This window comes from Python bivittatus, unplaced genomic scaffold, assembly GCF_059951505.1.
Source record: "Python bivittatus isolate LINGU-HERP-01145 unplaced genomic scaffold, Pbiv_v1 ctg000080_np1212, whole genome shotgun sequence".
Classification (NCBI taxonomy): domain Eukaryota; kingdom Metazoa; phylum Chordata; class Lepidosauria; order Squamata; family Pythonidae; genus Python; species Python bivittatus.
Window position 1 is genome coordinate 21,074,583 of NW_028277035.1, and position 144,179 is coordinate 21,218,761.

The window sequence follows — 144,179 nt, forward strand, 5'->3', positions numbered from 1 at the left end:
ATACTGTAGCTTTATACAAGGACATGAGGTAGCAGATCCTAACAACTGATGGAACTTTGAGCACAGATCCCTCCATATATCTGGCCCTGGGCTTTCAGCAGGCACAGCGGAGATACAGGTAGAGTTCCTCCTATTGTTACTGATGTTGAGGACTGTGTAATGCTCACAGCATTTGCCCATGGCAAGGTTTTCTTGCCTGGGGAAAGTGGGGAAGAATAACATGGGGAAGAGAAGGCAAGATGGATAGGAGGCTTATTTTGAATCAGTCCCTGATTAAAGAAGGCAGAACCCAACTTAACATGGAGCCTGCCTATTCTAGCAGGACATGTTTGCGTCTCATGCTTGCCACTTTTGAAAGTTCCCTTGCCTTTTCAACTTGCTCAACTGGTTTCATAGTCATTTTAACCATGGCCTTAATTCCTGCCGGTATTTTGAGCAAAACAAAATGTGACCCAGTTTTCCAAAATCGGACTTCGTATAAATTCTGGGGAATTTGTCAAGCGGCAGAGAAGATGTATCTCAACAGTGAAAGCAGAATGATTGTGTTTGCATTTTCCTCAGACAGGATACATAAGAAAGAAGGTAAAGAAAGTGTGTATCTGTTTCAGTTTCCACCAACTTATGTTTTATTAATATTGGGGGGGGGTACGTAGGTAGATTATAGATAGATATAGATATAGATATAGATATAGACTGTCAGTGATATGGATATGAAGATGAAAAGGCAATCTGGCACATGTGTGGGCATGAACATTGCACTTGTCAGCAAATCCTTAAATAAACAATGTCTTCTTTTGGGCTCCATAGCAGCTGTGTGGTCCCAGGAAAAGACACATTTGGCTTAAGAGAAATGCCATCAGGGGAAAACTGGGCACATAGCAAGCCTAGTGGAAAGCAGATTTCCATGCCAGACGTCTCAGGTTCAGTTCCAACTTACCTCCAACTTATAGACAACAAATTTAAAGAGGCAATCCCACTCAGAGCATACTCTTTTGAGCTAGTTGGGCAAAAGACCTTCTTGGGCTAGTATAAGAGAACTCCCTTTGTTCCTAAATCCCTGATATTCACGTAGTCCTAAAAAGGCTGAGCTTTAGCACATAAAATTCACTTGCCTTTCTCTGAGCAGAGGAAGAAACAATGGCTTTCTTTTCTGAACTGATGAGCTAAAATTAATAAATGGAGGGTAAATTTTTGACATAGTGAAAAAAGCTTTTGTGCAACTTTGAATCTATGCATTTCTTTTCTTGAGATAATGCCTTCTGGCCTCTATATTTTCATTCCAGGTACTGCCAGTAAAAATGGACAAGAGGTTAGTACCAGCCATTATTCTTTAAGATTCACATTTGCCTAAACCTCAGTTGGGAAGCTTTTCAAGGCTATGAGCCTATCCAGCTAGGTCAGGCTTCTTGGGTTCAATGATATTCGCTAGATCAGTGTCGCTCAACCTTAACAACTTTAAGATGTGTGGACTTCAACTTCCAGAATTCCCCATCTACTGGTCTAGATGGATCACAGGTGAGAAATCAGTGGTCCAGGTCTCCCTCATCACCTGATAGTGATCCCACTATCAACAACTAGCAATGGTGGAAAGGAGCAGTGCTAGACGCTGCTCGTTCATGTGCCCTCTCCCTCTGTGTAGTGACTACTGCTTTTTGCCATCTCTGCTCCATTGAGTTGCTCAACTCAGGTTGTTGTTGTTTAGTCGTTAAGTCGTGTCCGACTCTTCGTGACCCCATGAACCATATTGCGCCAGGCCTTCCTGTCCTTCACTGCCTCCCTGAGTTTGCTCAGTTTCATGCTCATTGCTTCAGTGATGCTATCTAACCATCTCATCCTCTGCCGTCCTCTTCTCCTTTTGCCTTCAATCTTTCCCAGCATCAGGGTCTTCTCCAAAGAGATCTCTCTTCGCATTAGGTGACCAAAGTATCTGAGCTTGAGCTTCATGGAGGCAGCAGATGACCTGCAGCAAAGATCAAAGTAAATGAAGGTAAGTTGCCTTCAAGTTGAAATGGACTGCTGGTGATGTCAAGAAGTCAATGGGGAAGCTGGCAGGGAGGGTCGCAGGTTGCTGGGGTAAGTCTTCCCCACCCATGCACCCTCCCCAGCCCCTCTGCACGTGCGCCGTGCCAGCCACTCATACACCCCCACGCACCCTCCCTGAGCCTCGCCACACTTTCGTCGCATCATTGTGAAACCCTGCACATCCTCCCTGAGCCTAGCCACACCTCCCTTGCACCCTCCCTGATCCTCACTGCACTTCCCTTGCACCTTTACATAGTCTTGTTCACCCTCTCTGAACATTCCTGTGCCTCCCCACCACTTGCAGACACCCACACATCCTCTTTGAGCCTCACCACACCTCCATCACACCCTTGCACACCCCTACGGACCCTCTCCAAGCCTTGCTGTGCCTCCTCAAAACTCACATACACCTGCACACACTCCCTGAGCCTTGCCATACCTCCGTCACACCCTGGCGCAACCTGCACATCCTTCACAAGCTTCACTGCACCACCCCCAACATTCACACCCTCCCCAAGCCTTGCTGTACCTCCCTCACATCCTTGCATACCCCTGCTCAAACTCCCTGACCTTCACTATTTCTCCTCCACCACTCACACACCCAAAGCACCCTCTCCAAACCTCACCACCCCTCCCTTGCAACCCCAAGCACCCCCTTTCTCCCTTCCCCAACCAGTAGCAACCATCCCAACCCTCACTGCACTGTTGGGTGTGGGAGGGCCCTCACATTCCCTCCCATACCCAACAGCAGCCATCCCATACCTCGCTGTGCAAATGCTGCACCACTCCAGCCACCAATGCATACCTGCATGGCCTGCCCCACCCAGTAGGAGCCACTTACATGGCTGCCAAACTGCTTGCAAGCCAGCTGGGATTTGCAACTTCCTGCTGGCTTCCACACTGACATTGGTGGTGGGAACCCAGCAGGAAGTTGCAAGGAGGTCCTTGCCTAATCATAGCCTCGCTGTGACTCACTTCATGATGGCATTTGGGACTGCAGGGATTGCTGTCACTAAATGATTCAGTCATGAATTCTGACCACATTGCTTATTGATGGAAATTCCAGTCCCAATTGCCATCCTAACTAGAAAACAACCTGTATTTCATTTATGCATCTATTTATTTAAACAAAGTATAGCTGCCTGGCAGAGTACAAACTGTGAAAACCAAAAAACAAAGATGCAATTTACAAAAATATGCACGCCTGGGACTGAAAAATGTATCCACTTCCAATCAATAACACAGTACATAAACCAATCAACGAATAAGGTTTACTGCACCTTGCAGCCCAAATGCTCTTGGAAAAATCCATATCCAGTAATTCGCTTTCTTATAAAATTTGGCACGGTGGCTAGAAGGGAGCCATCCCGTAGTGGCTTCCCCATCCGAGCATATCTTTGCGGCAGTGAGCACGACAATCTGACCTTTCTTTCTTTCATTTGGGAGGTGTGCTGTGTTTGGCTTTCAGGGCCTTCAGCTGGGAAGACTTATGGGGAACTCTGTCTGCATTCCTCTAACTATGCCTCCCCCTGGGAGGACGCCCCAGTCAACTTAAACTGAGTGGACCCCTCTGGAACGCTCTCCTGGGGAACTCAGCAAGTGTTCTCCCGGGAGACAACAGCAGTGTTTTCCAAAGGAATGGGGATTTCTAAAGGGGATCTCTGTCTTTCCCTTGGGCCGATGTCTTCCCCCGCCGTGTCAGGCCTAGCCCAAGGAACTCCAAGAGACCATGCAAATTCAGTCCAGCTATGTTTATTAGCTACAACCTCTAGCAAGAATCTTCCCAGACTAAAACCCCAGTTCCCAAAGTCCTCCAGCCACAACAGTATGAATTCCTCAGGGAGGTGCCAGTCTCATCCTTTTGTTCCTCCTACACGGTTCTGGTGAGCTAAGAAAATGCTTATCTCCCTGAGCTTGGCCTTCATAATTCCATTCCATCAAAGCCGGACATCTGCAGCGCTTTCCAGGACTCAGCCGTTTGCACCAGGGAATACGCTCCTCTCTGTAGAACCGACGGCGTGACTCGTCCAAACATATGTCAGTTCTGCGTAGCAAGGAGGTCAGTGGTTTTCCCGCCTTTGAATTCCATGGCAGATCCCCCCAAGTGGGTGGTACCTCATGGGCCAGGGCCTGCATTCCCTGCAGCCCGAATCTTAGGGGGTCTTGCCTCAGGGACAGGCTCCCCAACCCCTCGCCTTTTCTTTTTTCCTCTTTCTAAAGGGAAAGTGGAGGAACTCTTGAGGTACTGCACCAAGGAGAGTGTGAAGTCAAGGTAAACGATGCCGGCAAAGCAACCCGGCTCTCCTGTCCCCCTTCTCGGGGTTCTCCGGTCCTTGAGGTGGCTCTGGAGCACTAAAGCACAGGGAGCGGAGCGGTAGCTGCCACGTTCCCAGTGCAGAAGCTCCCCCAAAAATCGGGACAGAGCCCAGGATCGGCCTGTCTCCGGGAAGGAAGGGGACCATGGAAGAAACCTCTCTCCGTCTTTTCACAGGATGAGTGCAGCGAGTTCTCACCGCCTACCAAGGGCTACCCGGCCACGTGCACGCTCTAGTTGGCGCCCGTCTGTGGCAGCGATGGTGTCACCTACTCCAACAAATGTGCTTTCTGCACGGCCAAAAGGTGAGCCCTTGAGATCGGGGTCCACTTGGAAGAGGAAGTCCACTCCGGGGGGTCCTCGTACCTGGAAAAGCGGTCAGGAACGCAAGTCAGGCTGACTGGAAGAAGCCCAGAGAGCTCACCATGAGGTCCCCTCTGTTGAGACCTCTTGAGACAATGAGGGACGACGTCCGTTAGCTGTTGTAGCTCAAGGCGTCGCGTGCCCCGCGTGACCCTGAGGCCAACTTCTCTTGTTCGTTTCAGGCTGAGCGGCAACAACATCACACTAGCCCAGCAAGGGCCGTGTGTGGAAGAGGTAATTCCCTTGCTTATAAAATTTGGCGCTGTGGCTAGAAGGGAGCCATCCCACAGTGGCTCGCCCATCTGAGTAAAATCTGCCCTACCTAACTTTTTAGATCATGCAAGGTTGGATAGATTTTAGTACCCTGCTGGATTAGAGTTACAATAGCAATAAAGGAAGGAGAAGGAGACGGAGAAGGAGAAGGAGAAGGAGAAGGAGAAGGAGAAGCTGCAAACTATTTATGTTTTAGTAGAGGGCAGCATAATACCAGCAGTTTATTCTGTGTTCTCTACAGATGAAAACTGCTGTATTTGGCAGTGGTGAGGTGGAAAACAGAAGAAACAAATGACACTTCCAAGTGTTCTAGAAGGGGAAGAAAAAATGCAGCGTTTTAGATTTTTTTTCCTTAGAAAAGGGGTCTTCGAAACAGGATCCCTCAATATCACTGCTTCTTCAATTAAAAAAAAAAAACCCGCTCCAGTTTCCTCTCCTCTCCTCTCCTCTCCTCTCCTCTCCTCTCCTCTCCTCTCCTCTCCTCTCCTCTCCTCTCCTCTCCTCTCCTCTCCTCTCCTCTCCTCTCCTCTCCTCTTCCCTCCCCTACTCCTCCTCTCCCCTCTCCTTCTTTCCTTTTTTTAATGGACAGATAAGCTAATGCCTTTCAGCAGATATATGACAGAAATGAGGGGATAAGGACGGCATTACGGGCTACCCTTTCTAAAGATGAGAAAATGAGTGGAAAAAGTTTAAGAATGTAAATGTTGGTAGAAAGGTAGTGGGTAGATAGTCTTCCACAAGGAATGGCTATTTGTCAAAAGAAGTTAAAATAACTATGTATAATGCTCCTGCCCATTTTGTTATCTGGAAATGAGAGCTGGGGATGTCAAAAGAAGTGTGAAATTGAATGAAATGCAGTGGGATGGGATACAGTGTCAGAAATGAACAGGTACTGAATCTATGTAGATTCTATGTATCTGAAGAAGAAACAAAGACAGTTTGCCAGATAACAAAAGGTATGGAGAGATACGGTGTTGGTATAAACTAGGTTTAACTATATTTCCTTTTTTTTTTTTTCTCCTTATCCCATGCCTTTAAATTCTTTGGAATATTATTTTTTTGCCCCTTTGCTGCACACAGCGTAACAGGGCTTACCCTGAAGGGGAATAGCATGGTAGCTGTATGTGTATGAATGTATATACATCTGTGTTCCACCTTTTATCCAGGAGCTCAAGGTAGTTTAGAAAGCGTGTGTGGCGCAGTGCTTAAGGAACCAGGCTAGAAGCTGGGTGACCATGAGTTCTAGTCCCACCTTAGGCACAAAGCCAGCTGGGTGACTTTGGGCCAGCCACTCTCTCTCAGCCCTAGGAAGCAGGCAAGGGCAAACCACTTCCAAAAAAGTCGCCAGGAGTCAGCACTGACTTGAAGGCATGCCCACACACGCGTGCACACACACACATACACAAAGTAGTTTATATGGGTGCCTCATTTTATTCTCACAGGAGCAACTTTGGGAGATACACTAGGCAGAGAGAGAATGACTGGCCCAAAGCCACTCTGTGAGCTTCCATGACCGAGGGTGGACTAGAATCTCCCCAGTTCCAGTCTGACACGTTAACCAAGGCTTTTACATCTCCCAATCTAGTATGTGCAAAGCAGTCTAAATTTGGTTTTAGCCAGTGTCATGGTATTATTACATTCCATAAGTCATTTTGAATTTAGTAGTATCTTGATTGTCTGAAGCCCACACAAAATGAGAACCCTTCTTTCCTCATAGTAAGAAAAATGGGGGGGGGGGGATTGTCTTTCTGACATGCAATTCAGTTCTTTGTCTACCTCCCAATTCAAACACAGTGTAGGATCTCTTGAGTCTAAGATTTGGCATTCCATTTCACCAGGTAATGTTGGATACATCATATCCATCCACCAAATTGTTTCTTTAATGGTGCAGGATAGAGGAGGGTCACCTGGTGTCCTACTTTCCATCTCTCTTCTGCTGCTATTCTGTACCTAAAAGGGTTAAAGCTGGAACAAAGACCACTCCCTTTGGAACTCTCCCTGCTAATTAGCCAATGTATTGTTTCCAGTGGCTCAGGAAAGTTCTGTCCCTTGGATAGATACATACGCAAATAATGTAAATTCTCTCCCCCACTTTCTCCTTCTTTCTGTTTTTGCCTGCCATTTGTCTGGTTTTTGCCATTTTATTGTTTTGATGTTTGCTGATGTTTAATAAACAAACATCAAATCTCAATCTCTCTCTCTCTCTCTCAACTGAATCAAGTGGGATGTGTGCTTGCTCTGATTTGAATATACAGATTGATTGGGAGTATGCTGGGCACACTCACCTTAAAGGGAGGTGCAACTTTTCTGTTACCATTTGTGAGCAGTTGAATGTCCATGAGACAAACAACTGGGCAATGCCTGAAGTTCTATCTGATTTAAATTATAATCCAAGCAAGTGAAGGGCTCTTTGTGGCCATCAAGCCCAATGCATATGGAAATTAATCATTAGATAAACTAAGTTTATATTTCAAATAAAAGTAACTTCAAACTTCAGAATTTCTCAGCAACAACACTTTGTAACTTCAATAGTAAAGAGAGATAATAGAATAAAAAACTATGCAACAGATAAAAGGAAGACTTTGACAGGACTGCAGGTAAAAATAATCAGATTGACCTGCAAACATTAGAAGCCAAAGAAAGAAAAAAAGGTTAATAGAATTTCTTCAAACTGGACTGTTATGTATTTAAAGTATTTAATGTTAAGGGTGGCTCTAAATACAATTCCAGTCTCTGTGGACACAAGATTGGAACTGGTCAGAAAGGGTCTTCATCCCATCAGAATTTACTCTGCAGCAGGGTTAGGCATCCTAACGTCTTCCAGATTTTTCAGTCCAGACATCATGATAAATGACAAAAGTTTGTGGGAGATGCAGTTCCAAAACTCTGGTTCCCCTTCCTTACTTTGCCCGCAGGCCCCAATGGCTGTCCCTGGCTTCTCCAGGAAGGACTGGGAAAACTCCTGCTAAAAACATTGGAGAAATGCTCAGTATCATCAGCGCATCATCTAAGATTTTTATGTCCTTTTTTTTTGGCCTTCTTCATGGATACGTTTTCTTTAGGAGAGAAAGGATTACAGCTGTGGGAGAGGGTGATTGTTGCTGGATTTGGTGGTTGGAGAAAGAGTTAATTCTGGCTCACCACCCTTACCAGTTTACTCCATGTTTTCATACCTTCCAACAGTAGACATTATTTTAAATGATATCCCCATATGCTTCTAAATCCCAAGCAGGGAATTAATGGTCTTGACAACCTGTCAGCAATTTCTTGAATTGCATTAATCAGCAACCATCAGTGTTTATATACAGCCGGAAGATCCATAGTTTGTGATGAGCTGCCATGACATAAAACCAAGTTTTATTTAAATATCGAAGAGATCGGTCAATCAAAAGTGACCCATTTGCCAGACACATCACAAACAAGTATCTTACTTGAGTCAGTTTCTTTCCAGTACAAAAAAGAGAAAAGAAATAGTCTGACCTCTTATAGGTTTCTTTTTCCATGTTTTGTTTTTGTTTTGCACAAGCATTTGTGTAGAACTAACAATTATATGTTTGAACCTCTTATGACGAAGCTCTGCACTTGACAAAATAATCTGTGCAACTATAGGGAAAAAAAGAAAAGAAACACAATACTTATTCTTCATTCAATTGTTTAGCCTTTGAAGTTGACCGCAATTATGATTGAAGGATAAATGCAGAGTTTTCCCAAATCCCTAACAAGCTGCACAAAGGAGTTCAGTCGAGTGGTGACACCAATGGTTTGACGTACAACAATAAATTCATGTTTTGTTTAACAAGAAACTGAATGAACTGTTCACAGGGTTTGCTGCCAGCAATTAGTTCATTTGGAATAAGGGCTGTGAAAATCTCTCACCATGCATCTACTGGTAGCCCTAATCCCAAATCTTTGCAAGCATCCTCAGCCTGCCCTACAAGAGTCCTCATCTTCTGGCTACTGAGAACCCTACTAAGTTGGCCATCAGTCCCTCCCTCTCCTTCAGCTGGCCAGCAACATGCACAATCCAGCATTCTAGCCAGCATTATAAACTTGCAGACTTTGTCTCCTCACTATGCTTGTTTTTTCAGCAAAGAAAAAGAACATGAGCAGCTGCTGCTGCTGTTGAGTAGGGAATCCCATGAGATTGGTCTGGAAGGACATAGGGATGGAACCAAAGCACCATAGAACTTTGACTTCTGGAGTGAGGGGGAACAAGCGATGATGGGAGATGAAGTGGGAGTTTCCATCGGAATCCATCAGTATACCTCCAGTGCCCCTTCTCCAGAGGAAATGCTGCCACAATGTGCATGCTGTATTTCCTAGGGAGTAGCTGCTGAACCACTTAGTAGTTTTTGTTCTGAGGTAACAGTGCAGTCTCAAGCAGGGAGCTACTTGCTTTAGTGACCAGGGCTGGGTGGCCATAAAGGATTTTTATACTGCGTGAGGTTATGATGGCAACCCAAAGGAGTTAGTGAGTTACTAAAACTGCAGTTGAAAAGATGTTTTTGAAAACAGACCTACCTTGGTTTCATGGGATGAGTGCAGCAAGTTCCCAGAGGCATCCAAGGAAAGTCCTATGACATGCACATGGGAACGGGCACCTGTCTGTGGCAGCAAATTCTATTAAAATATGCTTTACAACATGTTGCACCTCAGCCATTTTTGTTTGTTTATTTGCTTTTCACAATTTGTGGATCTCTCCAATATTTTGCCAACAAAAATTTGTAGCACAATGCTGAAAATCAGCAGCAAACAGTCTTCTGGACACTAATTCCACTCTCTTGTCTTCTCCTTGTTATATAGCCTGACCACTTTAGCACAACAAGATAATATGACTAAAGAAGACTTCACAAAGACAAGAAAAGTCCCCCTTCCCCATCCTAAATAATGCTGCAAGTGGTCTAGAGCCTTCAATAGAAGTGTTCTTATGAATGGCTGGCAACAGAAAACAATCTGTTGTTGTTGTTTCCCAGTTGTTTATTTGAATCTGTAGGATTGAGATAGCTAGATTAGCTTCTGTTTGCATTTTGTAAAGATAAAGCAGCTTGTGTCATTGAACAAAATCTAAGCTTTGCCCCACTGAATATAAAATACTTTAGATCAATGTCAGTAAGATTATAAGTATTTGTATTCTTTTTCCCTCCCATCCAGGGATCTAGTAGCAACTTTGGAGTGGAAAGTTTTAAATATGGAGGAAAGTTAAATCCATATTCTAAATTTATTAATCAATGTATTTGTCATGTATGTACACTTACCTTTAGAGTTAAAAGATAGGAGTTATGCCTGTTTCATTGCTTCATGTAAAACAATATTTCCAATAAGCATTTGGCCATTTTTAAAAATTATTTGTACAGCCGGATGTCTGCAGCGAGTATGCTGAATTGAAAAATGGCTACCTACCCCCTTGTACCATTGAGTGGAATCCAATCTGTGGTACTGATGGAGTTATATATACAAACAAATGCTTCTTCTGTGCAGCAAGGAGGTTAGTCAATAATCATTTTGTTATAATTTTCATGGGAACAATTGATTGTTCAATATGAAGTGTATCTTCTATGTAGTATTGACAATGTGTTTTGCACATTAATAGTTTTCAAGTTTCAGTCTACTACAGAATTGATTTCTTTGGGATTTTTTTCCCCAGGGAAAGTGGAAACTTGATTGAGATGCAGAATGTGGGAGAATGTGAAAAACAGGATGAGAAACAGGCAAGTTCCAAATCTATAGTGTGTGAAAATAAGAAATCAATGGAAGTTTCTTTAATGTGTGTGGATGCTAGAAAGGCTATTTTATTGTTATTTTATTGTTAAGCAAATTTTAATGAGAATAATATCTTTGAAAATCACCAAAGTATAGTTAATCACTTCCAGATTAACTCTGATTGTAGTAAATTCTAATCTAGGGCTAGCCCTAACAGTAGGCAGAGTACAGCAAGTAACTTAGGCAGTAGACAATGGGAAGCAGTGATAGAAACTTCCAGACTGTTTCTCCTGAGCAATCTGGTTGTTGCCCTTTTCTGAAGGACAGAGTTAGGTAATGTCACACTATATTTCCTGAGCTTTATAGGTCAGCCACCTGATTCAAGTGTGACGGAGGTCACTTCACCAATGATGAAATGAGATTCAAATGGCAATCCATCAGCTTCTGCCCAAAGGTGGGGTGGTAACGATGGAGGTGGGACAAAATATTGTCATGTGGCAAAATGCCCTGGGGAGGTCTTGTCATTAACCAATTTTTTAAATATGTTCAATTATATTCCACAATTTTTTATTTTATATTCTGAAATAGTTAATTCAGATCTATTCAATAGAAGCTTTCAACTTACAAAGCTCTTCAGATGTTTTCATACACTCAGAGACTCTTGGACAAAATGAATTATCCATTGTAATTTTAACCAAGCATGATAGTTAAAACAGCCTTTGTTCTATAGGGACAAATTTTCAGAGGAGGTAGAAGGCGTCTGTTGATATACTTAATTACTTTTAATAGTATATACTATGGTATTATTCTACTCTATTCATAGGTGATTCTACTTGCCAGTTATTTATGAATAAGGATATGGGACTTGAAATCATGTTTACATCTATGGGATTATCTTGTGGCTAGTGGCTGGCTTTTGTTCATTATATTATATTAAATCTAATGAACAGAGTAGGAGAATTTGTCAAGACATTTAGGATGCGGTGTCATCACTATATTAATCATGTATCTAATCTTAAAATAGTTTGTAAACAGCTGTCTGGCTGATGAGAATTAAAAACTACAGATAAATCCAATCAAATGGAAATGACATTTTACTTCTGGCCTTCTCATAGGTATTCAGTTGGACACCATGAGTAGAGGATCCTCGACTAGATAGGCCTTTAATGTGAACCAGCAAAACTCTTATAACAAGTTTGCTGGCTAAAATATATTATCTGATCTAGTTCTGCTCCAGACAGTTCTGGATGGTGCCTCAATGGTGTCCTCATTCTTGGTGCTTGGGGTTTAGCCATTGTAACTTCTATCTTGGTTCTCCATCCTCTCTCAGGTTAGGCTGAATAGCCTAAGATCATATTGAGAGCTTCAAGGATAAATGGGAACTTAACCATCAATCTGATTGGTTGTCTAACCAAATGATGTTATGTGTTCCAAAGTTAATACTAGACTTAACAAATATTATTTTAGGATACTAACACATTAAAACTTCTTTCACTGCAAATTTTTATACTTTATTATTTGATTTATCTAGCAGACTGGAGAAAAGAAAGCAGAACCATAAAGGGAGGATATTATGATTTGAACAAGCTTCTAAAAGAGGTATTTATGAAAACTTTACCATACAGCCACCCCTATATTGTTCTCACTGCAAAACTAAACCTAGATAAGCTATCCCCAGTACTATTTCTATAGAGAGGCACAAGAATAAAGCAGTTTAGTGCCTGTGTTTCATATCTTTTTTGTGACAATTTCCTTTTTTATCAATTAGTTTGGGGACATATTTTAGAGTTTAGTTAACCTTGTGAACTTTAGATTTCTGTAAACTGCAAACATCTGCAGGCCTTCAAACTAATGTTTTGACAGAGAGTCTGTCTTTCAGCTGAACAAGTTATGAAAAAGGAACAATTCTGACTCTCTCCACGGACTCACTCCCCCAGCTAAAGGCAATTGAAGTCTTACACTGGATCCATTCCTTGTAGATTCAACTTTACACAAGCATCTGAGATACACTATAGTTAAATCTTGGTCAGAATCTGCCCAGTATCAGGAAAAACATTTTGTAACCCAAATATTTTCACATTGTTGCTCCAAAAAAATATTGTTCCATGCTCTCATGGGAAAGTCATGCCTAGGTAACTAAGGGTGCTACCAGATGGATCTAGGGCAAGACTGAAATTTCTTTGGAGGGCAAGTGCAAATCTTCCATACTAAGACTGTAGTTCCCATATAACAGCAAGCTATATCTTGAAACACACTAAGATATAAATGAGCATGTAAGAGAAGGAAAAAAGGAGTCATGTGAATAGATTTCTTCTCAATATCCCAAATGACAGGCTGAAGGAGATGACTCACTTCAATGATATTTGAATGTTTTCTTTTTCTTTCCCAAGACAGGTGAAAGAAGACTTGACTGCAAATCAGGAAGCACTATTTTTGATCTGAAGAAAAATATGTATCTCTATTAAAGCTACTCTCTGTATTGTTAATTGCTACTGTTGGAAAGTTAATTTCTACTGATCAAATAAATTTAATTGAACTAACTTTATTTTTATTTGATGTAATCGAACTTCACATCTCGAGAACTAGCTTCCCAGTGCACAGGACCTATTCTCTAGCAGTTCCAATTGTGGCTCAATTTAAGCTTTGCTCAAAATATGTGCACATAGCAAAAGAAGTATTCATCTTCCATTAATATTATTTTAGGAGATGTGGGCAGAACAAAACGTTTCTCACTGATTATTCCATTTGTCTGTTAGATCCAGTACATTCCTTTGAAAAGTCATTAAGACATGACAACACTTGAAGACTCTGAAAATGAAAGCAAAAGTGTTTCATTTATAAGTCTTGGGTCCTCTCTGCTTTCTTCCCCTGAGAATTTTTCATATACTATCCAATGATTGCCATCATTATGAAGCTCATTAAATTATCTCTGTAATTTTATGACAATGTAATGAAAAGGCTTCTACCTATTTTGTACCTTGACAGACTTCTTTTTTAAACAATTTTTCCTCTTGGGGGAATATTTCACTTCTGAATCATATATAATCTTCACTGAACTTGCATAGCATCAATAATGGCATGAATTCCATCAGAATTTTTATGTTAAGATGTTTTTCTACATAAATGATATTCATAATGATTCAAACATGGAGAGGCAATAGTGGTACAGCTGTACAAGCCATTTTCAACAAAACTAATGCAATGTTCTAACAATATCACTTTATTTATATGATTTATATTCTAGCTTTCCATCCAGAGAGTACTCATAGTTAACAACAAAGAGGCTCTATCAGTAATATCTCAAATATATGTGCAACCAAGGAGGCAATGAATGTCATAATTAAAACAGACTTTACTGCTGCTGTGACTTAAATGTATATTTCTAAGAATTCAGTTTCTACCTTTTTTAAGTTCATCAAATATCCCTGCCTCATATGCTAACATGCTCTGAAACTGCATATGTTAATATTGCTGCCACCCATCTTTCATGATTCAGTTTGCATTTATACTTCCGGTGCCTGAAGACCTCACATTTAGCAGGTAGCTGTAACTTCTGCCAAATGTGGCACAGATCCTGTGAAATTTTACAGGGGGAGAAAATAACCATATTAAGCTTGAAGCAAACTTCAGCCCATAAAGGGATCACCACTGAAAAAGCCCACTTCAAGTCAGATAGATATATCCCATGGTCCACATTTCTAGCAATTATCAGGAGTGTCCCATGGTCTCCTGCTGGGCTCAAACAAGTCCAACAACATCATCTGAGATGGATATAACCTATCATCAAGAATCCCACTCCAACTGGTTTGTGCAAATAGTCTTAAAGAGCTGCCCTTCATCAAATCTGAGAGATCAATCCGCCAGCACTATTTTGCCATTCGTGTCAGGCTTGAATGAAGTGTAAATTCACCAGAAGTTGTTAAATCCCCAGAAAAAGGCTTATTTCATGACTGATGTTCTTGCAGCTAATTTTATTATTCCTCTGGCAGTAGCTATTGTAGATACTGAAAGGGATGCTAATAAACTACTACTCCCTAGGATTCTGCATATTTCAGCTGTCACATATCTCTTCACTGCTACCGCTATTGCTGGTGCCTGGTGGTAAAACAGGCTCTTAATTCTCTGCTTACAGAAGTGGAACTTTACCAGTACAAAGAAAGGTGAAAGGAAAATAAAAATGTTGGAAAGCCAAGCTGGCAGCATTAAATGTGATGAACCAAATTCTTCTTTTATGTAGCTGCATTAAGTGTGTAATATTAAATCAAATGGAATAGTAGCTATGGCATTATGCATCATACTTAGAATATCTGATAATGAGCATTATCTCATTCAAAATTCATTCAAACAAAAGCAAAACATAACATCCCTGGGAAACACTTGGAAACCACTTTAGCATAATATAAGAGATTCACAAAGCTACAGTAACATTGTGAGGCCTGCTTATTTATTTGCCTATGCATTATAGCACCGAAGAATTGTAATGCATCTTAGATGACAGTGTCTCTTTGCAGGCCAGGCTCCTGACTCTATGTTTCTGAGGCTAATGCTTACAAGGAGAACAATTTTGGAGGCAAATGTGAGCTCAGATACAGGAGAAGACTACATGCAATGGTAGACTGAAAGAAGTATAGGGTGACTTATCATCTTGCTGCCATTTCCCCACTTCCTGTGGACTTCAGCTCCTGAGATCCCAGAAAGCATATCCTTTGCTGGACCCATCACCAAACTCCATTACCTTCCTGAAACTGGTGCTTAAAAGAACAGTTATCCTGAGATGGCAAGATCATTGGCAAATAGGCAACCCCAAAGGGGATTATTTTTTTTGGATCTTAAGATGAAGATATCCCCCTCTTGCTTTGTATACATATGGGCATCAGAAAGGGGCAGGGTTTTTAATGGAGAAATGTGGAATGGAAATGTCCTGTGAGTGAACATGAAAATTATAACTATCAGAGGATTATAAGGTGAGAGGTTGAAATTTAGTTGCTGTAGGCAAAAGAGGGCAGACCACTGGGTCTCCTCCCTACCTTTCAAATTACAGTCTAATCAAATAAGTCAGTGTAATAATAAGGATAGCCACTTCAACTCAAAGAACAGCTCTTCAAAGTGGGATGAGCTGTTGGTAAAACAGTTATTATTCGGGAATTAATCCTGATAAAAAAGTTGACCTGACACATCTTATGGAAAAGTTGGCTGGAAAAGTGGGAGAGCATGTCTTCCACCTCTGTTTGCCTGGCTATTCCATGATGCAGTGAACTAAGATTAAATGTCAAGGACATGGAGTGGCCATGATCCATAGGAATTTCATCTCATTGACCAGATGTTCCATGTGTCTTCCTGCCAATTTTGAGTGCGTATTGCTGTGTCTAGGTAGCCAGGACAGTGTGGGGATCCTTTAAATCTACCACCCACCTCGCTGCTTAGCAACATCTTTTACAGATGTTTTAATGTTCTGTAATCATTGGATTATTGCATTTTTCTAACCTTCTTGTACTGAGGGAATATCTATGCTAAGCCTGCCCACTCAGGAGGAATTTGGGATTCCTAGTTTTTCCTGATGATTGTGGATCTGTTCCAGTTGATATAAGAGCTCATACATGCAACTAGGCCATGCTGGAATTGGTATTCTGTTTGTTAGAAGCTAGTGATTTCAAGGTGAAAGAATTTTAAATGAATCATACCTATAGAAAGGTAATTGAGAAAGTGGTGCCCTTGAACCTCCAGCTGTATCTGGGTGATATTGATTGTCTGGACATATTTCAGTTGTCCTTTTTGGCTGGGATATGGTACTGAATCTGCTTTGATTGCATCGGTGGACCACTTATACTGGAAAGAAGGTAAGGGGAATGTAGTCCTTAGCTTTTTTAATGGCTTTTGATTTCATCAGTCATAGTGTTTTTATAGACTTTCTGACCAAATTGGGCCTCTAAGGGTTTAGTCTGCAGTGGACCCAGACCTTTCCGTCAAACCATGTCCAGAAAGAGGTACTGGTGGATGGTTGTTCAACACCACAGTTAGCATATTGTGTCTCACAAAGCTTCAGCTTGCTTCCCTCTCCCCCCAGTGCTGTTCAAATCTTTATGAATCTGCTGGGGTGGGGGGAGAGACTTTTGGAATTTGGACTCTACTGCTTTTTCCCATCTAATTCCAAGAAGCCAGCTGTTACTATTGAACATTGCCTAACCTCAGTAATGCTGAATGAGAGTGAGAAAGCTGAAATTAAATCTAGACGGTGCTATTGGTTAATAAAAACTGGACTCTGGATTAAGTTTCAGCTGGGATGATGTTACACTTTTCCTGAAAGAGCAGGTTCACAATCTGTGGCTGCTTCTTGATGCTCAGCTGACACTGGATTCACAGGCGACAGCTTCAGTGCATGGCATATTTGAGGATCCTCAGAAAAGATCCGAAAGATGATGCATAGGGTTACTATAGGAAGACTATATATATATATATATATTTGCTTCCTACCAGAAAAGATTAGAAGTACAGCATGAATGGTCATCTTCTACATCGATAAAGCAGAATTCTGCTTATATACAAGAGAAAACAAGCAGAACCCCTCTTCAGACTTCTCTACTTAACTCAGAAAGGAAATGGGAGATGCATGTGGGGAATGGTGGGGGACGGTGGGGGCTGGGCCAGTGCATAAGATACCCATAGCTCTACCCATGTTAACCCCTATAAAGTTCACGAGAATGCATAAAGCGAGCTAACAAATAATATTCATAATCCAAAGAAGGTAAAACCAAAGAGCTTGCAAACAAGAGGCAACCATATCTCTCACTTATAATGGATGAAGTTGCAGCAATAGTCCTCCAGTATTTCTGACAGATTGTCTGCTGAGTCGCCTCAATGTCCATCTGCTGCACCATGAAGACAGAGCCTCTTCTGGCCAGCAATATTATATTTTCTTTTGCTTTCTGATCTGAGGTATGGTGTGATCACTAGTTCAAAAAAGAAGAGGGAGGTCATATCCAATGTTCACCCTATTAGGAAGAGATTTATTTATTTATTTATTTATTTATTTATTTATATATATATATATATATCAAATTTATATCACCGCCCAACTCCCCCACAAGGAGAGACTCTGGGCGGTTCACAACAAAACAATTTAAAATCAATAAAAACAAAAATAATACAAATATAAAATACAAGTATTAAATACAATAAAATCCAAGAGATGGTGATATTATTTCAGCCTGTGACCAGATAATATCGGTCAAATGTAAGACTAGGGAACCAGCCAACCCCAAAACTGACTATTCCCATCCCCTCCCCATGCGTAATGGCAGAACCAGGTCTTCAGTTTTTTTCTGAAGTCTAAAAGGGAGGGGGCCAACCTCACTTCTGGGGGAAGAGTATTCCAAAGGGCAGGGGCTGCTGCAGAGAAGGCTCAGCTCCTGGACCCTGTCAGATGAAATTCTCTTTAGACGGGGTCCGTAGCATGCCCTGTCTGCATGACCAGGTGGGACAGGTTGATGTAATAGGGATGAGACAATTCTTCAGGTACCCTGGACCCATGCCATGTAGGGCTTTAAAGGTGATAACCAACACCTTGAATTGGACCCGGAAGCAAACTGGCACCCAATGCAGCTCAGGGAGAAAAGGTGTTATATGTGCTGATCTTTATGCATCTAAGATCACCCGCGTGGCTGCATTCTGGACCAGCTGAAGCTTCCGGATACTCTTCAAGGGTAGCCCCATGTAGAGCGCATTACAATAGTCTATATGGGAGATGACTAGGGCATGAGTGACTGTTCGAAGGGCCTCTCAGTCCAGGAAATGGTGTAACTGGTGGACAACACGAAGTTGCACAAAGGCCCTTTTAGCCATGACTGCCACCTGCTCTTTGAGCAGGAGTCGTGAGTCCAAGAGGACCCCCAAGTTACATACCGGGTCTGTCTGGGGCAGTGCAACCCCATCCAGAACCAAAGATGGCAAATTCCTAGGGGCCGAGGGGCCATTAACCCACAGCCACTCCATCTTACCAGGGTTCAGCTGAAGCCTGTTGTTCCCCATCCAGACCCCCACAGCCTCCAGGCACCTGGAAAGGGCAGCCACAGCATCACTTACTTCCCCCGGGATGGAGATGTATAACTGAATATCATTGGCATACTGATGATACCTCATCCCATGGAGATGGATGATCTCACCCAGTGGTTTCATGTAGATGTTAAAAAGGAGAGAAGAGAGTACCGAACCCTGCAGCACCCCATAAAGGAGGGGCCACAGGCCTGATCTCTTCTCCCCATTCATCTGTCTTTATCCTAAAACAAATAAATAGGTGAACAAAACTGGCAGGAAGGATTCAACTTCACTCTGTATCTATCCACATAGTAGTGCTCCACTGCCTAATTCAGTGTTGTCCAAACTTGGCCACTTTAAGATGAGTGGACTTCAACTCCCTTTAAGTGACTTCAACCTGACTTCTCCCTTTAAGTGACTTCAACACTTTAAGATGAGTGGACTTCAACTCCCAGAATTCCCCAACCAGCTGGGGAATTCTGGGAGTTGAAGTCCACTCATCTTAAAGTGGCCAAGTTTGGACAACACTGGCCTAATTGCTCATCAGATCCTCTTGGTCAATCCATACTTTGGCCATAAATTGGGCTTTGTGGATTGTACATGTTTCTGCCACTCTAACAAAATATTCAGTTGTCCTATAAGTAATATGGTCTTATCTGACCCTGATATGTTACTACCAATAGTCCTCCTTGGAGAAGTTATGTCTAACCGCAGTGATTGGGACAGCATGCTCCATCAAACCAAGGTTTCCAACCTCATAATCCCTCCGTTGCAGAATGGAGGCTGCAGTGCTTACAAATGCTCCATGTTGGCTTGGGAGGGAGATAGAAAGAATTAATCATTAATGAGTGCCATTATGATGTACTCAAAGGCTTATTTGCTTCCTTTTCTGTTTGATATTTGCCTTCCTACCTCTTTCTTCCATGTTATTTCAACTGACTCAGCGTACTGTAGCTGATTAATGAGTTCAGTTAATTAGTTAACAAATTTATTCCTACAAATTCCCAGCCACTATTGAAATGAGAGAGGAGAGGACATTTATCCTCAAAATTTGCATTTCCTGGTCAATGTTTCTGCTATTGCATTATGAAATATCAGTGGGAAAATGTAGTGAAACACTCACTGTTTTTTTCAGTGGACAAGAAAGTGAGGAGATATCTTTTGCAAGACAGAATTTTGGAAGCTCTAAAGTTAGTATTCCAAGTTATCACTCCCACCATCATTTCTTGTTATTTATTGAATCAAATCAAACGTATATACCATATACTGTATACTCACACATATGCCCATACACGGATAATCCAACCCTCTACATTTTAACCAAAGTACCATGAAAAATGTGCTCATAAAATAAAAAATAAGCCCACTGTGGATAAGCCGACCCTCAAAATTTTCATGTGTTTTAATTTTCACAGTTGACATATCCGCAGTTGACACTTTTTCATGGTATTTTGGATAAAAATTTGGGGGTCATCTTATCCACAGATGGGCTTATACATGAGTATGTATGGGATATATAGGTATTTTTAAAAAGTATTACCATATTTTCTCACAGATGAGCCCATCACTCTCATGGCCTTCAGGAAAGGGGTGAAATCCTGGCTGTGCCAGAAGGCCTGGGGGCTGGATGGGGGCTCGCACCAGTGGAAGTGGTTTGTGGGGTGATTGACCTTGCCCCCCCCTTCATCTTAAATGTTTTTAGTTTTTATGTATAGGGTTTGTTGTTTAGATTTGATTTTTAATGGATTATTCATTTTAACTATTTATGGGGGGGGGGGGTTAATTGTTGATGGGGTTTCTGATTTTCACTGTGAGCCACCCAGAGTCACCCACTGGGGGAAGATGGGCGGCATACAAATTTAATAATGAATGAATGAATGAATGAATGAATGAATGAATGAATGAATGAATGAATTGAACCCAATTTTTGGGCTGTATTTTGGCACCTAAAATTCTTATCTTATGTGTGAATACCTACTGGATACCATTCAGATGATAGCTTGCACTCTGTTTTGAGATCAGTCTAGCTCATTTTTCTGGTCAAGCATCTTTTCTAAAGAAGGCATTTGGACCTCTCTGCCCCAAATGTAAGGTAACATGTGATGACCCTCCACAGATAGGTCAATATAGATATAGATCTTGATTCCTTCAAGTAGCCTTCTTCTCCTTTCTCAACTTACTTAAAGAAAAGAAAGATACCCATGTGTGTTCATCCCAGCCCTTTGTATGGAAAGTTTGAATGACACATTGATTTGTGCTAGAAAGGAGAATGTGTGCACTGCACATCCCTTCATTATATTACTACAAATGCTTCATTAAAGCTTCTATTTATTGTGTACAACATTACAGTGGAACCTCGGGTTACGAACGCTTCTGTTCACAAACTTTTTGGGTGACGACCAGCTCCGGCCGCAAAATTTTGCTTCGGTTCGCGAACTCCACCTTGGGTTATGAACAGGATCCGCGGCCATTTTCCCTCCCGTGACCCAGTCCGTGGCCATTTTCCCGCCCGTGACACGTGGTCCGCAGCCATTTTCCGCCCCTGACACGTGGTCCGCAGCCATTTTTCTGCCCGACACATGGTCTGCGGCCATTTTCCGCCCCTGACACATGGTCTGCGGCCATTTTTCCGCCCCTGACATGTGATCTGCGGCCATTTTTCCGCCCCTGACACGTAGTCCGTGGCCATTTTCCGCCCCTGACACATGGTCCGCGGCCATTTTTCTGCCCCTGACACGTGATCTGTGGCCATTTTACCGCCCCTGACATGTGATCCGTGGCCATTTTCCATCCCTGACATGTGGTCGTATGGAGGGGGACTCTCCCTCCAAGCAATAGCCACCTCCCTGTCTTCCACGCCAGAACGGATTAACGGTAATTACATTGAACCTTATGGGAAAATTTGCTTCGGGTCGCGACCAATTCAGGTCGCGACCAGAGTCACAGAACGAATTAAGTTCGTAAACCGAGGTTCCACTGTATATATCAGCAATGTCCTAGATGTGAGCATGGCTCCAGGCAATTTTCCTGGGGGCATTATGGAAGTGGCTCACCATTGTCTGGTTTCAGGATGCTTTTTGGACTTCCCTGTCTAGACAACAGGCTGTTATTTCCTGCTGGTCCCATTTGCAAATACTTACTCATCCATCTATAGCTTACCTTTCTGAGAACAGTCACAACTGGCTAGATTCTGCATTCATTTGGAATGCAGGTCAGAGGAAGCAGTTGTGCTCAGGAGAAATAGCTATCAGTGCATGAATGTAGAGGAACTGGGGTTCAAGACTTTTGATGAACATCCTATTAGGAAAAGCTGTTAGCAATTAAGTCAATATTATTATCCTCCAAAATGCATTTATTTGCCACTAGGAAAGAGGAAGTATGAATCAGAACTTGCCTAATCTTAGCAAGTTATGCAAGTACTAACTAGGGCTGGTCCTGTTTAGCTTCCGAGATCAGTCAAGGTTGGCTAAATGCTGCCACCTGCTGAGGCACAATCATACATACTAACGGGGAAAGATTCTGAATCTGAAATTTTAGGTTTAGGAGATTACCCTCAGCTATGGAAACTCAGTAGGTAACTGAGTCAATCACTCTCTCAGCCCAACCTCCCTTACAGCATTGTTATGTGGGGGAAAAATGGAGGAGTGAGCATTATGAATGCCATCTTGAGCTTTTGAAGGAAAGGAGAGATATAAATCTAACAAATTAAATAGTAGCGAGAACAGCAACGTTCAAATACAAGACAGACTACACGCACATTTGAGGGAACCCTGAGGCTTACAGAAGTACTAGTGATCTTTACAAAAAAACATAAAGCAGTAATATGCTGTGCCATTGACATGGATTATTTCAAAAACAATATCCTACATCCCCTGAGAAGATACTCACTGAGTAGGAGAGTGGGAATGTTCCTTTTATACCTCATTGTTGAGCTGTTTTTGAGAAGAGGCAGCTTTCCTCTTTCCTTACGTCTGCCCCTGCTGAAATAACGTAAGATTGCCTATTGTTAAAGAACACGGTGATAAGCTCTGTCCTGCTTGAGAGAATGTGATGGCTTCCATAGATAGGGAGTGCTATAAGTACATTCATGATTGCTGTCAGTAAGTTCTTAGAGCAAGTCAGTCGCTGCATCTTGGAAGAACAAAGGACTGACTTCATTAGCCATGAAGATAGTAACAACAGTATTTGTGATTCTTTCTCTAAAAAACTGCTGTGTTTTTTTAGGTAAGTATTATGCTTTGATTTTCAGATCTCCATAAGTGATCATAACTTCATACATGACACTTCTCTCTGTTCAGGTTTTTTAAAACAAACAAACAAACAAACAGTAACAAGGTAGGGTCATAAGTGTTTTGCACTGTGTAATGCTTATGTGTTTTTGACACATTGGAGCATATCAACCACCATTGCCTGCCTGATGCATTAAATTGTTATTAGAAAAATTAAGGTGTGTAGGAAATCCCTATCTTGAACTTCAGGCATTGAGCTGGATTCACACTTAGTCATATTAAGATGGTTAAAATCAGTGGGGCTTCAGTTATTCCTAGTAACTTGTCCTGTTTATTTTAGTGCTTTTAGTCTAAGTTATGACTAGGTACCAGTATCACCTATAGAAGATAATTGGCACCAAAAAACAATTCATGGTATTTTTAGAAATCCCAGTTTTTTACCATGATGCATTCACATATCGTGCTAAGCTAAAATGTCATTTTCTTGATTTGGGCTTAGCACAAGGTAAAAACCCAAACACCGTGGTTTGTAAGCTATGGTTTACCATTTATGGCTTATGACAAGAAAGGCTTATCTGCACTGCTTGATTGCTCTGTCACCAGAACAGACTAGCAACCATTTTTAAAGCTAGGAATGGACAACATCTTCTTTAATCCCCTCTCTCCTGTTTCCAAACCTTGGAGATTATTTTTCTGTTGTATTTTTAAAGAACTGCTTTCCCCTTATGTTGCTGGTGTGCTTCACTTCCTTACGGCATTTCATTACTGTAGAGGAAGAAACAGCCCTCCTCTCTTTTTCAACGTGCTGCAAAAGGGTCATTTGCTGCAGTTACAATGTTATCTCAATAGCGCAGCGATTAGAATGCATGTTTCACAGGTATAATATCTGTGGTTGGAAACGTAGCAGAATATTTGTTGTTGTTATTGTTGCTGTTTTAATTACTTTTTTCTTTCCCTAATCTCCCTATTTCCTCTCTTTTAAATAAGTCCAGAGCTGCACTGTTTCATTGTTTCTACAGACACTTGAATTAGTCCCTTAAATAATTGGAGATTTGGGTCTTCAGGCGAGTGAAGAAATGACAAAATGGTGCATTCCTGGACTTAGTAAAAAAAAAGAAAAAGTCCAGGGAAAATACAGAGATCAGAGAAGAAAAAATAGTTTTTAAAAAATCGTATGGATTTCAAACTGAAAATATTCTGCATGTGCAACTGGGCCAGTGAAGTAACATTGTAATAGAGGCAGCAACAGATCTTCTTGAAGATAAGCTTTGAAAATAAATATATTTTTATTTTATTTTTTAAGATGGCTAAAATGTGATTGTGCCTACATATATGTGCATTTTGATGTATTAAGGTCTTCAAAGGGTCGGAGCCAGTTGAATCTTGGGGACAGCAAAGGGGCGGGGAGGAAGAAAGATGATGTTCACAGGGCAAGCAGTGCAACAGAAAAGGCACACCTCCTAGGTCCCATCTGTCGATATTGCTTCAAGGATGGAACCTGTATATTTTATACACAGACACACACACAAGTATTTGTGTGTGCGATAAGACCTTCCAATAGAAAGGAAAGCTATTGTCTGCTGCTTTCCTGTAGTGGACATTTGAGAGGACACAGCAGCAGGAGAACTGTCCATTAAGAAGATGTGGTACCTTCCAGTTCAGTCTGTATCCTTTTCAAAATGTTGCAAAGCCATCTTAGTCTGGATAGGTTTAGACTTAAACTGCTACTTGAAAAGGCCATGCAAATATGCCCTGAGTCAATGAGCCATGACTGTATGTTAAGGACCCTGTTTCTTGTCTATATTAACATCTATGGCAATACTTTTATTCAGCCACCATATATATTTAATAGTATTGTTTTAATTGTTTTACGTTTTTATGATTGTACGCTGCCCAGAGTCATTTGTTGAGATGGGCGGCTATAGAAATCAAATAAATAAATAAATCTATAACAAAGCTCAGCGAGTGAAGGTATTATAGCTAATGAGAGCATACAGGGTCTGACCCCAAAGTCTGATGCTGCTGGGAATTCACTGAAGTAAGCCCAGAGTTCATCCTTCCATGAGTTTTGTCAAGTATGTTTACCACCAGTGCTGTGCTAATATTTTCTCTCCACCTGTCTCATACACTGTGATAGTATGTGGGAATGACCTTGGGAGACAGGAGGAAGACCTGCAGCCTAGGCCATGGTCTGATAAGAGGCAGCTCAGTCCACAGGTGGGGGAAAAGCATGGGAAGCATTTCAGAAGGGACCCTCCCTAGTTTCCTGGAGACTAAAAAGAGAGAAGGGGAGGAATACTTTCAGTCACGCATGATTCTGTTTAATGTAACCCTACAATAAAGATAGTGCTAATGCTCCTGGTTGTGCTTCTTGTCTGGACTGCCTCAAAGGGCTAACATTGTGATGGAAGGCATGAGCGAGGAGGATTCTGGAATGGAGCTTCCAAGGAGACCATCTCCTCAGTCCCCAGCTGGACTGTGTGAAGGTCAAGAGAAAGACACTGGCCCCTCCCTAAGGGAATAATGGTTATAGTTGCTGTCATTGGGAGACTGGAGTTAGTCTGGGGAGATTCTGTCTATTAGGTGCAAGCTAATAAAGAAGCTGAGCTGATTTCTGGACTGATTCGTGTGATTCTTGGGCTGAACCTGACAAACATACTCCTATCAGTAGCAGTAGCAATTGTACCAGTAATAGCACATGCCATAGTACATGGTATAGGGCCTGGTTACTTGAGGTATCACACGTCTCCCGTAATATCCGCTTGGCTGGTTGGCATGCTCCAAGTTCCATCAGTTAAACAATGCCACCTATTGGGATCCTGGAAACACCCCTTCTCGGTAGCAGCATCTGCCCTCTGGAATGAGGTTCTCCCCAAGATTCAAATGCCCCCATCCTACTGGCATTTCAGAGGGCCTAAAAGACCTGGCTCTTCACCCAGGTCTTTGGCAAGGACAACTGATGCCTCTTTCTTTCTTTTTGTTTCCCTCTGGGTTTGTTTTCTTTGCCATCGTTGTTCTTTTGTCTTATGCTGTTTTTATATTTTTGCATTGCATTGTTCTTTGTTTTTCAATGTTTTTAACAATTGTAAACCACCCAGAGTTGCTAGGAGTTGGACGGCATATACATTTAATAGATGATGATGATGATGATGATGATGATGATGATGATGATGATGATTAACAGGGGCAATAGTAGTAACACATGAAAGGAAAATCGTCCTTTATGAAGTGATATCACCCCCCCCCCAAAAAAGGGGGGGCTGTGCCATAAGAAGTTTGAGAAATTATCATGGCGTGAAATTATTAGCATGAAATTTGCCAAAAATGCTTTTAAAAGATCAATGATTTATTAAAAGAGTCAGTGATTTATTATATTGGCCTACTCTACTGTCTTCTCTGTGAAAATAGCCGGCAACTAATATTTCATCTAAGAGGCAAGTGACAGAGAGAGAGAGAGAGAGAAGTAGAAAATAAGCACATTCAACTGGAAACTCGTTCATAGCTTTCCTAATGAAATTCCACGGTGGTCATGTGGAATAGTGCTGGAGAGAACAGTTCTCAGTTAGCCTCATCTGAGCTGGAAGGGTCTGGGGCTCATTGTTTCATCTCCATTTTTACTGCAGCAATGAGGATGGGCTGCTGATGGTCCAATTGTGGGAGAACAGAAATCATATAGTCAATGGACCCAACAGGGAAGATTTGCTTTCTTATCTCTCCCTTGGGTGCTGACAGTTTTGAATACCTCTTTCTTTATTCAGCGAGCAAACCACCTCATAACCCAGAGGAGATTCAGCCTTAAAAAAAAAATTACCAGAAAAGGCTGGTGTCAAACAGTTAATGTTTTCAGTTTCTGGTAATAAGTGTTTAGAAAGATTGCCTCTTTATGATTGAAAACTCAAGAGCTTAATGAAAATACAAGATAAGAGGGATTGAATATACCTTGCAAATGGACATTTCTAATACTTTCTGAAATTATTTTTCAGCTGTTGGAGCTGCAGAAAAGGTCAGGTAACATATTGTTTATATCATTTTGTTTTTCTTTTTCATTTAGGAACCAGACAGAAAGCTCTTACATTCAAAAAGAACAGGGTCTCAAAAATGAGTATCATGAAATGCATTTACACCTAAGAAATAAAGTAGCTATTTTGTATGCTGTGGGAGTTCCCCTGCTTTGAACTGCCCACAGTCCTGGAATGAATAGGAATGCCAATTCATTCTTCCCTTCCATTAGCGCTACCAGATCTGGCTTGCCAAAAATATAGACAATCAGGAAATGGCAGCATAGTATGAGAATGTCTCTTTCTCTGTGCTGCTGTCTGGCTTTTTTCTGCTCGGATTGGTAGCCCTGTTTTTACATGCCAATGTTTCTCAACCTCAGCCACTTTAAGATGGGTGGACTTCAAATCCCAAAATTTGGGAATTTGAAGTCCACCCATCTTAAATTGGCTGAGGTTGAGAAACACTGCTACATGCAGGTGATAGGTTTGGCCACATGGAATGGCTCAGCACCAGATAAAGCTACAGTCACATATTTTATATAACTGATGGAACTGGAACCAAGACTGGTTAAATTTAATCAACAGCTAGGCAAGGGAAACAAGTCTAATGACCAGGTAGATTTTTAAAGTAAGCAAATCCTGACCTGATCCTAAGCTTAAACAGATTACATTTTAGGAGGAAGAGCAGGGAAAGGGTGACAGGATTATTGTACCCTTCAAGAACGTTTCAAGACGTTGCCTGCTTTGTTAATAAATAGGCTTGCAAGGTTGCATATCCTCTGCACGGTTACCAGGGAACAAAATCCATGGAACTTACTTCTGAACACATAGAATTGTGCTGCTAGACTTCATTTCTCCCTGAGCGGATGAACCATAATATGAAAAGATACAATAAAACAAGTTGAAAAATGGAAGCACCGCTTCAGGTACTTATCCCTTTGTGAAAGGTGATTGTATGGAAATTCCACATTTGTTAACTTGATGTCAGCCCTTTGATATATGTCAGGTCAGGAAAAGGACTCCACTAGTAATACTGGAACTCTACTGATATAAGTGATAGTAACAGAATTTTGAAAAGCTGACAGCATTATCCTTCCCTCGCTCTTATACTCTAGAGAATTATAGTGGAGCTAGTCTAAATTTCTTTCTATTATTTTTTTTCTGTCCTGGGCTTAAATCATGTTTTGCTAATTGCCATCACATAGTTTTTCCAAGGTCATCTCTGTGGTTCTCTATCCTTAATAAATGAAATGCTGTTTTGCACAGGACAACCAAAAATAAGGGAAAAAAATAGAATGTAAAACCATTTTTCCAGTTGTGTAAATAAACACAGAAAAGTTAGTAACCTGTAAAATAATTTATTCCCCTGCTAAGAGGCCAGAAGCCTCTGTTCTGCACCTGCCTTCAAAGAGGAGCATCTGCATGAAATTGAAGGCTGCTGCCTTCTCAGCAGATGAGAAAAAGGAAAAAGCTTTATCCCAAGCAAACCAGGAAAGGGGCAGTCTGCCTCTTCTCGGACAGGCTGCTGCAGCTCTGTGGTGGCTGTGGAAAAAGTGACTTCTCTTTTCCATGACCAGAAGGAATTCAAATGGGCTGGTGGAAGTGGGAAGGAGCAGGCCATATTTCCTTGATAGCCTGCACACTTGACTTACCTTGGGTGAGCAGTGGTTACCAAGTCATGCTATTAAATACAAGATGACAAAGGTTATTTCAGGTGCTTGACTGAATGTTTCACTGAAGATTCACAATGATTCACCAGATTGCAATAAACAGGTGGTGTTGTGTAGGAGCATTTGAAAGATGAATCTCCATTTAGTTCTTACATCAGATTTTCTCTTCCTCTCAGGTTAAGAGTGACATTTGGCAAGGTTGGCCACATTTGGGCCAGATTCTGGCCATGCCACCTAGAAACCATTTGATCCGAAAAGTTGTTCCGATACCTACCTTCCACTTAAAAAATAAAGTAAGTCAATAGCCAGAGTCACCCTCTGGGGGAAATGGGCCGCATACAAATTTAATAAATAAAGAAACACATGAAAATAGCAACTATAGAGCTTGTGACAGAAGGGGGTAATGTGCAGACAGTATTCTGCACAATGGCTTAACAAGAAACCTCCATATGAAGGTTGTAGCCTAGAGACTGCTGGTGTGGTATCCACATTCATACTCAACCTACAGGCACCTGTCCCTGTGCTGATCTGATATCCTGAAGAGACCTGTCATTTATTTATTTGTTTATAATTTGGAAAGACATTTAAAGCAACAAGTGATCAACTGACCTTGATATGCCTGTCATCTCTCTCGTAGAAAATGTAGTTAGCTCCATGGAGTCAAAAAACATTCTTAACATGTAAAAAAAAGGTGGGTGGGCAAAGGCAAGTTCTTTCTTCTGAAGCCCTTCCAGGGGTCCCACAAAGAGGAAGAAGATGGCAGACCACTGCAATTGTCTGATAAGGAAGAGGGCTTCAAAGAGTAGAGGGTGACCTGAGAGAGAGAGAGAGAGAGATGGAGCATAGACTCCATATCCTGAGAAATGGCACAACCTAATAGGGGGCAGGGGAGAAAAGGAAGCAGGAAGAGAGGTATGAGAGGAAGGAGGTGGGGTAATAAAGTGTGCAGGAGGAAGAAAAGGAAATACTAAAGCTATAGTGGAGAGTAATGGGAGAAGTTAAGAAGACTGGAAGATTAACCTAAAAGGGGAAGAAAGAAAATAGGGAGGGGTCCCTGTGTATACTGGGTATAGAGTCTGTCTTCTGGGAATATAAATGAGAAAGTTTAAGGATGATCTTGAAAAAGATCAAAATAAGTAGATCTTATGAGTGAAAAGTGCTGGGTGAGGCAGATTTTGGTGGCCTCATGGGGATGATCCTGGAGGGTACTGAATCAAAGGTGTAAGAGATGTATTTTGGTGCTCTGTCTGCACTTCTGCTGTTGTGCCAGTTGTTTCTTTTAATCTCCTGATTTTGCCTTTCTTTGACTATGATCATTTCTCTACTAGCAACTTCTAGACTCATCCAACCATTTTTGTGCCAAAATAATAGTAATGAAAACAGGCTGGGTGTTGCAATAGATATATGCCATTTCACTTGTGGGAAATGGCATATATCTATCACAGAGGCCATTTTATGAATAGACACTCCCATATCAGTCCTGGACTTCATCCCAGGCTACACAATCCAGCCTCCCCCAACATGTTCACTACAGAGGTGATGAGATAACAATTCTCCAAATTATCAGTTATATTTGAGAAAACTGGCATAGACTGAGTGTTTCAATGAAGATTCACATTGATTCACTAGATTGCAAGAAACAGGTGGTGTTGTATATTTATATTTCATCCCAAATATTCTCTTTCCTTTTTAATCCTGAGTTCTTTTCTTAACACATGCATATATTCCTGATGTGGACTAATGGCCAACCCAAAATATTTTGTTGCCCAAGATGAAATTGCAAATAAAGTTGTCTTCCTAAGTCAAAATTCTGGTACCCATGGTGGTGCTCTGGCAAATGAGGAAGACAAGCTGTGTCTCTCACTCTTACAAGCAGCAAAAAAATGGAACAACAAAATATGACCAACAAACGGCTACCTTTTTAATGATACCCCCAACAAGAATTTGCAGTGCTGGCCTCACTATGCTTAATACTGGGGTGTAGACAAGGATGAACAAATAGCTTATATTTTGAAATATACTGACCCTATTTTTCTCCCTGACAAATGTCTTTTCAAACTTAAGCCAATATTAATTGCTGGAGTTCTTTACTGTTCAGCTAACATTAGGTCTCTAGAACTGGAATGGGCAACCTTTAACCCCAGAGAAACATGTGGCTCCGCCTCCTTTCTTTTGTAGCTCAGAATATTTCAGACAACTCCCCTGAACTTTGGAGGCAGAGTCAGGACAATCTCTGTCTACTTTCCTGCCATGATTATATGGAAAATAATAAAGCTGCTAGTTAACCCTTGAGTAGATTGAAAATTTAGAAATGGGAGGGAGTAAACTTGCTCCACTTGGCATGAGTCCACATACCTTTACCATACCTGCACCCATTTTTTATCATTGCTGCATCCACAGTAGCTGTTCCATTAAGCCACATTATCCCAAGAGGGAACAAGGGGCCAAAAAGGCAAGATAACAGTCATGGCAGCATGACTGAAACCTTGCCCCTTTGAACATACTTACAAGAGGAGCAGAGCTTTCATGGCTGCAAATGCTATCTTGCCCTTTTGAACCCCACCTCTGCAGATGCTCCTGGACAAGACACAGCCGCCTTAAGACGTTGTAGAGGGGAGGTTCATGAGTGCCCCCTGTGCTCTGAAGTACCGTTTTGTCTTCAGATCCGAAGTGCTAGGTTGCACTTGTCGTTTGGATGGATAAGAAAATTATGTAAGCTCCTGCCTCCGACACAATGTGTTGAGCTTAATTTACAAGACCCACACGCTTTAGAATGCACAGGCCTTTAGAGTGCAGCCCTAAGCCTGATGACTCAGAAATAAACATGAGAAAGCAAAACGGGCAATTTTACTCCTACATGGTTAAGGAAAATAACAATCTCCTGTGAATTGCGCCGTATGAACTCATTTCATCTTCTTTTTCCAGCTTGACTGCAGACAATACCAAACATATAAACAAGGCCAGTTACAGTGCCATAAGGAGAATGTGCCAGTTTGTGGAACTGATGGACATACTTATGACAACGAATGTATGCTGTACAACGAAATCATGTGAATATTCACATACTCTGTTTGTAGGAGTCAGCAGAATGGGGGTTAACAGTAACAATTTTTAGAAAGAAAGCTGTCACCCTCTACTCCAGTGTTTCTCAACCTTGGGAACTTTAAGATGTGTGGACTTCAACTCCCAGAATTCCCCAGCCAGCCATGCCACACAACTTAAAGTTCCCAAGGTTGAAAAACACTGCTCTACTCTATAGTTGTCATCTTATTATTAGTTTCAGTACACCCAGGATGACACTCCTCTGCTCCAAGCAGTCTGTCTGATGAGCATCCTGTCACTGGAATATTGATATGAACTGTGGCAAAACAGCTGATACCAAAAGCAATATAATTGCTGGGCGAAGCCTCCTTTAAGCCATTGTATATAGCAGGGTTTTCCATTTAGTAATCCATTTTTCTTGATCATCAAGGAACTTGGACAATATTATTGCAGACTTTTAGAGAAAAATTACCTTATTATCGGTACTCCAGTGATTTAACTACTTCCTATTTGCCCTAAGCCAAAGTCTCTTTTTCCATGTGCGCTCCAAAATGTATGTATGTACACACACATACATAGGTAGGCATATTCAATTGTTGAAAAAGAGAAATTCCAAATTTATCATCCGTTCTCCTTTTTCAGAATTCTTAACACGAGTGAAAGGGACTCTGAGTCAGCAGACAAGGTTTAAAACTTGTATTAAGATAGCAGTAGATACTTGAATCATATCTACTCATGGAAAATATTATGTTGTACTAGAAAATCAAAGGTGCCATACACATAATTGTGACACTTATTCATGAACAGGTTTATATAACAAATGAGTATCTTCATGGCAAAATGTCTCTTAATTTCAGCTTTTATTTTTTTAGGTGTGGAAGAGATGTAGATCTAGCGTATAGAGGAAAATGTGTAAGTATCATTGTTATTCTTACTTAACTTGAAATCAAATTCTTAATAATTCCTTTGAAAGGGACCTCCTATTTCTACCATACACTTGAATAAAACTTGTAATTATAATAGCAACTGTACAGATTTTATAAACACAGTTTTTAAGTTTATAATTATAAAATTTATAAATATAAACTGTGTTTATAAATTTATTTTATGTTTATACATTTTTATAAATAAAAAACATTTATTTATGTTTATAAATTTATAAACACAGTTTATATTTATAAAATTCTACAAAACCCATAGAAAGATTTAGTTCTGAAGCCCAAGCAGGCTTGATTCAGAAATTGATTTCTATCCCACCTTTTGCTTAGAATGATTTCTGGGGCAGATTACATTATGAAATAGATAGAACTAAAATGTTGAACATTGAAAAAACGTAAAATACATTGAAAATAGTGCTTCTAAAACCTCACTTTATTCTGGTGTAATATAGTCTTCTCACCAAGAAATGTATGAATATGAAAAATAAAATTTATTGCCCATTCATTGTTTTAGAGCAGTGGTTCTTAAACTGTTTGACCCAATTACCCCTTTTCCTGGTCTCAAATAATGTCATTATTGAAACCAAACAGCAAGCTGCAAAATACAATTTCAAATCAGGTAAACCCAAACCTCCCCTTTCCTTTGCATCTTGTAACACCTTATATTTAACTTGTGGGTTTTTCCCCTGCTACACAAATTTAGAGATATCCTTCTGCCATTGTTTAAATGGTGCATCAGTTGTCAAAACAAGTATTGTTTGAAACAAAAACAACATTCCAGGCAAGACATTCATTTTAATTCTCCCCAGCAATGACAGTTGTAGTTTCTCCCATCTTAACATATCTTTTTAACGTCATTCCATGTCTTAACATAGTTATTTTGAAAAACATATAATTCATATTTGTCATAGTGATACTCAGATATTTTGCCTTCTTCTCAATCTTAAAACCCATTTTATTCATCAATTCTGTTTGATCTTCTATTTTCATATTTTTTATTAACATCTTCGTATTCTGTTTATTAAAGCCTGCTAATGCACCAAATTCTTATATTTTGGCTATTAATGTTTCAATTCCCTTTAAAGGGTCTTCCAAAAAAAAAAAAAAAACCCAAGTTATCTGCAAAAGCTCTTAACTTATGTCTCTTTTTTAAATCTTTACTCCCACAATCCACTTATCTTGTCTTATGTCTTTATTCAGTATTTCAAGAACCAAAATAAACAAAGAGGGGACAATGGGCAGCTCTGTCTTGTTCCTTTTTGTATCTCACAGAGTTCTCTTAGATCTCCATTAACAATTATTTGTGCTTTCTGTGAAGTACAAAGCAATCTTACCCATTTTATAAAATTCTCTCCAAAATCTGTATCCTCCAAAACCTTGAACAGGAAAGCCCAGTTCAAACTGTCAAAGGCCTTCTCTGCATCTAAGAAAATCAATGTGGTTTGTTTTTCATTATGTTGCTCCAAATATTCCAAAATGTTCAACACATTTCTAACATCATCCTTTAACTCTCTTCTAGGTAAAAACCCACACTGATCTTCATGAATAAATTCTTGCAAAATTATTTTCCGTCTATAAGCTAGAATCATTGTGAGCAACTTGTAGTCATTATTCAGTAATAATATTGATCTATACTTTCTTCTTAAAGTCAAATCTTGTCCCTCTTTAGGTGCTATATTTGCCTCTTTCCAACTCTCTGGCATTTTTTCTCCCTGTAGAATAGAGTTCATTGTGTTTTGTAGAGATTGTAAAAATTCATCCTCAAAACATCTGACAATTATAAAAATCTGATAATCCATCTGGTCCTTTCCTGGTTTAATCTTTTTTATAGCTTCAGAAATTCCCCTTATTGTTATAGGTCCATCTGTCTCTGTTCATCTGTAATCCTCGGTAAATTTTGTTTCTTTAGATATTCATCCAAATGGGATCTTTTTCTGCTTTTACCTTTCAGTCAAAAAGAAATACTCTTTTCTCTTATGTAAAATTCTGATAGGAATTTCTTTAAGGACAATTATATCTGTATTATCAATCTTCGTCTTGTATTAAAATACTGCTGCAAAGTTGATCCCTTGTCTTCTTCCTGACAAAGTGCACCAAAACATCCCTTGGAACATTTCTTGTTCTTGCAAATCTTGAATATATTCTATAAACTTTATCAAATTCTATCTCTGTATCCTCCTCTTCCCAATCCAAAAAATTTGCCAAGACTTAAGTAATAATTTCTCTAATATCTTCATCAGAAATCTTTGGGATCGCTCTAAGTTTCAAGCAAAATTCCTTCTCTCTCAATTCCCATAAAGCCCCAGATTATCTAGTTCTCTTTCCAACTCTCTGTCTATAACTTCTGCCTTACTCTCCAAAATTTCTACTTTGTCATTAATTTGTTTTACATCTCCAGACACTCATTTTACAGAGCTTTCCATATTCTTAACTTCTTCTTTCATCTCCTCTGTCATCTTTACAAGTCTTTCATCCATTCTTTTTTTCAAAAGCTGTCAATTTAGTATCAAGTGATTCAGCTAACTTATTGCTCAGTTGCTCAAACATTTTCTGAAGCAAAGCTGGTGTAATTTCTCTCTCTGTGGGTTGCTCTGGCAATCTTCTCCTCCCTTCCATTTTTGCTGCTTTTCTGATGGTTGCCATTATGATATTATAATCCCAAAATGAAAGTGTCTTAAACAAAGGAAAGAGAAAAGGCTTCCTCCCACCCCACCCCACCCATTTTGTCTTCCTGTGTCCTGAATACTTTTGTCTCAAATGGCACTCCATAGTTACAGTCAGCATCATAGTCTGGCTCATATTATCTTTATCTTTTGTTTTGTAAGATCAACCAATTGTCTGCACTCTTTAATAGTAAACAAAAAAAACATTCTCATGAAGGTCTGGTTCATTTGTCTATTTTAATTCCAATTTATTTAAAAGCACTTCACCAAAAAATAATTTTTCAAAATAACTATCCCCTTTATCTGTTTTAAACTTTCTTACATCCACTCCTCGTTAAGCTTTTTACCAAAAGTTTTTAAATATTTAAGCCATTTTTTTTCCTTTGTAATCCAGAAGTTGACTCACCAAGTTGAATTTTTTTATCCTGCTACTCAGAAAATCTCTCTTTAGCTGTAAAATAGTTACATCCAAATGTGTTTAAGAAATGAGGCTTGTGCGAACCTTATGCCCATATAGGCTGCATTACAGCTATGAGCTTGACTGAAATCCTTCAACTCCCAGCTGCTCAACTCATGAGCTGACTGCAAAAAAACTCAGTTCCTGCCCTCTACTCACAAGGAGCAGCTGTCTGGAATGCAAGTGGGTGATCTCACAATCTCTCCTTTTTCCGGAGAGACTGTGCCAGCCAGAATTCACCATCTGACTGCCGATCTCTGACACAATGCCGTCTTCATTCCTTCAGGGATGTTTAGTTTGCCATGAATCCTCACCGGAAGTTCCAGGTGTTCTGTTGTTCCTGACTCTTTGTGACTGTTGGTCTGTCTTTGATTGCCTTGATTTTTCCAAGCATCAGGATTTTCTCTAGTGACTCTTGCCTTTGTATTATATATCCGAAATACTTCACCTTTAACTTCATTATTAAAGCTTCCAGTGAGTAGTCTAGTATTCATTCATCTAGTTTTGAATGATTTGTTCTTCTTTTACCTAATGTATTCTCAGCAATTTCGACATCACAATTCAAAGGTGTTGATTTTTCCTCATACAACCTTTCTGATTTCACAGCCATGTATTCACAGCCATATATTGCAGCTAGGAAAACCATATCCTTGACAATATGTAGTTTTGTTGTTCACTTGATGTTTCTGCACTTTAATGTCTGTTTAGATCTGTCATAATCTTTCTCTCAAAGACCTGATGTTTCTTTATTGCATGACTACAGTCAACATTCCTATAATTTATTGAGCATAGGAAGATAAAGTCTATTTGCATTTCAACTTATTCTCTGATCATTTGCATTGGGTTGGCTTTGCGTGTTGACATAATCTTCTGTTGTTGTTGTTGTTTAATTGCTGAACAGTAGACCAGATTTTGTGCTGTCATCTTTTACCTTCAACAAAACTTTCCTTAAATCTTCCTCACTTTCAGCCATTAGAGTTGTATGATCAGCATATCTGAGGTTGTGATTAACATTCTTGGGGAAAATGCCAGTTTTTATTTCTTCTGATCCACCATTCAACCTGTTATATTCTGCATATAAATTAAAGTGCACTTTTTCTTAATTTTGAACTTTTTAGTTGCTCCATGTTGTTGCTTCTTGGTCATTGTACAAATTTTTCAATAGGCAAATCAGGTGACCTGGCAGACCCATGTTTTAAAGGGCTATTCAGAATTTGCTATAATTTACACAGTCAAAAGCTTAGTCTAATCAACAAAATGAAAATTGTTTCTGGAACTCCTGTGACTTTTCCATTATTCATCAGATACTAAAGTGTGATCTCAGGTGCCCCTGCCTCTTCTGAATCCAGCTTGTATGTGTGGAAGTTCCTGCTATATGTATTGTTGAAATCTGGATTGCAAAATCTGGAGAATTATCTTAATGGCATGTGATGAGTGAAATTGTTCAATAATTTGAGCATTCCTTATCAGTGCCCTTTTTGATTTTGGAATATAAATTTATTTTTCCAGTCCTTTGGCCAATGCTATGTGGGAGATCAAGGCTATCAGGAAGGAGGGGCGGCATTCCAGCAGGGCAAAAGGCAACACAGTCTGCAGGGGGAGCATGGGAAGTGTAAGAGATTCAGGATAGCCACTCCCTAGAATCTCCCAGGGTATAGTATATCCACTAGTTGCTATAATATAGATTTAGTTTGGTAAGATTCTGTCTATAAGGTGTAAGCAAATAAAGGAGCTGTACTAGACTGGACTGTTTCACCATTGTTCTTGGGCTGGGCCTGACACTATGTTTTCCTTAAGTGCTTGCATGCTGCATGTATCACTTTAACATCTTGTAAGATTTTAAATATTTCTGTTGGTATTTCATCAACTCCTCCAAACTTTGTGAAGAATGTTTTCCAGAGCCCATTTAACTTCACGTATCAGAATATCTACCATGGTTCAGTGACCAAGCCTTCATACATATCGTCTCTTGTGATTTTTTGTACAGTTTTTTCTTATATTTATACCATCTCATCTTCTTTCTTTCATCATATCTTCTTTCTCCAGTATCTCTTTGCCTTCCTTGTCTTTACATAAAAGGTTTTCTCAATTTCCTAAAGTGAAATAAATAAATAAATAAATAAATAAATAAATAAATAAATATCTTGCTCTTCCCATTCAATTGTTATCCTCGATTTCTTTGCATTGCTTATTTACGTAAATATATCTCCTTGTCTTGGCTTAGCATTTAGTTGGGCAAACATTCCTCTGTCTCTGTTGCCTTTTCCACCTTTCTTCAGCTATTTCCAGTGTATCAACAGATTCCTTCCTTCCTTCCTTCCTTCCTTCCTTCCTTCCTTCCTTCCTTCCTTCCTTCCTTCCTTCCTTCCTTCCTTCTTTGCTTTTTGCATTACCAGCACAATTCACGTTTCATAAACTTAAAATCTGAACTAGAAAATTAACTTATCCTTTTCCAAATTAAGCAATTAAGTTTTTCAATTTCACAAGATACAAATTATGTGCATAAAAATGCATATATTGCTGAAAATAATGTACAGAAACGTTCGGGGAATGTTTGGGGAAATTGCTCATTTCTAAAACTGTGGATACTAGGAAAGCATATGCATTTTCGTGCTAATTCTTTTTATTCACAAGCTGATATGGAAATGGGAGGAAACTAATTAATTCTTAGGGTATTAATGAGAATTAACTAATTCTAGGCTATTAATTTAGAGTGCTGCCTAAGCCTTTAAAGTTAAGGAGCTCAGGGGATCTTAAATTACCTCTTCTCCCATATAAACGTACATAGATCTTTTAAAAAGTAGTTGTGTACATTCTGTTAAATCTCCTCCATAAGAAAAATAATCAAATCAGCTTTCTTTAGGTTTTTAGAAGCACACCAAGGGACTGGGCTAGGGGATTTGAAGGTGGTTAAGGGCCGCAGGGGAATTTTAATGAACTGTTTTTTGTTACGATAGGTTGATTTTGTCCATTATTTTTATTTCTGTAGTTTCATTGTCTTTGTTGTTTTTACTACTGAGTTGTTTTTAAAATATGTCCATTTCATAATATGTCTATCAACCCTAGGCCTGATGAACAGTTCATTAAATTCCCTTGTATTATCCATATTATCCAATAATTTATTGGATCCATTTTATTAATTAGATGGAGAAACCAAGTGGGAGAGAAGGGGCAGAACTCAACATCAGTCAATTATATTTTCTTTGGTGCTGTTTCAGTTGCCATTTGCTTAAATGAAAAAGATGTGATGCACCTATCCAACTAGAAGATTGACTAGTTAGGGTCAGTGCTGGACTATACACTGTCTAGGTGAGTCTAAATTACTGCAGGAATTAAGTTTGGACAAGAAGATGCGTATATACGGAAGATAATATACTGTACAAAGATAAAAATACAGAAAACAGATTCTGAGTATAATAGGTAGAATAAATGTCAATATTCACCCCTCTTCCCCAAGTTGGTTCAACTGTGAACTGTGCTCAGTTTTTGATGGATTTCAACTTTTGCTTTGTATCATTTGCCTGTCATTATGATGGAACTAATACATTATAAATATATCTCAAGGGAGGCATTTTCAGATCTCAAATTCTGACCCCAAGGCACAATAAAAATGGAAATACAGTCAAATCTAGAATCATTTCACCCCTATATTCTTGATTTTTCTATAATGTAAAGGCTTCAAAATATTCCCTGGAAAAGAAGGCCATTTCCATGCTGGTGATGACCCAGCATCACTCAGCCATCATTGAAGTGATATGAAACCTGTCCTGTGTCCTTATTACTGTTATTTTGACATAATATTGATTGGATGACTCTAGATGATGCTATAAGTCGCTAGTGGGGAAACAGAATGTGCTCTAACCATATCACAGCTTTAATTTTGGAGGTCTTACTCTGAAGAATTTCTTAAAAAAAAAATAGCAGATAATTAGGAATAATTTCAGAATCATTACAAACCAGTTAGAACTCCATCCTGCTCAACAGCTACCCTGCTATCAAAAAAGCTAAGGAGGAGCAGACGGGAAAGCCAATTGGTTAAGAACAGTCAGTAAGGTTTCACATGTATTGTTTAGTGAGTAACTTATACTATATCTTTCTAATTTAGAAAGCCAATCTCATGAAAGTGTAAGGAAAAGTGACTTCATCTACTCCAGGGGATCTCAATCACTTTCTCTAGTTTCTATCTCTCTTGAGGAAGAAAGACTTTCAGAATGTTATTCAATATGGAAAACAGGCTGATAAAGGGAAGAAGAAGGCTTCAGTATACTATGGGAAGGTCCAGTAGGTGTTTGGAGCACAATATGGGAGAAAATGCTTTTCAACCATCAAAACCATTCATATCTATAACACAGTCCTCTAAAGCTAATGTTTCATAATAAAGTGCCAGGAGATGCATTCAGTTAAATCCAATTTCACCTGTAGCCAACTGATACTTGCCACATGCATGCCTTCTTATGCAAGTAAAGCCAAGTGTATTGTGTATTGATCTGAGGGAATATTCAAAGCGAACCAGCTCTTGAAAGATACGCATAATTACATATGTAGAAAGCAGGGGGAATAATCCTCTTCTGTGGATAACTACTAGAAACCTAAGTCACCCATAGCCCCCCTAATAAAAAGGAAGCAAATTCCCATCACAACATCCAGAGAATGGAGCAACAAAAGTAAAGGGCATTTGTGCCCAAGTACTAGCGAGTGTCAAGTAGACTACAGTTTTATAACAGGGAGAGGGACAAGAAATCATTTTCCTTACTGGAAACAAATTATGAATATCTGTGTTTCTCCCCTTTCTTAGCATCTTTATTTTCCCCAAAGCTACCATATTTAAGCTGCAAAAATGTTGCTGGCTAGTAGTCCTCCAGATGTTTGCAGCCCACATATGGTAGCCCCATTTTTTTTCTGATACAGTTGTATAGCCATCCTCCTTTCCCATGTGTAATTTTTCATCATTCATCATTCAATCATTCATTTTACATATATGTGAAAAGATACATTTGTCTTTTTCATGAGAGACACTATGTGGTCATTGGTGGACAAATGGAGAGAAAAAAACATACCGAGTTGGTGGGAGAATGAACCCTGAGCATTTTCCTTATCATTGTAGGATGAATGCAGTGAATTTCCCAAGTACATTACAGTCTGCACAGAGCAGTATGAGCCGGTCTGTGGGACCAATGGAAAAACATATGATAACAAATGTTTTTTTTGTCTTGAAAAAAGGTAAGTAATCCATTTATAAGAAAGGAACAGGCCACTCAGAGTCTTTGGAAATAGAGTGACATATAAGCTGAAGCAGCAACATAAATACATATATTCTGCATAAATGAGGTTGGTTGGAATACGTTTGTAGAATTGTACACTTCACAGATATTCAACCTGCATGACACTAACAATATAGTAGTCATTTTCGGCTACCAGGAACAACTCCTCACATGTGATGGATTACTAAGGGAGAAAAATCTACAAACAATCTTTAGAGGTGCCATAATATTTAATTATTTATGTAACATATCACGATTCTACTAACAAAGTTCTCCCATGGGCATCAATGTCATAGGCACTTCATCTGCTTATTGAGTTATTTTTTTCACCAGAGCTAGCAGCTTGATTCAAATGCTTTGCTGGGCAGCAAATGGTAGTACTGAAAGCCAAAACACTGCTGCAAGAAAACAAGCAATTGTTATCACTGCCAGTTAAATTAAGACTCACTGCTACACTTGTTCCTTCTGTTTCTCCCTGCAAGGAAAACTGGAGCTAACATTGGCATAGACTATGAAGGAGAATGCAAGGTATATGTTAGAAGTTTAGTCTAAATTTATAGACTTTTCATTCTCTAAATAATCACTGAGATGCAAGCTAGATGTGACTCTATGTCGTGTGTGTGTGTGTGTGTGTGTGTGTGTGTGTGTGAACATGCTAAAACCAGCATTAACGATCTGGTCCATAGTATGGGTAGGAAGCTCAAACTCACCCTCCTCACCATCTAAGCCTGATTAAAATCATGGGAGACGAGTGTCAAATCCAGTATTCAGTTATACAGAATATAATATAATGCTACTATTATTTGAAATGTAGGAAAATATAGGTAATGGGTTATCACTTTTTAATTCTTTGAATGTCTGTAACTTGGATTTAAAAGGGAAATTAAAGGATTCATTACCATATGGAGGAGACAGAAGGAGCCACTCAGGGTTTATGCTAACTAAGGAACAAGTAATGGCAGTGTAGGAGTATCAAGGCACAGAACTCAGATCATAATCGTACTGTAAGCTTAGAAGGAGAAAAATAGTATGTGTGTCTCGTTCTGTGTGTGTTTGTGTGTGTGTGGCTTCCGTGAGAAAACAGCGAAATCTGAAGTCTTGACCCATGAAGGATTGATGGCAATTGAAATGTTTGGGGGTTTTGGGGTGGGGGGGGAGAGTGAGCTTAATGTACCTATTTTGAATGAAACTTACTCCCCACACAAATGTATTTTTTAAAAAGCTAAAAATAGGGCTCTTGAAGGTCAGAAGAAAAAGATTGTCTACTTCTGCTATAGAAAGTGATAGTAAAGCTGACCATCTAGTAAAAATCCCGCCAGCCATGATCATTGTGTTTTTATGCCACTTCCTTTAGCCTAACAAATATAACGTAACAAGCTTCAGCCTCCTGCTGTACAAGAAAGGGGGGAAGGTAGTGAGAATCTGACATTCTTTGTTTTAATTTCCTTCTGAATGAAATGGACATGATATGGGGAGTTAAATATACTAATATCAGTGTTACATGTAAAACATATCCTTATATACGGCAACTATTTTCATGCAATGGTTTGGGTCTCATTTTTTTCCCATGATTCCTTTAGCAAGGTCTCTGCAGTAGCTACCCAGAAACAAAGATATGCACTGATAAGCATGACCCTCTCTGTGCTACTAATGGAGTGACGTATGCTAATATATGCCTCTTTTGCCATGCGCAGAGGTTAGTGAATTTTGCATTTAATAGAACACCTACCAATATCAGCAACTATTTAACATCCCTCCATCTGTCTGTCTGTCTGTCTTGTCCCTAAATGTTCACGGGCAGTATTATTTGGGGGGAAGTGGCTAATAATTTCTTGGTGATTTAAGTGATTGAATAATCACATCTATGATACTTTTTTTAGGAAACATGGAGGCACTATTGAAATAGAGCATGAAGGAGAGTGCAAAAAAGAGGCAAGTTATCAAAAATTGGTAAACTAAAATATCATGGGGTAGCCTTTAATACCATGGAGAAGGATCAGTTTGTATACAGTGCTTGGTATCATCCCCAGTCATTCCCAATCTGTTTGTTCCTTCACAGAACTTTTGAAGGGATAATAATTCAAAATGCTGCATTCATAAAATTAGGTATAATCTTGCTAAGCCTGAGGGGTAGATTGCTAGAGGTCTTAAACCTCTTTCCGAAAAAGCTCTCTGGATCTTTTAACCCTGTCCCTGCATCCTGTTTTGGGTTACTTGCTAATACTCCCCTATCTTCCAGGGAACACTTCACTTGGTGTCCTTCCCCCAACCTCAGTGTCTAAAAGTGATGGGACAATCACAACCTAAGCTGCCTTTTTTTTTTTTTTGGCAACTAAATATAAAAGAACTTGCTGTAAAGAGATTAGAGTAGAATTTGAAATTATTCTTCCAAATCACAAAAGGTTCTAAAGAGAAATTTCCCTATGCACAAACTGAAATGTGCACAAAAGACTGATATATACCGGATTGGTGAGCTGACATACAGAAATAGAGAGTAGTGGGCTTGCATAGAAACCCCTCCATTTTGGACAATTACCATCCAGTCTCTAATCTTCCCTTTTGGGGGAAGGTTGTGGGGAAGGTGGTCAGACAGCTGCTACAAAGGATCTTGGAGAAAATGGATTATCTGGACCTGTTTCAGTTAGACTTCAGACCAGGTTAGTAGGGGGACTGGATTGGTCATGCTTGTTGATGACCTTTGGCAGAGCCAGGATGGGAGTGATGCCTCCATCCTAGCACTCCTTGATTTCTCAGGGGCCTTTGATATCATTGACCGTGGTATCCTTATGGACTGGCTGTGGTGGTTAGGAGTGGGAGGCACTATGTTGTAGTGGTTCACCTCCTTCCTTAGAGGTCGGTTTCAATCAGTGTTGACAGGGGGAAAGACTGCATCTGTGGTGGCTCAGGGCTCTTCTCTTTCCTGTTTAACATCTACATGAAACTGCTGGGTGAAGTCATCCGTCAGTTCGGAGTTCAGTATCCTCAATATGCTTTATATCTGAACCCTGAGCTGCATGGGTGAAGCTGTCAATGTACTGACACAGCGTCTGGAGGCTATTTGGGTCTGGATGGGGTAGAACAGACTTCGGCTCCATCCTGACAAGACTGGGTAGCTGTAGCTCTTTGGCCCCCAGGGTCAGGGACATTACCATTGTTCTTGGATGAGGCAGCATTTCACCATTTGAAACTGGTGCACAACTTGGGTGTCCTTGTGATGGTATGTGGGAATGAACTTGGGAGACCGGGGGAAGAGCCACAGCCAGGGCAATGGTCAGATAAGAGGCAGTTTAGCCGGCAGCAGGATTGCGAGTGTGGCAAACAGAAGGGACCCTTCCTAGTTTCTTGGGCTGAAAAGGCGACAGGGAATAAATGTACTTTTAGACTTGCAAGGTTCTGCTAATGTAACCTTATAATAGAACTAGTTCTTCTGGGTGTGCTTCTTGTCAGGACTGCCTCGCAAGGCTGATATCAATCTTGAAAGTCTGAAAGTACATTTCTCCCCTGTTGCCATTACAGACCTTCTGGACTCACAGCTATTGCTCAAAAAGCAAGTGGCAGCTATGGCCAGGAGGGCCTTTCTACAGATTCATCCTGTGTGCCACATGTACTCTCATCTCAATCATGAGGTCTTTCAAACAGTAACTCATGCTCTGGTCACCTCATGGCTTGATTACTGCAATGTGCTTTACATGGGGCTTCACTTGAAGACCACCCAGAAGCTTCAACTTATCCAGAATGCAGCAACATGGGCAGTGATGGGCATGCCTTGGTATGCCCATGTAACACCCCCACTTCACAAACTACAAACTGCTAGTTTGCTTCTGGGTGCAATTCAAGGTGCTGGTCATTACCTATAAAGCCCTACATGGCATAGGGCCTGGTTACTTGAGGGACTACTCAACTCTCCTAGTATCTGCCTAGCCACTTTGATTCAACAGGGTTGGTGTGCTCCAGGTTCCTTCAGTTAAACAATGCCATCTGTTGGGACCGAAAAGCATACCTTCTCTGTTGCAGTCCTGCCCTCTGGAATGAGGTCCCCCAGAAATCTGAATGGTTTCTACCCTACTGGCATTTTGGGGGGCCTTGAAGAGATGGCTCTTCACCCACGTCTTTGGCTAGGATAGTTGTAGCCCCCTTGGGTATCTGTCAGCCCTTCAAGGTAGACCAGACTTGGAAACCAAAGTCATGTAGGCCAATATTACTTTTATTATAAAGATATAGTAACAGAATCTTGCAAGTCTGAATGTGCTTCCTTCCTTCTTCCCTCTATCTTTGTGTGAAGTAGGGAGGGGCCTGTCTGAAGTGTTTATGTATATTACAGTTCTGGCCTGGACTCAGGTTTCTTTTACCTGACCATTGCCTTGGCAGCAGACGTTCCTCCTGTCCCTCAAGGCCATTCCCTCTACCCTCTATAGTGTGTCTTTGCTGCTGCCTGGTTTTGCCCTCTTTGCTTCTTCTTGTACTGCTGTGTTGTTTTTATTGTTTTATAGTTTTTCATGTTTTTTGTGAACTGCCCAGAGTCATTGGGAGTCAGGTAGTGTACAAATTGAATAAAATTAAATAAATAAATGAATAAAAGCGTCAAATTAATGTTGATGCTCCGTGACTCCATGGTATACAGCATAACTAAACCTCCATCTTGTTATGCTGTATACCATATAGATTACTTAAACCTAGGTTTTGTTGAGTTATTTATAAATGAAGAAAAATTATTTGCCATATGTAAAAGGAATTGTGTTTGAAACAAAAAATAGATTTTAAAAAGTAAATAATTTTTACAGCAACAATTCCATCAAACAGTGTAAAGAAAAATACTAGTCACCTAGATTTCATTTTAATTACAGCTTAGTATGAAATATAAATCCATAGTTATATTTATTTAAATTTGCTTTAAATATCTCAATTCCCTTAGACTAATGTAAAGTTCCATGATGTAATGCCTTGAAGCTATTTGTGTGATTCTTGTCACAAATAATTAACATAAAGAATGCATCAAAATTAACTTCTAAATCTCCTAATTTAAATTTCAATCAAGATTTATTTCTATTTGGATTTTTAAGAAAATTTAACATCAGATGCAAACATATTAATTATATGTTTTATATTAATATCTAAAATACTGTATTTTTATTCATCCTAATATTCTGTGCCAAAACTAGCATAAACATATTAATTTTTATTTTCTTTTGGACCATGTATACTCTGAACTTTTATATTTTGTCTATGCTCTGGACTTTTATGTTTTGTTATTTTATTTAATTACATTAAATTAAATACATAATTAAAGTTATTTTGGGATCTTTTATCATTCTTTTTAAAATTTGAATAAAATAATCCTTATAATCATATTCATTAATTTTACAGCACATTTGTATCATCCTGTTGCAAGATTCATTAATTAATTTAGTGAGTGTAGATTTTACTAGATAGATTACAAGCTTGTTATCCTCTGGATTTTAACCAAATAAAGTAATACTTTAAAATGCATTTTGTATAACTTCTTGCTGTAAAACAGAAACTGATATTTGTTAATTATCTTACTGATAACATTCCTATTTTTTTCCTAATTGCAGAACAGTGATCCCCAAATTAATTTCTTGATAATCTAGTGATAATAATTTTGTTTTCCTTTGCTTTCTGAGCCTGAAACTTTTATCATTATATCATCTGGATTTTTCAAATGTACTGATTTAACTTTGGGGGTCATCACTACCAAAGGCCAGAATAAAAGAGAGAATTTAAAAGGATGGTGGAAATCAGCTTTATAGTGCTATTCTATTCAGCTACGAAACCACACTTCCTATTTTTCTCATTCTCTCTTTGTTAATTTCTGAAGCAGTAAGGCAACCTCAAAGCTGCAGTATAACCTATTGGCTTGCTAGAACAAGAAGGATTATTCAATTACTGGCGATCTCCAGTAGATGGTATCATTTCTCCTACTTTGAAAAAATGTCCCTCCTTTGCAGACCTTTCATAAATGTATAATATACTTTTTTTATTTTCCTTTCATATTAAAAATTCTAATCCTCAATAACATTGATTGATGAACTGATGATGTGCCATTAAGTCATTTTCGGCTCTTAGTGACCACATAGATAGATTTTCTCCATGACGATCTATCCCTAACCTGTTCTTTCAAGTCTCCCAATTATGCACTCATTGCCACTGTAACTAAGTCGGTCCACCTTGCTGCTGGTCATCCTCTTCTTCTCTTTTCTTCTACCTTTCCCACTAGCAGAGTCTTCTCCAGAGAGCTGGATCTTTGCATAATGTGTCCAAAATAATTTGAGCCTGGTCATTTGTGCCTTGAATCACTCTGGGTTGATTTTTCTGATGATCCATTGGCTTATTTTCTTGGCTGTCCACGGTATTCTCAGTCGTCTTCTCGAACACCAAAGTTCAAAGGCATCAATACCCTTCCTATACTGCTTCTTCAAAGTCCAACTTTCACTTCCATAAAATGTCACAGAGAAAATCTTTTCCTGTGCAATTCTGATCTTTGTAGGTATAGACCCATCATGGCATTTTCCAAGGCCTTCATGGTTGTTCTACCAAGTGCTAGTCTGCGGCATATTTCTTCATTGCTGATTCCTTTACTGTTGATGATTGATCCTAAAAGGCAGAAGCTATCCACACTTTGATATCTTCACTGCCAACTCTAAGGCTGGTGGTTCTACCTGTTGTACCTGTTGTCTTACCTTTTTTTTTTTGCTAAATACCATATAACTTTAAAGGCAAAATAATCAGAGCTGTGCAGCATTCCAGCTACTTTGTAGATTTACATAAAGTTATCACTATCAGTCTTCTACTTTCCATTGCTTGCCTAATAATCCGTATTGTAGCGTTCCATTTTCTCTCTCCTTGCAACTACTGCAGACTGACATGCTCACCCCCTATTTTCTCAGCCATTGCCTTAGAAATGGATTCATAGTATTTTATGGAAAATCCATATGATTGGATCAAATCCTCTCTTTCCTATGCTTTCCTCACTGTGTTAATTTTAAAAAGCTCCAACACTAAAATAACAATAACAACATTCACCAGTTCTGGGTATCTATAGCAAATTGCTTCTACCCCAAGGCCCATATAACAATCATGCCTTACATTATCACATGTCAGCCTTTAATTCTTGTACATTTCACTGTTTTCTATAGCAATGCTTGATATTTATTTCTTATATTTATACCCTCCTGTAGTCCTCCAGAACTCTCGGCAGTTTTACAGGAATACAAAAGCACTAAAATAGCCATGATCCAATGAAATTTATACTAAAAGTGACTTAAACACGTACAACCCCCCCACCCCCATTCCCAAACAGTCATCAATATGCAAAAGGCTTTTAAAAGAGCATTGTTTTCAACTGTCTTTGGAAGGCAACCAATGTCCAAGCTAACCTTATCTCCAAAGAGAGACCATTCCAGAGGGCTGGTACTGCTACATAAAGGTAGCACCTCCAAGTGGGGAACCATCAGCTTGTTTTCCTGGCAAAATCAAATTGGTTGGGCCAATTCTAGTTGCAGTCCTGAAGGTAACTTGGTTCTGCTGATTACTTTTACTTCCACTACCCTGATACCTTTATTCAAGCATTATTAATTAATCTACCACATGACAGCAGGAAGTCATCCTCCTAATGGATGTCCTATTCCAGACAGACCTCAATAGGAGAGGCTGTATGACAGGCTTGATTGAAAGAGACTGGTTGGTGCCTCCCTGGACATGCTCATATGGCTGAAGTAGCTTTAATATATTTACTGAACATATTTACTGTCATGTGCCAAGTGATAGCATTACAAAGCAAAATGTTTTGGGTTAGTTAGAGTTTCTGATATTTCAGAAGATTGCTGAGATTTCAGTATTGGTCACAAGAGCAATATACAAGATTGCTCTTGTATATGACATACATTCCAGCAATTTGGGAAATTATTATTTTTTATTTGGGAGTGGTGTCAGGTCCTGTGTTGCTGATTTGTTCACCTTTCTATGCTCAGCATTTCCTGTCTGTCAATACTCACTGTGCACCCTCATGCACTATTCAAGAATATGGGAGAAGAAATGCTACGCACCCCATCAAAGTAGAGTATATGAAGGCAAGGTTGCAGGCCCCACCCAATTACTTGTGGAATAGAGAGATAAAAACAAAAAGAATGAATGATATTTTCTGAGTTGGTGAATAGGCATTACAAGGACTAATCTAGTTTGATGTAAGCAAGTGAATAGGACAAAAATCCTAACTTGCATATGTCCTGATGGCAGTTACGAAGTTGCAGGTATCAATTCTTAGCACAGAATGGAGCCCTAATTACTTGCCTGTGGGCCAGTTGACACTGATCCATCTACCCAGCTTATGTCATCTTCTCCTTGCCCCATTCCTTGTGTGCAGTATCGCCTGCAAGGATGGCCAAAAAATATGGCAGTCATAGCAGCACAAAGATTTGGCCCTTTTATATGTGCATTATGTACATAGGAGTGGGGCTTTGATTGGGGTGTGTGTGTGTTTCTGTGTCTGTTACCACTCTCTCCTCTCTGGAAGCTTCTGCGTATGTTGAACATAATTGGAGACTTTGTTCTTAGCCCAATTGAGACATGGAGAACAAAAAAGGAAAATAAAAGAAAAATATAGGGAGAACAAGAGCGAAATGGGGAGGATGAGAAATGAAAAATAAAGAGATAATGAAAGAGAAGAAAACTCAAGAAATGGAGAGGGCAAGATAAATGAAGAAAAAGAGATGCTTTGAGACATCCAGATGACATACACATTTTAAAAGGAGTATGGTGTTCTACTGTTTCTATTCTTCACTTTGTGGGTTGAAGTGAATGTATTTAGAATCCATTTTCTTATCTTTGCACTTAAGATAGAAAGATCAGGAGCCTATGGTACTATTTATTTATATTTATATATTTTAAATTTCTAGGCCACCCAACTTCAGTGATTTTGGGCAGCTTAACATATACAAACAATACAAAAATGAAAATAAAACCCTAAACACAGTATGACCTGCCCATCACTGCTTATGCCACTGCATTGTGGACCAGCTATAGCTTCTAAATGGTTTTAAAAGGCAGCCCCTTGTAGAGCACATGGCAGTAGGTGACCAAGGCATGAACACACATAAGAGGGGCCTCCCAGTCTAGGAAAAGATCCAACTGGTGCACAAGGTAAACCTGTGCAAAGGCCCTGTTGGCCGCAGCTGCCACCTGCTCTTCAGGCAGAACCTGTGAGTCTAGAAGGATCCCCCAGACTGCATATTAGACCTAAAAAGGATAATGCAATCCTGTTCAGGACCATAGATGAAAGATCCCTATTACCAGGAACTTAAATGTCCCTGACCACTTAGAGTTAGTACTAGAGTCAAGTCTGAGTTTGTTCCTCCTCATCCAAACCTTCACAGCCTCCAGGGACTGGGACTTCAATAGCATCACCTGGTCAGCCCAGGGATGAGATCTATAACTGAGTATATTCGTATACTGATGACAGCTGATTCTGAAGCAATAGATGACCTACTCATGGCCTCATGTAGCTGATAAATAAGTGGGTTGAGAGAATTGAGCTCTGAGGTAACCCACATATCAGGGGCATCAGGCTTAACCTCTCTCACATGCCAACTAACTAGCTCATAGACTGCACACTCATGTGTCGCAGCAATACACAATCTGAGTTATCTCATAATTAGCTGAAGATTTGAGAAGGGGGAGGAGAAAATGAGATGGTTCCCTGCCATTTTTAAACCAATCACTTTTGGCTTTGTTCCTGCCCACTGCTAACTCCACCTCCAACACTGTAACTCCAACAAATGTTAGCAATGGGAATGCAACCCTTACTATAAAGATTTTGTGCACATGATGCAGAGAAAATTATCTATCTTAGATTAAATTTCTAAACATTGAATAGAAACCATTTGTTTGCCATTAGGGACAATACATGGACTTTGCTCCACAAATCTGTTTCCCAGCCATATTTAATATCTGATACTGAGCCCTACTACCAGGTTGCTCTCAATGGAGCAACAATTACCACCCTGTTTTAAGTGAAACCAGATGAGTCTTAAACTCTTGTCATATATTACATGGTAGTTAAAATGTTATGGAACTGATATGGAACTCTTGGTGTCTGGAGTTGCATATTTATTTAAAACAGAATACATTTTATTAATTTGTGTGAGCAGAATGGACAAGAGGAGGAAAAAACTGAAGAGGAAGAGGAAGAAGAAGAGAAGGAGGAGGAAGAGAAGGAGGAGGAGGAAAAAAAGGAGCAGGAAGAAGAACAGGAGGAAGAAGAGAAATGGGATCAGGAAGAAGAAAAAGAGGATGAAGAACAGCAAGAAGAAGAAAAGGAGGAGCCAGAAGAAAAAAGAGAGGAGGAGGAGGAGGAGGAGGAGGAGGAAGAAAAGAAGGAGGAGGAGGAAGAAAAGAAGGAGGAGGAGGAGGAGAAATGGGAGCCAGAAGAAAAAAAAGAGGAGGAGGAGGAGCCAGAAGAAAAAAAAGAGGAGGAGGAGGAGAAGGAAGAAGAAAAGAAGGAGGAGGAGGAGGAGGAGGAGGAGGAGGAGGAGGAGGAGGAGGAGGAGGAGGAGAAATGGGAGCCAGAAGAAAAAAAAGAGGAGGAGGAGGAGCCAGAAGAAAAAAAAGAGGAGGAGGAGGAGCCAGAAGAAAAGAAGGAGGAGGAGGTGGAGGTGGAGGAGAAATGGGAGCCAGAAGAAAAGAAAGAGGAGGAGGAGGAGCCAGAAGAAAAAAAAGAGGAGGAGGAGGAGGAAGAAGAAGAAAAGGAGGAGGAGGAGAAATGGGAGCCAGAAGAAAAAAAGGAGGAGGAGGAGGAGCCAGAAGAAAAAAAAGAGGAGGAGGAGGAGGAGGAAGAAGAAGAAAAGGAGGAGGAGGAGGAGGAGGAGGAGGAGAAATGGGAGCCAGAAGAAAAAAAAGAGGAGGAGGAGGAGCCAGAAGAAAAAAAAGAGGAGGAGGAGGAGGAGCCAGAAGAAAAAAAAGAGGAGGAGGAGGAGGAGAAATGGGAGCCAGAAGAAAAGAAAGAGGAGGAGGAGGAGCCAGAAGAAAAAAAAGAGGAGGAGGAGGAGGAAAAAGAAAAGGAGGAGGAGGAGGAAGAAGAAAAAAAAGAGGAGGAGGAGGAGCCAGAAGAAAAAAAAGAGGAGGAGGAGGAGGAAGAAGAAAAGGAGGAGGAGGAGGAGGAGGAGGAGGAGGAGGAGGAGGAGGAGGAGAAATGGGAGCCAGAAGAAAAAAATGAGGTGGAGGAGAAGCCAGAAGAAAAAAAAGAGGCGGAGGAGGAGGAAGATGAAAAGAAGGAGGAGGAGGAAGAAGAAGAAAAAAAAGAGGAGGAGGAGGAGAAATGGAAGCCAGAAGAAAAAAAAGAAGAGGAGGAGGAAGAAGAAGAAAAGAAGGAGGAGCAGGAGCACATTGAGAAGAAAGAAGAAATGGAGGAAGGAGAAGAAGAAGAAAAAGAAGAAAATGAGGAAGAAGAAAAGAAAGAGGAGGAGGAGGAAGAAGAAAAAGAAGAGGAGGAAGAAAAAAAAGAGCAGCAGGAAGAAGAAAAAGAGGAGGAGCATGTAGAAAAGAAGGAGGAAGAAGAAGAGGAAAAAAAACAAGAAGAAAAGGAGCAGGAACAGAAGGAAGGGGAAGAAGAAGAGGTAAAAAATGATGAATATTATATAGTGAAGGATATATGAAATACAGGTTTTACCATAGAATTATTCTCAATATACAATCATGCCAAACTGTACTCAATACAAAAATAAGACTCTCTTTTAAATTACTGCAAATTAGGCTGTTTACCAGCCTTTTACTTTATGTCATCTTTCAATTATGTGTCCGAAAGAGCCATTGTTTTCACTGAAGCAGACCGAGTACAACTGGTTTGTTTCTGTTATTCAAGTCAAAACTGAGGTTATCTTAATGGGGTGAATGCAACAAATGAGGACGTTCTTTGTTATGTAAAAAGAGCACCTGAGCACCTCTGGATCATGAGAAGTGGGTAGAAATCTAAATCTATCACAGTCCAAGCTGAACTGGCCTCTCCACATCTGTTCTATTGCAATGCATAGGAAGCCTCCGCTGTTTTTTATATTAAGTACTTACTTATACATGCATAAATAGAAAATATGACATTCATTATTATCAACTTACTATACCCAGCAGAGAAGCAACTTTTTACCTGTTGGGCTTATTTGGAAATTTGAATGTACAGTCACAGTATAGCTGCCATGGGTGGGGCTGGGGGGGGGGGTTGCTTGTTCATACACAGCAAATCACAAAATGCCCTTTTATTAAGTCACAAGCTGAGGAATTAATCATGCTATTACTTCTTTTTCATTGATTTGTTCAGGCTTTCAACTAAGAGTATCGAATTATTATTGCAGGATGAATGCAGCATATTTGCCAAACCAATAGAAATATGCTCACCAAAATATAATCCAGTCTGTTCCAACCAAGGTCTTACCTATTTCAATATATGCGCACTTTGTCATATGAAAACGTAAGTCAAATTATTTGTAGGATTTGTTGCTAACAACTAAATCAGTTGGAATTCTGCTCTTAAAAGAAATTAACACGCATACTTCCTCAGAAGTCAACTCTCCTGAGAGCCACGCGTAGCACTAGAGATTGGAGGCAACGCGTTGCAAAAGAACAGTGCATATTCTTGCCACGGTGCTGAACCCTGCTGATCACATCTGCCAGGGCAGGGGCACTTACAAGCTTTGCTCTGCCAGCACTGTGGGAAGACTGCACCCATAGACAGGGCCCTCCAGGTAAGTAGCTGGCGTGGAGTTGCAGTACGGCCATTCTCAGTCTCCAGCATCCCAGTGGCCTAGCTCTAAGGCAGGATTGCACTGCAAGATGCTGTGGCAAAGTGTGGTCCCACAGTCTGCCCTACAGCTGCCCCACATCTCCTAGAGAGGCAGTTCTTAGGCAGTTAAACCTGAGAAAAGAACTAGGCTGCTTGCCTACAATCCCTTGGAATTGTGGAAAATAATAGAGAGCAAGCGAGTCAGCCTGCAGCGGGGGTACCGGCCCCAAATCCTACCTTTGGCCAGCCCTACTGCAAGTCAGCTGTTGGCAGGCTTGGTCAGCAGAACTGTGCCTGGGAAAAGTGTATATCTGAGTGTATCTGTATATGAGGCTGAGGTGTTGGGAAAAGCTATTTGTGTGCATCTGCAACTAGTTAGCAATGGGGATCCTGGCCCAAGCCAGCTTGTAGACGTCTTTGGACATATCTGTTTTTGGCCTGAGGCCCCTGACTCATTGCTACAGATGATTTTGGGGCAGAAAGCATTCCTACCCTGATACATAATGCCAGCTTCTGGAATATGTGAAGAAGTAATATCATCAGCCTTCTTATTTCTGTTTTCTTCCTCCAAGGGTAATGCCTAATATTGGCTTAAAATATGAAGGCAAATGCAAGCCGAGGACATAGCGCTGTGTACGTATATACATCTGTATCTGTATCGCTTTCTCTCTCCCCACATCCCTAACTCCCCCTCCTCTATAAGGCATTAGTACTTGAAAATAGGATAAGCATTTTCCTGGTCCTTTGAAATCCTACGATGGAAAATGATGGCCAAGTGGTATAGCTGAGAGATGGAAAGAAAAAATGAAGTCAGAAGCAACAAAACCAGGCCTGAGGGGAGAAAATAAATGGCAGGATGTTATGGGTCAAATGAAGTCAAGTCTCTTTTTTGTGGAGCTGACCCCTCCTGACTTAGCAGATAAAATCACACAGTTTTTTCTGATACATTATTGAAATGGTTTGCCCTTGCCTTCTTCGATTTCAAAGTACTGCTTACCTTTTTCAAAATCATCCTGATGCTGCAAGAGAGTTAATTCCCCCCCGTTTATCAAGGCAGCCCAGTGTGGATAATTTAAAAGATGTGCTTATCATGAGTGGAAGCATGCTGGCAACTGCAGTGTTCAAGCCCCAGCATCCCTGAAAGTATACTGAGGTCCAGATTTCTGGACAGAGGTCCAGGCCTCAATCTATTACCATGAGAAGAAAAAAAAAGAGGGTAAATAAATTGCAGATCTTATCTACATATATTCATGGAAGCAGGTCTCCTTTGATCTACATGCTTCTTTCCATACCTTACCAAAACTGTTGGAGTGACTATTGAAGCATTTTGCTTCCTTCTCAGATTAAGATGCAGGAGGGAAGAAGAAGGGTAGTTCCATGATCCCCCATCCCCTACTCCTCCCCCTGAGCCAGAAGGGTCAGAATGTTTTTGGGTGCAGGCAAATTCCTGTCCAGAGTCCTGTTACCAAATAGTTTACAGGACAGTTGCATCTTTCATCTAGAACTGACCAGTTCTGTCTGGTTTCCACTCCACTAGAGCAGATTCACCAGAAAGAGCTATCCCTTAGGACTGTGCTATTGCTAGCACCGTTAGCTGTAGGCAAGGTGGAAGGAAGGAAGAAAATAAGATTTCTAGTCCCCAGGAAATGGCTGCAGTTTCACAACTGTTAAAGGTTTCCATGATTGTCCTTGTCACACTCTGATTCTAATTCGTGTAACCTGAGTATCAAGGGCCTGATTTGATTGTCCTACCTGACCTTGGTGGGGATGGCTTAATTCATCTGAAGCTTTCTCACACCCTTTGTTGCTATGATAAAACTTACATGTATGCCTTTTTTTTTCTTTTATTTTCTAGGAACATGGACAATGATGGAAGACTGCAAAGCAGAAAACATTATTCTTAAGGAGAATACATTCTTGTACTTTTCTGTACAAAGATACATTATCTTTAGTGTCTATTGTAAAGAATCAATTTTCTTGATTTGCTGATAGAATAAAGTTAATTAAACTAAATTATATCTCTTCATTCTGTTTATATGAGCCTTTTGTGTGGTGCATTGAAAAATAATCTTTGATAAAGATGCTGCTTTCACCCTTCCCTGTGCATATAAAGCCCATTCTCCTTCATTTAAAAAAGGGAGTCAATTATTTTCATTAGAAGCAATATGCTCAGTAAATGACTTAGAAACATTTATTCTGATTTTTAAACTGAGATGCAGTTTCATTATAAAAGTGCATTCTAAGAGGGAAAAAAACCCAGAAGGGTAGCATAAAGCGTAAGAACTCAAAAGGTGAAAGAAGTTTCAAAATGATCTTTGAAATTAATTTTTTAAAAAGATATATAGAGCTTTCAGTGAGTTGCATGCGTAATTTGCCTCATGGGCAAAAGATCCTATTTTGCTTAAGAGAGCTGTTTACCTAAAACATACAAATTCTTTTGGATTAACCTTTAGATAATTAAGGATGCTAGTTTCCACACCTGGCCTACCACATTAAGGCTCAGAAACTAAGCAGGCTCAGGCTGAGTTAATACTTGGATGGGATCCCAGGACTGTAGGCCTGAGAAGTTGACAAATATCCCCACAGCAGGCAATGTCAAAAAATACTTCTATATTTTTATTAAGAAAATTATATGGATGTGTCCATCTAGCCACCAGGAATCAAGCTCAACTTGAGGATGCCTTGTCTTAATTAAGAATGTTAAGTAGAAGAATGTCAACCCTTCGAGGTCAACCAGGTCAGGAAGCAGATACCAGAAGGACTACTGGAACTCTATTGTTGTATGATGTAATAATAGAATCTTGAAAGTCTGACAGAGGCTTTCTTATACTAAAGAGAACCAAAACGGGGAGTTCCTTTATCACTCCTTCTTCCTTCCCAAAACTACATAGATGTTTACCTAACTATTCCTGCATTCCTCCTTCAAGGTTAGGTTTTTACTTCTCTACAAAAGTAGAATATAGCTCATTAGCAATTTGATGCAACCTTAGTAGTGACCCACAAGGGCTATTCTACATGAAGCTTCCATCAAGCAATCATTCTGTTTCCTTAACCGCATATTATGATTGGTCCAGAGATGAGATGGACTTCCACTTGTAATCCTCCTCCTCTTTTTATTCCACTGCTGCTTCCATCCTATTTCTCGCCACCAACATTTTATTTTTTAAAAAAAGGAATAGTTCAACAACTTTTTATTACAAGCACTAGACCAATGATTTAAAGTATTCTAATTGTTAAAGGTGTTCTGAATGAATTTTGGGACAGTTAATTGCATAATAGAATGTTTCATAAATATAAACCATGTATAAAATGGGTGGAACATTTACTTATTTATTACCATGCATTTTTTGGATGCTTTTATGCTGCTTAAATCATTCTGACTATAAGCAACTCACAGCATGTCAGCCCCACCAGGTAGACCAGACCAAGAAACAAATGCCACAGGTTTGTTATGACTAATTTTATTGAGATTGGCTATAATAACAGAATCTTGCAAATCTGATTATGTTGTATCTTATATTTCCATGAATTAGGGAGGTGTCTGCCTGAGTCACCTACAAACTCTGTCTGTCTGTCGTGGCCTTAAAATGTTTTTTATTCCTTGTCACCCTAACAGATCTTGTATATCTCCACCAAGTCAACTTCCTTACTTTTTCTGCAGCAAAAACATAGTAATACAATATAAACATACAATAATCGTAAAGATCTTATTTAAGATGGAAGGGCATTCGATGCGAGGGGAGCTTTAGCAGAAAATGCTCACCTCAAACTACCCTCCTGCTGCAAAGATAGGGATTCTCAGTAAGCGCTTTCTGCAGGCAGCTTCTATTTGGAGTAAACAGTCCCATAGATATCCAGGCCTCCAGCTGAGTAGAACAGAATTCAAATTGGATCAAATTCAATCAAAGCAGTTTCCACATTTCTTCTGTTATATGTGAGTACTGTATTGCCCCAGTTAGTAGATGGGCCACTGCACTTTGTACTAGTTGCAGCTTCCAAATAGTCTTCAAGAGCAACTCCAAATACAGCTGCAAATAGAGCAGCTGGTATATGATCTGTCAAGGGCATGACTAACCATTTCCAGAAGCCCCAGTTCTAGGAATGACCTCAACTGGTACCCTAGTAGAAGCTGGGCAAAAACTCTCCTGACTACAACTTTCACTTGATGTTTCAGCTAGAGCTTAGAATCCAGGAGAACCCCCAGACAGAGTACAGCCCCAATGAGAACCAAACATAGTATTATCCCATAATCAGTTGGTTTCTGAATCAATGGGTTCTCTTTTTTGTTTGGGGAGTATCAGTCTGTTTCTCCCTGTCCAGACTTTCACAGTTTCTAGGCACTGGGTCACCACATCTCCCATTCAGTCTGTGTAGAGATATACAAATGGGTATCACTGTACCCTGAAGTGTCAGATGACTTCTTCCAATGATTTAATCTAGATGCTAAATCAAAGAGGGGGATAGAGTTGAACCCTCAGCCATCCCATATTAGTGGACTGCCCAAGGGCTTAGCCTCTTCTCTCTCATAGATACTGCTGAACCATCTGCTCAGGAAGGAGTGGAAGTTGTGGAACCATAGCAGAATAGTGCCTCTGATAGTCATGGTCCACCAAAATAGCATGATCAATGGTACTGAAAGCCTCCAAAAATCCAGTAGGACCAGTAACCCTCCACCATCCAGATCCCACCATAGAGCATTGATGGGAGTGACCAGTGCAGTTTCTATTCCATCCTTGGTACTGAACTCTGACTAGAAAACAGAGTTCGTACTATACAAATGGTTTAGAGACCATTAAGGCATACATTCCAGCAGCTCCATCTTTGTTTACCAAGGAATGCAGTTGGCTAGTTAATTTAAACTGATAAATGGGACTCCCTGTTACAGATGGCTTCTGAACATAAAAGAGGAGTTAATATAGGGATATTACTGCTTAACCAATTTCCCCATATCTACTAACTTCCCCTGTAAATGTGAACTATATGTCAGGAAGTTAATTGTCTCTCCTTATTCCCAAAACTGACATGACACCCTAAAGAAATTTTGCAAAAACAAGGCCTTTCTAGGAACTCTCATCTCCTGTAAGTTTTATTATTATTAGAATTAAAACACACACACACACACACACACAAGGCAATGGCAAAAATAATCGAAATTTAAAATAAGAGAATACAAGGCTTAAAGCAACTTTTTAGTTCCTTAAAATTCCCTCCAACAGCCAAAATACACAACTGGGCCAAATTTTATGGCCCCAACAGGAGCATTCATGGGGAAATGGTAAAAAAAAAGTCAAGATGGCAGCTGTGACCACATATAGTAATAGAAGTCCTGCCCCATTTTTAAGTGCTGCTTAACCTTCTTCTCTTTTTTGCCGTCTTCTACTCAGATTAGTTCTTCTATGTATCTTTTCCTCTGTAGGGAGAAAAGCAGGTGTGAATTACAAATGTAAGTTGGCATATGCCAGAAAGGAGAAAGAAAGTGCTTCTTGACCACTTTTTTGCTGAAATGGGCAATTTGGCAGCTTTTCCTTCAACAGAACAAATAAATGATATAGGAAAACAATTCAGAAGTCTCCCATGTCTAGTTTCATTTGATCTTCAGTGCAAACTGTTCTTTCCACCCTAATTCACAAATGTAGCTGATAGTTATTAACCAGTATTTCAGTTATGCTCCATCCAAGACTTCCTTATAAACCACTTTAAACAAAGCAAGGGGAGAAACAGTTCCTTATAGGCTAGATGTTCATATTTCAGGTTCTGCTGGAAGTTCCTGGGCAATGTGAGAAAGGGCAATGTGGCAAAGTGAAGCCCTCCCAACCTCTAAAGAAGGCGATTTTGCAATCTCCAATCCTGATAAGATTTAGACTCTTATCTTAACTAGGATGGGTCTTTCCTTTTGCATCAGAAATCTAATGGGATGGTTCTCCTGATTGATGGATGGATGGATGGTGGGATGGATGGATGGATTGATAGGTGCCATCAAGTCAATATTGACTCTTAACTGTCTTCCACTTGCCTTTTTAGGGCTCTGAGTTGTGCATTCCTTGCCGCTGTACTCGAATACATTCATCTTGCTGCTGGCCATCTTCTTCCTCTTTTTCTTTAACTTTTCCAAGGATGATGGACTTCTCAAGGGAACTGGATTTTGTATGATGTGTTCGGGATATGATAGCTGGAAACTGGTCATTAGTGCTTCAAGTGAGAATTCTGGCTTGAGTTGTTCTGTGATCCATTTCCTTCTTTCCTGACTGTCCATGGTATTCTATTTCTTTCAAGTCCAACTTTCACATCCATATGTCACATGGAAATTGTGGCGGTTATATGTAAATAAAGAATTGGATTCAGATTTGTTATTCTGCCAGTGGGAATGCCTCCATCAGGAATTCCGCTGAGAACTTCCCCGTTTTGAAGGAACAAGGCCATTTCTGTCAATTCCTGCTATCTTTGAAAATCCCAGGGTCAACTTCTTCATTGTTTTGGAAGGTCTCCCAACATTGATGAAAGGATTTTCAGGTGATATGTGATATAGGGGAGGGAGAAATGGTGAAAACTACCTCCTTTCCCATTTGGCCAGCAAAAAGGCTCAGTTGAACAGAACAACTTTTCTTGGACCTAAATAATCAAGATTTCCTCCTGACCCATATTTTATTTTTAAGGCATTGCATATTCAGTAAAAAGAAGAACACAAGCATTCCATCTTATGTTACATCATTTGCTCCAGGCAAAATTACTTAAGAAATTCTATTAGAGGTCACTGTGATCAAGATGAAGAATGAAATTGCTTTTAAGTATTCTACTATAAATATGATTGTGAACATTAGTACTTGGACTGAATATTGTACTCAAAATCCAGAGAGGACGATATATTGAGTTCACTAGCCATGAAGTTCACAACCACATGTGTGATCCTTTTTCTGGTAAACTGCTTTTTTTTAGGTAAGATTTCTGATTAATTCCAAGCTAATATCCCTAAAAATGTAATTAATATTTCCATACAGAGAAAGATTATTATATAATTTACTACTGATAGCTAATGTTATAATTTATAGCTTCATTTTTAGTAGACCTTGGTTTTATTACAGAACGGGATGATAGAAACATCAAAAGAAATATATAAAAGATAAGTATAGCAAAATATGTGCATTCCAATACATTAAATGTGTGAGAATTAAGTTATTGTCACTTTGGGGCACAAATATCAAATAGCTGGTCTTGACATTGTTGGTCTGATATATTCATACTTATTAAAAAATTAGGAAGAGATGCCTGGACTGATTTTCATATAATGATTATTATGATTTTCTCAAAAATTCCCAAAGCAGGTTATTTTTTTAAAACCATGTATGACTGTAATCTGGCATCAGGAACACTGTTAGAAAGCACAGTTCAAGATGTATTATATGCAGAATCTTTAATGTGAGGAATAGCAGTACTTGAATTAAAAGTAATGACTCGTTGCAGTTCATTTAAATAAATAGGTTTGCAGCACCCTCTTAAATCCAGGGAGAGAAAAACAGGACAGATCTCGCCATCCTCAGGTTCCTGTCCCCCAATCCTACCCAAACAAGGCCTGTTAAAAGTATATGCCATTGTTTTAGCAAGAACAAAAGACATTGGGGGGCAGGGAGTGGTGTGAGGTCATGGCAGTTTCTTTACCATGGATCGGGATGCCCCATTTCCCTATAGCGTTCCTCTCCTTAAGTGCATACTAATCTAGATTGGAGGGATAGTCACTTCTTCTTTGACAGTGGCCTGAGAGATAGATGCTAAAGCTTAAATGCTTTCAGTAAGTGTGTGTCTTAAATTTAGGACTTGTCCGCCTTGTCTGGTTCCCCTGCCACCACAGGTGGGCAGCAACCGTTTTTGGAAGATGGGACTGGGCATCACTTTGTATTCATCCCACTCCCATTGCCAATGTGGCCTGCGGGCACATTTTCCTACTGGACTTTTTACTCTTTTGGTGCCTCAAGCACTCCTGTTCCTTTTGATTACTTTGTTATAGGCTAACTCCAGCAATTCATTGGTAGAGGTAGAAATGCCCCCTCAGCTGAGTTAATCATTGCCATGGTCTTTAATGTCTTCTACAGCTACAGTTGCCAGGGATGGTAATAGCACAACAATTGTAATACTTGTCCTATAAAGAGAATGCTGCTGATTCAAAATCCTACAATTTTTTTAATCTCAAAAGCTATTTTTCTTTCTCTGAGCACCCTATTTTTCCCTGGGCTTTTTAAAAATAAGTTCAGAGTTGCCTTGTTACATCATTTTTTCATTCACTTGAGTTTTTAACCACTTGACATACTTCTACCTCAAAAAAAGGCTGGAGAAATGATGAAGTGGTACATCAACAAAACAAAACAAAACAAAACAAAACAAAACCCTAGGGAAGAGTATGTAGCTTAGGAAAAAAAAGAATAACCATTGTAGTATTGTAACAGTATGGATAAAGGTACATCTAAAAGACATTAGAGGCAATCAATAAGAACTGACGTTTTATTTTAAAGCTGCTTGTTATACTATTAATTTAATCTCCCTCCCTCCCTCTCTCCCTCCCTCCCTCTCTCCCCCCCCCCTCTCTCTCTATATATATATACACACAGACACACACACACACACACACACACATATATATATAGACCTTAAGACCAGGTTAAGGACAGATTGTCATGGAGAAAATCTATGTGGTCACTAGGAGTTGAAAACTAGTTGATGGCATATAATCAATCAATTAATCAATATGTATATACTGGTGCATGTATTTGGTGTATATATTGGTATGTGCATATATGAAAAGTAAGATTCACCCACCAGAAGAAAGATATTGACAATTACTTCCTGGATTGTAAAGATCGGAGGGCACATCAGCAGCAGAATTGTCCAGTGGGACAACATAGTCACCTGTAGTCTACACTGAACATCTTGCAAGCTGTTGCTAGATGTCTTAGTCCAGACAGGGCTTTCTTAAGATGGCTCGAATTAACAAGGCTAGGATCTTAAGAGTGCAGTGCAGATAAGCCCTTAGTCTTAGCAGCTTTTATTTATTCATTTGCTTATTTTATTATTTTTCAGCTCCTGGGACCTCAGGAATGAAGGTCAGTTTTTAGTACATATATGTTCCAATTTTGCTTAGCAACTGAATTATGCTCACAGTCATGAACATCAGAAATGAACGTAGCAGTATTTTATTATGATTCTTTGTTATGTGTAACATTCAAAATAAATGTTGTGTGTAACAATCTGATTCTTGATGGGTAAATATTGAAGCTGGGGCATTTTTGTTTCAGAGAAATTTTCTGTAATTTCAATTTGCAGTTTGAAATCCTGGAACTGGATTGAAGGTGGTCAATCATTTCAGTTTTAGTGGGACAGCCCCAGTTTTGGGAGATGTGTTCTGGGACCTGGCATGTATGTGCACCCTGAAACTAGGAAGATGTCTCAGTTTCCAGAACTCTATCCAAACTGACCTCTTTGCCAGCAATAACAGCATGAGTAGCAAGATGTTCATGATGAAACATCTGCATTGCAGGAAACAACTATTCACAGTTCATTGCACATGTACAAGTATTTGAGTTTGGTTACCATCTCTGGACTGCAAAATTTTGGGTGACCATTGGGTGGTAGCAAAAAAAAAAACACAAAAAACAATACAACACACCCCCCCCTGCAAACCTATATCTTTTTGCAGCCCAGATAAGATAGCCTTAATCTGAGTGCTTGAGTAGATAGCAGCAACTTGAGAAATCAAGAAATGAGGTTCACCTGATAGCGGCTAGATCTTCCTTCACTTGTCCGGTACCATGTGCTAGAATTGGGGATAGAAGAGAAGATCTGCTCTGTTCTCCATTTCCTGACTGAAAGGTAGAGGAATCAGTTGCTCATTAATCATTAATCATCCATTGATTTTATGAGATCTGGAAATCACTGTGCAATTAGTGCATAACATGTAAGAGGAAGTGTTTGGAATTACTGAAAGCTGCTTCATTTACAGGGAAGCCCTTAACTTCCAGGAGGAGACAGAAAATCTTTGTATTTTCTGTATTGGCCTGTTTTATTTTTTTAGAGGGAATCAATTCCACAGGAGGAAAGTTCTGCAGAGGCTATTTGTTCTGCAGTGCCCTCCTGCCATACTTCACAAGTTGGCAGGGACTCTTGGCCAGTTTCTGTACCAGCACATCTTGGGCAGGCAGATTCTAATAGGAGGAAACTATCACAGCCACCCAGGCCCCAAGCCATGTTGCACTTGATAAATGATTACTAGCACCTTGAATTGCGTTCCAGAATGATAGCCAATGCAGCACTAGTGTTACAGAACAATATTGAGATGTTCCCATTAGTTCATGGGCAGCTCCATTCTGTAGCAGCTGAAGCTTTTGTATGGTTTTTAGGGGCAGTCCCATATATACTACGTTACAGTAGTCTATCTGGGGCATGAATGACTGTTGCCAGGATGAGCTACATATCTCTGGGTATTGTTCTTATTAAAGCTAAAAGGGTGCTTGGAGGTATTGAAGGCATGGTCATGCTTCCTCCTCTTGCTTCCAAGGACAAGTATCAACCCACTCTTCCCTTGAAATGGAGGGTCTACTAATACCCATGGAACAGGAGGGGAACTTATGCTCCACGTCATCTCTGATACCTGCTGGAAAGAAAATGTAATGGGGTCAGAAGGAACAAGGTATCGGCTTAAAAGAAAACAGCAAATTTAAGTTTAAAGTTGCTGGGTCAACACAAGAGAAGATTTTGAATGGACGTGTTATACATAGCTCAGACTTCTCATTTTGTGGATAGTGGCTGGTCACCAATTTAACTTCAGCAGAATTTAATGACTTTAGAGACAGACTCACTATGAATAAGGCTTATTTTTAAAAACTGAGTCAGCATCTAGACTTCCCATTCACATAACACTAACTCGTAGAGGGACTCTTCACTGAGCCTTTATTGTTGTTGTTGCTTATGTTCTTCCTGCAGCAGGGAGTTTGATCATCTTTTTGTGACTCATTTTTCTTTAATTAGTCCACCCAAAATTCCACCTTTTGTCACACTTTCTTCAGTTTAGCCAGGGATGTCCATGGAGAACTGCTTTTTGCTTTACTTCCTCAAACGGCTTGTATAGGTAGAATCATAAAATCATAGAACTGAAAAGAGCTATTTAGAGCCTCAAATCCAACTCTTGTAATCATGGAGAAGTCCAAATAAAAACATCCAGAACTGCCTGGCCTCCTTTGAACACATCCAGGGAGGGAGAGATTACCATGTCTCTGAAAAATTGGTTCTACTGTCAAATGGCTCTTACATCGATGAGTTATTACTGCGGTGCCAAAATATTCTCAAAGAGTGGCTGAGGTCATAAAAAAATCTTTCTGGAGCTAGGAGGCAGTAGTAGCAATTTAAAATCCTGGACTGGAGTTCATTCACTGTCTTTGAATTAGCTCTTTATTTAGCTAATACTGTAAAAGGCTAATCACCATGATTCTGTGTGATCAAGATTTAATTTGCTATTTAAAAACTGAGTTGCTTTATATAATTCACAGAATCATAGGGTTGGAAGGGAATCATAGGGGTCTTCTAGCCTAATCTTCTGCCCAGGGTAGAAATCCTCATACTGTCCTAGAAAATTGGCTGTCCCAGAAATCCTCCAGGGATTGAGCACCCATGACTCCAAGAAGCAGGCTGTTCTGCTGCTCAATTATTCTCGTAGTCAGGAAATTCCTCCTTATTGCCATCCTTTGGTTCTTGTCCTACCCTCGGGAAGATGGATTGTAATTGTATTGTCTATGTGTATTACCATACACATATCCTCCTCTTTTTTCCTTTTTATCTATTTTGTTTTTGGGTTGTTGATAAATAATGTTTTGTATTTTGTTGTACTTTTTTGTTTTCTTTTCTGTAATTCTTTTTGTTTTGAAAATAACAACCTTAAGGGATCACTCATCTCTGCGTAAAATGCATCCCATTCATTTACTTAATTGGATCTGCTTTATTCAACAGGCCATAAATGTTTTCCTGCTAATTAATGTTTTTTCACACAATGTTTTCTAACAACTTGCTACAAGGTATAAATAATCCTCTTTCTGCAATGCCAGCTGCATTTTAGGTTAATTGAGTTCTAATTTAAATCATCATTTGAGTAGGAAGCATCAGGGAATATCAAACCTGTTAGCGCACATAAACAAAATACCAACATAAAAAGATATTTAGTGGGTTCCCCCCTTCCCCCCCCTTTTCCCCCTTACTTGCCATTTTCTTTAGGAGTGCCTGTCCTTGTAGTGACCACTTAAATCAAAGGTGGGGAATCTACAACCCTTGGTCTAATTCCAAAAGCCCAGTGCAAGTTTGTACTTCTGATAGAACATGTGACCATTCTCTCAGCTTGCTGCTCAATGGAACAGAAGAGAGGGCCAGAAGGGAATGAAAGGCAGAACAGAAGAACAGAACCCTAGAGTTGGAAGGGTTCATTGAAGCAATAAAGTCAAACCTCCCTGTTCAGTGGGAGAATGCAAATTAAATCTTTCCAGACAGATGGCTGCCTACCACCTCTCTAAGTAATTGATTCCCCTGTGCAATTCCTCTCCTACAGAGGAATTTGTCTTCCTGCATCTGGGAAGTACATGTTTGAAAAATAAAATGCATTATTCAATTTCCTGCACTCTGGAATGAGTCAGAAAAAAAGGTCTTGATCTTCTTCTACGTGGTAACCCTTCAGATATTTGGAAAAAAATGTTATTGTATATCACATACTCCCCCCCCACACACACACACACCCCATTCCAGTTGTCTTTTCTTAATGCTAAACATAACTAGTTCCTTCAGCCTTTCTTTATCCCTAGGACCTACCTTGCTGCCCTCTCCCTGAACCTGTTCTAATTTCTATAAAGTTGGGGACTCAGAATTAGACATTACTCAAGGTGAGATCTGGCCAAAGCAGAATAAGGTACAGAATGGAATTGTCTGTGAATTGGAGTGATATTTCTGTTGAGTATATCTGATGGGGAGAAAAAATTGGGTGTCACAAAGAGAACCCACCCACTTTGGGCTCTGACCCACTCACTGTTTCCTACAGCCCTGGCAGGAACACTCACTAAAAAAGATTACTGATCTTTTGTTTCAAGTGCATACAGAAAGAAGAGTATTGTTTGACATTTTAACAAATTACTTCTTGTCCTCTAATGTGTATTATTCATTTTTTTCCACAACAGGCTAGTCCCCTGTGCCACTTTCCAGTTAAACCATTAATAGTTAACCATATTCCTTTAACTCAGTGGAAACAGGCAACCCTTGAAGTGAAAAAACTGATTCCTCAAGCAAGTAGCACATGCCCTGCTCTTTGGCTTTCTTCCAAAATTAGCACGGATATTAATTCAACAAGGTTTGTTTTTCTGAAATATAAATAACAAAGGGAAAAGGACTCTTATTGCAATCTGATTTCTCCTTGTTTATTCTGCAGATTGTTTGCAACCAATACCCAAAAGATAAAAAAGGCCAGTATCGTTGTCCTGATGTCTATGATCCAGTGTGTGGAACTGATGGCCAGACTTACTCTAACAAATGTGAACTGTGTTCCAAAATCTTGTGAGTACTTCCATCTTTCATCTGCATAAGCACAACAACACAATAGTTAAAGATCAAAACATGCCATTAGCCTCCAGGATAAAGTAAAATAGCCAACCATCTAAAAAATTTGATCTACAATCTAGTGCAGAAATTCATGTTGAATTATATTTTAAGGGCCAGCTGATGAAGTGCTCACAACTCAAAACAGAGCTTGTGTATACCTCTGTTACCTATATTCTTTGCCTAAACAACTTTTGAGTTATGCAAAGGCTGATCCTCAGCCTCATAAAGGACAATGAGTATGTCTCTTCCCATTTTGTGACAGATAGTAACAATGAAGAGACTTCTGAACTGTTGGGAGAGTAGCAGTAAATTAGATGTGGAAATAAGATGAAACTAAAGTAGATAATTACAATTCTCTGACTAAATAGTACAGTAAAACCTCGGTTCACAAACAATTTGGTTCGCGAACGGCAGTGTTTGCAAAATTTTGCTTCTGTTTGCGAACTCCGCATCGGGTGACGAACGCAACCTGCGGCCCTCTTCCCTGCTCTGACACGTGGTCGTGGCTTCCTGTAGGTGAGATCGCGGTTGCAGACAGACACTTGCTGTGAAGCTTTTTGGTGTGCTTTCTAGCACATACAGTACATCCAGCATGGCTCCAAAGAAAGTACAGAGCAAGCATGGTGGTAAAAAGAAAGTGCAGAGCAGTAATGAAGGTGACAAGAATGTGCAGAGCAATAATGAAGGTAACAAAAAAGTGCAGAGCAAGAATGGTAAGAAGAAGGTTTTGAAGAAAATAACCATTGAATTGAAGAAGGAAATTGTAGAAAAGCATGAGCGTGGTATTCGTGTGACTGATCTGGCCTCGGAGTACAAGATGGCGAAGTCGACAATTTCGACTATTTTGAAGAATAAAGATGCCATCAAAGGAGCTGATGTGGCAAAAGGAGTAATAACGTTAACCAAGCAGAGGACACAAGTGCTGGAAGAGGTGGAAAAACTTTTGTTAGTGTGGTTGAATGAGAAACACCTGGCAGGTGATAGCGTGAGTGAGGCTATGATCTGTGAAAAAGCCAGGAAATTGCACAGTGATTTACTGCAAAAAAAAACCCCTCTACAAGTGCAACAAGTGAAGAATTTAAAGCCAGTAGAGGGTGGTTTGATAAATCCACAAGAGAAGTGGCATCCACAGTGTGACAAGACATGGTGAGGCTTCCAATTCTGACAAGGCCGCTGCAGAAGCCTACAAGAAAGAATTTGAGGAATTCTTGAAGGCGGAAGGATATGTCGCTCAGCAAGTGTTCAACTGCGATGAGACAGGGCTCTTCTGGAAGAAGATGCTGAACAGAACCTATATCACACAGGAGAAAAAGGCACTGCCAGGGCACAAGCCCATGAAGGACAGATTGACCCTTTTGCTGTGTGCGAACACAAGCACCGAGCTGAAGATTAAGCCACTACTGGTGTACCATTCCCACGCCCCTCATGCATTCAAGGAACAGAATGTGAACAAGGCCAGACTGCCTGTCATGTGGAGGGCCAATGCGAAAGCTTGGGTCACAAGGCAATTGTTCATGGAATGGCTGCACGAGGTGTTTGCACCCACTGTTAAAAAATATCTTTCTGACAACCAACTGCCTGAAAGGTGCCTTCTTCTGATGGACAATGCCCCAGCACACCCTCTAGCCTTGGTGGATGATATGGATGCCGAGTATGACTTCATAAAGGTCAAGTTCCTCCCTCCCAACATGACACCTCTTCTGCAGCCCATGGACCAGTAAGTGATCTGCAACTTCAAGAAGTTGTACACAAAGGTGCTCTTCACCAGGTGTTTTAATGTCACTGAAGAGACGTCCTTGACTCTGAAAGAATTCTGGAAGAAACATTTCAATGTCCTCCATTGCATCAACCTCATTGACAAAGCCTGGGAAGATGTCACGTACCGGACCTTAAACTCGGCCTGGAGGAAACTGTGGCCAGAATGTGTCACTGAACGTGACTTTGAAGGGTCTGATGCAGAGGTAGTGGAGGAGATTGTGTCCATGTGCAAGAGTATAGGTCTGGACATCAATGGTGCAGACATAGAGGAGCTTGTTGAGGACCATAAGGAGGAGCTGACCATGGAAGAACTTGCTGAACTCCAGAGTGACCAGCAGAAGGTGCTTGTTGAGGAGCATTCCACTGAAGAAGAGGAAGACAGGGAGGAGGTTAGCAGTGATGTGATAAAATCCATTATGGAAAAATGGAATGAGTGCCAGGATTTCTTTGAGAAGCACCACCCCAACAGAGTGTTGAACAGAGTGTTGAATCTGATGAATGATAACGTGGTCTCTCATTTCCAGAGGGTTATGCTGCACAGGAAAAAACAAGTGACATTAAACAGATTTTTCACCAAAACTGAGCCTGCAGCTAAGAGAGAAAGAAGAGAGGAAACCCCTGAAGGAGATCTCCCCGATGTCCTTTTGGAGGGGGACTCTCCCTCCAAACAATAACCGCCTCCCCACCCGCCTTCCTGTCCTCCACACCAGAAGTCACCTCAAGCAAGGTTAGCATCCTCTCTCTTCATACTGTACTGTACTGTACTTTGTTTCATATTTTGTGGTTAAAAAAAAATACATATGGTTCAGAATGGATTAACCTTATTTACATTGAACCTTATGGAGAAATTTGATTCGATTCACAACCAAAATTGGTTGGTGACCACGTTCATAGGGGTCAGAATGGATTAACCTTATTTACATTGAACCTTATGGGGAAATTTGATTCAGTTCGCGACCAATTTGGTTCGCGACCAGAATCGTGGAACAAATTAAGTTCGTGAACCGAGGTACCACTGTAGTCCCATTAGCACTTACTTAGAAACTAGTCATAAGAGAAACTTCTTGGTTTTAAAAGCATACCTAGATTATGCACTGCTGATTTTTAAAATGTTATCTGCTTTACTTTGAAACTGGACCCCACATTTGCTAGTTCCTTTATTTATTGAGTCCAGCCTCTCTTTTTAGAAGTGGATTCAAGATAGATCTGGCACATGAAGGAAAATGTGTAAATATCACTGTTACTTAAAATTATATTCTGCATCTCACTCTGATGTGGAACATATGGGTTTTTTACACAATTAAAAAAAAATGTTTAGACTATGCTTCAGCTGCCAAGTTTGCTTTTAAATCTGAATGTAAACATATATTTAAATGAAGCACTGGCAGTTTTCTTTTTCAGTTTATTTCCAAGTCCTGAATCCAATAGCATCCCATGGCTACTGCATTATCAACAGGCCTTTGATCTTTGATCAAAGATCCAATTCTGGGATGAGAAGGGGCCCAGAGTGAAGGAGCAGGGGGGCAGCCCTCCTTTGCAGTGTGTTCATAATTAGCACTATCAAAGTGCCTCTGTTAAAACTGTCTGGAACATCTTTATAGGTTGACTGCAGTAAATATCCACCACCACAACAGGGCATGACTGCAGACTGCCCCAATAAATACCAGCCAGTATGTGGCACTGATGGGAAGACCTATCCCCACGTGTGCATCTTATGTGCTAGAATCTGGTAAGATCAGCATAAAAAGAAACTCAACTGAAAGAAACACTTGACAATGAGTGCTGTACATGTAAGTGGCTTTCTTCAAAATGGGGAAGACAGGTACAGTCCCATGTAAATTGTACTTACCTCTCCTCCCTATTCTGAGCATAGTTCTTTACCTGTGTATAGTTCAGGGACAGGACCAGCATCAGTTGCAGCATGAGTGGCCAGGCTTTGGTTGTGCCCTATCATGGATGTCCAATTTTGAGGGGAAAAGGTGGTCAGGACTCTGCGCAGCCACCATGCGCCAAGCCTAGCCTTCATTTTCATTTCCCACCATGCCTACAGCATCACTATACAGTATTAGGAGAAATTAAGAAATGGCTGAATCCATCCAACAGCAACAACAATAGGGGCTTCCACTTTTCATTGCCCCTTTCACTCTGCCATCGGCATCTTCCCTGTCCACTGCCGCTCTTCTTTCATTTATATGGTGAGTGGTAGCAAACAAAACCTTTTACTTCTCTTCCTTGTCCCCTGCTGGTATGGGAGCAGTTATCTCAGCATGTGCAAAGAACTGCTCGGCCTGCCACTCGCCTTGGCCTGTAGCCATATTGCCTTTGAGAACAGATATCCATTTAGGACAGTGGAATGGCTGCTGGTCCAGGATCCTCACTGGCTGATTCCCAAACTTTAATCTAACTGGTTCAGCATGCTGCTCACCACTGGACTGGGGGAAAATACTGAACTAGCTAGTTAAGCACTTGTTTTTGGTACAGCATGGCCACCACTGAGTTACTCATATTGTCTCCTATTGGAATGAGAACATTTGGGAAATTCCTGGATTGTGGAACCCAGATCTAGCCCACATGGTTCAACTCTGATGGTACAAACGGACCCAGCCCCCAGGGCTGCCAACATTTCCATGAAGGTACAATAGGAGAAGAGGCCACTTTGCCAAAAGGCCACTCAAACCTAGCATTGATCCTGTCCAGAAACTTTTTGCAAATTATAGAGCTGCTATCTTTTTCATCATGAGTATGGGATTAATGTGATTTAGCCTCCTAAAATTATTTCTCCTCGGCCTATTCAGATGGTTTGGAAATGGTGTACAAATACTCGAAAGTCGTAGATTTATCACTCTACCTACCCAGTGAACACTGTATCAAACACTGGCAAAGCCACATTCAAATAGATGTGATACAGTTCTTCAGAATGTATCTCCAATCTTATCAGATTCTGAAGAGTGACTTAGAAACTTGACAGTGGCTAAGTTCATACATCAAACTAAGTTAGTTTCTCAAATCAAGACTTAATGAATTAACCATAATGATCTGGATTTTCACAGCACATTAAGCCAAATACCACATTATGATTTAGCACATTAAATAAATGAGACACATCATACATAGCCACTGGCTTAGGCACAGTTTATTGAACAAGCCACAGTTGCCTGGTTCTTGCATAAAAATAATACATTTACGTTTATAAGCTATAATGGCTGATTTCAGAATCACATTTTAAAAAAAACAAATACTATGGCTTAGGCAGTATGTAAACCCTGTAAGAAACCTGATCACCAGTTCACTATGTTTTATCTATACATTTTATTTATACCAATTCTCTATGTTTTTTATATATATAGCATTTTGTTTATGGAATTTCCTCCCCAAATCCATCTGCTAAGCAACCAACCGAATCAGTATTTTACCATTAGATAATAAAGTTGTTGCTGTTTTTAACTAGGACTATCCTTTCCTTCCTTCCTTCCTTCCTTCCTTCCTTCCTTCCTTCCTTCCTTCCTTCCTTCCTTCCTTCCTTCCTTCCTTCCTTCCTTCCTTCCTTCCTTCCTTCCTTCTTTTTGCTTTGATTATATCTTATTGTAAGTTTTTAGTTAATATTGCTTTATTTTATGCTAAACCTTGGGGACCACATAACCAAAGGGTGGGGTAGAATTATTTTTAAAGTGTTCAAGCATTTTCTATATATCATCTCAGTAATATAACCTAAATAATAATTCCTGTAAGATAGGCCAGTACAATTCTAGGATTCATTCACACAAATTATTTATCTGCTATTACAGGACAACTAGGCATCAAATTGGCATACATCATGAAGGACCATGCTCCAAAAAGGTATGTCCAGTTCTTCATATTGTGTAAATCTCCACTGAATCTGCCTAGGATAAGAAAATTCTTATTTTGCCTGGCAGAATACCAGCTTTGATCACAGGTTTAAAAATTTACTCATATACCATGAGTTTCTAAATTTTTAGTAGTATTGATCTGAGACAGTCAGTTTGGTGTAGTGGTTAAGGCACCAGGCTAGAAACCAGGAGACTGGGAGTTCTAGTCCTGCCTTAGGCACCAAGCCAGCTGTGGGTGACCTTGGGCCAGTCACCTTCTTGCAGCCCTAGGAAGTAGGCAATGGCAAACCACTTCTGAAATCTTGCCAAGAAAACTGCAGAGACTAGTCCAGGCAGTTATGAAAAATCAAGATTGACTCAAAGGCATGCATAAATAAATATGGTAAATACATGTCTGAGAAGTCATGTTTATATGAAAAATGGGGATGGGGGTAGAAATCACATTAATGGGATGTTGAGCATATTTACTCAAAACTACTACATAATGGCTCTATGTCTATTGAAAGGCTATTATTTGCAAGTATCAAGGAAGGTAGATGAAAGCATAAATGCAAATGCAATTTTTTAATCAAAATATTTGGTTTCTTGATAATGAGATGATTTATAATAGTTTCTCTTTTATTTTCCTTTCTATATTTAGCAGTAAAAGAGTAAGTACTAAGTTGAATGGATCATGTTTAAAGAACAGAGGAGGATTTGGAAACAATTCTTGGTCCAGTGTCTGTGTCTATTATTCAATTGGCAATAAAAAGCTGTTGCCTTGCAAATTCAAATATATATCTAGTATCTCTCATTTCTCTGAATAAAAAAATTAAACCTAAGTTATCAACTAATGTTTCACATTGCCACAACTAACATAAATGTCTGCAGGAGGAGGGTTAGCAACAAAATGTGAGTCGCAACATAAATTCTGTCCTTTATGTACTAATGTGTGATGTTCCGATGCAAATATGGAAGAGAGAAGCTTACATTGCGATCTCACACATTTCATCATTTTGGCTTCATCAAGGTTAGGAACAGGCAACTATGACAAGAAATGCATGGTTTGGAGACATGTGATCCAAACTGCCCGTGTCAGATATTGGTAGCTCACAAATGTTTCTTCTCGGCAGTTGCCCCTATGTCAAATATGTATTTTACAGGGAGCCTTAATAACATGATTTTGTATCTGTAACCTTCCCAGTTTTCCTAAATATTCCACAACAAATAAACAAACATTGGAAGAGGAATAGATTGAACATAATGTTTGATAGGCTTTTTAAACCTCATGCTTAAAGTGCTTATCATCTCAGGATTCAGGATTCTCCCATGCCACTGTCTGGAGCCAGCATTACCAAAAATAGCATCTTTTGTTGACATACATTATTAGGAGCAAATTGGAACAACTTGCCTTTTTTTTCCCCTTCATGATGTCTTCCAAAATCACAAACCCTATGCCAATGCATTTCAGGCTTATTTTTAACATATTTATTTTTTAAAATTTTAAATAGTTCTATGATTCTAAGTTAGACCAATCCAAAAAGGGCAAAAATGAGAAAGGAAAAATGGTTTTTACCTTATATTGAGAGCTAACATTGGTGTCAGAAAGACTTCAGGTTTTTTTTCTTCAAATAATTTTATTAAAAATTATAAATGAAAATAAAAGTAAATACAAAGTACAAAAACTACAAACAGAAAAATATGAAAAAAAGGGGGGGTGCGGAAAAGAAAAAATAAAGAAAAGAGAAAAAGGAAAAAGGAAAAAGAAGAGCTTCTCCCTTCATCTCAGTAACTAAAGACAATTGTAATTGCTTATCACCATATCTAAATACAGCAACAACATAATAATAATAATAATCTCATCTTTTAAGTAAAAAAACAAAATCTAAATGCTTCATCAATAATTCTTTGTCAGCAAAAGTCCAGTAAGGACAACCAGATATAACTATTTTCCTCTTAGCCCTGATCCAGCAAATCAACCTTGTATCCCTTCCCTAAGTTTTTAAAAATATTCTTTAACCCCTTCAAAGAGAGTCCCAGAGGTAGTTTGCTAGTTGCCTATGTCTCAAGGCAAAAATATTTCAAAACTTTAACAAATTTCTTTTGTATATCCACTACGTAAAGTTTATCCTTTTGCTTGTCACTTATAATAAAGTCCTTTAAAACCAAATTATCCAAATCAGTTTCCTGGTTTGATATCTGTATATCTCCTTTAGGGAATAAGCATCCATCAGATCTAGTTGTGTTACATTTAAGTTACCCTTCAAAGTAATTTCATAAACATTCATTGCAACTTGTTCTATAACTTCATTACAATACACACTGTCCATTTTGTCAAGAATTGATCCATTCGATCAAGAAGCTTGGTACAGAGATATTTAAAAAATTGCAGTATAAATCTCTGCTCCATATTCTTTATCTGCTCCATATTTTTTATCCTCTAGTGTCCAAACTTCATGGTCTCCTTATCCTGAAATAGCCAAAACATTTGAAAGCAATTGCCATTTTCCCACGAGAAAATATCTTCTAATTAATTCAAAGCTATAATTATAAATCCCCTGGCCCCTTAATCTATTGTTAACTTTCCCAAATCCATATACTAAGCACCCTTTTGCTGCATAGTCCAGAAAATCATAGATTTTCGAAGCTTCCAAAATCAAATTTACACCATCATCTAAGGAGGAGGAAACACACCCGGTGAACAGAATAAAACCATGCTGGTCCAAAGAGTCTTAATCTCTCCAGTAAAGAAAAAATGTGTGTGTGTGTATGTGTATATACACACATATATATATTAAAATAAATAAATAAATAAATAAATAAATAAAAATAAAAAAAGATAATTAAGAAATGAGGCTCAGTTGAGCTTAATGTCCATAAAAGGCTGCTTTAAGAGTGTGAGCTTGATGAAATCCTGGCTCCTGGCCACTCCACTATAAGACTACCGCGAAATGGCAGTTTCCAGAGTCTACTCATGAAAAGCAGTTGCCCAGAGTCACATGGATAATCTCAACAATCTCCTGTTTCCAGAGAGATTTTGTGGGTCCAGATCCAACATCCAGCTGTGATTCACCTCACAAATGCTGTCCTGCTAACCAGCAGGATGTAAGCAAGCTACGGTGCTTATAAAAAGTCTCAAGACTTCAGGTTGTAATGTTCTACAGTATGGAAGCAAAATGGCCTATTTAAGTTTGAACAGCAGCCTGACTTCAGGATATACATGAGGAGTGGGAATGTGTATCAATGGAGAGCCTAATTATATTCTTATGGTCTGGATAGATTCACATGAGAATAGATGGTCTATTAATACGTCTTTCCCCCAAAATCAGATTAGTTCCATCCCTTTTGACATTCCAGAAGTCCCTCAAGACCCGGTTATGTCACCAGACCTGGGGCTCCCAGGGACCGGGAGACATGCTCAGATGGCTCCATTGCTGAGGTGGCAATTCTTGTTCTCTTTTTCCCTAGGATTTATATATTTTGTTTTTATATTATCTTTTAATATTGATTCTTGTATTTTTATACTGAGCATTTTATGTATGTGTTGTTTTATCAGACTGTTGTATGCCACCCGCAGTAGCTTTTTGTGAGATGAGCGGTCATACAAATTTGATTAATAAATAATAAAAATAAAATAATGGGGTGAAGGACTTAATTAACATAATTGAGCATTATAGAGTACCAAGAAGCAATCAACCAGCCATCAATAATACCACTTCTACAAGAAAGGCCTGAATTCATGCCATCGCTCAGGAAATCCGGAGGAAAAGCAAGATCTTAATGGCCTTCCAAATGTTTGCAAGGTTGGACCAGGGGTAAGTTGTTCAGAGAAAGTGCAACAACACCCTGATGCTAATACTCCTAGGAATCAAACCCAGAGTAAGCCCTCCCTTCCAGCTCATCTTGGGTGGGCAATGCTACCTGGAATAGGTTCTGTCACATATCCAGATGTAGTCAGATCCAGGTCCTGAGATACATACAGTTTTAAAGTTGACAATTGGCACCCAGAAGTTTTAAAGTTGACAATTGGCACCCTTGAATTGTACCCAGAAGTTAACTAGCAACCAATGCAGCTTCAGACAAATCAGGTTGTGCCCCTAACTGCTGAGGCTAGTCTCTCTGTACCAGATGTAGCTTTCAAGTGGTCTCCAGGGGCAGCCCCACAAACATAATGTGCAGTGCAGTTAGTCCAACTGACAGTTCACCAAGGCATAATTGACCATGAGCTCCCAATCCAGAACCTGATTGCCTTCTGATCCAGAAATGGCCTACAAATGGCTTTGCAAATTAAAACACATTACCAGGTGTTATGGATAACAGATTACTCCTAAAATTCTGGGGTAAAGAAGCAATGGCTTGACACTCTAGTCCTGAAATAGAGAGACTGTACCTCAGTTCTATCAGCTGCCTTGAGCAAAAGACACAGCTTTTAAGAGCAGAAGTAAAAAGAAATGTGATGGTCACTATTGGAGGAGTAAGCAACTTCTCTTTAACCTCAGAGTTACTCCTGAATATATCTGAATAAAACTGTTTGTTAAAAAAAAAGATGAAAAGCAGAGTGGGCAAGGGATATAATCTATTTATGTCATTTTATTAAAATTATTTATTGCAATCAAGAAATCAATGGAATACATGAGAATACTTCTATATCTTTTTTTTTTTCATTATGAAGTGCTTCCACCAAGCTATGTTTGTTGCACCAGCATATTCTTGGCTAGAACTAAGCTTATGGACTTTTTAACTACACGCAATCACATAAGATGTGCCTTATTCTATAGCTTATTTGAGATAGCAGGAGCTAAAGCTCAGATTTATCACCAAGATAACGGAATTCAGCAGGCACACCGGTATATGATTCTGGACAGATAAACCAATCCACACTTGCCAGGTTTCTGCCAAAGCAACTAGAGTCAACCAAGAATAGCATTAACACACTTTCTTTCACTCACCCTATTATGGAGGTTGTGAAATCTGAAGTGGAGGGAGAGGTTTAAAGTCCTATGTGTGCCCACTGGTGCATAAAAAACATTCCTTTCACCTTGTATATCTGTCCATTTACTGTGGATGCAAAAGCTTCGACTTTTATGCAATCCAAGGACCTCCTATATGGGAAATTGGGACAATTTTATTCTCAATTACTATCTTGTCAAAGAAATTGATTTTTGCACACCATGATGCCAATAACTATGAGCTGTGACCACTTTCTGGCAAGGAGATGGCTGACTGTTGCAATCCAGGGATTGCAAATCAAGGCCTCTTGTGGCAAAGTGTAACCGTATCCCTAGCCCGCCATCCGTCACCATGTCCCCCCCCCAAGGGGTACGGGTGGGAGAATTAATGGTCCTTAAACTTGGCTTTTCTCTTCTCCACAAAGGCACTCATCCCCTCTTTCCGGTCTTCCGTGGCAAAGGTGGAGTGGAACAGCCTCTTTTCCAGCCGGTTGCCCTCGGTTAGGCTCAGCTCGAAGGCGCCGTTGACCGCTTCCTTGGCCATGGCGACCACCAGCTTCGAGTGGCGGGCGATCTTCTCCCCGCAGCTGATGGCCTCGTCCAGCAGCTTCTCCACCGGGCAGACTTTACTGACGAGGCCGGCCAGCTTGGCCTCCTGGGCCGAGATCCGCTCCCCGGTCAGGATCATCTCCATGGCCAGCGACTTGCCCACCGCCCGGGTCAACCGCTGCGTCCCGCCGGAGCCGGGGATGGTGCCCAGGAGGATCTCCGGCTGCCCGAACTGAGCCTTCTCGCCCGCGTAGATGATGTCGCACATCATGGCCAGCTCGCAGCCGCCGCCCAGCGCGTAGCCATTGACGGCGGCGATGACCGGCTTCTGGACGCTAGCCAGGCGGTTCCAGTGGCCGAGGAAGTTGCCACCGTAGCACTCCTGGAAGGTCCGGTGCTGCATCTCCTTGATGTCGGCGCCGGCGGCGAAGGCCTTCTCGCTGCCGGTGAGCACGATGGCGCGCACGCCCGGGTCCCGCTCCAGGGCGTCCAGCGCCTCGCTCAGCTCCGCCATCAGCTCGTCGCACAGCGCGTTCAGGGCCTTCGGGCGGTTCAGCTGGACCACCGCCACGCTCTCCCCGGCCCCCTTCTTCTCCACCAGCAGGTGCTGGAACTGCGCTGCCGCCGCGCCCAGGAAGCGGCGGGGCGGCCGAGCGGCCGCAGGGGCCACCGCCGAAGCCAGACAGCGAAGGAGTAGCGCGGCAGCCATGCTGGCGACAGAGCGGCAGGGCGCAGGGGCTCCGGTCCAAGAGTCCCGCGGCAGGATTTCCGGCTCCCGGGTGGTGCGGCCCTCCATGTGCGGGGAGAGGTTTCGCAGGGCAACTCTGCACCCACTTGCTCTCGATTGGATGTTCTCACGAACACCGTTGTTGTTAGGAGGACGTTATCCGAACCCATTATTCATCTTAATAAAAACAAAAAAAAAGCAAACGGAGCGAGGCTTCCTTTGACATAAACCCCAATGTCCAATTCCCTCTGCAAGTTTTTTTTTAAAATGACGTTTTGACAATTAGTTCGACGGTTTAAAATCCAGTACTTAAACTGGAATCCGCTGTCCAGATTTAAAGGACCAAGAGTAAAAGTTATATACGCTTCTTTTGTTGCAATGCGATTAAGTTTCAAGTCCTTTCGGAGTAAAAGCAAAAATGATGTAAGATACAAACAGCTGCAATAGCTAAGAGAAAAAGACGGGAATTTTTCTCCTTTAAGGCTACAATAATCGGCACAAATGTGAAAGCTGGATTTCTTTACGACTGAAAAAAAAGGTGCTCAATTTTCTAACAACGAGGATGAAACTAATGAGAAGAGCCAGTTTAAAGAGAAAATGCACGAAGGGAAAGAAAACCTCCCACCGACGGCTTTTATAAATCTCTTCCGGACCTAATGTCTGGTATTCCGTGCCGGAAGTGAGGGTTGTGAAGCACGCGTCACTTTTTTTAGTCTCTCTGAAGGGGAAGGGCACGACGTTTCCGGAAGTGGTGAGTGACGGGCAGGAAGCGGAAGTGTTGTGAGGCGGTGGGAGGAAGCGTCTCCTGAGCTCCTCGGATTAGAGCCTCAATGAGGGAAGGTAGCCGGCCGGGGGAGAGGTTGGGGATCGGTCGGTGGGTGCTGGTACCCTGGGAGGGGCAGCTGAGGGTCCGGCAGTCAGGGCTGCTTTTGCCGTTCCCTTCGAGGAGGTCTTACGGCGGACCTGCCTTTTGGGGTCAGCGCTGATTTCTGACCTTCCCCCTTAGGATCTCCCGGGCAGGCTGGTGATAGATCTAGAGGTGGCAACCGAGGGGAGCAGCCCCTCCGGGGGTGGGTGGAAAATGACGCTTTTGAATAGCCAGCCCAGCATTTCTTTCCGTTTCTTGTTGGCCTGGGCACCTGCGGCCTACTTATTACCGGGCTGAGGAGCTGTCTCATTGACTTGCTTAGGCTTATACAGTTATGGTTTAAGGTTGGACTTTGTCTTCCTCTTGACTTCTAGACTTGACAAAGAGCTCTTTTCTTCTCCCCCACTCCTGTTGTCTTATTCTTGAGAACCGAAATGGGGGTCAGCTTTATTATGATTTCCACTGTTGCCCATGGACACCAGATCAGTCTTTATTTTTACTTCTTCCCCTTAAGCTTCATAGAGTGACTTCTACAGCCTGGTGCTCTTCAAAGGCTTGGGATTATAGCACCCACAATAGTGGAAATTATAATACTAGCAAATGGAAGATGCCAATTTATAGAAATAATGATAATGAATAGCCCGGATTTCTTTCTTTTTTTCTTTTTAATAATGGATTCACACAACACAATAAATTATAATTACATGTTACCAAAATACAATTACTGACTTCACGTAGCAAGCTGGAATTCATCTGAGCATAGTGTACTTGTTGTGTAAACTCAGCCAATACGAAGAGGAAACTAATTAATTTCTTGGATCATAAATGAAAAAAAACCCTGGTATATTCTATAGTAGAACTATTAGTTCCTCTGAATAATGCATCTCTTTACTCCATTGAGTCTTTGTTAAACTGTGGTTAAGGCACAAATGCAAAGTCTTGCATGCTGATGAACTTGTTATACAGTATTTGCTTTTTAAATTATAGGCTACTTTATGAGAGACATGACATGTTATCTGAATTGCACAGTGCACAGTTGCAGGACGATTATAAATAGGGAGTCTGGTGGGAAATGATATACAGAAAGTCTGATTACTAACAATAATAGTTATTAAAAGTGGTCAGTTACATTTCTAAGTCAATTCTATAACTACCTTATATAATAGACTTAACTACCCTTTCCCAAATTCAGTGAGATTTATTTCTAAGACAGTTAGCAAAAGAGTTGGTATATAACTTCCTTATAAAAACAAACATTTCTTGAAATTTGCTATCCATTGTTTAATCCTCCAATATTTAGGTTAGTGATTCTGTCTTAGTTTGAGATAAGTCCCATTGAAATCAGAGGTGATTATGACTGAATATGAATGCATGACATTATTTGTTAAGAATGCAAGAGGAGTCCTGCAGGACTAGGCTAACCAAAAAATCTTTTCCTTTGGCTTTCTAGAAATGGACTGCTAATACTAATGGTAATTTTTTACTAATACTAATGGTGATTTTTCACAAGAGACGTGAATTAGGTTCCATTTACGAATTGGTTTCTCCTAATCAGAAAGTTTCTTCCATCTTTATATTCAAATGAAAGATACAGTGTGTAGTGGAAAGTATAACCCATCTTTCCAGAAGCTGCTTATATTTTTTGCATAGTGTTTTCTAAACTTCATGCAAATGATAAGGCTTACATAGATCATATATGTTAATTTGAGTTACCATCAATATTCTTCATTTATTATAACATTCTCTTTCAATTTCGTTGTATCTTCTTAGAAGCACAGAACACTATAATCTGCAAACCCTATCAAAATGGGGCCTAGACGGAAAAATGTGAAAGTATATTCCACAAGCCGGGAAAGCCCTGTATGCATCAAAGCTGCTGAGCAGAAAGACTACATGAACCAGCTTTCACATGAAGTGCTTTGCCATATTTTTAGGTAAGTTAGAAAACAAATTTTGTTTTGGTTTTAATATCTCATACCATTCACTTTAATAGCCAGTGATAACAATCATCTGCCTAATGTTGACATTTCACTAGTTCCCGATAGAAGTTTGGATAACATGCAGTACCAAGCCATTTTTTCCCCCAAATTTATACTTATCGGCAGTTCTGGAAATCCTGGTGCATGTAAGTAATTAGAAATAACAATTTGCTAAATATGCCTTAGTATAATCAGTAAATCAAAATATCAGCAATAGAGATGTAGTGAAATAGATGCAGAAAAAATAACTATTTGTCTCTGTAACACTGATTTGACCTTAAAAACCTTGATGTCAGACAAAGTGTTAGTTTTTAAAATATATTGTAGTGATGTGTATATTTGAAGGATTTTTCCCCATGTGTTAAGTAGGAATGCTTATGCCTTAATAGATAAACATCCCAGTGCTATGGAACATGTGCATTTATACGTATTCTTACCTGCAGTTAATCAGTTCCTCCTTTTTCCATCAGTTTGTCCTTGCTTAATGACCACAATAGAGACTGGAAAAGTGGTTGTTAAGCAGGGTGGTTGTTAAGTGAATTGGATCCGATTTTATGACCTTTTTTTGTGGCAGTCGTTAAGTGAATCATTGTGGTTGTTAAGCGAATCACATGGTTCTTAAGCAAATCATGTGGTTCCCCATTGATTTTGCTTGCTGGAAGCCAGCTGGGAAGGTTGCAAATGGCGATCACGTAATCCTGGGTTGCTGCAACTGTTGTAAGTGTGAGCTGGCTGCCAAGCGCCTGGATCACGATCACATGACTGCAGGAGTGCTGGGACAGTAGTAAGTCACTTTTTTAGTACTGTCGTAACTTTGAACGGTCACTAAACAAACAGTTGTTAAGCAAGGACTACCTGTATTCATCCAGAATGTATCTTTTGCCTGAGGTTCACTGTACAGTTGCCTTTGAGTGCAAAAGGAATTAGTTGTTTGCAGAACATCATGATCTATTCTAGTGTTCCATGGTAAGATCAATCCAAATATTCCATGGATGGCTTGTCAGTTTCTGAAAGTGCTTTGTGGTATTACTTTGTGAACCACTTTGTGTTTCAGAAAAAAAAAACACACAGTATCATAATTATCTACACATTGCCTGGTGCCCCTTCTTGAGGATGTTACTCTTCAGGAACAAGTCAACCATACTCACCATCCCCAAAGACCCTCTGAAAGAGCCAGGTCTTAAATGCTTTCCAAAAACAGGAGCTGCCCTTATCTGTGGGGGTAAGCTGTTCCAGAGAAGGGGGCCTTTTGAATTGTATTAAGTGTTACCTTTCAAAAGAAGACTCGGGTTAACTTTATTGGTCTAGAAATGATTCATCGTTGTGTAGAACATCATTGGCCATGAAATAAAATATTTTGTACTACAGAGTGAGTTCTTTCTTGGCTGTGCTTTCCTAATGGGAATTTTCCTCCTAAAGCTTTTTAATTGTGGTTTTAAAAGCTTCTCCTGTAGCATGCAGAACCATAACAGAACAAATGTTTAATGATTGCAGATTTGTTACTGTTTTTTTACAAATTATTTTGCCAGGATTCTTTTTATCAAGTAGGCTTTCCATTTTATTAAGCTGATCTTTGTGTAATGTTGAACTGTACTTTTCAAAATCAAAGAGGTAACCTTGAAATCATGAATTGGAGATAGTAATTGTTGAGACTTGAAAGCATCATGGAAAAGAGATGCTTGTAATTAACTTACCTAAAAGATAAATAGTAAAAAAGCCTATTTTAATAAGCATCCAATTACATTTTCTGTTGCAATAAAAATCAGTATTAATTTTAATTGCATTGTCTGCTTTGAAATTGTGCTTTACTGCTGCTTATTTGATTGTTATATTACAGTGAACAGATGAGAGCCAATTAATTCAAGCTTAAGCCAAGATGGAGGTAGTATTGGTGAATGGGATGTCTGCTCAGCTGAGTTTGACCAACATGTTTTGGAGTGAATTGCATTTCCTTTGAAGAATCAGCTTATAGGTGGTCTCAGGCTGGTGTTAGGAATGCCTTTTGTTGATTTAGGCTGGTGTTGTGACTGCAAATCTTTTTGAACTTTGACAATTATTTATTCATGCCCAGGTATTGCATTGTACATGGGGTTATTTTAAAGATGGTTGGAAACCAGTTAGTTCAAAATACAGCATCTAGCTTACTAACTGAACTGGTGATACTACCACTATTGGATCCTCTCCTTTGTTAACTATACTGGCTCTGGGCTTAACTTAGAGTGTTGATAGTGACTAAAGCCCTGAAAATTTGAATTATAGTTTCTAATGGAATGATTCCTCCCAAATGCATATGTTCGGACTTCTTGTCATCTTCAATGGCCTCCCTCTGTGCATCTTTGAAGGTAATGGGTGACTGTAAGGTACAGGGCCTACTTATCAAATGTCCTCTCCAAGAAAGATTGTCTGGTAGCTTACATTGTTTTTTCATTGCCTGACAAATACACTCCTTTGTTTCCAGCTATTTAAACCAAATTCAATCTGGTAATTTTGAAGTCCTGGTATCATGACAGAATACCAGTTTTTACACACATGATGTCCTTACTAATTTTGTCTTTTAAATTTTTCAGTATGTGATTCTCCCAAAGGAACTATTGTTACTAGATGAATTTAGAAAGAATAACTAAATCACATGTCCTGGTTTATTGCAGTTCTGTTTTCCTTTACTGTTGAATTCCTTGCTATGTTTGTGAATAGATGAATGCAGCACTATTCAAATTACTGTTTAGTGTAATAGTAGAGGAAAGAAACCATCCAAGAATTAATCCCATTTTATTCCCTTCCTGAAGGTATCTTCCCCTGCAAGATATCATGTGCATGGAATGCCTCTCCCGGAAGTTAAAGGAAGCTGTGATCCTGTACCTAAGAGTAGTAAAAGTTGTGGATCTCTGTGCAAGTCGCTGGTGGGAGTACATGCCTACTGGTAAGTGGTGCTGTTAATCTTGACAATGTTGACTATATTTTCTGCTTAGCTATAGCATTTTATTTAAAAAAAAAACCCAGGGAATTACCACAAATGGCAAAGACTTCTTGTGCCTGGGAAGCTTCCCAGAATAATGAAGAGATGGCAAAAGCTTTCAGTATCTTTCACATCTCTGTATTTTAAGAGAAAGCAACTTTTGATTAGGCAGCCAACTAGGCAGAAGTGATGGAATAGGAGTATTCTGAAATGGAACTAAGTCAATTTAATCTTTGTCCTGGATCACTGGGGATTTGTTCTAGATTGCTGTGGAAAGTGTCTGAAATTGCCAAGTGTTTTGCAGACATTCTAAATGGTCAGAAAAATGTAGGAACACTTACAAATTCAGAAAGGGCAAGTTTAGTACTTCCCTTTAAAGTGGGGAATAAGGAAGCTTTGTGGAACAATGAGTCAAATGGCTTTTCTTCCTTTTTAAGGAAAATTAAAATTGGGATACGTGAATAATAACATAATATGTTCAATTACAAATAAAAACTCATCAAGAAAGAAAAAAGATAGATCTGTGATGAAAAAATTAGTCAAACTGTACAACCCAATCCATTATAACATAGATCTGTGATACCACTTACCAAATTATACTTTGGGAGAATTAAACATTTATTTGATTAAGTCTACATTTAACATCCTCTGTTTGTAATTATTATTTCAATGAAATCAGTCTTATTATCATCTTACATGCAGTTCAATTTTTTTTCAATAGTAGTAGAATATTTCTTTAGTGTTGTCTTTGAAGTCTAAAATTACCCAAAAAAATGCCAAAATACAAATGGCAGTGTATGTATGATAAAATAAAGACAGTTGCTTGACTTTGTGCATCTAAATATCTATTTTTTTAAAAAAAAAGATAAAATATGGATTGTTTCTGCAGGATTTACAGATTCCAGCTTCCTAACCTTGCTGAAGAAAATGCCAGACATTGAGCAGCTATACGGGCTTCATCCCAGGCACCTTGACAGACGTAGGGTTCGCGGTTATGAAGCTTTCAGCATTCCAGGGGTGCTAGAAGCTTTGCAAGCTTGCCCAAATCTCTTAGTATGTGTTCAAAACATAAATATAATTTAACATATAATTTCATTTGACAGCTGTCATTCTGGATAAGAATTAAGGAGACAAATTTAGAAGATGTGGGAGACAGTTTGGAAGAAGGACAGGTGGCTGTGTATTTTATGGATCTAATTCAGTTCCATGTCCTTAAATCTGTGTTTCATTATCACACCTGAAACAACTGTAGTTAAAAACTCTCATGGAGTTTTTTGTTTCAATTAAATCTGCAAGATTGCCCTTAAAACACAACTGTAAGAAGTCAGCAATCTATGATGAAACATGGCATAGAAAGAACAATGTATATCTACATAAGATCACATGATTTGTATACTAATTATACTTGCTATGTATGTGGATTATTTACACAATGAGGAGAAAGTAATTTGGCAATGGAGTCCCAAAGTTTGGCAAGTTTAATATTGTGTCTAGTTCTGATGTACAGTACTGTGCAAAAGTTTTAGGCGGGTGTGAAAAAATACTATAAAGTAAGAATGCTTTCAAAAATATATATTGTAATTGTTTATGTTTATCAATTTACAAAATGCAAAGTGAGCAAACAGAAAAGAAATCCAAATCAAATCAATATTTGGTGTGACCACCCTTTGCCTTCAAAACAGCATCAATTCTTCTAGGTACACTTGCACACAGCTTTTGAAGGAACTTGGCAGGTAGGTTGTTCCAAACATCTTGGAGAACTAACCACAGATCTGTGAATGTAGGCTGCCTCAAATCCTTCTGTCTCTTCATGTAATCCCAGACAGACTTGATGATGTTGAGATCAGGCCTCTGTGGGGGCCAAACCATCACTTCCAGGACTCCTTGTTCTTCTTGACACTGAAGATAGTCCTTAATGACATTGGGTGTATGTTTGGGGTCATTGTGCTGCTGCAGAATAAATTTGGGGCCAGTCACACACCTCCCTGATGGTATGGCATGATGGATAAGTAACTGCCTGTATTTCTCAGCATTGAGGACACCATTGATCCTAACCAAATCTCCAACTCCATTTGCAGAAATGCAGCCCCAAACTTGCAAGGAACCTCCACCATGCTTCACTGTTGCCTGCAGATACTCATTATTCTACCGCTCTCCAGCCCTTTGGCAAACAAACTACCTCCTGCTACAGCCAAATCTTTCAAATTTTGACTCATCAGTCCACTGCTGCCATTTTTCTGCACCCCAGTTCCTATGTTTTCATGCATAGTTGAGTCGCTTAGCCTTGTTTCCACGTCAGAGGTATGGCTTTTTGGCCACAATTCTTCCATGAAGACCACTTCTGGCCAGACTTCTCCAGACAGTAGATGAGTGTACCTGGGTCCCCCCTGGTTTCCACCAGTTCTGTGCTGATGGCACTGCTGGACATCTCCCAGTGTCAAAGGGAAGTAAGCATGATGGGTCTTCCATCTGCTGCATTAAGTTTCCTTGGGCTACCACTGCATCTACAGTCCTCAGCGTTGCCCATTTCTTTGTGCTTCTTCAAAAGAGCTTGAACAGCACATCTTGAAAGCCCAGTCTGCTTTGAAATTTTTGCCTGGGAAAGACCTTGCTGATACAGTATAACTCCCTTGTGTCATGTTGCTGTGCTCAGTCTTGCCATGGTGTATGACTTGTGACATGAAACTCCTCCACAACCTCACCTTAGTAGCAGAGTTTGGCTGTTCTTCACCCAGTTTTAAGCCTCCTACACAGCTGTTTCTGTTTCAGTGAATGACTGTGTTTCAGCCTATGTATGAAATTGATGATCATTAGCACCTGCTTGGTATAATTGATTAATCATACACCTGACTCTAACCCTACAAGATCCCTGACTTTGTGCAAGTGTATGAAGTGTGCAAGTGTAAGAATTGATGCTGGTTTGAAGCCAAAGGGTAGTCACACCAAATATTGATTTGATTTAGATTTCTCTTCTGTTTGTTCACTTTGCATTTTGTAAATTGATAAACAAATACAATATATATTTTTGAAAGCATTCTTATTTTACAGCATTTTTTCACACTTGCCTAAAACTTTTGCACAGTACTATATATTTAGAGAGGAAATCATATCATATACCCATTCTGCCTCTGACAACTAGAAATTATTTTCAGTACTTTTGCATTTTGAACATCAGCAATACTAGCTACGAATTTGTATGTGTCTAAATTCATTCATAACAATGAGTTTAAACACTTCCTAACCATTTAAGTTCCACTTTTCTATATTATGCAGGATCTGAGTGTTTGTCATACTCTGCTTCCTATAGTGTGATTTATTTCATGTAACTTTTTAAATGCTGATAGGGTTACTAGAGCCCTAATCCATAGATTAAAAAAAGGTAGTTGAAATATTTATTTGATCTTTTGGACTAGACCAGTTGTTTATGGTTTCATATAACAATCTGATGGAAGAATTGTTTTATGGATTTGTATCAGTGAATTTATATTCTGAAATTATGATAATCTTAGTGGTTGCAATACTGTTGCTGGTTTCTTAGAAGTCTGGATTTATAGAAAGGCCAGCTATAAATCTTAGCAAAGACATTTAGATCTGCTATGTTTACTGCATATTCTATACTTGGAGTACAACTAATAATTGCCAGTGAAATTGGCTAAATGAATACTAATACAGAATTATAAGTTGGCAATAGCGTTCATGAAATACTAGTACTTAATTAAGATACATATTGTTTTGCCTATGATGATGCTTGACTGTGTATTCTGGATTTTTTTCTCTACTACTTAGGGTGTTGAGACTTCCCATTTAGAACTAGTAGAAGCCATTTGGACATACATGCCCCAAGTTCACATCCTAGGGAAGTTTCGTAATCGTAATGGTGCCTTCCCAATTCCACCTGAAAATAAACTGAAGATAACAATAGGAGCTAAAATTCAGACTTTGCACTTAGTAGGTAAGAACTGTTACGATGTATTTGTGATATCGAAGCAATTAAGCTTTTTGAAGAGCTATGAAATCAGAACATATTATATACAAACTTGCTGTTGCTGAATAGTAGGATGGTCACTGTTCATGTTAGTAGATGAAACAAATACATTCTCACTTTCAACATTGTAAAATACATGCTCAATTTCAACATCGTATCACTGGATTAGTATTAGTCTGATAAATCAAGCCATTTGTATTCACAGTGTTTGTCTCTGGAATGTCTGGTTTTAACTTCAACTTGCTGCTTTGTGTATTTTTTTTTTTTTTAGGAGTTAATGTCCCTGACATTCCTTGTATTCCAATGCTGAGGCATCTGTACCTAAAGTGGGTGAGGCTCACCAAACCACAGCCTTTTAAGGATTTCCTTTGCATCAGCTTACGCACTTTTGTCATGAGAAATTGTGCAGGTAAAAGAGCAGAGGATAGTTTTACTGCATGAAACATTATCTAGGACAGAAAGTGTTATGGTACAACTTCCTAAACCTTTCAAGCATTTGGAAGGAAGTGGAAGATTATTGTCCATAGTGCTGTAATGTCAGGGTCAGTCTGGGCTCCAAGTCTGACTAATACTGATTCACTTCTTAAAATTGCTGTTCCCTGTTTACAGTATGAAAATTGAAATAAACTTTTTCTGACAAGTTGTTATCAGCTGACTTTTCCTGTATGATGCAAGGCTGATAAAATTAATTAAATCTTTATGTCCTTTGGAGGTAAATGGGGAATTTTCTCCTATATGTTAGCAATCATTCTCTATCATGGCTCTGCAGAATTACAGGAATGTAGAGATGTAGGCAAAATATCTTTGTATATATACATTTTCTGCATTTACATTCTTTACTGAGAAAGTAACAGTTTTGTCACATGAATACGAATGCTTGAAATCTTATCTAGGATAGAAAGTGTTATGGTACATCCTAAAATTTCTGTGCTTCTATTTAGCTGCCTTTGAATGTGAATTATAATTTTTCTTTCTTCTGTAGGACCCACAAACTCATTGAAGTATGTTCCCCTGGTCACTGGCTTGGCTTCTGCTCGAAATTTGGAACATCTAGAATTGGTTCGAGTTCCTTTTCTTGGAGGTCTTATCCAGCATGTTGTAGAAGACAGCTGGAGATCTGGTCTGTAAATTCTTTGGAACTGAGAACAACTTTTACTTTTTCCCATTATTTCTTCATCTTCTCCTTTATAGAAGTGAATATTGCTAGTATGTTCAAAGATACAAGTTGCTTTTAATGTAAAAAGAGGACACTAGGTACATTTGAATAATACAGAATATATTTTTTTAAAAAGCTCTTTTAGAGTTAATACTTTCCCTTGGGCTGTGTGAAAGATAAAATGTTCCCTTGGAGAACATATGTTTGTGTGGGGTTCCAATTATGCTGAAGTTCCTGAAATTGCTGCTAACTATTGAAATGGAGAAACTTGGCTGACAATAAAGGCAACATGTTGTTGGAGAACACTGCAGATGTAGGGATTGAGGAGGATATGGGAGATCTGTAGAAATAAGTCCTCCCATCAAAGCTTTCCTCAGTACTGCATGTTCTTTATCCTCCTTAGTCTAGGGCAGTGTTTCTCAATCTTGGCAACTTTAAGATGTGTGGACTTGCAACTCCCAGAATTCTGGGAGTTAAAGTCCAGACATCTTAAGGTTGCCAAGGTTAAGAAACACTGGTTTAGGGGTATGATTTGGCTTTGGACCAACCCCATGCTCCTGGAGTATGAACCAAAACTTTAAGAATGTTTGGTTAAGTTAACATATTAGAAAAGAAGTTTCAGAATGATATGCAGAGATTGTAGTGAAGTACAGTATGTATGCTGTGATTGCTTGACATGCTGGGAAAAAAATATATACTTGTCAACATTTGACTGTTCAACTTAGTTTTTCAGGAATAATCCCAAGTGCTTCATATATTCCAAAGCCACATCTTTTCCAATACTGAGATTCTTACCTGTTAAGTAATAGCAGTCATAAACTATGCTGAAATAGAAATAAAAAGGTTTGGGTTTCCAATTTTGCTTCCAACATCACTTCTGTGAATATTGCTCCTGAATAGTGGGAATTATTGTTTTCTTGATTATTCTCTTGATTTTCAGGGGGCTTCAGAAATTTGCACACTATAGTTCTCGGAGCTTGCAAGAATGCTTTGGAAGTTGACCTTGGCTACCTCATCATAACTGCTGCTCGAAGGTAATTGTTGTCTGGCAGTGGTCCTTTTAGTCTGTCAATAAATCACCACTACGTCTACATATTCACACATACAGTTTTGTTTCTGCTTTCTTAAATTCTGTGCATTGCTGTTTTCCCATGTCCTGTTTTGTATTTAACCTAATTCATATGGTAAATATCATAATAGATGTTTCCAAGAAATAATACCGTTGTGCAATTTATAAATATATGAAATTAGCAAGCATTTACTCGTAAATAAATGTGCATTTATCTGTTACACTTTCTTCTGATGTAATAAAAGTGCTCTATTGTTGCTTTGATTTGAACCATGGTTCTAATATTAATGTGTTATATTAGGAACTCACACTAACATTTACTTCCTACTTTGGTTCTTATTTTTTCAGGTTGCATGAAGTACGAATCCAGCCTTCCCTAACCAAAGATGGAGTATTCTCTGCACTAAAAATGGCAGAATTGGAATTTCCTCAGTTTGAAACACTACATCTTGGATATGTTGATGAGTTTTTGTTACAGTGTATGAAATCCTCTAATTTTTCTTTTGGTTATCAGCAGTTTGGGTAGAACAGCAGTTTGGGTGGATTTTATTTACTTATTTGCTTAAAGGGAGTACAAATGTTATGATACATTCTTGTGTAATCTACAGGCAACACTTACGTCCTGGCTGATCCTCAAACTTGCTTGGGACTTATAGAAGGAGTCTTGATTATAATAGCATGTACACATGGCCTGGACAGCATCACATTTCTTGAGATTAGCTGTGAAAACTCTTTACGTCATTGGGAGTTTCCCTGTGGGAATTAAACCTTGGTCTGAAGAGACCATAGAATTGGATAATGTACATGGGCCTTATTGCAAATAAACATTGGACATATTCCCTTCCTGAAGAAGAGTAAATCAAGCATATCGGTGTTTTCCTAGCAATAGCAATATGGTAGAGCAGGCCTGCACAACTTGTAGAGGGGAAAGGACCAGATTGATACCATAAAGATAATCATGGGTCCCAAAGGAATAGCTGGTGAGCCAATCAGCTCTTTGGCAGCTAGCAGCACAATGGCAGCAGTGTAGCTGACAGTATTCATGAAGCCTGGAGGCACTCACTAATGTGTCTTTTGGAGTAGAAGTGGATGTGAAAACCTAGGCAGCAGTTGTGATTCCTTCCTGGTGGCAGCCACATTTGGTGGCAATGGATTTTTCAAAAAATGCTGGTGAGCCACACACAGGTGCTTGGCAGGCCTTATGTGGCCCACTGATGGTACATTGTGCAGGTCTGTGGTAGAGTTTCATGCCTAGCTCTGTTCCTGTGTGTCTGCCAAGAAAGTAAGAGAATGACAAATTTGCTAAAGATTTTAAAAACTTCATGTAGACTCCATATTTATAGTTGTAATGGGAGATTGGTGCTTCATCTTACTGGTTTTGTATATCTCCAACTCTGCAGCCCAGTGTTCCTGTCATATTCTTTAAAATTAAGAGCATAACTAATTATGCCAAACTTGATTTGTGTTGAGCTTCTTATAAAACTGGGATATCAAGGAGGAGCTGGGTAGAATTTAACCTCAGCATAGTTTGTTAAGTTAGCTCTTATAGATCAATGCCTAGATTTGTGACTATTAGAAAACATTTTTTCCTTTATTTTGCTATTTTTGTTTTCTAAGACCAAGAGGCGAATAGTTAATATAGCTGTGGCCAATAATCAGACTGCATAGCTGTAGAGATTCATGGAAATATCATGTTCCTTTTTTTTCTCTCGGTGTCTAGGTAAAATGATCAACGCAGATCTAGTGAAGTATGGATTAGCTGATGTGGTTGAAAATCCAGGCATTATCACAGACATAGGAATGAAAGCAGTAAATGAAGTCTTCTCTTCAATTAAATATCTTGTCATATACAACTGCCCTCATCTACATAATCCAAGTAGCTGGATCACAGGTATTGTACTCACAAACTGACATCTGGTAAAGTCCTTCAGTAAGTTGAATACATCCCCTCCTTAAATAAATTGATTATTCTTAGGGATTGTTTCTGTTGTGTATATGACACCTTTGATGTCTGTATGCTTCTATTAGGTCAGCCTATGTGGCTGATCTAAGAATGTCATTTTATCCTGATTCATATGTTGCTGAAAGAAAGTATTACTATTCTGTTTCATGCTGAGTGGTGAGTAATACTGGAGCATCATTAATACTGTTATTATATACCTCTTGTTCTTTTTTGTGAACCCCAAAATGGCTTACAATAAAAGTATCAAAAATAGAACAATGCAATATGATAAATTAGTCAGAAATTAAAACCATGAAATCACAACTATTAGGGGTTGAGCAAATAAACCATTATTTTTCAATGGAACCTTGCCCCATAATGGTTGTAATGAGCATTCATCTAATTATTTTTATGAGGACTAGGGTTGTTTCATTCATTCATTCATTCATTCATTCATTCATTCATTCAGCTGTGTACTGCTCAGATTCTGTAGTGATTGTGATGGTGCAAAAATATTTTGAAATAAATATCCAAACAATTTGTAAAATTTCTGCGGAGAGCCCTCATTTCAGTGATGAAGTAATTCTACATAGTGGATTCCATAGCAAAAAATTCCCTCTTCTACACTAAATTATCTTCAGCTGCCCATAGCACTATTGTAATCATAAGGAAGGCATCTTCCATAGAATGAAAAGACCATGTAAACCTAGGTGGAAATATTGAAAGAGGCAGTTCCTCAGATAACCTAGTTTCAGACTGTTTAGGGCATTATAAACTGATAATAGCTTAATGAATATGGCTTAGTAACTAACTGGTAGTCAGTGCAGTTTTTAGCATAAGCATCATATATAAACCATGAGGAGCTGTGTTGAGCAATTTAGCTCCTAAATTCTAGTTCTAGGTTCTAAACCACTCCAGAGTAGTCTCACATAAAGTGTGTTTAAATAATGCATGTGAAATCATTGTATGAAAGTTCTATATAAACCTGCCTTTACTATGAACCCCTGCCTACAAAGCTAGCAGGCTGTTAAATATATTCCTTGGACATCAAAAGGATACCCACTGATGGTTCAGTGGGTGGTATTAGTCAATCCATGAGTAGAGAAAATTTGTTTTCATGAGATGAAAACTGTGCTAATGGAAGGAATTCTTCCACTGAAACCTGTAGATTTTATAATCTTTGTGGTCAGTCACAAAAAATCTTCATTTTTCAGTGTTCCCACTCACGGCTTCTGAAATAAAAATAAATTAGTATTAGTTTCCAAGATGATTGATTTGGTATTCTTCTCTGTTTCATCTGTATCGTAACAAAATGAATGTATTTTAGAAAGGTTTTTTTTAGTCTTACTAGTATTTTTTATTCTGTGTGACTCGCTACCTGTGAAAATGGTGGCTTTCAGCAAAGCAGATGCATTAGAATAACTGGGAATCCACTTTGGAATGGTGGCAGTGAAGAAGAAAACTCAAATTGACATGGTAGAAGAAGAGTAATTATTTATTCAAACTTGGAAGGTACATTTAAGAAGAAATACTATGATAAGCCCATTTGCTTTTTCTGTAGATCATTCAAGATGGACTCGGCTTTTTGATCTCACCCTGGTGAGATGCCATGCAATAAAACTAGACTCTTTTAGTCAGTTTATTGAATTACTGCCAAGCCTGGAGTTTATCTCTCTGGACCAGATGTTTCGGGAACCACCCAAAGTGAGTATAAAAAATAATTGTGTGTTTTGAAATGTGTACTAAAACCTACTATGTTAAGCTTCTACCAAGTGCCTTTAAACAGATAAATTACATATGGTTTATGTACAGAATTAAAAGTCCTATGCAAGCAATCACCTGCTCACACAAAGGGTTAACCTGAGTTGGAAATATAAGCATTCCCATAAGCTTCACCTTCATTTTCCTGGGTTCTGAACCTTTTTGGTAGATTTTCATGCACTATATGTGTTCATTTGAAAGAAAGTGTTTAAAGTAGCAAGGATGGTGGGAATCTGGGAACAGGACTTGTGTGCACACCCACATCTCCAAGTCAGATTAATTTTGCATAATGATAAAACAAGTATTGAAAGCTAATTCGGTATTGCAAGTTACAATAGTAATCTTAGGCAAGAGGCTGATTATAAAAATAATATATGTTTGAAAGAATATTTGTTGTTATAATTTTTACAAGGAGCTTTGCTGTTCTTTGTATTTCTATTTCCCCATTCTTAAGAAGTTGGAGGTTATACTAAGGGAACTTATATTTTCTTGAGATGGCATTTTATCAAGAGTGAACAATACTGGAAGCACAGAATGAACCACCTGTATACCTTGTGTAATAATCTCTCATATTTTTGGCATTGTGTCTGTCCTCCTTTGCATAACAGATTGAAATGGGTGAGATCAAAGTAGAGAAGAACTAATGAACTCCTTTTCATGCCCTTTCATTCCTCAGAACTGGAGGCACAGCATTGCTGTCTCCTGTTTAAAGAGTCAAAGGAAAAATCTCTGCTTCCATATTATCTCTGCTATTCCAATTTGCAGCCTTATCTCAGATGTTTTTGTTTGCCTAGCAACCAATACATAGATAGAAAATGAAGCAGATGTTGCCCTACTTAAGAAATTAAGAAATCAAAGGGCCAAGAATAAATGTGGCTGTAGAGAGATGAGTGATAGCCAGCATAACAACTATCTGCTACCATAACTGAATGGCAGTAGGGAAAATGGGAATAGAGATGACAGCCCAAAGAATAGAGAGGAAGAGAAAATAGAATGCAAGGGAAATAATGGAAAGATGCAGGGGAAGGTTGGGGCTGGGCCTGTTTTCAAGTGGCATTCCTTGGTTTTGCAGTCTGGTGCATGTTAATTCAGAAAGAAATGCTGCTATATTAATGGGGCTCAGTTCCTAGTAATTATGGCCTTTCCTATCAACTAGCCTCAGAGCCATTTGTTCATAAAGGTTCCTACCATTTTTGGTCTCTGTGTATAAAATATTCTGTAAAAGATATATTTCCTTATCCTAACATGGTAGTTAATGGCCCTTTTCCTAATACCGAAAAATATTATTTATCCTCATATTAAACCAATAGATAAAATAGCAGTATTTATAGGATTAAAGCCATCAGTGTTTATACAGCCTGTTATCAAGAAGTGCTTACTGCCATGATATTTGGGAAGTGTTCGGTCTTCTCTGGAGAAGAGCACTGAAATATCCATGAAGGATAGGAAACACTAATTTGGTGTTCAGATATCACAATTTCCTGTAATCTTGTGATCTTTGATTAATACTGTTCTGGAAACTCTTGTGAGTTGCCTTTAGTAATCCTTTAATGTATTTCAGGGTTGTGCTCGTGTAGGTCTGAGTGCAGGTACAGGAATTGGAGTTTCCTCTGCTTTGGTGAGCAACCAGAACTCCAACAATGAAAATGACAACAATAATAATCACCAGAACAATAATGCCAATATACACCATAACAACCACCAGCAACCAAATGATCAAAATGAGGAGAATGAGTTGCGACAGGAGGAACAGATTGAAGAACAGCAGAATGCAGCAGATGGTAAGTTTTACTGAATAATTTTTAATAACTGACTAATAATGTGATTGTGTGTATATATATGAGGAGGCTCTTTTGGGAAATGGTACAGACCACCAACAAGGAGAATAGTATTGTCCTCCCCTTCCAGGGAAGAAGAGCATTAACAAACTTTTTCTTCACTCTTAACTTAATTCTTATCACTAAACCTATTCTTTATGCTATACTAAACCTGTACTATATATGTGTTTTTTCTTATGTGTGTTGTGTATCTAAATCCTAAAGAGTCCTATATACAGTTTCTTTCTCCTTTGTGATACAAGTGTGCTTGCCTGAGCTATAATGAGCCACCATTTAGACACCTTACAATTAGTTGGCATCTGTTGTCATCTGCTATTCTGAACTACTGCTGAAGCGTTGGCTTTGCAGTCTTTCAGTATTTGTTCTTTGTGTGTGTGTGCCTGCACACTTTCAGTCAGTGTTAATTCCTGGTGATTGCCATCCCTACAGTTTTCTTGGCAAGATTTTTGGAAGTGGTTTGCCATTGCCTTTCCTAGGGCTGAGAGAAAGTGACTGGCCCAAGATCACCCTGCTGGCTTCATGCTCACAGTTTCCTGCTTTCGAGCCTGGTGCCTTAACCACTGCACTACACTGGCTCTCCTTTCCATATTATGACATCTATTCAGTGATTTAAGATAGAAACAAAGAGAAAAATAAGGAGAAAACATCTCCAAACTCAGAAGGAGGTTCCAGTTTTGAATTGTTGGTATGCTGAAGGATGCCAATGAACACATAGTAACCAATTCAAAGAAAATAGGAGTATACTGCAATTCTGTACAGTAGAATTGTCAACATCCAAGATACCTTCGAAGATATTCCTTACTTACAAGAACCTCTAGCATTAGAAGATGGTTAGATCAGCACTCCAGTTATTACCAAGTTGGAAGGCTACAGGAATTGGTGGAATATCTACAGAAATATGATAAGCACCAGAAGAAGCACTAGTAAAGGTTCTAACTAAGCTATGCCATAAAACTGGAGAATGACACAGTGGCCTACAAATTGAAAGAGGTCAGTCTGCATACCAATACCAAATAAAGGAGACCAACAGGGTGTGCAAACTATTGTGCAATACCTTTACTTTCACATGCTAGCAAAACAATGCTTATGATCATGGAAAGGGAGATGTCAGACGTTCAAGATAGTTTTAGAAAGTGCCAAGGAACATGAGGCATTATTGCTGATGCATGCTGGATAAGCCAAAGAATACTAAAAAGCAGTCATTATGTGTTTCATTGATAATAGAAAGGTCTTTGATTGTGTCAGTCATGTCAAGCATGTTGGCATGTCCTTAGGAAAACTGAAATTCCAGGACATCTCATTGTCCTCATGAGAAACCTATACACAGGATAGAAATCCACAGTCCAAACAGAAAATGGCAAGACAGACTGGCTCTGAATCAACGAAAAGAGTAAGACAAGGCCATATACTCTCTTAAATAAATAACCTATATGCTGAATCAAGGCTAGATTTTAATGAGTGTGGTTTTCAAATTGGAGGAAGAAACATACCACAACAACCTGTGGTTTGCTAATGACATTATTTTGATACTTGAAAATGCAAATGATCTGGAAGCTCTGGTAACGAAAGTGAAGGAGCATATTGAAAAAAAATGGAATTAAGGTTAAATATAAAGATCAGACTAATGACATGAGGCACAGCAACCAGTTTCAGAATTAAGAATAAAGATACTGAAACAGTAGTTAGCTTCTGCCTTTTAGGATTGACTCCAACAGTAAAGGAACAAGCAGTTAAGAAATACACCACAGACTAGCCCTTCGTAGGGTAGCAGTGAAGGCCTGCAAAAAGATACTCAGTTTTCATGATGGGTCTATACTTAAAGAGATCAAACTAGTGCAGGCAATGGTTTTCTGTGTGACACTCTCCAGAATCAAAAGTTGGACTTTGAAGAAGGAGAATAGAAAGAGTGATGATGGTTTTAAACTTTGATGTTGGAGAAGATTCCAAGAATATCACAGATAGCCAAGAAAACAAGTAGATTATAGACAAAATCAGCCCAGAGTCCTCATTCAAGGTACAAATGATCAGGCTCAAATTATCATATCTAGGATATGACCTAGATTTCTTGAGAAGTCTGTAATATTGGGGATAGTGTAAGGAAACAGAAGAAGAGGACAACCAGAGGCAAGATGGATGGACTCGGTTGCAACAGCAATGGGATTACTGAGGCTCGATATTGACTTGATGGCTCATAATCATACACACTAATGGCTATTAACATTCCCTATTACGTCTCTTAAATATTGAAGAACATATTAATTTGCTTCATCACACAAAATGTTGTAAAACTATCCCTTTTATGTTGTATCAATGATTTTTCTTATTTTTCACAGATAAAATAAAACCACTGAAATAAAACTTAATACAAACATTTTATTTTTGCTTAGTAGGTGTAAGATAATTTAATATTGCATTTAGACTACTGTAAGACTTTTAGAATTACTGGGGGGAGAAGAGTTCATTGTAAGCATTCTTATCTTTTAGTTTGAAAGCCACATTTTCTCCCTCAGATTCTCTTGCACAACATGGAAAGCCTACATCAAAATTTAAAATTTAAAAGTGAATCATAAATTATCTTTTAAAGTTTTTCTGGACCAAGAGTGATGCTGTTCCCCTTGGAAGGTTTCCTAGAATCATAGTACAGTTATATGCGAATAGCATCTACTTTCTCATGGACAGAGATGTTCTTGTCTTTATCTGGATCATTATCTCTTTTCGCAGCACTGAATGATATGGAGGAGATGGCACAGGAAGACGGAGTGGCTTTGGTAGAGAGCCACAGTGAAGCAATTGCAACTAATCAAGCACTTCTTCCCATGGAAATTGATGAAGAACAAGCAGGTAATTTTCTTGTCAGCATCCTTTTCTTATTAACTTGTTTCACTGGCTGCATGCAAATACGTTTATTGCTTCTTAAAGTTCACCAAGATAGTGTTTTTATTAGAATGAATTGTACAATTTAAAATGGTATAGCTTGAAATTAAACACTTAATATTGATATTATTGATTTCAAATATTAAATCAATTTTCTGTACAGAACCTCAGTAACATTTAGATTACTTTTGTAAATAGGCCATTGATTGATTGATTGATTGATTGATTGATTGATTATGTGCCATCAAGTCATTTTCAACTCCCAAAGACCACATAGATAGATTGTCCTGTATTGCACATGTGGAGGTTGAGACTGATTGCTAAAACACATAATGAATTAATAGCTCCAGCAAGATCTGAACTTTGGATTTCAAGCTTGCATTGTGTTACCTGGAATACCACACTTGCCCTGTTCTGACTGCCAAAACACTTTTTACTTGCTAGTTTGCTGTTCAACTGAGAGATGATTATGCACCTCTTTCCTTGAGAGTTTGTGTTGTGCAGAGGGACCTTACAAGTGTAGTTCCCTGGCCAAGAGAAGATTACTTCTGACCATTGAAGAGTCTTTTAGTCATCTCTAGTGGTCACTGCAACATCTTGTAGCTTTAATTTTTCTGGTTTTTTCTTCTTTTTCTTTTGCTATACTTATGCAAAACATTACATTTTCAACATTTTACAAATATACAAATGGATTAGTCAATTTGCATTATATTGTGTGGTGCAAATTGATTGGACAAGAAGGAGCTAGTAGAAGGTTTGGAGAACATATCATCAAAACACAAAATCTAATTTGCCTAAACATGTGAAAGACTCAGACTAGATAGAGTCTGGAGTCATGTATGCAGTGCCACCTTTCTTTGTCCTCCATGTGGGAGGTCTGAAGGATTACTACCCTTGTATGTGCAGCTCTGAATATCAGTCAGGGCCTGAAGAAAGCAAGGACCCCGATCACACCATCAGTTGCATTTGCATTCATGTGAATGTGCACATAGCTCCCTTCAGACCTCCCATCTGAATGGTTGGAAGCAGTGGCGAGTCTGCTTTTCTTTGAGCTCTCAATATGCTCAGTTGAATGTCTAAAGGAGGGTTGTGAAGCATTCCAAATTGGTGCAAAACAGAGTACACACTGTGTTTTGTTTTGTTTTTTATTCCTCTCTGTGTTGTTTGAGGGGAGCTTGAAGAAGAGAAAAACAGAGAGATATGGACTGCAGAAACTCCTCTGGGTAGGTATTCTAAACCATAATACAAATCCCAGCTAGTTTGGACACATGTTTAATATCCGGTGGAATTACAAGCTCAGTCAAGGTGAGTCATGACCTAAGGAAGATGAATAATGTATTGTTGACTTTCTTGTCATTTTCAGGGCCTAGTGGTCTTCAGCCTAATGTAAACCTAGCACCTATTACTGTCCATGATTCAGACAGTGAAGATGAAGATGAAAACATGGCAAGCTCAAGATCTTGTATCACAAACAGCATTGCACAAAGTTACTCAGATGGAGAGGAAAGAGTCAGAGATCCAGTGGAAATCCAGGAGCCCTTAGGTGAGAGTTTTCATTTTCTTGGGTATCTAGTAAAAATGGCGTCTGTGTTATAAAGTAGGTCTGTACAGTGCTTCAAATTTTGTTGAGAAGAGGAGCTTTGGAACACTGCAAATGTGAACATAGAATCAGTTGGAAATGTGTTAAAACTGCCACACCTTTTCTTGGATCATGCAGCTGCTGCTGGGAGGCTTCCACTGCAGCGGCAGGATCATGGAAACAGTGTCAGATTGAAACTTCTTTGAAACAATGGCAGTTGTAATTCTGTTATCAGATCACATTTAGTTTACTAGGATTGTGCAACAATCCAGATTCGAAGACGAAAAGGTGAGATACAGTGAGCAGGGACATACAGATCATACTTGTCTGCAACTCCTTAAAAAAGCTGTGTCTTTTCCTGGAGCTGCAAGACGTGCTTATGTTTTAAGGAGATGAAGGACGTGTGTGTTTCTGAGGTTTATACAGGCTCACTTGCAATCATCTGAACTAAGCCAGTAGCTTTGTTGAGATTTGTAAAATGCTAGATATGTTCAAATTTGTTTCAGAATGATAATGTGACATAAATGATTCCTTGCAGAATTCCAATTATTTTAATATCAAGTATCTTTGTTTGCTTCACTTTTTTTGTGAAATAACACATACAGTGCACTTTGTATTTTTGTTGTGTAAACTATAATAGCAATAGAAAAGGATGATGGAATTGGTAATTTTAGGTGTTTCTGGGGATTTCAAACCCTCACAATTAATATTTAGTAATTTTACAAATGCCTTAACATTTAACTTTAGGTGGGTATATCGGGGGTGAGGGGATAGAGATTCTATTAATACTCTACTAATTTCAGGAAGTTTGAAAATTAAGAGAAAATTAAAATTCTTTTAAAATCAAGAGTTCTTAATCTGGGGTCTGTGGACCCCTTAGGATCTGTGGATGGATTTCCAGGGGTCTGTGAACTTGGATGGGGGAAAAAATTACAGCTTTACTTTCTCTAACCTCTAATTGAAATCTAGTCTTTCCAACAGAGAATTTATGGCCTTTAGATTCCAAAAACCGTTTGTTAATTTCAGTAAATCTCACAATCTAAAATTATTTCAATTTTTTAAAAAATGTTTTGATAACTGTATTTGAGCATAATTGGTTTCCTTTGTAATACAATCTGCATGTATTTTATTTTATACATTTAAATATATTTTTCTGAGAAGGGTCTGTAGGTTTCACCAAATTCTCCAAGGGGTCCATGGCACAAAAAAAATTAAGAACCTCTAATTTAAATTCATGTTCTTTATAAGAAAAAAAATATCTAAACTGATTACTGAGACATCTCAGCTGTTTGGCTGTGCGCAGTAATATTTATTTAGACATACACGTAGCCCTCAGGTTAAGACCCTTAATGGGACCAGAATTTGTGTTGCTAAATGAAGTGGTCGATAAGCAAAACTTAACATAACTGTGTCGCTTAGCGATGGTAGTTCTGGCAGTCCAGGTTGTGGTAGTTAAGCAAGGACCTCATACATCTCCTGCCCTGCATGAACTGCCTCGGCTTCAACTCCCCCTACCTGCCTATCTACTACGCATCTCTGCCCTTTTGGCCTCCCTGCACTCTGTCACCTACCCCTGCCACCCCCAGCTGACCTTCACCATCTTGTTCCTCCCACTGCTGGCCCAGGATCCAGGCTCGAGACAAGGGTGTGGCCCTGGGACACATGTGGCAGGGCAGCAGAGCTTTATCTGCCAAAGGGAGCTTGCCAGGCCCGGCTGGGCAGAAGGCAGCAGGAGGAAGAAAATGGCAGAAGGGGCAGAGTGGCAATGTGGGCGAAGGAGCCCTATCTTCAGTTGCTGTTTTGGGGCAAGTTAGGAGAGGCAGCAGCGGCTCCTTGGGTGAAGGTGGTGGCTGCACAGGAGGCACTTTTTGGGGTGGTGGTGGAACTGGAGGAAGAAGAGGGATAAGAGTTTCCTGGAGGCCCAGCATGTGCTCTGCAGCTTGCATTGGAAGCTGCTGGCCCTTGGCGAGGTTTTGCAGGAGGAAGGCTGGGCTGAGCTAACTGAGGGCCTGCAGGTAGGCTCTGTCTGCACTGGGTTCACCTCCACCCCTAGCCGGTTCTCCAGGACTGCTTCCAACGTGAGCTGCAGAGTGCACTGTGCCTCTGGGAAGCCCTCGTCCCTCCATTTTCTCCAGTTCCGCTGCCACCCCAAACAGCACCTCCCATGCAGCTGCCACCTTCATCCATGGAACTGCCACCACTTCGCCTGCCTCACCTGGCAACAGAGCGTGCTGCACCTCGCCGGCCTGTCCTGCTGCACACTCCAGAGTCTACAGACTATCGTTCCTCATGCCAGCAGCAGAAGAGGAGGCTCTTCCGCCTGCACCGCTGCCCTGCATCCTCCACTGGCTCCAACCCACTGCCTCCTCCCTGGCTGGGCCCAACAAACTCCCTTTGGAAGACAAGGCTCCGCCGTCCTGCAGTGCTTGCCATGCACATCCCAGGGCTGTGCCCTCACCCAGCTCCTGGAAGCAGAGGAAATTTGCACAAGAGAGGGGAGAACATGATCTTGGGACACTGTGATGGTTGTAAACACAGGCCGGTTGCCAAGTGCCCAAATTTTGATCATGTGACCACAGGGGTGCTGCAATAGCTGGAACCTCAAGGACTAGTTGAAATTACCATTCATTCAGCAACATTGTAACTTTGTATGGTTGCTGAACAAATGGACATAATTCGAGGACTACCTTTTTATCCTGAGCTTTTCACTAGAGATCCTAAGAGGTACTCCTATGTGTACTGTGTGCTGTAATTGTGTGTGCTACAGGCTTTGTGTTACTTTATATTGCTCTTCTGCTTTCCCCAATATTGCAGCAGTGAGTGGTAAAGGCAAAGCTCCACTGCGGAAAAGATGCAGTGCCAGCCGGGTGAAGCTTTTTCTTTCTGAGGAGAGCAGCTGTGAAAAGGGCTGCCAAGTCACCAGTGAGCAGATTAAAGCAGATATGAAAGCAGCCAGTGATGTGACAACAGAAAGAAATAAACACAAAGATTGTAACCCAAGCTGTGGTGGGGACACTGGACCTCCAGGAAACTCGTCCACTGCTGCTTCTCAAAGCCTTGAAGATGTCAGGAAAGCAGATAGCTCTAATGAGTCTCTTTCCACAGCTGCAGAGGATTCTGGGAAGTGTCTCTGTAGGAATGAAGATTCCAGTGAAAGGGATGATGAGGATAATTCTTTATGCTCCAGGTGTTCCTGTTACGTGCCGCAGAGCCAGCAAAAGAGAACTAATGGAGGTTCTGATGGTGAATGTCCATCTACCAGTGGAGCCTGTGGTACAAATGGGCCATCTGTGGGAGGAGCAGAATTTTCTCTGAGAACATTACCAAACTGTGATTCCTCAGGGGAAGCCAGCAATGAGAGGACTAATGAGGGAGTCTGTGGGACTGCTAATGAGAGCAGTAGTTCCCAACAAGCAAGGTTAGAAATGGAATACAATGAAGATTATCCCCGTAGACCTTTAACAAGAGCCAGAAGTAGACTTTCCCATGTGCCTTTGGTGTCTCAGCCAGGTAAGATTACATTTACATTATGTAAATGTACATTACATTAGTCTTTGTCTTGTATGACTTGTCTTGCTTTGTCACCCTGGCTCCAGAGGAGTATAGAATACAAAAGGGATAAATTATTATCACAGCAGAAATGCCTTCTTAAAATTATTATCCCAATTCTTGTATTAACAGATCTGCATATGAATAGAAATAGAAGAATGGTAGCTATTTTGGGGTGAGATAGTTAGGCTCTTTATCTTTGAGAAGACTCTTCTTGGGATATATTTCTTTGAAATATAAACTCTGAAAATCTGATTGAAAACTGTTTTAAAAATGTAAAAGCAGGATTGCTGAAAGGTTGAGTTCAATTGACTTGGGTCAAATTAAAAAATTAAATGGTTACTCAACCCAGTATTTCAGGTAAATGCAGAGAGTTTACAGGTAGTCCTCACTTAACAATCACAATAGGGACTGGAAAATTGGTTGTTAAGTGGGTTGGTCATTAAGCGAGTCACCAAGTGACTGGATCCCATTTGCAACCTTTTTTACGATGGCTGTAAAGCAAATCACCACAGTTGTTAAGCAAATCATGTGGTTGTTAAGTGAATACAGCTACCCCAATGGATGTTTTTTGCCAGAATTCATTTAACGACCACATGATTTGCTTAACTGTAGTGATTTGCTTTATGATCGTCAGAAAAAAGGTTGCAAATCGTGATCACATGACTGCGGGGGGTGGTGCAATGGTTTGTGACAGTTGTAAGGGCAAGTACAGGTCATAAAGCACTTTTTCCAAGGCCGTTGTAACTTTGAACCATTGTTAAATGAATGGTCATTAAATGAGGACTACCTGTATATGCAGGCTGAGGTCAAAATCATGGCAAGTCAACCAAGTTCTGATGGATGAGATGAAGATAGTTTTTTCTTCCAAGGCTGTATCAGTGACCACCCATTTCCCAGCTTAAACATTAATAGGATATAATTTGATTTTGTTCTGCATTCCCTATATGTAAATAGAGACCATAAACAAGCTTTTGCATTCTCCCTCTGGAGGGAGATGATGCAGAAACTTATTTTTGTACCTATCAGGCATTTAGTTCTTAATTTGTGGCACTCACCAAATTAGGAAAGCTTGTATCTGAACGTCCTGGATGACTGGCATTTTCATGCCTTCAAAGACCAAGATAATTCTTTGTGGTTTCCCCCAGTTCTGCATAAGAGGGACCTATTCAGAAAGAATGTTGGCCTATTTTTGTGACTGCCAAGGAGTTGAGACTTCAGCTGTATGAAATACATGGAGGTAGAGATAACCAGCACATTTCTACTATCCTCACCAACTCCAAGTTGAAGGGAAACAAGCTAAAGCACAAGAAGACACTCTTCTTGTGTTCCATTTCAAAGATGCAGCATAAATCACAATTCCACAGATAAGGGATTTTTAAAAATTGGTTATGTGCCATCAGATCAGTGTCAACTCTCAGCAACCAAAGAGATAATTTCCTCATGATGATTCATCCATAACCTAGTCCTTCAGGTCTTCCAATGGTGCTGCTGGTCATCCTCTTCTCTTTCCTTCCACTTTTCCCAGCACTAGAGCCTTCTCCAGAGAGCCAAGACTTCACGTAATGTGCCCAAAGTATGATAGTTTAAATTTGGTCATTTGTGCTTCAAGTGAGAACTCTGGGTTGTTGATTTGTTTAATGATCCACTTTTTTGTTTTGTCTGTCCTCGTATGCTTCAAAAGTTTTCTCCACTATCAAGTTTCAAAAGTGTCAATACTCTTTCTATCCTACTTCTTTGAAGTCTAACTTCCACTTCCATAGTGTCACAGGGAATACTATTGCCTGCACTATTCTGGTATTTGTAGACAGACACATCACAGCATTTGAATATCTTTTTCCAAGGCCTTCTTGGCAAGTGCTAACAAATGCTCATTTGCAGTGTATTTCTTGACTGCTTGTCCCTTTACTGTTGATGGTTGATCCTAAAAGGGAGAAGCTATCTACCACTTCAGTATCCTCATTGTCAATGGATATAAATGTCAAAGTATATAAATGATCATATGTTAGTTGTCAGCAAAAAAATGGGAAGAATCGTCTTTGGCATTGGGAGCACTTTCTACCAAACTATATGCTAATACAAGGATATAATACTTGAGCAATAATACACATGTCAATAAGGATTAGGGTTTTTTTGTAATGCACTTTGCTCATTCAATTAAACTGAAGGATTGTGTTACCAATTCTTTTAGTTTACTAGTGAAATATTGACCCTACTGCATATCTGCTTAATTGTAGTTATAATCTCAAAATATATCTTGTCATAGTTATACTTTCAGAGGTATTCTTAGATTTTTTTTCAGAAGTACAATAGTTTGGGGGGGGGGAATGTGAGAAGTTAGTTATTCTCATTAAATATTCACTACTGTTTCATATGGTGGGAGTAAGTATTACCTATTCTGTTAGAGCATGTGGAATGGGCAGAAACAATTAGTACAAATCCCTCCAGAACCAACATTGGAAAATTTAAAGTTCTGGGATCAGAGGGGCTCCACATCCACAGCCCCTCGACCTTGCTAGGGTTAAGATGAAATTTGTTCTTCCCCATCTAAGACTCCACCGTCTCCAGACATTGGGATAGAAAATTAACAGTGTCATTTTGTTGGCCTAGGCTGGAAATGTACAATTGAGTACATTTACCCTGTGCCAACAAATGATCTCATCTAGCAGGTTCATGTAGATGTTAAGCAAGAGTGAGGAAAGGATAGAGCCCTGAGGCATCCTATAAAGCTATGCCACTCCCCACACCAAGGGGAACTGATCTCAGAACAAGGAGAACCACTGCAACATTGTGCCTCTGACTCCCAACCCCCTGAGAATGTCCAGAAACTTGCTATAGGTCATCAACAAGTTCCATCAATGTCTTGTTACTCTGTCTTGGCCTTAACCCAGAGTGAAAGAGTTCACCCAGATAATCCATTTCATCCCTTGAAGCTCCAGGCTAACCACCACTTTGGCAACTTTCCTTACAAAGATTAGGTTGGAAACAAGGTGAAAATTATCCAGCTTTGTTGGATACAGTGATGGCTTCTTGAGGAGAGGACAGGCCACTGATTTGTTAAGAGCCAGCAGAACCACCCTGTCTCTCAAGGATGCATTTACCAGTGCATGGATCCAACCACACAACCCTTCCCTGGAGGCATAGACTCTGTCTACTTCCTCAGCACTAATAGAATCTTGCAGTTCTGCTAGGCAACATTCTCTGTGGTGCAATAAATACATTTGTAATCTTCATCCAGAAGCATTTTTTCAAGTTTTAAAAAAGTATTCCATTGTATTCTGTATTTCTATGGCTAGCTTTTCCTGACATTTTGAGTTTATCTCATATAGAAGTCCTATAATGGTATTACAGGTAGTCCTCGGTTAACAACCATACATTCAGTGTCTGTTCAAAATTACAACAGTGCTGAAAAATGGACTTATGACTCGTGCCCAAAGTTATGGCCATTGCAGCATCTCTGCATTCACGTGATCAAAATCTGGGAACTTGGCAGTCTGCCTGCACTTACAACTGCAGGGGCACTGCAACTCCTCCCACCCGCCTATCTCCCCTCCATCTATGCACTTTTGGCTACCCTGCACCATGCCTTGCAGGGTGGCAAGCCTCAGCAAGTGGCAGCATTTGCTCACACATGAGCATTCATTTATTCCCCCCAAGTGGCAGCATTCACTTGTGCCCCACCATTCATTCACTCCCCAGTTGCTTTCTCTCCCAGTTCCCCACACCAACCTTTCTCTTTTTGTGCCCAGCCACCTGTGGCTGAAGCAGAAGCACCTGGCTCCCTTTCCCATCTTCTTTTCAGAACCAGCTTTTCCGGCAAATGTGTGGCTCCTTGAGCCTTCCAATTTAGTTTTTTTTTTTTATCTGCACTCAATCGTGACCGATTCTGCGGCGACTGGCTGGACAAGTCCCTGCAGTTTTCAAGGCAAGGTGTTTCGGAAGTGGTTTGCCAGTGCCTCCTTCCTAGAGCGGAGCCTAGCTGGCGAGCGCAGGAGGCGAGGTTTCTGTTGCTTCGTGCCTTTTTCGGGTACACGTGGCTTCCGCGTTACCGGCAGCTGCTCCCGTCTCCTGTGCAAGTACCGCCAGCATTTTTCCTCCCACCAGGGTGAGAGTACCCATTTATCTACTCATGGGAGTTTTCGAGCTGCTGGGTTGGCAGGAGCTGGGGAGGAAGCAGGAGCTCACTCTGCTGCACGGAGCTCGAACTGCTGAAGTGTCGACGATTTCTGGCCGGCAACTTTCAGCGTCATTAAGCTGCTGTGCCACCACGACTCTTCCAATTTAGTAGCATTGCCTTTTTAAAACATTTCTTCCCAAATGGGATAAAACCAAAGAAGAAGACTTAGATTCAAAACCTCAGTCAGTCCTAAAGCATAAACCCAGCTTCTCTGGTGAACAAAAACAATGCTACTGAATTGGCAGGCTCAGGGAGTCACATGTTCACCAGAGAACCTGAGTCTGAAAAAGAAGATGGCAAAGGGAGTCAGGCGCTTCTGCTTCAGCTGCAGTGGTTGGGCCCAGAAGGAGAAAGGTTGGAGTGGGGAACTGGGAAATTAGGCAGCTGGGGAGTGAATTGATTGTGGGGTACAAGTGAATGCTGCCGCTTGCGGGGAGTGAATGAATGCTGGCACGCAAGCAAATGCTGCTGCTTGCTGAGGCTCACCGCCCTGCAAGGCAGGGTGCAGGGTGGCCCAAAAGGCATAGATTGGGAGGGGAGATAGGCAGGTGGGGGAAGTTGGCTCGGGGCTGGGAAGGACCAAGCTCGGAATGGCTTGGATTGGGATAGGTACTTGTTTAACGACCCGTGATTCTCTATTAACGACCATAATGGGGAGAAACAGGAATGCAGTTGCTAAGCAGTGCAGTCATGTGACATCTCACTTTATGACTGCATTGCTTTAGCAACCAAAATTCCAGTCCTGATTGTGGTAATTAACTAAGGACTACCTGTACATTGTAGTTGTATGCGTTTTGTTTTTCACTCAGTATAGTTCTTTCAATGTTATTCTCTGACTACTTTAATATGACTCCCACAGAATTTGTACTGTAAGTTGCCTGAGAATTTTAACAATGTTAAACACCTTCCAATAAGATGAACGAAGAAATAGTATTGGCACATGAGAAATATTGTTAACCATGTTCTGTAGCCAAGTTCTTCAATTTAAAATATATGCTCAAGGAAATAAATGCCTAAATGTAATTCTTGCATGTTTCATCTCTCTTATGTGCTTACTCATTATCCAGAGTAAGAGTATTTCTTAATTTTAATGAGAGTAGGAATTCTGAATGGCTCCATCATTGTTTTTATGTGGTACAGTACTCAAATACTTCTTCTACACTGATTGTCATCCTCACATCTTTGCTTCATTGCAAAATACAGACAGTAAAATAACATTTATGCCATATGCATAAAAAAAGTTACTAAAATCTCTTGGGAAGTGCTATTTCCAACACCTTTGGCTGCTAATTATCACTCTATTGTGAAGTAAATATTTGTTAATTATTAGTGATGCTGTATTCCTTCTGTTATCTGTGGTCTGATATGGCAGTTTCATATTCTCTAATCCATGAACAGATTTAAATATTCCGTTATGAGAAGTCTGCATTACCTACCTTACGCCTGGAATCATATCATTTTATTTAACTGTTCAGTGCACATCTAATCCCATTTGTGCAAGTCATAATATGTATGGAAAATACTATGTAGAACTTTTCCTGTTTTCTTCAATAGACTGAATGGATTTTGGTAAAACTTCAGCCTATTATTTTTGTCATCTTTTAACAGCCTTTGTGTTTTTCAAATATTTTCAGTGATAGACCTATTTTAAAATAATTATGTCCAATGTTTAGTGATGCTGGAATTGTAGTTCAGTAACATCTAAAGAGTCATATATTCCTCATCCTTGCTGTACTTAGATTATACAAAACTAGAAATTTAATACTACTTAGTTCCTCTTAAGGTGGAGTCACAGTTGGTGGCATCACCTATCAGACCTTGCTGATCTTGAAAAATTTAAGCAGGGTCAGGTCTGGTTAGTCTCTCCTCCAAGTACTATTAGGATAACCTGGGGTTGTGACCTAGACTGAAATGTTGAAAAAACATTCCAAAAAAATCAGTTCTTATGTTTTTGTCACATTGACTGGCCACTGTTCGCCATTCTGAAGTCAATTTTAGAATCTTAATTCTGTCTAGCAGTTTCTAAGAAAATCTTCAGGATATGTTGTTACTGTGAGTATTTTTAAAACTATCGCAATTATATCTGATCATTTATTTATTTATTTTATTTTGTCTTCTCAGAAGCAGCCAAACCAAAATCTCGACATTCAGTGAAGAGAAAACGGACAGCTGACAAGTCCACAAGCACCAGTGATCCTGTGATTGAGGATGACCACATCCAGGTGAGTACCTTGGGCCAGATTTATGGACAATCAGTCACTTTCAAGATGATTGAAACTTGTCTTTTCTAAATATATTTTCTTGCTAAATTGTTTGCATATAATTTATACTTCAGTATCAGCCAGAGGTAGCCAGTGTTTTACACACTGTTAAGAATGTTGCAGATACCAGGAGAGAAGGAGAAAGATGTTCTAAGAGAAGAGAATTTCAGATACAGATTCCCGTTTTCAGTGCTCCCCATATTTTCTCACACAACATTAGGTGTTTGACTGATTAATGATTTGGCATGATCCTTGTAGTAGTCTTTAATTCTAAAAATAAATTCTCTAGGTTTTGACACTAAAATCAAAAAACCTTGTTGGAATCACCTTGACTAACTGCGGCATAACAGACCTGGTGCTGAAAGACTGCCCTAAAATGATGTTCATTCACGGTATGTACATTTTGTTCGTTGAAGCTTGAGAAATGTTCTTGAAAATTTAGCAGAACTAATGGATTCTTCATCTTAACAAGCTAACTATACAAGTCTTTTAAATAAATAAAATAAATGAATATGGTTTCTCACTCCTATAAACATAATGTCTTGGAGGAAATCAACAGTTCAGTAATAAAATATAGAATCATAGAGTAGGAAGGGATCATTTAGGTCATTACATTCAGTCTCCTTAGTGCAAAAGTCCAAATTCATCCACCTGCTTGAACACATTTATTTCTTTATTTTTCAAATTTATATATACTGCCCATCTCACTATACAAGTGATTCTAGGCAGCATTATAGATAAAAACTATAAAACCATACACACGCACGCATGCACACACACACATATATAAACATCCCATGAAGGGGCATCTACTGCTTCTCTGGATAATTGGTTCCACCATGATGGAATAAAGGCAGTTAGTGTCACCTGTTACCTCTATCCCTAGATAAATAAACAAAACAGGCTCATGACATATTAAGATTCAAAACATTCTTACACTTGCCTTGGCTTAAATGACTCTTCCAACTTGATGACTCCCAATTTTGCCCTTTCAAACCAAGGTCATGCAAACTAAGTCAACAGTCCATGCTAACATGTTTCATAAAAGATGAAATTCGCAATCTGAGGTCAGTTTTTGCATTGTTCCTCCACTGCTATAATATTCAATGACTAAACTTGCATGCATCACGTTTTTATACTTGGTTGGTTTTCCTTTTTAGCCACCAGGTGCCGGGTTCTTAAGCACTTAAAAGTAGAGAATGCACCCATTGTCAATCGGTTTGACTATGCTCAGTGCAAGAAATTAAATATGGATCAGGTCCTAGATCAGATACTCCGGATGCCTCCTGAGAGAAACCGGATTATTTACCTTCGTCCAATGCAGCAGGTATCCAGCAAGCTTTTATTTAAACAAGAGAGTTTGTGTATTTTCCTATGCTCTGCCTTTTTTTTTCTTTTTAGCATGAAAACTACTAGTATAAATTTATCTTAAAGGCATATTTTAATTGAGTTTTTATTCATCTTGATGTTTGTTGCACTCTTCTTTAGAATATGTTACATGCTTGGCATTCTTGGAATAAAACTGAGCATAAACGTCTATAAGCATTCTGTTCCCTCAGGAAAATTTTCAGTAGCTGTTCAACTAATATTAAATGGAGTGGAAAGCATAGTGTTGTTTGCACATAGAGGCCCTAAATTAATAATACTTCTCATCCTAACACATACAGTTTACTCCGGATTTTTCTAGGATGGCATTACAATGAGATTAATTTCTTTATCATTTTTGTGTCTTTGGAAATTATTCACTGTCATTGTTGACAGGATAGTAGCTCAGCTAGTAAAGTACTACACACGTTGAATGTTCTACATTTTCTATGTGCTCTAGCTAATGACAGTTTTCCTGGCTTTCAGTGAATGCCATGTTGACATGGCAACTCACAAAATAGAAAAACTACCCTATAAATGTTTACTACAGATTCTAAAAATTTCACTAGTTACATCACTGATACAAAATGAGAATCAGTACTGAAAGATATGCAAAAATCAACTAACTAAAATATACTACAGTATCTGAATACAATGAATGTGGTATGCTTTTAATTTACCAAATATTCTATGAAAGAATGGAAGAAAAAGAATGAAAGATTTTTAAAAACTGGCTTTTTTCCTTGTTTTTTTAACGTGTGAAGACTTAGAGAGTCTTAAATTGTCTATTGTGTTCCTATCATTTTGCTTCTCATTTCTTTCACTAAAGAGAGAAGTATAATGCATTGATAGCAAACTAGGGCTGATAAGACACTGCAGAAATGTATTTTGCTGTTTTCTGTTGTTACAAGCATGTTGTGCCCTTTTCTACAGGTTGACACGCTGACTCTTGAACAAAAAATATTTAGTGGTCCTTACCCATATCATATCTGTGTTATTCATGAATTTAGTAACCCTCCAAATGTTCGCAATAAGGTGCGCATTCGCAGCTGGATGGACACGATAGCAAACATTAATCAGTAAGTCAGCTAAACACATACTCTTTCTTGCTGAATACAGGTAGTCCTCATTTAACAACCACAAGAGGGACCGGAAAATTTGTTATTAAGTGAAGTGGTGGTTAAGCGAATTGCACCTGATTTTATGACCTCTTTTACAGCGGTCATTAAGCAAATCACCATAGCCATTAAGCGAATCATGCAGTCATTAAGCAAAATAACGTGATTTTGCTTGCTGGAAGCCAGCTGGGAAGGTCACAAATGGTGATCATGTGACCCTGGGACACTGCACCCGTTATAAGTGTGAGGTGGTTGCCAAGCACCTGGATCACAATCACGTGACCATGGGGGTGCTGTGATGGTTGTTAAGTGCAAGGACTGGTTGTAAATCCCTTTGTTCAGCACTGTTGTAACTTTGAACGGTCGCTAAAGAAATGGTTGTTAAGTGAAGACTATCTGTATGTTTGTATCTGTGTGTGCACTGCTCAGAATGGTCTTGTGATTCAATTGAGTGGGGCAGAAGACTTCCAGCTTTTCAAATAAAGCAGTTGTCTGGCTGCTCTGATTTGGCTCAGGTACTATGTAAAGGGTACCTTGAAAAATATGAGAAGAGGCCTGAAATATTAATGGTAATCTCTCCAGTCAGAGCTTTAGAAAGATTCGGTTCCTTTGGAGTTTTACAAAAAGTAGTAGTGGTAGTACAGTAGGTGGTGGTGGTGGTGGTGATCACACAGTCAGCCAGTTGTTTACACTGAATTTGGCATTTTTATCCACCTATGGAGTCCTTCCCAAGGACCTGGGATAGGCAGATGTTATTGTTTGATGGTGTGAAAGGTATCGTCACAGGATATAAGCTGTTCCAAGTAAAGCTGCCTTTTGCAATTGGCTGGTGGTGATTTTGTCAATGCCAATGGTCTTCAAGTAGTGCTCCAGATGTTTTGGGATTGTGCCCAAGGCACCTATTACTATTGGTTCTATCTTTGCTTTCTTTTGTCACAGTCATTCTATTTCTGTTGCAGGTCTTTGTATTTTGTGATTTTCTCCAGCTCTTTCTCTTCTATTCTGCTGTTTCCAAGTATTGCAATGTCCATTATCCAGACTTTTTTTTCTTTCTTATCAACAATTATAAAGTCTGGGGTGTTATGTGGCAGGTACTTGTCTATTTGAATTCTAAAGTCCCAGAGCATGTTAGCTTCTTCATTTTCTATTACTTTGTCTGTTTTGTGGTCCCACCGGTTCTTGTTTGCAGGCAAATGGTATCTCTTGCAGATATTCCAATGCACCATTGTTGCTACTTTGTCATGCCTTTTTTTTGTAGTCAGTCTGTGCAATCTTCTTGCAGCAGCTGACTAGGTGGTCCACTGTTTCTTCATCTTCTTTGCAGAGGCAGCATTTGCTGTCTATTGCACTCTTCTTGATTCTGGCTTCACATGCATTTGTTCTTCAGGCTTGGTCTTGTGCAGCCAGAATTAGTCCCTCTGTTTCTTTCTTCAACTTTCCTGCTCTTAGCCATTGCCAAGTCTTGTTGTTATCTGCTTTGCCTGCTAGTTTTTTTGTGTACTGGCCATGTAATACTTTGCCTTGCCATGTCTCTTTTCTATTCCTCATTTGGCCTGTCTTATAGGCCAGTTTGGTTTCTTTGGTATTCAGTAAGCCTTCATGGTGTACTAGCTTCAGTGCATCTTTTTCACTGTCCTTCAGATATTCTTCGAATGCCCTTTTTTTCTTCTTCAACTGTCTGGTGTACTTGCAACATTCCATGCCCACCAATGTTCCTTGGTAAGTAGAGTCTGTTAACTTTGATGCGTGGATGAAGGGCATGATTCATTGTCATTATTTTTCTGGTCTTCCTATCCAGGGCTTCTTGTTCTGCTTGAGTCCAGTCCATTATTCCAGCTGTATATCTAATGACTGGAATTGCCCAGGTGTTAATTGCTTTGATGGTATTTCCTCCACTGAGTTTGGACTTTAAGATCTTCTTCACTCTCATGATGCATTGACTACTAATCTTCTTGATTCAATATGCTTGATGTTGTCAGCTTGAAGGATGCCTAGGTATTTGTAGTGATCTTCTTCATCCAGACTCTTGATGTTATTTCCATAGGGCATCTTGATTCCTTCAGTTTTCATTATTTTTCCCCTGTTGCTGGTCAGGGTGGCACATTTGTCCAGTCCAAACTCCATTGCAGTATCTTGGCTGTATATTCAGTGTTGAGCAACAATTCTATTTCAGATGGTGTTTTTCCATATAGCTTCAGATCATCCATGTAAAGGAGGTGGGATAACCTGGCAGATGTTATTGATGTTTGATAGCCATAGCCTGACCTGTTCAGTATTGTTGACAGAGGAATCAATGCAATGACAAACAGTAGTGGTGATAGTGAGTCTCCTTGAAAGATTCCTCTCTTGATATTAACCTCTCCCAGTCTATCACCATTGACCAGCAACTGTGTCTTCCATTGTGCCATTGATCTTTGCACAAAGCTTCTGATGTTTCTATTGACTCCTGTTATTTCAAGGCACTTGATTATCCAGCCATGTGGCAGGGAGTCAAATGCCTCTTGTAATCAGTCCAAGCTATATTCAAGTTGGTCTTCCTTCTCTTGCAGTTTTCCAAGATCATCTTGTCAATTAAGAGCTGATCTTTTGTACCTCTGCTGTTTGGGCAGTTTCCTTTCTCCTCAGGTGGAAAGAGCTTGTTTTCAACTAGATGTTGTTGGACTACATCAGCTACAACACCAGTTAGCAATTTGAAAGTTGTTGGTAAGCAGGTTATTAGCCTGTAGTTGCCTGGTGCTGCCCCTTTTGCTGGATCTTTCATTATCAGGTAGGTTTTGCCAGATGTTAACCAATCTTACAATCTCACTGTTTATTATTGTTGGTCACACAGTCAGCCTGATGTTTAGACTGGGTTTGGCATTTTTATCCACCTATCGAGTCCGTCCCAAGGACCCAGGATAGTGTTGTTGTTGTTGTTGTTTTTGTTGTTGTTATTATTATTGCTATTATTTAAGCTTGTATGCTGCCCGACTCAATAACTCTGGGAACTCACAAAATCAAATAAATTACAATGAAATCGATAAAAGATAAAAATAAAAAGATGGCAAGCATGATGAAACGAAGGGTCTCACTCTTCCTTGCCAAAGGCCTGGGTGAAGAGCCAGCATGCACATACATACATACATACATACATACATAGTATGTGTGTGTATGTGTATATCTTTATCTATATTTATATAGAGATAGATATATCTGTATTAATAATTAGCAGGCTTCCTTCAATCTTTATAATGATGTGTGTTTTCTTTCTTAATGGCATGCTATAATTCCCTTAGGCAGCAGATAGCATAGCCAGTAGTCAGATTATGGGAAATGTCCAGAATTTATGGCAATATCAGCTTAACATGTCCAGGGTATAGAGTGGTGCTGAAGTCATTTCACAGCTTTCTTTGGGGGAATCTTGTTTTTATTTTAATAATGTATCCTTGTCTTCAGATGTAAAGTACATCACAATTGAATCTCAATTTTAAAATAGGGTTTTAAATAACATTTTGCCTAATTCTTTCAGCTTATATTTTACACATGGACACTCTAGGACAGTTGTCCTCATTACTTTATTGTCTGTAACAGTATTCCACAAGCTGATTCCCTTATATGTTCAATAATTACCTTGAATATTTACTTGAGTAATGAAGCAGGAACTAAATTGAATAAGTAAATAAAATATATGGGAGTTGAAGACCAATAATTGCCAACAAACATGGCCAAAGGCTGGGAATCATAGGAGTTAGATACATCTAGAGAGTGTCAGTTTGGGAAAGTCCAGTCTATAATTTCAACATCCCAGGTTGTTTTCTATAGATATGTCGTTTATTTTCATATTTTTTCTTCATTCGGTCCTTTAGAGAGCTTATTAAATATGAATTCTTTCCTGAAGCCACACGAACAGAAGATGACCTAAAAAAATATACAAAATATCCCTGGGGGAGAGATATTTATACTCTAGAAGGTAAGTATTACAGAGACCTTGAAAGCAACAATATAAACTTCTTAAGAAAATATTCTCAAATTATAGCCTGTTGTTTAGACAAACAAAAATAGCTCATTCTGGGTGTAGAATTATGGTTTTTTTAAAAAAAATAAAGTAATATATTTTTCATGACAAAAACATGAGCATATCTGCAAGAAGAGAGATTTCAGTATAGACATATGGATAATCCCACAATTTTTATTAATAAAAAAGGTAAATGAAAAACAGTGTGTTGTTTTTAATGACAGAAAAAAGACTTCTTGTTGCATAGGTATTGCAAAAGGAGGTGCAATTAGTGTATCTCCTCATCGTAATGTGTATATCTTGCAAATAACCAAATATCTGCAGAGGATTTTATTTTCTGAATGCTTCTTTACATCATAAGACAGTTGTAGGCTAGAAGAGATTATTTCACCTGAAAAAAGAAGTGCAGAGACCTATTTTCTGGCTGTTCTGTTGTAGGTGTTGTGGATGGGGCTCCCTATTCAATGATAACAGACTTTCCTTGGTTGAGGTCACTGAGGACAGCTGATCCTAATGGCTATGCAAGATACGATTTTGAAGATGATGAAAAGAGTAAGTAAACATTTGAGTGCCTGTGTTTACCAGGGAACCTGAAGCATTTTGCAGCAATGTAGCTTCAACTTAAACAAAAATGTAATATATTTACAGTGTTACAGGGAATGTCTTTACCCATGTGTTCCTCATAGGTCTGTTGATATATTTGTTTCACATACTTCTATACAGCCCAACTCTTTAGGCATCACAGAGTTTGAAGTGGTCACTTAGGCTATTGAATCCTTGTATTTAAAAATCCAGATTAAAGCATCCACATCCACAGTATATCATTGTCTAAGCTTCGTTTGAATGTATCCAGTGAAGGGGAGCTCATCACTTCTCTAGTAAATGGCTCCGTTGTGAATTGCTCTTAGGGTGCTCTGCCTACAGGAACTGCCTTCCTGTAACTTATATCCATTATTCCATAACCTGACCTTTGGAATGATAGAGGACATTTGCTCTTCATTATCAATCAGGTGAGCTCATTTGTGAAGGAATTGGATAGGACTTGTACCCATGTTCTAGAACGCCATCCTCACTGAAGTTCACTAACTTTAAAGCATCCATTTAAAGCAATTTTTTGGAATAGCATTTCCAGACTGCTGATATATTTATGTGCCTTTCCCTGCTTGGCTATTGGGTTATCTGTTGACCTTCCTAGGGAATTCAAATCTGGCTGCAGCAATCCATGCCTTAGATAAATTTGGGCATTTTATATAGGAGTGTCTATAGCTGGTGCAATGTGAAGTCCAGACAATGAAGATTGTTAGTTTTGGATGAAGAACACAGCTTAGATTTTGTTTTTGAGTTCAACACAATATCCTATTTTTTTTTCTTTTAACAATTAGGTCCAAAAAACTGCCTTCTTTCACATTCGCTTATTCAAAAGCTACAGTATTCTTAAGTTTTTTTGGTAACAGTGTGCCAGTTGTGAATTTTCCTCCCAAGGTTGGTTGAGAAAGGAGTTGGGGATTTAGAATACTTTCCAAAATAATAGTTGTAAACTGTAGTTGTATCTTTTCAAATTCTGTGTATGAGCTATGTATGAAAACATTTTATATGGTAAATGGCATTGAAGCTCAACAAAAAGGTCTTCAGGGAAGGTCTAATCAAGCTGAGCCTTGAAAGGACATTTATATATTTCATACTTGCATCAACTGCTTCAAACCATAATGTTATTAGTTTGTCAGTAGGATAGCCATTTTTGTATGGTAGATCCTTAAATATGAATGTTTATGCCTGAGATAGCATTTATTATGTATTTGTTTAAAAGGAAGGCATACATTCCAGTGACAGTTATTTTTGTTTCCATTCTCTTTTTCTTTGCATTCTAATATTAGCTACTATTTATGCACCCCGGAGAAAAGGACAACTGTCAGCAGATATCTGCATGGAAACAATAGGTGAAGAGATCTCTGAACTCCGTCAGATGAAGAAAGGGGTATTCCAGCGGGTGGTAGCTATCTTCATCCATTACTGTGATGTTAATGGGGAGCCAGTAGAAGACGATTACATCTGAAGGGAGCCAGCTGTAAGCCCTCAACCCTTCCTGTGTTTTGACTGGCATTGCCAGCACAGAAAACAGATGGATTTCATCCACTGCTGTAGTGCACTGAGAAGTCTTGGAATTTGCGTGCTTCACGATTACCCCAACACCTACTGGAATACTGTGTAGTAAATGTATAAGGAGAAGTTGCAGTGAATGCTGAGGACGCTACATAAAAAAAAAATCCTCATGAAGTTGACTTTCTTTCATATGTTTATATTATGAAACATAATTCAAATTCCATTTTAATGAAGGCAATTAATTATGGCAAGGCAAGTTTGAATTTCTTAGCTCATATAATTCATAGCAGTATTTTTGTTGGTTTACCAGACGCAAAACACTACATATGCTGTGTTCAGGAGCCACAGGAGACTTTTAAATCTGTGCCTTTTTTTTTTTTTTTCCTCTTAAGCATCTAAGAGTCCATTCTGAGTAAATCTGCTGAACAGTCTTTGAGTCTTGTGCATTTTTCAAGGGGAAATGAAATTGGAAAAGCTAAACCAGTGACAAATGGCAGAAGTGGAAAGAGCAGCCATGCGAGTGATTTGCAGAAAACTATCCCAAAACCCAAATTAAGACTAGTCTGAGTGTTCAAATGAAAACACTAGTGGGCTTGAGGGTTCAAGGTTAATAAAAAGCAATAAACTAAGAATAAATGTCCTCTGCTGCAGTTTTCTTCTTCAGTGCATATTGCTTTCAGTAAAGATGCAAGTGTATTCTGTTAAAAAAAAAAAAAAAAAGACAAGTCCACTAGTTTTCTAGGTGTGGCTGCTCATGTTACTTTTGCCTGAATTGTACAATGTTAATTTTGCTTGTAAGTGATTGGATTTACCCAGAGCACATTTCATGAGTCCATTGGAAATCATACTCCTGCATAGCTTTTTCAACATCTTCTGATAGGGACTGAAAAGTCATAAAGAATAATGGGAATAACTATGTCATAACTTGTATGCTTATAACTAGAATCATAGAAGTGGGCTAAACCAAATAATATTGCCAGTAGCTATTGCCCCGTCAGGATATTTAATTCAGCTGAACTCCATAGTAATTTACTGTATACTAAGTAGATTAACATCTTGTTGAATTTGTTCCTATTATGTTAATGGGTGTCAGATTTTTTTATTTTCTATTATAAGAACAGTCAAAAAAGAGGAATTGCATTTCAGTTCCATTGTTTATGTGCTATTTTGTGAACAAAAGGGGCAGGAGGTTATAAACTCTAAAAATGACAATATATTCCTCTCTTCTCTGGATGGCCTTGTGATAGCTAAAATAGTTGCATAATTAGGCATTTCAAAAACAAGATTGCAGTTCTATTGACTTATATATTGACACTGAAAGGTTACGTAATCAAGGTTCAAATAAAACATCCATTGCTTAATAGCAGTTAGATATGAACAGGTTTCCTGCTCAGCAAGTGGAAATGTATAGTGATTGGTGTCCAATCGTGTTTTTCTATTATGTATGTCCCTAGAGAGCTTATCTCTCTGCTTTTTCATGCTGGTCTGAAGCAATAATTATACTTTTTGCATTCATTAGTGCCACTGAGAGAAGGGGTGTGAAAGGCAAGAGTGAAGAGCATATAATCAAGGATTTACGTGCTACATTAGTACAGAATTAAGCCCTGTGAGAAATTTGGCTTCATTTTATTTGTATTTTTTAAATTGTATAAACAATAGAAACTTGTATGTATGTATATTTATCTGTGGTTGGGTTGTGTTCAGTGTGAGTGAATGTGTGTCTGCACAAGTGCATATACATATAATGATGTCATCTGACTCCCCTCCTATTTTGCTTTTTATAAGAGCAATTAAAAGAGCATTGAAGTTTAACTTTTCAATGGTAACTTTGAAAGGCTGAAATAACAATTTCAAACCATAAAATCAACTATATTTACTTCTTTTGAGGGCCTCTTGGACCTAATTTCATGGTTTGATATATTTACCTTCTATTATGACTCCATTAGCAAGGGTTCATCCCTTGTGTTAGTACATTGGCTTTAGTGATAGAACAGAGAGAATGTCCTGAAGCCCAGCCAACCTAAGATGTTTTAATAATCATATTTATTGCTGAAAAGTAGTAGATCATTGTCACTTATAAAGTCTTTCACTTATAAGAGCTCCTCAATCTTCAACCGTTCAGATGTTTTCTGAAAGTTCTACTGACCAGGCGTGTTTCTGATTATTTCTTCTTCTTCCTCATCTATATTTGTTTAGAATAAATAAGACCAGAAGTAGAGTAAGCAGATAGGGAAAAGAATCAGGCGATAAAGAACTGGACATCCAATAAAAACATAGAATATCTTAAAAGAACATGTAGTTATAATCACATTATAAAATGAATGATACTCTCAGTTCAGCCTAGTTACCATTTAAGATAATCTATCTATCTATCTATCTATCTATCTATCTATCTATCTATCTATCTATCTATTTGCACCACAACAGAGAAATGGATGCACAGATGGGTGAATATGATGTCAGTCTCGTCTGCCATTCCAGTACAAAGGATACCTCATGGTTGTACTTTTTGTCAAATATAACATCAACCAAGGAAGGTAGTCTGCTTAAAAAGCAGTTGTGTTTTTTTCTTTAAGTCATATTTTACACTGTCAAATGTCCCAAGTTGATTTGGAAAAGATGAAATCATTTCTAAGGGCAAGTGATGTAGCACAATTTTAGTTTAAATGCTCAACTATTTACCCAGAAAGAAGTAAGTAAGTAAATAAATATAAATAAATATATATATATATATATACACACACACACACACATACACATACACACACACACACACACACACACACACACAGTCAAATTATGGCATTTAGAGCTCCAAATGTCTTTAAATTTTCCTCTGTTTAAAGATTTTCCTGAAAAGATAAGCTAAACAACTTTTTACTTTGTTACCAAAGCTGAAAGTCTTTGTAGGTTGGAACACTTAAGAAGTTCCTTGACATTTTTATACACAATCACCCTCCCAGTTAAAACCTTGCTTTGCCAGTTCTCAGGCAAGGAACCTGAAGGAACTGATGGAGCAGACACAATATTATAAACAAATATTTGTATAATTCGATCTAGCTACCTGTAAAAGGAAGCTTGTCAGGGCCAGATGACAGCCTACTCTAAATCCTATCTCCCATTTAATGGAGGGGAAGTTGACAGAACAGTCACAGATGTTTAGTACTGGAAGAACTTAGCATAGCCAAGAAAGTGTGCCAAGATGAACTTTGCAAATGAACTAAGACAAATTAAATACAAAAAATGAAACTATAGCTCATACTTCTTAATATTTTCAGTCCATCTGTGGAGGAAAGTCTTGAAGTAATATGGAGATCAGCATATCTTGATTTCCTGGAATATAGTTAGATGTATTCTAAAAGCAGTGATTCTTGGTTTTTGAGATTATTGAAAAATTTGATATTCTTAAGCTTTCTGATAATGGTTTACATTCCTCAGCGATTATTGAGAAAAACAAATGATAGCTGGGAAAGATTAAGCATTATATATTGGATCTGATGTTACTATGTCTTCATTCTGCTGTAGTTATTGCTGTGATTTTAATATTGAGACTTCGTCCAAATATATTTGCTTCAGCAGTAATTACCCTTTGCCTGATGCTTTAATGCTTCAGTTTTGTTGATCCAAAAGAATTAATTATGGGACGTAATGGCTGGCCTGAATGATCACTAAATTTGATCATTCTTAAACAGGTCTGTAGAAGAGGATCTTAAGAATTTTTAATTATGATAATAAAAGCTAATACAAACTAAACTTGGAGAAAGGGAAAAGAATGAAAAGAAACAAAAGTGCCAGGAAAAAGAAAGAAGAAAGAAGAAAAGAGAAAATATAATAGAAAAGAAATATTGGAAGTGACTTCCAACCATCATCACAAGAAGTATAAAATTTAATAACTCTTCACCCCTTACAAGGTTAAACAGATATCTCTTCATCCCATATCTCATTCCTTCCTTATAAGTAAATCCATAAAACATTACTTTTCAATCCTGGTGTTACCAAAAAAAAAAAAAAAAAGTCTCATTTTAACCTTGATCAAATAAACTAACTTTATATTCCTTCCTTTTACTTCTAACGGTCTTAATCTTTAATTCAATCAAATACTATTGTAGGATTTGATTTCTTTTCAATTCCTAATCCTATCAGACAGGTTTCTTCAAGGCTTTAACAAGCCTATTTTGTAGATTCAGCAAGAAAACATTTCTCAGGTCATTCTCTTGATTTATCATTTGTATTTCCCTTTTAATTTTTAAAACTTCAGCCAGTTTCTTTTGTATATCTGGTAAACCATCCTTTTCCAAATCATTCTCTTGGGCTGTCATTTGTAGTTCCACATTCTGTACTTTATCAGGTAAAAAATTGTTCCACATCTGTCATTTCTTCATTAACATCTTTTAGACTGGTCTGTAGAAGAGGATCTTGAAGGGAGATATATTGGGCTAGATAATGGTGTCAGCACTATTGTTTTCATTTTATTTCAGATGAAAGATATAAACCTTTGCTGAAAAAGAAAAAGCAGAAGGCCTAATTGATCAATAGGCAGAAGTAGCCCAAATAGTCAAGGAAAACAACTTGCCTGCATTTTGTTATTTGATAGCCCGTTATTTTCAAAAAGCTATAGTTGTATGCAAAAGTTTAGGCAGCTCGAGTCAAATTATATGCTTCAGTGAGTCCTTTAGTGAACAAAAGATGACAAAAACTCTACATGGCACCAGAGCTTTCTGCAAATTTAAATGCATACTTACTCTTGATGTCTAGTTTACAGATTCAAAATTTTAGCAGTGAATGTGGCAGGTACAGGAGTTTGGACACCTTTCAATCAGTACTTTGTAACACTTCCTTTGGCAGAAATAACAGCTTCAAAATGTTTTCTGTGGCGTGCTGAGAGTCTTTTTATTCTACTTTTGGATTTGTTTCCCACTCTTCTTTGGAGAACTCTTCTAGCTTGGAAACATTTTTAGGCCTTCTTACGGGTATTGCATGTTTGAGATCTGCCCACTACTCAAGTGTTGGTACTGTGAAAATCAGTAAACTTTTCATGGTTGTAGATCTAAAGCAAAGCCTTTAAGCCCTTGCCTGTTTGGGGATTATTGTGTTTTATTATTGTGTTTAATTTTATTTTCCCTTTCTTTTGATTGTCTTTCTGATTACATGTACTGTATAACTGACAACTGATCTTTGACCATAAATAAAACGTGTGTGTGTGCATGTGCATGTGTACATGCCTTTATATCACTTCCCCATATCACTTGTTTGCAAACATTAGCAGCTTGAAATTTTTCTGATGGGGGGATACAATTTCTAAGTGTAAATTACAACTTTCAACCAAAGATGCGGGTATTACTTCCCTGGCTGGGGGGCGGGGGCAGTGTTATTTACATAGTCATGATAGTTTCCCAAACCTGAAACTAATCTATAACTAAATGGCCTATAAGTCTCTTTTCATATCTTAGTAATAAAGTATGTTAGACTTATTTTCATACTAGGGCAGTAGCTAGTATAATCGGTATGTCCCTGCAAATCTTATACTTTGGGAACGGAGGAATCTGGTTCTAAAGATGAGGTAGCAAAGGGATTAGTAATGGTGTGAATGAGCTGACTTTATGAGGCATTTTTGATGAATTCTAACTTTTGTGTATCTTCCATGTTTCATGTATTGTGCTCCAAAACGTTTCCTGGTGCTTCTTACTCTTCAAGATTTGTATATGTACAGCTGTCTGATTCCCTGAAATTGTTTACAGATTTGTGAAGGAGTTTGTAGAGTCAATCCAAAGGCGTCAGACTTCTTGTACAGGCATCTCTCAGAGTTTTTAATTGGATAGAGTGGCAATGTAGGAGCAGTAAAGAATTAAGCCAACCAAGTTCAGTGCAAATCTAGTACATAGTTTGCAGTAGAATAATGAGTAGGCAATGTCCAAAAAAAATGACTACTGACCAAGAAATGGGAATGTCCAGATCATTAATTTAGTATGCATGATAGACAGCTTCTCTGTGGGCATCCCAATTCTGGATTCAAGTAGTTTGGATTTAAGCTTACTAATAAAATAATAATTAAAACAACATGCTGTATTGATATGGTTGCTTTGAATCCAGAATCTTGATAGACTGTACTGATTTAAGCTGTCAAATATTAAGAGCTGGTGATTAATTCAGTTGTCATCCATTGTAAAATGGATTTCTGACTGTGAGTGCTATTTCTTGGTAAAAAGGCAGGGTATAAAATCAATATTTAAATAAAAAACTTAGTGTATTATGTTTAAGGTATTACCTGGAGATGTTTTCCTAAGTATACATTTGTAAATCTTTTTGATTAATTATATTTTGATCTTCGTAGCTTTTTATGTTTTCTGTAAAAACGTAGATATTAGCAGATGTATGCTTACTTTTTTAATAACTATAACTACTAAATTACTCTTTTCCCTGCCTGTCAACTCAAATCTCTTCTGGATTTATTTCCTTCCCTCTTGCCCTTCAGTTGTTCCTAAACCTGTAATTCTATTCTCACTTGCTTTCATATACATCCTATTCAAATGAGTTGGCATGTATAAGAATTCATTGAGAATTTTATATATGCTTTAAGTCTTTATAGCTATGAAGCTCAAATATTGGTGAATTACCTCAGAGTAAATCTTCAGTGCTACACATAGCTCCTTTTGTAACTTAGTACTGTAAGTCAAATTGTTTATATAGTATATATTAAATCATAATTGGAAGGGGCTATTTTGGCCACTGAGTCCAAGTCCTAACTCAGTGCAGGAATCCAAATTAACTTCTAAGTTAGATCACTGTCTAGTTTCTGCTTGAACTGTTTGAAAGCTTTTTCTAACATTTAGTCTGAATCTGCTTTTTGTAGTTTATTATTCCATATCCTATCATATAAAATGATGGAAGACAGATCTTCAGCACCTTCTGTGTGACAGCTTTGCAAATATTGAAAGAATGCTATTGTATTCTCTCTTCAGTCTTCCCAATTTTTCCCCTAAATGAAGAACTTTGCATTTTTCTCTGTTAAAGTTGATTCTATTATCTTCAGACCATTTTCTAACCTACCCAAATCATTCTGAATTTTATTTCTATTGCACAGGATATAAGCTAGCCACCAAATTTATTGATCATGCTTTTTCCTAAATATCAGGTCAAACTCTAATCATATCAAGTCAAGTTTTCCTCTTCTTATTAACCATGGCCTTTATTCTCTCTTTGAAAACAATTGGTAAATTTGTCAAGTACACCTTATCAAGCGTGACAAAAAAACTGATTCAAGCTGGAGGTTTCTCTTCTCCATCTTGATATTGCACATCTGAGATGGGCTGCCTAAAGGCCATTTGGCTGTCTCTTGATGTTGCAGGACCGACCTAGGCTTTCTTTCAGGTGTCCTTGTGTTCAAAATATTCCACATCTCATGGAAGCTTTTTTCCATTCCAAATATCATAATGAGCTCTGTAAATCATTCCAATATTTTGAAACATTATTACCAATTACATAACTCACCTCACAGTGGTGGTGTTGTGGGGAAAATAGGAGGCATAAGGAGTATTCGATATGTTTGCTGCCTTGAGTTATTTATAAAAATAATAAAAGCAGGATAAAAAAAATCTAAAAACATGTAAGTTTATTACTAGAGTAACAGATCTTAAAGAGTGAACATCAATGTGTGCTTTAAATACTTTGTTCTCTGCTTTTCATATATTAAATCCCCCCATCAGAAAACTATGGAATTCTGTCTGCAAACAGTTCAGCCACTAGATGTAGCTGTTTTACAAATCTAAAGGGTCTAAAAATAAAGTCACTTACCTGCACAACAGTCATGCTAATCTCTCCATATTTTTTTTGCTTGAGGTATAATATAAAAGTCACAATATTTGTCAAAGCACTGTTTTATCACCTATCTGCTAACATTGACTACTAAGGTGTTACTTAAGACTACTAAGTTATTACTTATTGAAGTGATCCTGATTGGATTCTATAAATTGCTCACTGGCAATTTTGGGGACATTTTTATAAACAATAAAAATATATTGTCGGAGCCCACACACTGTTCATTTAGTAGTTGTCTATCACTGGAACCAGCTCTGAAAATCATTACAGTGGAACCTTGTTTGAATAGATCGTTTTGTCGGGGGGAGGGGGGATACAAAAGTATGTCAACATGGCAATTTATGCTATTTGTGTAATGGCACTATTATTCAAAGGATGCAAATGACATCATTTCCTTCCATTAATGTCATTTGCATAATAAAGACAAAAATTGACATAAATGATGCCATAAAGTTAAGGTAAAATTATCATACATTTCAGTGCCTCATGTGGACTTCTTCGCATTCAGTGACTTGTCCATTATTTCAAGGGATGTCCAGATGGAAATTTGGTGCATCGCATCCAAAGACCACTAAATGGAGTTCTGTTAAATCAAAGTTTCACTGTACTGCCAATCAGACAATTTTGGGGATGTATGTGTGTGCGTATGTGTGTCTTTCTCCTCAAAATATTTAGAGTTTATATATCTATTGTCATGATCTGCTGTTTTAAGCTTGCTTGTAAGGTGTGTTTTCCAAAATATTTAGATATTTTGTGCTATAGTACCTCAACAATATTCTCTTTGTATTACTTCAGCAGATATCGATTCCTTTTCTTCCTGAACCCCTTCACTGGCATACCTTGAAGAATTAGTAAACTGAATGGGAAGATAAGGGAACTGGCTATGTTCAGGGAAATCAGCTCTTTCAGTAAGCAGCCCTCACCTCAGAAATCTTCTTCCCTCTAGACATCTCAGTGGAGAAAACTCAGGTTCTCAAGTGTTTTCTTGAGATTAATAACAATATCCCTATCTCTCAAATTCCAGTAAGTAGCATAGGACCAAAAGGATAAGAAGCCCAGAAAATGCAATCTGCAGAGCAGCCCTTCCTCAACTGGGGTCCCTCAGGATGAGGTCTGAATTAGGGAGGGCTGGAAGAACAGGCTGCCTAGATAAGGAATGGTAGAAGCAGCAGAATCTAAAAGAAGGGACCATATAGAGAGAAGACCTGATGAAGGAAGTGCAGTTGAGGCTTTAAAAGACATGACAAGTAATAGAAGTAAGAAAAATTAATGGAGGATTTGGGGTCAAGTCTATAGTATAAAATGAAAATATGTTTTCTACAATATGCCCAATATTCAGGGAGAGAATCTGGTAAAGGTAATACTTGCCCTATGGCTGTCTTTACAGGAACAGGTCTGCTTAAGGTTTACCTAGGAGAAGATATTGCAGATATTCTGCTTCCTGGTTGTACAGTAAAAGGAATGCTGCTCCAAGATAGTGGAACAACATCAAATAGATTTGCTCTTTTAGGAGTCCTAATGGTTGAGCCAACCTGTGAGTCTTGGGAAAGAGTTGGGACTTAAAGGCAGGAGTTAAAGGCAGGAGTTTGTTTCTCTTTGCTGGCTTTATTAATTGTAGTTTGGTATTATGTGCCAGGGGAATAGGGAATGGAGAATGGAGCTTGGCCTGGGAGCAAATATTGAAGTAGTAAGTGGGAGGGAAACACATGGTGACAGTCTGCAACCTGATGTTGCAGGGAAAGGAGAGTAGGCTGATGTTAGGCCTCCTTTTCAGATTGCTGAAGTCAAAGTTCTAATGAAGGTGAGGGCCATCCTATTTATTAATAGCAAGTCTGTTGATGGTAAAATATCTGTTATCCAAGATTTAATCCTGGAGGAAAGTATTGACCCTTGGTATATTACAAAGGCCGGCTTGAGAGACGAGATAAGAGTTAATCGGTTCCAGCTTTGTTTGCCTGGATGATTTCCCCTGACCTCTGTTCTGAGAGCTGCCCAGTTAGGAATGGCTCAGGATTTCATATCTATATATCTGGCCCCATTGCATGCAAAACACATGGCTAGATTTGGAATTCTATTCAGCTGGATGTGGTCTGAAAGTGAAGGCGTTTTCATGAATGTATTGTCATGAATAAATTTGTTGTTGTTTAGTCGTTAAGTCGTGTCCGACTCTTCGTGACCCCATGAACCATATTGCGCCAGGCCTTCCTGTCCTTCACTGCCTCCCTGAGTTTGCTCAGTTTCATGCCCATTGCTTCAGTGATGCTATCTAACCATCTCATCCTCTGCCGTCCTCTTCTCCTTTTGCCTTCAATCTTTCCCAGCATCAGGGTCTTCTCCAAAGAGATCTCTCTTCGCATTAGGTGACCAAAATATCTGAGCTTGAGCTTCATTATCGATCCTTCCAATGAGCAATCAGGGTTGATTTCCTTTAAGATTGACTGGTTTGACCTCCTAGCAGTCCAGGGGACTCTCAAGAGTCTTCTCCAGCACCACAGTTCAAAGGCATCAATTCTTTGGCGCTCAGCCTTTTTTATGGTCCAGCTCTCACAGCCATACTTTACTACTGGAAAAACCATAGCTTTGACTATGCGGATCTTTGTCGGCAAGGTGACGTCTCTGCTTTTTAATATGCTATCTAGGCTTGCCATAGCTTTCCTCCCAAGGAGCAAGCATCTTTTAATTTCATGGCTGCAGTCTCCGTCTGCGGTGATCTTGGAGCCCAAATAAATGAAGTCTGTTACTGCTTCCATTTCTACCCCTTCTATTTGCCAGGAATTGATGGGTCCAGATGCCATGATCTTAGTTTTTTTAATGTTGAGTTTCAAGCCAGCTTTTGCACTCTCCTCTTTCACCCTCATCAAGAGGCTCTTTAGTTCTTCTTCACTTTCTGCCATTAGGGTGGTATCGTCCGCATATCTGAGGTTGTTGATGATTCTCCCTGCATTCTTAATTCCGGCTTGTGATTCTTCCAGCCTGGCATTTCTCATGATGTACTCTGCATATAGGTTAAATAAGCAGGGTGACAGTATACAGCCTTGTCGTACACCTTTCCCTATTTTGAACCAATCGGTTGTTCCATGACCGGTTCTAACTGTTGCTTCTTGGCCCGCATACAGATTTCTCAGGAGACAGGTAAGGTGGTCTGGTACTCCCATCTCTTTAAGAATTTGCCACAGTTTGTTGTGATCCACACAATCAAAGGCTTTTGCATAGTCAATGAAGCAGAAGTAGATATTTTTCTGGAACTCTCGTGCTTTCTCCGTGATCCAGCGAATGTTGGCGATTTGATCTCTAGTTCCTCTGCCTCTTCGAAACCCAGCTTGTACATCCGGTAGTTCTCGGTTCATGTATTGCTGAAGCCTAGCTTGTAGGATTTTGAGCATAACCTTGCTAGCATGTGAAATGAGTGCAATTGTGCGATAGTTTGAGCATTCTTTGGCGTTGCCCTTCTTTGGAATTGGAACATAAACTGACCTTTTCCAATCCCGTGGCCACTGTTGCGTTTTCCAAACTTGCTGGCATATTGAGTGCAGCACTTTAACACCATCATCTTTTAGTATTTTAAATAACTCAGCTGGAATACTGTCATCTCCACTAGCTTTGTTGTTAGCAATGCTTCCTAAGGCCCACTTGACTTCACTCTCTAGGATGTCTGGCTCAAGGTCAGTGATCACACCAGCGTGGACATCAGGGACATTAAGATCTTTCTTGTATAGTTCTTCTGTGTATTCTTGCCACCTCTTCTTAATCTCTTCTGCTTCTGTTAGGTCCCTGCCTTTTTTGTCCTTTATCATGCCCATCTTTGCACTAAACGTTCCTTTCATATCTCCAATTTTCTTGTAGAGATCTCTAGTCTTCCCCATTCTATTGTTTTCCTCAATTTCTTTGCATTGTTCATTTAAGAAGGCCTTCTTATCTCTCCTGGCTATTCTCTGGAAATCTGCATTCAGTTGCTTATATCTTTCCCTTTCACCCTTGCTTTTCGCATTCCTTCTTTCCACAGTTATTTGTAAAGCCTCATCAGACAGCCATTTTGCTTTCTTGCATTTCTTTTTCTTTGGGATGGTTTTAGTTGCTGCCTCCTGTACAATGTTACGGACCTCCGTCCATAGTTCTTCAGGCACTCTGTCTATCAAATCTAATCCTCTAAATCTATTCATCACCTTCACTGTGTACTCACAAGGAATATGATCTAAGTCATACCTGAGTGGTCTAGTGGTTTTCCCTACATTCTTCAATTTAAGCCTAAATTTTGCAGTAAGAAGCTCATGATCTGAGCCACAGTCAGCTCCTGGTCTTGTTTTTGCTGTCTGAATAGAGCTTCTCCATCTTTGGCTGCAAAGTATATAATCAATCTGGTTTCGGTATTGACCATCTGGTGATGTCCATGTGTAGAGTCGTCTCTTGTGTTGTTAGAAAAGAGTGTTTGCTATGACTAGCTCGTTCTCTTGACAGAACTCTATTAGCCTTTGCCCTGCTTCATTTTGTACTCCAAGGCCAAACTTGCCTGTTATTCCGATTACTCCTTGACTTCCTACTTTAGCATTCCAATCCCCTATGATGAAAAGGACATCTTTTTTTGGTGCTAGTTCTAGAAGGTGTTGTAGGTCTTCATAGAAGCGGTCAACTTCAGCTTCTTCAGCATCAGTGGTTGGGGCATAGACTTGGATGACTGTGATATTGAATGGTTTGCCTTGGATACGCACTGAGATCATTCTGTCGTTTTTGAGGTTGTACCCCATTACTGCCTTTCCCACTCTCTTATTGACTATGAGTGCAACTCCATTTCTTCTAAGGGTTTCTTGCCCACAGTAGTAGATATAATGGTCACCCGAATTAAATTCACCCATTCCCGTCCATTTCAGTTCGCTGATTCCCAAGATGTCGATGTTCAATCTTGTCATCTCATGTTTGACCACATCCAGCTTGCCTTGGTTCATAGATCTTACATTCCAGGTACCTATACAATATTGTTCTTTACAGCATCGGACCTTCTTTTCGCTTCCAGATACATCCACAGCTGAACGTCCTTTCGGCTTTGGCCCAGCCGCTTCACTCTTTCTGGAGCTACTTGGAATTGCCCTCCGCTCTTCCCCAGTAGCATATTGGACACCTTCCGACCTGAGGGGCTCATCTTCCGGCGTCATATCTTTTAGCCTTTTAACATTGTCCATGGGGTTTTCTTGGCAAGGATACTGGAGTGGGTTGCCATTTCCTTCTCCAGTGGACCACATTTTGTCAGAACTCTCTGTCATGACCTGTCCGTCTTGGGTGGCCCTGCACGGTATAGCTCATGGCTTCACTGAGTTACGCAAACCCCTTCGCCACGACAAGGCAGTGATCCATGAAGGGGATGAATAAATTACTCTCTGATCAATATTTTGCATGTGGAGAAATAATTAAAATGGATTGCCCCAGACATGTGATGGATCCAAATAGTTTCCTCAATACACCTGAAAATTTCCCATCTCATCTCTTGGCAATTCTGTGGATGAGATTGATACTATCACTCCTAAGGACAGTCTTCCCTCTAGCAGAGTTCAGTCAACTTCTTGGTTTATCTGGAAGCTGAGAACAATGCAGCAGGTATCATAGGTAGTTAAAACACAAATGGAGGAACTTTTGGGATGAATCAGATCAAATGCAGCATGAGGACCTTTTGGAGGCTCATCAAAAATTCTACTCTCTGCCACTGGATGCAGTAGTGTATGCATCCATTGTGGTTGTACAGAACAGGCCGATGATGGGTTTTTGTTTTTGATTTTGTTTTTTTCAAACTTTCATGCAGAAGGGAGTATTGTGGTAGATCATAGGGAGCTAACCTCAGCAACTGCTTGCCTTGCTCCTGTAGTTCCTTTTCAGCCTGTAGATCTTGACGATACAGACAACATCTAGAGAGATAAAGGCCACTACCTGCTTCAATCTAGGCCAAGCTGACTATGCTAGAATAACCTATGGTTAAGTAAGTTGATTAATTCCTCCTTGACTGCAAGATATGTTTCTGTTTGCTTAAAAATTATTGTATTGGTGGGGAAACCTCTCTCTGTAATTATAGACATGTCTCAAATTCACCAATTTTTTGGTAAGGTAATTGAGAGAATGATGACCTTGCAGCTCCAGATACATCAGAATGAAACTGTTTATCTGCACTCATATCAATCATGATTTTGTCAGGATATGGTTCTTTGGTCAACTTAGTAGATGACCTATACTGGAAACTAGATAGGGTGGGGGGAGGGAAATGATCCAACTAAAATTTTTTAGACATCTCCATAGCTGTTAATATCATTGGTCATGACATTCTCTGGGCTATCTGGCAGTGCTAGACCTTGTGGACACTATTTTATGTTCTGGCCCTTTCTTTTGAAATATGTCCAGAAGGAGGTGCTAGGGGACTATTGTTCAACACCTAGGCTGTTGACCTAGCCTATCCCACAGAATTATATTTCGTCCTCTATGCTGTTTAACACTGACATAAGACTGCTGGGAAGGTCATTTGAAGTTTTGTAGCGGGGTGGAAGGTGTATGACATCCAGCTCTATTGCTCTTTTCCATCCAATTTCAAGGAAGCTACCAATAATCTTGATGTTTCCTAATCTCTACAATGGGTCAGATGAAAGAAAATAACCTTAAATGCAATCCAGACAAGCCAGGGATGCTAGTAGTAAGGAGAAAAGTAGGATTGAGGATTGAGATGAAGCTTGCCTTGGACAGGTTGCACTCCTCTGGAAAGAGAAGATTGGGGGTGCTCTTTGACCCTGAGCTGTCACTGGATTTACAAATGGTGGCTGGGGCCCAGAGAGGTTTTGCACCACAATGATTAGTGCATTAATTTCAACCCTGCTACAGGAATTTGCTCCCACTCTGTCTGGACAAGAGGGCAGCCAAGTCAGAATTTTCTACAGTTGCCATTACAAAGAGCAAATACCAATCTAAACCATGGAAAGAGAAATGGGAACAGCTATCTAAAAATGAAACCCAGATTTCAGGAATTATGCAGAACTAAGCAAATTCCTATTTCCCATTGAAAAATGATTTTAGATGTGATCAATTTATTTCCAGTGAAAAAGGTTTAATTTTATAAAGTTTCTATTATTTCTATTATTGTTTTATTTGCTGTGTAAATTATGATTACTGAAAGTAGTATATTTATTTCTGTTCCAGCCCTAACCCCAATGAAATAATTTGTTTTGTTTATAGGAGAGGGTTCACACAAATTCATTTATCATCCTAGGGCTTACAGCACAGCAACCTTTGATAACTCCTGATCTATGGATCTTCATTCACTGTTATATATTAAGGCTTACTAGACCTGGAAAGGGTAAGCAAGCTGTCTAAAGACAGAACCAACATAATGAGATCATCCATCTCTCTTCCATCTTTTTCATTTTTAGAAAGTAGAAGGCCAGGCTGTTGAGAAGGTAGCTCCTTATTACAGCAATATGTATCTTTTGCCTTCTCTCACAACACTGCGGGGCAGGAATTGTACTGTTTTTATCTCAAAGGTCCAGAAGTTAGTGGGGAATTGATTTTAGATGAAACCCATCCACAGAAGCTAATTGTCTAAGCCTTGAGCAGGAGTTCTGCTGTGGCCTTTCTTTGAAGATCTTTGAAGAGATGAAATACAAGTAAATGGATAGATGGAACAAACATTTCCTTTATTTGTCCAAACTTCTCTCCCCCAACTTTTCCAAAGGTAGTCAGAAGCCCTTAACTATAAATTAAGTTGCTTTTTGCTTCCTTTAAACTTGAAAGGCACCAGCCACATTCCATCTAGTGGTAGAGAATGGTCTTGAAATAGTCCTGTCTCTTACATCAAATGAGGAAGTTTATTATTTATTATGAGGAAGTATAGAAATGCAGGTTTTATGCAATTACTTCTGTACAGAAGTCTTGCTTGTGATACAATCAGAGAAATAAATCTTCATTTTATGGACATTTTCATTAAAATTGAACAATATTTGAAATTACTTGAGAACAATATACAATAGTATTGTAACACTGAGAAAGTGATAACTTTATATTTTTGTTTTGCTTTTTGTTTTGCTTTTGTCCCAAGTGTGGCTTGAATTCCTAAACTTATTTTCATATATGTTGACTCAAAAGATGCTGGTAACATATTTCAGCTTAAATATTGGTCTCCAAGGAGTTCTTGATAAACGGCTGTCAGCATTTGGGAGAACTAGTGGATGAGATGCATCTTGAATAGGATTGCAGAATCCACCCACGGAGCTACATTTTTAATCAGTAGAAGGATAAATATCTTGGTTGTGTGTCATGGTGTGCTATTTTCAGTCTTGCTTATTGCTCTCATTAGATATTTAATGTATTACTCTGCCGTTAGAATCTGTAAATGGATCTAGGACAAGGATAACCAGCTTGGAGTGCAACTAGAAAAGTGTCTGGCAATTTGATTGTTTTGTTTTTCAAAATGTAATAGATTGGTTTCACAGTAACATGAAAGAAAGGTCTCTCTCTCTCTCTCTCTCTCTCTCTCTCTCTCTCTCTCTCTCTCATGTGGGTGGATGCACACTTGCACACAGCTTTGAAAATGTTTTTCCCCCATACAATTAAACCTGTAGGCAAAATTCTATCCCACTTTGCTTACAAATTAATAGGGATATCAGGAGGTAGATGAATAGTTTTATAAGCCTGACCTTCTATCTATTTCTGATCTAGTGTATGAGCAATATTATGTACAGAAAATGAGTCATGTGGCTCTGCTTTTCAGACTAGGAGTACTAAGGATACAAGGTGGGTAGGAACTGCCAAGTAGGATTGATAGCAAAAATACTAAGATTACACAGTATTTCCTAATGTTAATGAAACTTCATATACTGTATGTTGTTATATGAACAAAATAATCCAGTTTGGTTAGAGGCATAGCTTAATGACAGTGTTTTACATGCAGGAGCAATTCATGGGATTTTTAGTTCAAGGGATAGAAAAGAACTCTCATTGCTTAAGACCTTAGAGAGTGCTACCATTAAAGTAGCCATATACAATGAAATAATACTGTCATTGAGAGCTGGTGTGATGTAATGGGTATGGTGTGGGATTATTTCTAATTCTCCTTTAGGCATGGAAGCTGGCTGGCAAACATTGAAAAACATCTGTCTACCAACCTGCACTGGACCAATGTGGTAGACTATGGTCAATAACCTTCAGTGAAGAGGGCTTCATCTTGCACTGGTTTGTTTCACAAAGATCATTAGCATGATCATTGGATGCATATTTGGAATAAGAGAGTTTTTTTTAAAAAAAAATTACACAACCCATATTCATTTGCTCATATTAATTTGAGACGGCTATACTGTAAAATCTTGGATATGCTAAGACTGTTCAAAACACTTCAAAGTGGCACTTTATCATGAGTGAAACACTTCTCAAACTCTTCAGCCACATCTGATGGAAGACTTGTACAGTTGCTTCAAAGACTGTCCAGTGTCCAGTGTTTGTACATGCATAGACAGTTTACTGGTGATTCTACAGGACATGTGATTCATGCTTGCAACTAGGATCAGCATTTGCCAGGCAAGCTTTTCAAATTATGCAGCTGCTTTAAAACCTTGGGGGATGAGTTTGGATCAATGAATGCACTTTGCAAAACACCAGCTTTGAACACCCTAATACATACCAGTTCCAAAGAACATCCCAATCCCAGGTGTACTTCCAGGAAACTGGATTTAAAGTTACAGTTGTACCTAAGTTATACCAGAGGCAGTACCTGAAACAGCAGGGAGAGCAGATTTCAAAGATATATTTGAGGTCCAGCATGTTTCATAAGATGTTTCTTCAGGGCAACTGACTCTTCAAAAATTACTTAAGCTATCCTTTCAAGAAGCTTGAGTATGTGTACTATACTTATTTCCAAAAATTTAATGAAAACCAGCCAATTGTCTACAGAACAATTATAGCACCAACATTAATTCCTTGTGGAATCTTCTCCCCACTTAAGTGAGATTAGCCCCATCCCTCTTAACTTTCCACAAGTCCCTCAAGACCTGGCTATGTCATCAGGCCTGGGGCTCCCAGGGGACCAGGGAGATTTTGCAATGGCTCCCTTATTATTTTTATCCCCCTCCTGTTTCGTGTGCCTTTATAGTTTTTTATTTGTAATTGTTTTTATGTATTCCTTTTAATTGTTGTATGCTGCCCAGAGTCACTTTGTGTGAGATGGGCAGCCATATAAATATGATAAATAAATAATAAATTTTTAAAAAATCACTGTATATTATCTGGACCCCTATCAGTCAGGATTCAGGCCCGGTTATGGGACAGAACAGCATTGGTCGCACTTTTAGATGATCTCTGGCGAGAGCGGGATGGGGGTAGTGCATCCATCCTTGCTCTTCTTGACCTCTCAGCGGCTTTTGATACCATCGACCATGGTATCCTTTTGGGTCGGCTGCAGGAGTTGGGGCTGGGTGGCAAATGTTACGCTGGTTCAGCTCCTTTCTCCAAGGCTGAACCCAATCGGTGTTGATAGGGAGCGAGAGGTCTGGCCCCTGGCCCCTACTTTGTGGGGTGCCACAGGGGTCAGTACTTTCACCGCTCCTATTTAATATCTACATGAAACCGCTGGGTGAGATCATCTGGCACCATGGGGTGAGGTATCATCAGTATGTGGATGATACCCAAATATATATCTCCATCCCAGGTGCCTTAAGTGACGCTGTGACTGCCCTCTCGTGGTGCCTGGAGGCTGTGGGGGCCTGGATTGGGGACAACAGGCTTCAGCTGAGCCCTGGTAAGACAGAGTGGCTGTGGATATGGGGAGCCTCAGGATCTAGGAGTTTGTCATCTTTGGTTCTTGACGGGGTTGCACTGCCCCAGACAGACCTGGTGCGTAATCTGGGGGTTCTGGACTCACGACTCCTGCTCGAAGAGCAGGTGGCAGTCGTGGCTAGGAGGGCCTTTGCACGATTTCGTGTTGTGCGACAGTTACGCCCCTTCCTGGATCGGGAGGGCCTCCGCACAGTCACTCATGCCCTGGTCACCTCTGGGTTGGACTACTGTAATGTGCTCTACATGGGGCTACCCTTGAAGAGTATCCAGAAGCTACAGCTGGTACAGAATGCAGCACCGCGGACAGTTCTTAATGCCCCTAGGAGGGCACGTATAACACCCCTGTTGCGTGAGCTGCATTGGTTGCCAGTTTGTTTCTGGGTCCAATTCAAGGTGTTGGTCATCACCTTTAAAGCCCTTCATGGCATGGGACCAGGTTAGCTGAGGAACCGCCTCGCCCTGGTCATCTCAGCCCACCCCACTCGGTCCAGCAGAAGGGGCAGATTGCAGACCCCACCTGTCAAGGAATTTCGATTGGTGGGGTCTAGGCAGAGAGCCTTTTCTGCTGTAGCGCCCGCCCTATGGAACATCTTGCCGCCTGAGGTGTGGTATGCCCCCTCCCTCATGGCCTTCAGGAAAGAGATCAAATCCTGGCTCTGCCAGAAGGCTTGGGGGCCAGAGGGGGGCCCGCACCTATGGAGATGCCTGGTGGGGTGAGGTGTTGTCCCCCCCCAGCATCTTACAGGTTTTTTAGGGCCAAATTATAGGAGGTTTTTAGGCCATTTTTATATATGTTTTTAACTATTTATAGATTTGACTATGTCTGGAGAGTCCTGTGTTTTTTATTATTATTGTGAGCCGCCCAGAGTCACCCATTGGGGGAGATGGGCGGTATACAAATTTGAAATAAATAAATAAATAAATAAATAAATAAATAAATAAGCCCAATCCGAAATAAATCCTAACTGTCCCCACCACCCCTTGTAATAAAAGTAGTCTATTTTTCTTACAAATTGGTGTCCTTATCCAGATACAGGGTGGGACACTTCAATCTTGGGGCCAAAGTCTGAATCTAAGCTACTCCTTCCCATTATCATGATTCTGGTAATTAATATTGCACCAATCATAAAGCTGATGGAAAGAATCATGCACGGGTTGGAGAAGGACATAGCATGAAGGCAAATAAAGAGATTTGTGGCAGGTGTTCTCCTTCTCTAATTTGGGTCCTTAACAAGGAAAATCTGGATCATGATGGTAAAAAAGGTTTCCACATTCACTGAAGCAATGTGATGGTGCATGTATATAAAGAGGCTGCAAAAGTTTTTAATTAAGTACTGCCTTTGGTCAGGAAAAAAAGTGTGTTGGCTTGCTTTCTGGTTGGGAACTAAAGTTGGTTGCTGAAGATCTGGCTTGGCTATGTGCTTACTATGGGAATGTGCTCCAGGTTAAGTGCTGGATGAGTAATCACTACACATACATATGAATTTATGTGTGACAATCTAGGTATATTAAGACAATAGTGTTGTAGGTAAGGAGACTTAGCAGAATGTGCTCCATTATGTAATGGGCAAGCCAAGAGGACTATAGAGTTTTATTTCAGGAATTGTTTCAAAATCTGAATGCATAGAAAGAACAGTGGCCTAGTTAGTCAATATGAAAAATGGAAGCATAAATTAGTAATGTTGATATATGGATGTCTAGTTATTACTGTGCAGTTAAGAAATAAAATCAATTCACTAAAGGTCATTTAGTATTAATCAGATTACAGGAGAGAGAAGCCAACAGTGGTGATCAAAAGCATTTGTCAGATGTTAGATTCCTTTACCAATACTGAGTTTCACAATGCTGAAATCTTTGTGGGATCTACATTGAATTCAAGAGCACTGGTTTCACTTATACAGAATGAAGGCTCCTTAATCCAGTTGGCTTGATGATAGTTTTGGCTTTTGGCACTTGAAAAACTAAATTTCTTCCATTTTAGAATTAGTTGTTCCATCACATTTTGGGTAATGTGTTTAGTTTCTTCTTTAGTTTTTTGTTTGCTTCCAGTATGAGTAACTGGAGAGTAAAAAACAAATTCCTTTTTTATATCAGAGGTATGTGTGAATAATACAGATATTACTCTGACCACTCTCTGTTCAAATGCAATTTAGAAGAACAGATGGATTAACAAACTGCAAGAAATGTTATGTATTCATACAAAGAAGAGGTAACTGGCTTGTGTATGTGTTTATGTATTGTGTTTGGCTAATACAGATCTGCAAAAGGTTATGTGCTTAAGCTAATTTTTGGATGGTCTGTGTCGGAACTGAAACATGTATGTTAATCCTCTTCTCTCAGTTAGTATCCAAAGGGGTGATGGTGAAGGCTAGGAGGAAGAAAGTTTTGTCCTCCCAAATCCTTGTCCATGGCACATGGCCATAGTGGTATCTCAGATATACCAGACCTCCCACCACCATCAAAGTGAGCACATTGCAGGCCTGAGGACAACATGATATGAAAGCACTTTAAGCTAGTGCTTGAAGAAAGATCTGCTTTCAGCAAAACATGCCATCTTTGGACCTTGAGAATGCTTAAGCACCAATTTAGGCATTATCCAGATGTCTGTTCCATGTCTGGCAACACTAAGCAGCCTGTGTTGCCAACCAGTGCCAAGAGCAGAAATGGATGCCTTCCTAGTGGTTGAAACAGCTGTCATGAAGCAAAGGGCAGCATGGTCCAAAGGCATCAGACATGTATGGCTGATGATGGCTTTCTATGACCAGCCATTCAGCATGATAGAGGATGCCAGATTCTGGCTCCTCCTCCATCTGATTGCCCTGAAGGACTAGACCTGCTAATGTGCCTCTTCAGCAACAGTGATACAGGGAGAAGTATCAGGACTTATGTCTACTTCATTTCAGACATTCGGTCCTGTCAGAGTAGAATGTATGCTGCTTACTCTTTCCTTGACATCCAATGGTAGGGTTCAGATGAGAAGAAGGGACATCTGCTGCTGTAGGTTGCAGCACTGGTGTTTCATGTCAAGGCGCTGGGCAAGATTCCCATGGTGAATGAGATGAGCATAGCCGTGAACTGCATGGTTCAGAGCTGGCATTCTGTCCAGTCAAACCTCAACCATAGCTTTGTGGTTATGGAGATACACTCACTATGGGAAGGGCAACCCTGCATCCGATTGGGCAAGATAGCCTTGCTCTGAACATTGCATTCCTGTGCTCCTTTGTTCATGGAGACTTGGAGACTCGGTAGTTGGCATGATATGCTTAGGTGTGCACACTCTGTTCATGCTGTTGTGTTCTGCATCACTTTTGATGCAGTCCATAATGCAAAGCAATTTGAACGTACGTCTTCTATTTTTGGCCTATTTGCTCCAATTTTTCTTTAGTACTTCAAGTGTAAAAGGAGAAGTTGTTTTGCTGACCAAGAGTATGTGCGTGACTTATGAGTACTCTTTTGTTCTGTGTGCTTCTGAGTACTGAATGTTAGTTTTAGGATGTAAATCCAGCAAGGATTTTAGTTCTCTTTTCCTTTCCTTCCTTCCTTGTACAAACTATAATTCTTTTGTTTGGTTTTGGCAGTCAGCCGGGAAAAAAAAACAAAAACCAAATCTCCAGGGTAACCTTCAAAGATTGGTGTGCACGGAAGACAGATAATGCCCCCAAGTACATGATTAGATTTAGGAGTAGATAACATAGATTAAAAGGTTTATTTTAAAAGATTTCTTAAAGTAACCTCTTAGCAGGCTGAGTTTAATTAAGTATCTTCTTCCAGGATGTTCTCCCTCCCCGGAGGAGGTAATTGAGTGAAAGAATTGTGTCTTGTGTGAGAGATCAGACACAATTGGGCATCGCCATCTGTCCTCATGTTCCTTGTTAGAATGCATATACCCCCACGTGTTATAGCCTGAGCTCAGAGAAGGGTAGGCCTTCTCTGACCTGGGCTGCAAAAATCCTGATGACCATTAGATTTCCCTTCTTTTCGTACCATTCTCTTTGACATTGTTGATGGTGATGTTGCCTGCCCTTTCTTCATTGTCTCTTTTCATTTCAATCTTCTTTTTATCCCACATGGAGGAAGTTGGGGTATGGAAACCCAATATTGTACCGCCTTTGGACCTCAAGAGGCTTTGATTTTGAAAAGGATCTAATTTTAAACATATAAAGCTTACAGACATAAACTTAAGTTTGGGCCGAGCTGTGTGAATGTCTCAATGTATGTAGTCTTTGACTTAGTTTCTCCTTCCCTGTCCCCCCTCTGCAGCTGCTGAAATCAATAGACCCATACAGTTTGTTTTTAAACAAGCCTTCTTAAAGATAAACTCCACTTATTTCAGTGGTTATATGTGTCTGGAATTACAGTCAGTCTTCCTTTTAAAACATTTTCCTCTAGTATTCATGGAGAAAATTTGGAAAAAAAATGTTATGGCAGTGTAATATCATTTATCTATCACAAATTCAAACTCTAAAGCTGGGGCTACTAGAACTGGGTTGCAAATTCCTGGATGATCATTAGAGGGCAGAAAGAACTTTCTGTATATTTTGCTGCTGTATAATCCAGATTAGGCAGCTTGTTCTGAATCTCACTGTTTCAGATGGCCCGAACTTTCAAAACTGTTTCAAGTTTTGTTTTTCAGCTAAGCCCAGAAGAAACCTATCATTCCAGGTTTCGTTTCGTTTGTTGCCAAATGGGTCAATAGAACTTCTGAAACAAAATGTAAAATATTCACATTTTCTGTAGAAACTCTTTAGCATGGAACTAGAGTTCTCAGATTCCCTCAGTGACCTTAGAACTGGCTTGGATATTCTTCCTGGATTGCTGTTTCTCATTCAGGAGATTGTGCACAACATAAAAGGGGTGTATAAAGACTAACAGAGTAAAGAAAACATGCAGACCTACAGGCTATTTTCTTTTAATGGTGAACAATTGTTAGCTTTACCCAATTCCTCTAAAATTTGAACTCCCCAGCTGTATCTTCAATAGGTTTATTGTTTTACAAAAGCAGTGAAAGCAACCATATTTCCTCATCTGGAGCAATTGGGCCAATCCAAGGAAGAAAAGAAGGAAGGCAGGAAGCTGAATAATGCCTAAATGTCTGGGGTAAGAGGAGGAGGGCAGGGAGCTTCACTGTGTGCATGACAAGAATCGTGGCTGCCCAGCTGTATGATACAGGGACGCCACGTTGTTCACTTGAATTGCTGAGGAGGAGTAAATGGCCTTGGACCAACAAACACCCTGTTGATTTTTCACATCACTAAAAGCTTTTCCTACCAGGTTTTGTAAGTAAAGGAAGCTGGGCACTTCCAGCCCAGACCAATAGAAGAAGGGAGTCTAGTTCCGCTGACCTTGCTTGTTTCCTTTAGTCCTAGGAAGAATTAGCTTCCTTCAGACGGATTGGGCTGCTTTTGCTGTCATCTTGACTTATTTGACAATGTCCCTTCCCTCTCCTCCGCAGACAGCCCTAGTCTACAGTCCTAAAAATCATGTCAGAATGGCCAAAATGAGTGAATGCCCACATCTTTCTAGGGCTCTTCATTTTCCTGCTTAGTACTTTCCCATTTTATAGGAAAATGGTTCCTAGTTAAAAATGTCATTGCCAATTCAGCTGGAACTGCACAAACCGTTACGTTTTTCTTCAGTAATACCCTTCCTAATTAAAAAACATATATTTACTACTGGTTTTTAAGGTTTAATGAGGGCAAATCTTCACTATATTTTTTTGCTATGCTTGATGATTCTGATTTCTTTCTTTAAGCATCCTCTTCCCACTTACCTGGCTCTGTTTCTCAAGGTGTCTGACCTAATGGGATTATATTTCCAGTGTGAGCCCTGCCATAGGTAG

At 39.4% G+C, this 144,179-nt stretch overlaps 3 protein-coding genes across 7 annotated transcripts; 2 read left to right on the plus strand and 1 right to left on the minus strand.

Moving 5' to 3' along the window:
• The first annotated feature begins 60,623 nt into the window (after positions 1–60,623).
• Positions 60,624–75,415, plus strand: LOC148216637 (double-headed protease inhibitor, submandibular gland-like). The gene is made up of 7 exons (XM_088134242.1): positions 60,624–60,678; positions 62,812–62,834; positions 67,187–67,311; positions 70,302–70,341; positions 70,716–70,843; positions 72,900–72,951; positions 75,386–75,415. Exons 1-7 carry the CDS (start codon positions 60,624–60,626, stop codon positions 75,413–75,415), a joined length of 453 nt encoding a protein of 150 aa, XP_087990368.1.
• A 2,098-nt stretch (positions 75,416–77,513) lies between these two features.
• Positions 77,514–79,191, minus strand: ECHS1 (enoyl-CoA hydratase, short chain 1). The gene has a single exon (XM_007428120.3). The coding sequence runs from the start codon at positions 79,146–79,148 to the stop codon at positions 78,276–78,278; it is 873 nt and encodes a 290-aa protein (XP_007428182.2). The 5' UTR covers positions 79,149–79,191; the 3' UTR covers positions 77,514–78,275.
• A 750-nt stretch (positions 79,192–79,941) lies between these two features.
• Positions 79,942–120,373, plus strand: FBXO38 (F-box protein 38). Of its 5 annotated transcripts, none has more exons than XM_025166602.2 (23): positions 79,942–80,006; positions 81,805–81,968; positions 84,800–84,933; positions 85,859–86,022; positions 88,756–88,921; positions 89,226–89,363; positions 89,937–90,074; positions 91,051–91,144; positions 91,528–91,658; positions 92,900–93,070; positions 94,683–94,825; positions 96,444–96,663; positions 99,442–99,561; positions 100,764–100,817; positions 100,958–101,137; positions 103,988–104,683; positions 111,021–111,121; positions 111,450–111,552; positions 112,321–112,487; positions 113,459–113,604; positions 117,489–117,592; positions 118,076–118,189; positions 119,512–120,373. In XM_025166602.2, the coding sequence occupies exons 2-23, from the start codon at positions 81,841–81,843 to the stop codon at positions 119,688–119,690; spliced, it is 3,591 nt and encodes a 1,196-aa protein (XP_025022370.1). In that variant the 5' UTR covers positions 79,942–80,006; positions 81,805–81,840; the 3' UTR covers positions 119,691–120,373. The 5 variants fall into 5 exon arrangements, with proteins under 5 accessions (XP_025022370.1, XP_087989748.1, XP_087989749.1 ...); XM_088133622.1 differs by having other exon boundaries at positions 111,024–111,121; XM_088133623.1 differs by lacking the exon at positions 119,512–120,373 and adding an exon at positions 118,546–119,467.
• The last annotated feature ends 23,806 nt before the right edge of the window (positions 120,374–144,179 follow it).

Bases quoted from the DNA above. Each gene is read 5' to 3' on its own strand.
- ECHS1 (XM_007428120.3), bottom strand. From the start codon at position 79,148: ATGGCTGCCGCGCTACTCCTTCGCTGTCTGGCTTCGGCGGTGGCCCCT.
- LOC148216637 (XM_088134242.1), top strand. From the start codon at position 60,624: ATGAAGTTCACAACCACATGTGTGATCCTTTTTCTGGTAAACTGCTTT. The intron at 70,342-70,715 runs GTAAATATCACT...ACATCTTTATAG, and splicing joins TGGCACATGAAGGAAAATGT to GTTGACTGCAGTAAATATCC. The intron at 72,952-75,385 runs GTATGTCCAGTT...TTTATCCTCTAG, and splicing joins AAGGACCATGCTCCAAAAAG to TGTCCAAACTTCATGGTCTC.
- FBXO38 (XM_025166602.2), top strand. From the start codon at position 81,841: ATGGGGCCTAGACGGAAAAATGTGAAAGTATATTCCACAAGCCGGGAA. The intron at 91,145-91,527 runs GTAATTGTTGTC...TTATTTTTTCAG, and splicing joins ATCATAACTGCTGCTCGAAG to GTTGCATGAAGTACGAATCC. The intron at 112,488-113,458 runs GTATCCAGCAAG...CCTTTTCTACAG, and splicing joins ACCTTCGTCCAATGCAGCAG to GTTGACACGCTGACTCTTGA.